This window comes from Monodon monoceros, unplaced genomic scaffold (assembly GCF_005190385.1).
Source record: "Monodon monoceros isolate NGI ecotype Baffin Bay Population unplaced genomic scaffold, NGI_Narwhal_1 Super_Scaffold_13, whole genome shotgun sequence".
In the NCBI taxonomy this organism is placed as follows: Eukaryota; Metazoa; Chordata; class Mammalia; order Artiodactyla; family Monodontidae; genus Monodon; species Monodon monoceros.
In genome coordinates this window covers 80,590,895-80,734,450 of record NW_021703769.1, presented here as the reverse complement: position 1 = coordinate 80,734,450, position 143,556 = coordinate 80,590,895, and the positions used below count along the sequence as shown (strand labels likewise).

At 47.2% G+C, this 143,556-nt stretch overlaps 4 protein-coding genes and 1 non-coding gene across 8 annotated transcripts in view; 3 read left to right on the top strand and 2 right to left on the bottom strand.

Annotated features, from left to right (window-relative positions):
• The window catches only part of SMURF1 (SMAD specific E3 ubiquitin protein ligase 1), a 103,688-nt gene extending 99,113 nt beyond the window's left edge, over nt 1-4,575 (bottom strand). For 2 of the 4 annotated variants that reach the window (XM_029221770.1, XM_029221767.1), the window contains exon 1: nt 3,202-3,446. In XM_029221770.1, the coding sequence (XP_029077603.1) occupies nt 3,202-3,256 (55 nt within the window). In that variant the 5' untranslated portion in view covers nt 3,257-3,446. Of the gene's footprint in view, nt 1-3,201; nt 3,469-3,928 lie in introns of those variants that run through there. The other 2 variants (XM_029221768.1, XM_029221769.1) reach the window with 2 other exon arrangements.
• A 13,605-nt stretch (nt 4,576-18,180) lies between these two features.
• On the bottom strand, nt 18,181-57,280 carry KPNA7 (karyopherin subunit alpha 7). The gene is made up of 11 exons (XM_029221614.1): nt 57,175-57,280; nt 51,203-51,291; nt 48,974-49,099; nt 35,490-35,572; nt 34,792-35,060; nt 33,319-33,401; nt 30,787-31,050; nt 28,670-28,903; nt 26,971-27,153; nt 22,997-23,143; nt 18,181-18,386 (listed from the first exon to the last, which is right to left on the bottom strand). Exons 1-11 carry the CDS (start codon nt 57,257-57,259, stop codon nt 18,258-18,260), a joined length of 1,692 nt encoding a protein of 563 aa, XP_029077447.1. The 5' UTR covers nt 57,260-57,280; the 3' UTR covers nt 18,181-18,257.
• On the top strand, nt 37,142-37,331 carry LOC114895078. The gene has a single exon (XR_003793390.1). It is a non-coding gene; the product is annotated as a U2 spliceosomal RNA (small nuclear RNA).
• An 18,062-nt stretch (nt 57,281-75,342) lies between the features above and the next one.
• Nucleotides 75,343-131,234, top strand: LOC114894863 (myosin-16). Its single transcript, XM_029221966.1, has 43 exons — nt 75,343-75,498; nt 77,880-78,023; nt 80,590-80,746; nt 81,348-81,375; nt 81,713-81,809; nt 82,673-82,765; nt 83,710-83,773; nt 84,144-84,242; nt 85,347-85,450; nt 86,258-86,396; nt 87,269-87,537; nt 89,130-89,300; nt 90,815-90,994; nt 92,704-92,848; nt 93,617-93,675; nt 94,592-94,679; nt 95,063-95,180; nt 96,362-96,482; nt 99,755-99,891; nt 101,226-101,307; nt 103,436-103,609; nt 105,275-105,502; nt 106,519-106,623; nt 109,021-109,107; nt 109,330-109,475; nt 110,801-110,891; nt 111,341-111,397; nt 112,057-112,143; nt 112,433-112,678; nt 113,556-113,673; nt 114,946-115,073; nt 115,449-115,645; nt 117,191-117,323; nt 118,367-118,583; nt 119,737-119,873; nt 119,966-120,069; nt 122,079-122,271; nt 123,431-123,634; nt 124,592-124,717; nt 125,624-125,794; nt 126,328-126,528; nt 127,570-127,689; nt 131,214-131,234. Exons 1-43 carry the CDS (start codon nt 75,376-75,378, stop codon nt 131,232-131,234), a joined length of 5,709 nt encoding a protein of 1,902 aa, XP_029077799.1. The 5' UTR covers nt 75,343-75,375.
• Nucleotides 131,235-142,293: 11,059 nt separating this feature from the next.
• Nucleotides 142,294-143,556, top strand: part of ARPC1A (actin related protein 2/3 complex subunit 1A) — a 27,030-nt gene continuing 25,767 nt past the window's right edge. The window contains exon 1 of the mRNA XM_029221096.1: nt 142,294-142,451. The gene's annotated coding sequence lies outside the window, so the exon portion shown is untranslated. The remainder of the gene's footprint in view (nt 142,452-143,556) is intronic.

Sequence of the window (143,556 nt, the reverse complement as noted above, 5' to 3'; positions counted from 1 at the left end):
AGACTCACACATTCTTCTACTAGTTTAGGCCAGCTTTCCAAAGCAGTGCAACATACGACCCAATAGTTTTCAAAAACAAAAAGGGCTCCAGAGGAAGGGGAAAAGAAGAAATCATAAACGTAACCAATACACAAAAGTAATGCTTGACATAAATCAAACAGGAGGGCTGTGTTTTAACACAAATTCTGAATATCAGGACTGACACTTAACAAAAGCAAGCATAAGCAAACGGTAATTTGGAATAAATAGGCAGACAAACTGACATATCCTTGAGAAGGAAAGAACGTTATAATGGAGTTGAAATCTCATTTTATATATTAGGAAACCGAGAACCCAGAAAGGTTAAATAATTTGTTCTATATCATGCAGTTAATGGCTGATCTTACCAGAATCAAGTCTCCTAATTCTAAGCCCACCAACCGCCTAATACAACTGTGGACACCAAAGTTCTAAATATTCTTTCATAATCCAACGTCTTCATACTTTCCACTGAACTGTGCCCTGTGTGGTATTCGCTGACTGGTTAGAACAGCCCTCGTTTTAAAACATCATTTTTTCAAATATCACACAGAGAAATAAACTCTGAAACCTGTAACAAAAGTACACACCTCTTGAAAGATGGCTTCCCAAGATGCCAAAAGTGCAGAGATTTCAAACTCCCCCCGACAAGCTCAAAGATGAGGCCAAAACCTATTCTACCGCCAACAAAATATCTAGTTCTGACGTTTCCACGTAAATTAACGTTCATCAGACAACTGGCATCAAGTGTGTCTGCAATCAACGCTAAATTCTCAACCTTGCTGCAGGGAGGACCACACTCACAAAGCCCGTTAGATCATGAGTAACGTCAGCTGGGGGAAAGGGAAAAGGAGTTTTGGAAAGAACACTCATCACCTGATCCTGCGATAGCAAACACCATCCAAAAACTCTTTAAAGCATTTCTGCACCTATGACATCTAAATTTCTGAGTCCAAAAATAATTTGGGAGGAAGGACAAAACCTCCACTACAGGAGGAAAAGGCTCACATCCAGACCTGCCAACTAGGCTTGATTAATATATAAATACACCTGACACAAACGTTGTAATTAAAACCTAGTCCTTCTAAAACATTAATCACATTTCTACCCCAACTCATAAAATCAGTTACTTCTGCTTTTAACAAGAAAACTGAAACTAATCTGATGTCAATTATAGATTACACTGTAAATGAGAACCAAATGAAAGTTGTCAGTAATTAAAGTTTTACAAGCATTACAAAGTCAAAAACGTGGCTTTTATGTAACCATAAAAATAAGAATGTATATACTGTATCTATAGTGAGTGAGAGTTTCCTACCAGCCCTGGAATAAAGAATTATGTTTCTCCAGAAACAAAAATCCCTGGGATATACTTGTCACTTACAAAACCAGAGTCTGGGTTTGGGTCCAAATCATTATCTGATCTGATTGTATTATCTGGTCATAACCCGATCTGACATCTTTATACAAAAAAAACTATTTCCCCTTCCTTGAAACAAAAAATGGATCATGCAACAACTAAGAACTCTCAGAGGAAATTTTCGTTTGAAAAAATAAAATCACCCATTGCTGTTTTCAGGGATTTCACCAATAATTGAGGGCCATGCATTTGCCATAAAGTGTCCAAAATGATCATTCTCTTTTTCAAAGAATCTGACCAGACTGACTTTTAAGTCATCATCAGACCAGTCACTGAACAGAAAAATCCAGGGGAAAATCCCCAACAGGGATTAGCCTGAACTTTTTATTTCCTTTCCAGAGCGGGAAATATTCACGTTTGGAAAGTCCCCCAGCAGAACCGTATTTGTAACACTACAATCTGGCCTCAGGTGTGAATTTAAACCGGAAGACGGGGCAGCAGACCCGCAGGAATGGGGAGAGCGAGAAAGAGCAGATGAGGGTGCAGACTGGTCCAGGATCTCTGGAGCCCGCTAGCGAGGGGCAAGCCGACAGACACCGCTGGCAGCTACACACACCCGAACCACCACGCCGCATGCCCAGAGCAGAGCTTCGCGCTCACCCTTGAAGGTTGCACTATGAGCCACCTAGGAGACACGGGCATTTCATTGAAGACTCAATGAGAGTGAATCAAGGAGTCTGCGTTAGTGCAGCTGCCAAAGCCTCCAGAGTGTGCGTGGGGTGCGGGCGGCGGCGGCGGGGGGAGGTTTTTCAAGGATGCTGGCGGGTGGGAGAGGGGTGACGGTAAAGGAAAGAACTGAAGAAGCACAGTCAAGAGTAGGTAGTGGCCTGGCCTGAGAGAGAAAGGAAGTGGACTAGACTGAAGAGGTCTGGACCAGAGGGGAAATGAGAACAGGACTGGGAGAAGCTACGAGATAGGATTCAGGAATTCGAGGCTGAAGGAAAGGGTGGAGGCCGCCAGACAGAAGCAAGGGGGCGGGGCTGGGAGATAAGCGGGGGCGGGACTAGGTAGAAAATGAGGGGAGGAGTTTAGGGGAAAGTGAGGGGGCGGGGCTGAAGAGAAGAAAGGGGCGGGGCCCGGAGGGGAGAAGCTAGGGGGCAAGTGGGGGGTGGGGAAAGCAAGAGAACGGATGAGGGATGGGGTGAGAAGTCAGTGGGTGGTTGGGGGAGAGACCTGGAGGGAGAAGCGAGAGGCAAGGCCGGGAGGGGAGAAGCGAGGGGGCAGGTGGGGGGAGAGATAGGGAAGAGCCAGAGAATGGGAAGGTGGCGAGAAGCGAGGGGAGAGACTGAGAGGGAAAAGAGAGGGGGCAGGTGAGGGGAGAGGGAAGAAATCCTGAGGGAGGAAGGGGTTGAGAAGCGGGGGGCGGGGCCAGGAGAGGAGAAGCGAGGGGCTAGAAGGAGAAGGGAGCAAGAGGAATGGAGGGGAGGGAGACGGAGGGGGTCCAGGAGGGGAGAAGTGAGGGGGCGGGGCCAGGAGGGGGGAAGCGAGAGGAGGGGGCAGGTGAGGGGGAAAGAAGGGAAGCGAGAGGGCGGGTGGGGGGGGTGAGAAGCGAGGGGGCGGGGCCGGGGAGAAGCGAGGGGGCGGGGCCGGAGGGAGCAGCGAGGGGCACTCGCCGAGGGGGGCGACCAGGTCCTGGGACAACGGCCGGCGTGGGGGAGGGCCACTTCCCCAGGGCGCCCTGCGGGAAATTCCGGGGCTGATGAGGGGCCGTGCGGGGTGCGAGTGGGCGCCGGGTGTCGGCGGGGGCCTCCCGCCGGCCGTACCTGTCAGACGGATCTTGATGCTGGAGCCGTTCCTGCGCGTCCCGGGGTTCGACATCTCCCGCCAACGATCGGGCAGCCGCGGATCCAGCGCTGCCGCCCCCCGGCCCGGCCCGGCCCGGCCCCGCCGCCGCCGCCTCAAGGTTACGGCTCCGGGCTGGGCGTCGGGGTCCGAGCCGGGACACGAACTCCGCGGCCCAGGCGTCCGGGCGGCTGGCGGATGGTCGAGCCGGGGGATCGGCTCTCGACCCGGCGCCCCCGACCCTCGCTCGCTCCCAGCCGAGCCCAGTCCGGAGCCGCCGCCGCCGCCGCCGCCGCCGCCGCCGCCGCCGCCGCCGCCGCCGCCGCCACCACCACCACCACCACCACCACCTCAGAGCCGGACGCCAGCCGCCCTCGCCGCTTCCGCCGTCGCCACCGCCTCCCGGAGCCGCGCGCGCTCCCGCCGTCGTGCCGGCCCGGCCCTGCGCGCGCCCGGGTCGTGCAGCCCCCCACGCCTGCGTGCGTGCGCGCGCCCGCGGGGATGTCTGGGCGGGGCGCGCCGCGCGGCTGCGTCGCCCGCTCAGCCCAGGGCGCTAGGGGTCCGGAGCCGGTGGCCGGGTTCCCGGCACCCGTCGGACCGGGAGGCGGGAGGAGGAGATCGGGTGCTGGGGCCGAGCGCTTCGGAGGCCCGCGGAACCCGGCGCGGTGTGCAGAGCCGCGGGGCCGGGAGCGAGCGCTGGGCACACACCTAGGCGGGCGGGACGGCTGGGCCAGCGCGTGGTCGCCTTTGGTCTTCGCCACATTCTCGAAGGGAACCGGTTTGCCGATGCGGACGTTGAGGTTCAGAGAATGGAATCGATTTTCCAGGTCTCACTCAAGGCTCCGAGCTCCTGAGAGCTGTTGAAGGGGGGCTTACAGGAAACCGTGGCCTGTTACTACGCCAAGCACTTTGCACGAATAGGCATGCATTCCCAGTTTATTTACTTTTAGTAAAGAGCGTCTAGACAACGCAATTTCAAGGGAGGGACTTCTAGAGACAAAGTCCCCTAGGTGTGTTCTGGGCAACTAGTGCGCTCTATTGACCCATAACAAAGTTGCCAGAATCGCAGAAAGTGCCATATATGGACAAGGTAAACAAGATGCGAGAGATGGATAAAGAGGTAGATAAGATGTTTGTCATTATCCAATCTGCATACAGTTTAGCCAAGCAAAAAGGCAGCTTTACGGCCTGTGTTTCCCTGCCTTCTGTTAACACTTCTCCCACAGTCGCAGGGTAGAACTAAAAGCCCATTATGCTTTCTCCAGCAAACAAACTCCTCTGTTTGTTAACCCGTTACAGAGAGGAAATACTGTGTTGATAGAGAGGAAAAGCTGGGTTTGTTTATCAGACTTGTTTTTGACCAACTACCTGATTCTTTGAATGCCTTTTTTGGTTTGTGTCCTAAGGAAACCAGGCTCTGAGCCCTTGCAGCCATCCCTTGCAGCCAGAGACCTGTCTTGGGGTCACAGTCTTCAGAACAGATCCCTCTTCCTGGAGCCCCTTGACATGTCCACCTGCTCAGGCTGAGCTCAAGACTCTCTCCTGGCCTGGATTCAAGGCTGCCTCTCCCAGCCTCAGTCAGTGACATAAAAGGACAGGCCTAGATCGTTTCTATGGCCCCTTGCAGCTCAGACTTTGATTCTAGTGAAATATCCAAGAATACAAACTATGTTGAGTCAACAGAGCAGTAGATCCAGAATCCAGCTCTGTTTCTCTTTGAGGCGATTGTCACTGAGTTCCTGAATCTGAATCAATCCATTTAGAGCCTGCAATGCCTGGAGTAATCCCCATTCTTCTTTCAGTCCAGTCAGTATTTCTCCCTCTGCTTTGTTCGCATATTCAAGAACTCTCTTCTCCGTAAACCAGACTAAACGTCTTTCTTTCTCTGCTTACCTGAGTGTGGGCCCCTGTTCTTACCTCAGCTGTTTCTTACCTGAAAACCTTTCATTTCTTAACCTCATTGTTTTCTTACCTTCCTAGATGTCTGGGCCTTTTCTTGTTTCCTCAACAGCTGAGTCAGACCACTTCTGGAGGTTACTGGATTGCATTTCATTTATCATTAACAAGTAATACATGGCTAGGGACAAGGAACATAAATAAGTCAGAGCTCCAGCACTTCCGAGGCTCTGTTGGTTGGATGAAGCAGACAAGAACTGATAATGATACAGTGATAGAGATGTGCACAGAAGCTAGGAATAGGACCATTCTACCTGGCAGGAGAGAGATGGGAAGAGCTTAGAAGAGTCACAGAAGATCTTGATCTAGGGCTTTAGAGGCAAGTTTAAGTTCAAGTTTGTTGGGCAAAGAGGTGGGGAAGGGCATTATAGACAGAGGGAACAGCATGCGCAAAGGCAGGAAAGTGAATGCATTTCCCAGCGCAGTTTTCAGTGTAAGTGCAGTCACGTAGCTGCTGGATCTTCTCTCCTTACACCCTACTCCATTAAAAGTTGATAGAGATGATAAAAGATATTTGCCCACTTAAAAATCATCACCCGGGCTTCCCTGGTGGCACAGTGGTTGAGAGTCCGCCTGGCAATGCAGGGGACACGGGTTCATGCCCTGGTCCAGGAAGATCCCACATGCCGCGGAGCGGCTGGGCCCGTGAGTCATGGAGGCTGCGCGTCCAGAGCCTGTGCTCCGCAGCGGGAGAGGCCACAACAGTGAGAGGCCCGCGTACCGCAAAAAAAAAAATTATCACCCACAATTTTGTGTTAAGGCTGTAGGCAAGCCCTTATATTGAATTTAAGATGTACCTTGATACCCTTTCATTCTGTATCAGATGTGTCAAAAATTCTGTCAGCCCTCTGTATCCACGGGTTCTGCATCTGTGGATTCAACCAATCTCTGATCGAAAATACTTGGAAAGAAAAATTCCAGAAAGTTCCCCAAAGCAAAACTCCTCTGCACCAGCAACTATTTACATAGCATTTACATTGTATTTGGTGTTATAAGTAATCTAGAGATGATTTAAAATATACAGGAGTACAATGAGGTATCACCTCACACCAGTCAGAATGGCTATCATCAAAAAATCTACAAACAATAAATGCTGGAGAGGGTGTGGAGAGAAGGGAACCCTCTTGCACTGTTGGTGGGAATGTAAATTGATACAGCCACTACGGAGAACAGTATGGAGGTTCCTTAAAAAACTAAAAATAGAACTACCATACAACCCAGCAATCCCACTACTGGGCCTATACCCTGAGAAAACCATAATTCAAAAAGAGTCATGTACCAAAATGTTCACTGCAGCACTGTTTACAATAGCCAGGACATGGAAGCAACCTAAGTGTCCATCGACAGATGAATGGATAAAGAAGATGTGGTACATATATACAATGGAATATTACTCAGCCATAAAAAGAAACGAAACTGAGTTATTTGTAGTGAGGTGGATGGACCTAGAGTCTGTCATACAGAGTGAAGTAAGTCAGAAAGAGAAAAACAAATACCGTAAGCTAACACATATATATGGAATCTAAAAAAAAAAAAAAAATTAGTTCTGAAGAACCAAGGGGCAGGACAGGAATAAAGACGCAGACATAGAGAATGGACTTGAGGACATGGGGAAGGGGAAGGGGAAGCTGGGACGAAGTGAGAGAGTGGCATGGACATATATACACTACCAAATGTAAAACAGATAGCTAGTGGGAAGCAGCCACATAGCCCAGGGAGATCAGCTCGTTGCTTTGTGACCACTCAGAGGGGTGGGATAGGGAGGGTGGGAGGGAGACGCAAGAGGGAGGAGATATGGGGATATATGTATATGTATAGCTGATTCACTTTGCTATAAAGCAGAAACTAACACACCATTGTAAAGCAATTATACTCCAATAAAGATGTTAAAAAATAAATAAAGGGCTTCCCTGGTGGCGCAGTGGTTGGGAGTCCGCCTGCCGATGCAGGGGACGCGGGTTCGTGCCCCGGTCCAGGAGGATCCCACATGCCGCGGAGCGGCTGGGCCCGTGAGCCATGGCTGCTGAGCCTGCGCGTCCGGAGCCTGTGCTCCGCAACGGGAGAGGCCACAACAGTGAGAGGCCAGCGTACCGCAAAATAAATAAATAAATAAATAAATAAACAAGTATACGGGAGGATATGTGTAGGTTATATGCAAACACTACGTCATTTTGTATAAGGGCCTTGAGCATCTGAAAATTTTGGTATCTGCAGGAGGTCCTGGAACCAATCATCCACAGATAGGGAGGGATGACTATACTAAAGATATTTGGAACAAATAGATGGGAAATGTCAAACAATTCTGCTGAGGCAGAGATGGAATTCAGTGTCTCTGCAAGTATCTTCTTTGCAATGACTTTACAAAATGTAGTTTTGACCCTGCTTTCTGTGTAGGATTTAGTAGCTGATTTTATTGCCCCAGATGTATCACTTCCCTGAGTCAGTGTTATTGGGCATTTGAAAGGTTTTCCAGCCGGGGAAAAAGTCTCTTTGGATCTAGCTGCAGCAGTTCTTAACCTCTTTTTGAGTCCCAAACCTCTTGGGAATCTGATGGCAGCAATGGAACCTTTCTCCAGAAAATTTCATATGGGCAAATACACACCAAATTTTGCATCCCATTTCAGTGGGTTCATGATCTCCTGAAGCCAATTTGTATATCCTGTAAGTTCCCATCGCCCCTAGATTAAGAACTCCTAACCCAAAGGCAACGACCAAGCAAATAGCATTGGGAATATCCAATATGTACGTGTTCCGCACAGCAGTAGCTCCTTTTGAAGGCAGTGGGTATGCCGAAAAGAGGGCAGCTATAATCCACACAGACCTACAATTTACCCTAGCTTCATCCTATTACCAGCTGGTGCCAGAGCAAGTTAATTAAATCTCCAAGTCTCACTTTGCTCATCTGTAAAATGGAGATAAAAATACCTCTCACTCAAAGTTATCATGATGCTTAAATTAAATCTTGGGTGTAGATTTAGCAGTCTAACACAGCAGGCACTCGGTAAATGGCAGTTCTTATTAGTACATGTAAAATGCATGTGCTAGTCTTTGCTCCAAAACCTGCAAGTTCTATTACCCTAGGGAAATCTGTTTGGAATACTGTGCAGAGGATCCCTTGTGGGAGTAGAGACAGCTATAAAAAATGCCTCTTGGGGCTTCCCTGGTGGCGCAGTGGTTGAGAGTCCGCCTGCCGATGCAGGGAACACGGGTTCATGCCCCGGTCCGGAAAGATCCCACATGCCGCGGAGCGGCTGGGCCCGTGAGCCATGGCTGCTGAGCCTGCACATCTGGAGCCTGTGCTCCGCAACGGGAGAGGCCACAAGTGAGAGGCCCGTGTACCGCTAAAAAAATAAATGAATAAATATACTTGGGACGTATGGTTGGTAACTTCATTTCTCATAAGGCAGCCCCCCAACATTTGCTTCTTTTTTAAAAGGCTTGAGCAGCTTTCTCAACAAGCCACGTCTATTTCTGCCGTGAATTCTCATCTCAGGTTGTCACTTAGAGGTATAATCAATGTAGACGTTGCAATTTGCTCAGAGAGCAAAGTCTGTGATGTCTTAACTGAGCACAGGACAAGGCTTGTCATACTTCTCTTTTAAAAGTGAGAGTCCTTGGAATCAAGTGGGAAAACAGTTAGATGTTCGCTCTGGAAAGTACTCGCTGCAAAGAAAACAGACTGCCCTTACTGCAGTTGAATTTATGGATTCCGGTTAGATTCTCAACTCATGGATGAAAATTAAGAGACTTGAATGTTATCCTAAATAAACCACATTGCATCCGGATGGAATGTTTTGATACTAATGGGCTGGTCTTAGGAGAAGCTTGTGTTGGAAAAAGGGTGAGGCTAAGTATCATTAGAGATGTTTCATGGAACTCATCTGGCTGACACATCCTTTCCCTGAAGGAGTTTCCATCCCCTGAATGCAATCCTTTGCAGAATACTTCATATCTAAGTGGGTGGGATAAGAGGGTGAGAGGGGATCGGCGCCAACAGTGAATGACTTAGGAAAGCTATGAACCTGCCATTGGCCTGGAATATGGTATTTGGGTAGCACTAGATTGTTTTGCCAAAGAGCTATTTCTCTTCTACTGGGAAGACCTGGTCTGGAAGTTCAAAGAAAGAGTTGCTGCTTTGGCCCCTGATCACTCAGATGAGAAAACTCCTGCGTTTTTTGTTGTTGTTGTTGCTGTTTTGGTTTTTTGTTTGTTCGTTTTGCCGCACACAGCTTGCGGGATCTTAGTTCCCTGACCAGGTATTGAACCCGGGCCCTCAGCAGTGAAAGAGCCAAGTTTTAACCACTGGATCGCCAGGGAATTCCCACTCCTCGGATTTAGATAGAAGAGTATTTTTAGTTCAGAAGCCAGATTTATGGCCATGGTCAAAGAGAAAGCCCACGTCTACAGTCTACCAGGGTTATTAGGGTGGCTATGCTCCTCAGAAATCCTTCTAGAGAAGTCCCATGAAAATCACTTTCTAGCCTCCTTTGGATTCTAATTTCTTGATCACCCCAACATTTCTTTCCCCACCTTTCCTCAAAACTAGAGACTTGGGCTTCCCTGGTGGTGCAGTGGTTAAGAATCCGCCTGCCAGTGCAGGGGACATGGGTTCGAGCCCTGGTCTGGGAAGATCCCACATGCCACGGAGCAACTAAGCCCGTACACCACAACTACTGAGGCTACGCTCTAGAGCCCGCGAGCCACAACTACTGAAGCCTGAGCGCCTAGAGCCTGTGGTCCACAATGAGAGAAGCCACCGCAATGAGAAGCCCGCGCACCACCACGAAGAGTAGCTCCCGCTCACCGCAACTAGAGAAAGCCCGCGCGCAGCAACAAAGACCCAACACAGCCAAAAATAAATAAATAAATTTATAAAATAAAAAAAAAACTAGAGACTTGCCATGAATTGTTTAACAATCATCAGAGTTTCCTTCCCTCAAAATGCGTGGAGAACTAAAAACCCAAGGCATGTAAGAATCAGGATAAACCCCAGAGCAATTAAGTCCCTGGCAATCACCACGTTAGGCAGACGAGCTGGATTAGACTTGGTATCAGCAGAGTGGGTTTAAATATTCCCCTGTTTGCTGGCTGTGGGATCCTGGCTGATTCCCTTAAATCTCTGAACTTCAACTTCTTCATCTATAAAACAGATATAATACCAATAACATACTGTTATTATCAGCATTTCCGGTATGGAACATGTCTATAAAAATACGCTGTTAAGGTGTCCTGTGATTGTTCTTAATCTAGGGGCATTTGTGTCTAAACCTGCAAGCTTCCAGAGAGGGATTTTGGTTTCCTAAGTGTATTTATTTAATTGAATGTGCAGGTAATGACCAGGACTTTATAAACAATAAAAATTCCCCTAATTTTTAATAATTGTTAAATGTTATGATTCTCTGCCCCCTCCCCCCACCACACACAAAGAAAACCACTTTAAAGGTTTTCTAAACAATCACATTTTTCAAAGACAAGCAAATCACAAATTTGGAATATTTTCCCAATTATGATTCACCCAAACTGAGTGAAACGGTGTTTACTTTGGAGGAGAGACGCTTACACTCTAAACTGCCTTTTTATTACTGGTAACTCCCAACTTGTTCATCAGACTTTCATTGTATGTAGTTGTGCCTCAGGAATCTAGGACTCAAATCCATATTCATGCAACACACCAGGAGATCACACAATTCTAATGTCTCTGAGGTTTTTAAATTTTTAATTATTACTAAAAAAAACCACCCATGACAAAATTGGGACTCCTGTCTATCTCCCACCAGAGGTTAGCAGTTTGGTGACTAGTCTCCCAGAATTTTTTTCTATACATATGCTACCAGATATATAATATTCTTACAAATAATAACATATATATATACACTGGTATTTCTTGATTCATCACCAGTTTAAGACTTCATCTTGTCCATCAACAGATGAGTGGATAAAGAAAATGTAGTACACACACGCGTGTGTGCGTGTGCTTGCAATGGAATACTACTCAGCCATAAAAAATGAAAATTTGCCATTTGCAGAAACACAGATGGACTTGGAGGGCATTATGCTAAGTCAGCCAGAGAAAGAAAAATACTGTACGACATCACTTATATGTAGAATCTAAAAAATACAGCAAACTAGTGAATATAACAAAAAAGAAGCAGACTCACAGATACAGAGAACAAACTGGGTGGGGGGGTAGGGGGAAAATAGGGGTGGGGGAGTCAGAGGTGTAAACTACTGGGTGTAAGATAGGCTACAAGGATGTGTTGTACAACATGGGGAATAGAGCCAATATTTTGTAATAACTGTAAATGGAGTATAACCTTTAAAAATTGTATAAAAAATTTAAAAATTAAAAAAAAGACTTCATCTGTTGACTCCCGATCATGAAAGATGAGGAGTTAAGTAGCTAGCACTTCCCTCCTCCTGCCCCCACTTTTGTAGTTACTGTTTTCAGTTCTTCTATTTGTCCTTTTAAATATTATTTTTTGAACCTGTCTTTGCTTTTCCATCAGTCAGCCTGAAACACGTGACCCCTCCAAGTTAGATGAAGGAAGATATTGGTACTCTACCTTCTGCTCCACTCCTCTACATCTCCACCTACATCTTTTTAAAAATTTTATTTATTTATTTATTTTTGGCCACACCCCACAGCATGCGGAACTTCCCACAACAAGGGATCGAACCCCTGTCCCCTGCACTGGAAGCAGGAAGCTTTAACCACTGGACCATCAGGGAAGTCCCCCAACTGCATCTTTTGTCTGCTGAACTTTGACAGTGTCAAGGACAACATTCACCATCTCTTCTGCATGCAGAGTTACTTGCCTGTTTTGTCTGTTGGTTTCATGAGTTGTTTCAGAATCAAGATCAAAATCACACCACATCTTGTTTGCTTCACATTTGGTCATGAGTTTCTTACACAATTTTTCCCCTGTTGTTTCTAATTGCCTTACTTTCTTATTGATGAGAAACAGACATATTTTCTTCATCATGTCATTAACATCATCTGGCTTCTTAGTCATCCTATTACGTGGATCTATTTCATTCCTCTTGTTGAAGTGGTTCTACCTGAAGGTCTCTGCCTTTCTGTTCTAATATGGCACAAAGAGCTTTCCAGCTTCACTCCATAACTCTCATCCTGGGATTCCTTTTAATTGGAATTCTGGGTTGGTTCCACCATTTTTTGTATCTTATGTCTTGCTCTTTTTCTGGTGGGGGTTGGAGATAGATTGTTTTCATCCTTTTCTGAAAGAGTACATTCTCAAACAGCTCTGTTAGTATTTGAAAGGTAATCCCTCTGAGTTTATATCTGAAAATATGATTATGCTTTATCATAATACAGAATTCTCGATTCTAGGTAATTTTCCCTCAGAACTTTGAAGGCATTTTTCCATAATCTTCTAGCATTCTGTGTTCCCAGAGACAAATCTGATGTTAGTCTGATTCTCATTCTTTTGAAGGTAACATTTTTTCTTTCCGGAAATTTTTAGGATCTTCTGTTTATTCTTGGCATTCTGAAATTTCACAGCATTGAATGTAGGTATTGGTCTTTATCTTATTTATTCTGCTTGGCATCCAGTGAGCCCTTCAACCTAGAGATTCCTTCAATTCTGATAAGTTTTCTTTCATGATATCTCTGGTAATGTCTTTCCCTGTGTTTTCTCCTTTGTCTTTTTTTTTTTTTGGAACTCCATGTACTCAGATGATGGGCCTCCTGAATCGATCCTGTCTCTTATTTTTCTCCCAACTTTTTCATCTCTCTGCAACTTTCTGGTCAGTAGTCTGAAAGATTTCCTTATCTTTATCTTCAAACCACTCTCTTGGATTTTTTTTCCTGGCAATCATTCAATTTCTCAGATTGTTCCTGGTTCATACAATCTTCTTGTTTTATGGCTGCAATATCTAGCTTCTCAAATCTGTTGAGTATATAAATTAGAGATTTAATTCCCCTTACCTTCTCTGAATTATATGTCTTCGAGCGAAAGTTGTTGTTTCATTCACCTTGGCCTTTCTGTTTCATCATGCTGATTTTCTTCTTGTGCTTGATCATGCAAATTTAACAACAGGAGCCTGGGTTAATTTTTCTGAACAGTTGGTTCAGATTTCTTATATATATACATCTATGCGTTCCCATTAGGATTCTCCCATGAATAGATTAGCTGACTGGGTCTGATAAAAGGTTTCATGACCAGCAGCTGAGTAAGAAGAAAGTCATTCTGATTCTTGATCTTTTATACATGATTTATTTTTACTCTCTGGAAATTTGTAGGATCTTTTCTTTTACCAGAGTTTTGAAATTTCACAGTGATGTGCTTTAGGCATAGGTTAATTTTCATGCATTTTGCTGGATCCTTTCAGTTTGGAAATGTTTCCTTCTGCTTTGGGAAATACTCGAATTATTTCTGTGATAATTTTCTTTTCAATATTTTTTCATTCTCTACTTCTGGAATAGCTCTATTCAGATTTTGGACGTCCTGGATTCCAAGATTTATATAACCTTTTTTATTTTATCTTCATCATTTTGCCCTACTTTATGAGAGATTTCCTCAACTTCATCTTCCAACCCTACTGTTGAGTTTTTCATTTCTACTACGTATTTTTAATTTCTAAGAGTACTTTTTGTTCTTGGTTTTTTTTTAAAATAGCATCCTATTTTTGCTTCTTGGAAGCAATAGCTAATCTCTTGAGTATACTAATGATACCAGGATTGTTTAATTTTTTTTCTTTGTATGACTTTTCTTCCAAATCTCCCACCAGTGCTATTTGTTTTGCCTCTATTATGTCAAAGACCTTCCTCAAATGTTTGATGATTCCTGGTGGCCCTTGGCCTGTTCATTTAAGAGTGAGGTGCTAAAAAGCTGATCGGAAGCTCTGAGACCCTGGGATAATTTGACTGGTTGTTTCCTTGTGGAGCCCACAGCACCAGTGTCTTTAGGTCTTTTCTCTTGGGGTGGTCAGATTTCCCAGAGAAGGATCTTCTAGTCTCCTACTTGGAGGATCTACACCTAGCTGAGAGCATTCCATTTACCAGTGGGGCGTGGGGATGAGGGAGTGCTCACTGTTCCCTATGTAATTTATTTAATTCCCCTGCATTCAGCATGATAAATCTGCTTTCAACATTGCCCAATGTATTCTAGTACAAAGACCTTTTTTACCCAATTGAGAAAACTTCCAATTTACTGCCAGGGGAAGGGTCAGATGATCAGCCCCCTGGAGTAAGAGGACATAAGGGTTTCTTTTTAACTTTTAATTATGGAGAACTTCAAATATCCACACAGGGCAAAAAAACCCCAGAATAGTATAATAACTACCCCTACCACGGATCCATCACCAGCTATCACCACATTGTCAGATGCACAAAATATATTTCTTTTCTATTTCCCTTATCCCATATTACTTTGAAGCAAATTCCAAACATCATTGCATTTGTAATCATTCAGTACAAATCTCTTTAAAATGACATTTTAAATTAACATAACCCTAATATTAAACCTAAAAAATTAACAATTTAATATCAAACCTCAATTCAATGTTCAAGTTTCCAATGTCTCAAATGTCCAATGTGTTTTATTTTTACATTTGTTGTAATCAGAATACAAATAATACAAATACACATTCCAGCTGGTCAATATGTCTTTTATAGGTTCCCTCAATGTGCAATTTTTTATTTGAAATTTATTAAATGAGGAAACTGAGCTGTCTGTCCTGCAGAGTTTCTTCCCGTCTGCATTTTGCCAAGGGCATATCTGAAGTGCAGCTTCACATTTTCCTCTGTCCTCTGGATTTCCTGTAAACTGGTAGTTGGATCTAGGTGCTTCTTTCTAATGTTCTCTCTTCAAGTCGCCCGGTTCTTTCCTCTGTCTCCTCCATTCTGCTGTTGAGCCCATCCAGTAAAGTTTTGTTTCAGTTATCGTATTTTTCAGTTCTAAAATTTCCATTTAGTTCTTCTTCATCTCTTCTATTTCTTTGCTGAGACTTCACGGGCTCTAGGCTATCACCTAAATGAGGTCTTTTAAAATGTGAATACATGGTAGCATGGCAGAACGTGGTAGCCAGCCTCCAAGGTGGCATCCAGTGATCCCTGTCTCCTGGTCGCACACACCTGTGCAGCCCCTCCCACTTTCTATGAGGGTTCGTTTGTACAACCAACAGCAGATGGCAGGAGGGATGCTATATCCCTTCTGAGATTAGGTTATAAAGGTCTGTGACTTCTGTCTTGGGCACTCTCTCTTTTTCTCTCCCATGCACACACCCTCAGATCACTTGTACCGGAAGAAGCAAGCTGCCCTGCGGTCAGGTGGTACCTGAGGCCCTGCTCTGTCCCTTACTAAAAGATGCAAGACAAATTAGATAACCTTGTGAGCTCCAGCTTCTTTACTTGGAAATTGATCATTTTTGCCTCACCTACTTCTCAGGTCATGAGTCTCATGTAAAATAAAATACATGCAAACATTATATGACTATTAACTTATCTAATCCTTATTTCACAGATGAAAACCTGAAGACCAAAGGAACGAGAAGAATTGACAGGTGAGGCACAAAGAGAGCAGAGGATTTAGAAAAGGAGCCAGGTCTGGAGTCCAGAGCTTGCGACTTCAAGTCCAGTTATCTTCTCTGCTATGCCTAAAGGGTCACGTGCTATTATGGTTAAACAGTCACTCCACGTTTCAGAAAAACAGCAGATGAATTATGGATCGTACGTGGTTAACCAAGAGACTGACATTTCTTCTACGGTATATAACAAACTGGGGGTAAATGCATGAGGGTCAGAGTTTTTCCGTTTAGCTTTTACATCGTGAAATTGACAGAGCCAGTTATTCCTTCCTTCCTGTCTGTTTCTCTGCCAGTCACTGCAACATCCCTAGTCCAAGCACGCGGGCATCCAGCCAGAAGGTGACTAACACCATCTCTCTGCACCCAAACCATGTACAATAGGCAAATAACTCCTGTATTTAAAACCCTGCTAGACAAGTTGGTATCAGTATCTTTAAACTATAAATACTCCTTTGCTGTGCAATTTTAGTAAAGAATAGCTGAGAGAAAAGAGGCTAACAGTTAAGAGCCAGCAAGGCCAGACCATTTGGGCAACAGTGCCTAACCTTGACAGGGCTTCAAACTTTTTTTTTTTTTTTTTTTTTGCGGTACGCAGGCCTCTCACTGTTGTGGCCTCTCCCGTTGCGGAGCACAGGCACCGGACGCGCAGGCTCAGCGGCCATGGCTCACGGGCCCAGCCCCTCCGCGGCACGTGGGAACTTCCCGGACCGGGGCACGAACCCGTGTCCCCTGCATCGGCAGGCGGACTCTCAACCACTGCGCCACCAGGGAAGCCCCAAACTTTTTTTAATTAAAATGTTTTTCTCTCAAAGAAGTATTTTTGTAAGCCACCTCACCTTCTGCCTTCCCCTCTGATGGGGGAAAAAGTGATGTTTTAAAATGTTGAAAAAATCTGATCCGAATCAGGTTAAAAAAAAAAAGGGAGGGGTATGTTGACTCAAACTGGAAGGGAAACTGCAAACATAAAACTAGTTGTGCTGGGGACCCTGGTCGGGGAACTAAGAACCCACATGGCGCGTGGTGTGGCAAAAAAAAAAAAGTTGTGCTGGAGTGGAAGGATTACCTTTTTTCCCATTATTTGTTTTGTCTTTCATTTTTTAAAGTATATTTATATATAATAGATAAGATATTATATATACACTAGTAATATATTTGATATATAATTTATATATTTTTAACTTAAAAATTCAAATTTTATACACAAACTTGACAGAATGAGACATAATAGAGCTTTTGGATTTAAATAATAACTAGTTATGCTTTAGTTTTTCACTCTTCATGTGTGTCAGTTAAGATTCTTCCAGCTGCAAGCAACAGAAACTAACTATAGCTACTTTAAAAAAGACAATCTAGGGAATTCTCTGGTGATCCAGTGGTTAGGACTCAGCGTTTTCACTGCTGTGGCTGGGGTTCAATCCCTGGTCAGGGAACTAAGATCCTGAAAGCTGCGTGGCGCAGCCAAGATATATATCTCTCTATATATAAGACAGTCTATGGGAGCAATATGGGAGAATGTATAGGACCAAAGGGCAGCCTTGGAGAAGCAGGAAGCAGACAACCACTGAGGACATCCATTCCACTGAGTGTAAAGCCTTGCCGCTGAAGCAAACACTTCCCAGTTCTCTGTTTCTTCTGGGCTCAATGCCTGGGTCTCAGATTCAAGGTCCTCAGAGAATGAGATTCTGCTTAGCCAAAGATGTGCCCAACTAGGAGGTTCTGAACTGATGAACAAAAGAGGGAGTTGAGAGGTATCTCCCAGGTCCCCTCCATTTCCATGTGGGAGAGCAGAACCCTTAGAGGATCCCATCCCCGCAACACAGCCCTCAGCAGCTGGCGGAGTCACCCTAAAAGGAGATGAGATACTGACTGGAAAGCCCAGTGTCCACTGAATCATAGATTTGTTCTCACAACCGGATGAGAAGCTTGTGAGACCACGAACTGCCTTCCAGCCATATTTTGGATGGACATCCACACATCTTTCCTCCTTACCTGTCAAGGACCAGCAAAGACCGTGCTTTGGGCATGATATTTCCGTGTGACGCTTTAGAGCAAAATATAACTTGATTTAATCTCTACACTCACATCATACAAATCGAGTCCAATCCTCCTTTAAGCATACCTCACATCCATTCCCACACCACCTAGTACTGTGTTTCTAGGTCTTTCCCATCCCAGTCACTCTCTCCCTTTGACCACTGCCCACCCAGCTCTCCTTGAAGAATGTTCTATATTAACAGGCATTACATGACAAGGAAAAGGGAAGGGGGCCCACAGTCAAATAAATATAAGAAATACTGGTTAAACTGCAACTCAAAGTTTGTCTAGGTAGCTATAGACCATCCCACTCTGAAGATCTTCCTTGAAGATCCTGAAAGGTAACCACTAAACCACATGTTCTTAGGAGATGGATTCCACATGGCTTTAAGGTACAAGTGGTTTAACTGCATTTTTGACAGATGGAGGTTAAAGTGTGGAAATTTTTATTATTCAAATTTTAAAAGCTTTATACCTGTGGTACACCAAGGGGAAGGGGTTCTTAAAGAGGTGACTCTTTGGGTCTGGTCCCTGATTTAGGAGTTGTGGAGCTTTGGTATGTGTTTGTTAAGTGCTTTAAGAATTCGTGACCTTGGTCCCGGGCTGGTAAGGTTGTGCCAGTTTCTTCTTCCTTCAGGGGAGAAGAGACACTGTTATACCTCCAGGCTCTCAGCACATTATTCCTGCACAATTGACTCCTTCACATCTTCTGTGGATTAGAATTTGCCCTGTCAGACTTGAGGCTCCCTCAGAGGAGAGATCAAAGGAGAGAAGCATTGAACTATTGCTCAGGATGGACCTTAAATGCAGTTTGTGCATGTGGTGAAACATACATCCCGTAAAATTTACCCTTTTTCACTACGAAGTAGACAATTGAGTGGCATTACTTTGCCACCACCACCATCTGTCTCCAGAGCTTTATCATCATTTCAAACCAAAATTCTGTACCCATTAAACAACTCCGCATTCCCATCTCCCTCCCAGCCTCTGGCAGCCACACTTTTACTTCCTATCTCTATGAATTTGACCACTCCAGGTCCCTCATGTATGTGGAATCATACAGTATTTGTCCTTTTGTGTCTGGCTTTTTTTTTTTTTGGCCGCACCACGTGGCATGTGGGATCCAGTTCCCCCAACCAGGGATGGGACCTGCACCCCCTGCATTGGAAAGGCAGAGTCTTAACCACTGGACCTCCAGGGAAGTCCCCTGTGTCTGGCTTATTTTTAAAAGCAGTTTTGCTATAAAGAACATTAACCTTACATTGAGTTAAGGGTATGATAGGTGTAGCAATTGCTTCTAGGTCAGAAGTCTTTAACTTGGAGCCCTTGGAGGAGTCCTCAGGAGCCGTCTCCCCTTTAAGGGATGAGTTTCCTAATTACAAGGTTTTCTTAGGAGGCTTTAACCCAGAAGATGCTAATCACTGTTCTGGGTCTTCTCTGCTTTGAGAGCATCCTCTTGGTCCCAAACTAAGATTAGCTGCCACTCATTAGGAAGAGCTACCAATCTGGTCATATTTACTGTATGGCTCTGGATTTTGCTAATGATTCAAGTTTGACACCTAACAGAGTGTAAACCCCTAGTGCCATGTTTACCTGGCCACTTAGGAACTTTGATCTCACCTTCCTCATATGAAAAATATCTAATGGAAAACTACAAAGAGTCAATGAATCTACGACAAAGGAGGCGAGACTATACAATGGGGAAAAGACAGCCTCTTCAAAAAAGGGTGTTGGGAAAACTGGACAGTTTACATACAAAAGAATCAAACTGTACTACTTTCTCAAACCATATACAAAAATAAACTCAAAATGGATTAAAGACTTAAATATAAAACCTGAAACCATAAAACTTCTGAAAGAAAACACAGACAGCAGTCTTAGTAATATTTTTTTTGGATAGGTCTCCTCAGGTAAGGGAAACAAAAGCAAAAATAAACAAATGGTACTATAGAAAATGAAAAAGCTTTCTGCATAGCAAAGAAAACTACCAACAAAATGAAAAGGGCTGCCTACTGGATGGACAAAGATATTTGCAAATGATATATCTGATATGGGGTTAATATCCAAAATATACAATTCATATAACTCAGCATCAAAAAAAAAAAAAAACCTGATTAAAAATGGGCAGAGGGGGCTTCCCTGGTGGCGCAGTGGTTGAGAGTCCGCCTGCCGATGCAGGGGACACGGGTTCGTGCCCTGGTCCGGGAAGATCCCACATGCCGCAGAGAGGCTGGGCCTGTGAGCCATGGCCGCTAAGCCTGCGCGTCCGGAGCCTGTGCTCCACAACGGGAGAGGCCACAACAGTGAGAGGCCCGCGTACCGCAAAAAAAAAAAAAAAAGTGCTGGCGAGGGTGTGGAGAAAAGGGAACCCTCGTGCACTGCTGGTGGGAATGTAACATGGTGCAGCCACTGTGGAAAAGAGTATGGAGGTTCCTCAAAAAAATTAAAAACAGAGCTACCATATGATACGGTAATTCCACTCCTGGGTATATACCCAAAGAAAATGAAGACATTAATATGAAAAGATACATGCATCCCAATGTTTATAGCAGCATTATTTACAATAGCCAAAATATGGAAGCAACCTAAGTGCCCACTGATAGATGAATGGATAAATGATATGATATATATATATATACACACACACACACAATGGAACATTACTCAGCCATAAAAAGAATGAAATCTTGCCATTTGCAACAACATGGATGGACCTACAGGGCACTGTGGTAAGTGAAGTAAGTCAGACAAACACAAATACTGTATGATTTCACTTATATATGGAATCTAAAAAGCAAAACAAACACAACAGAAACAGAGTCATAGGTAGAGAGAACAAACAGGTGGTTGCCAGAGGGAAGGGGGGTGAAAGAAATAGGTGAGGGAGATTAAGAAGTACAAACTTCTAGTTATAAATGAGTTATGGGTATGAAATATACAGTATGGGGAATATAGTAATATGTAATATCTTTGTATGGCAACATATGGTAACTAGACTTACCTTGATCATTTCCTATACATTTAAAAAGGTATAGAAATATCAGATCACTATACTGTGTATCAGGAACTAACGTAGTATTATAGGTTAATTATACTTCAAAAACAAGCAGACTCATAGAAAAAGAGATCAGATTTGTGGTAACCAGAGGTGGGGGGGGGAAGGCAAATTGGATGAAGGCAGTCAAAGGGTAAAAACTTCTAGTTATAAGATAAATAGTTATTAGGGATGTAATGTGCAACATAAGTAATATAATTAACACTGCTGGGACTTCCCTGGTGGTGCAGTGGTTAAGAATCTGCCTGCCAATGCAAGGGAATCTGCCTGCCAATGCAAGGGACACGGGTTTGATCCCTGGTCCAGGAAGATCCCACATGCCGCAGAGCAACTCAGCCTGTGTGCACAACTACTGAGCCTGCGCTCTAGAGCTCACAAGCCACAACTACTGAAGCCCATGCACCTACAGCCCGTGGTCCGCAGCAAGAGAAGCCACCACAATGAGAAGACCATGCACCACAACAAAGAGAAGCCCCCACTCGCCACAACTAGAGAAAGCCTGTGCGCAGCAACAAGACCCAACGCAGCCAAAAATACATTAATTAATTAATTAAAAAGACACTGCTGTATGTTATATACGAAAGTTGTTAGAGTAGATCTTAAGAGTTCTCATCACAAGGAAAAAAATGTTTTCCTTTTATTTTATACCTATGATATGATGGATGTTCACTAAACTAATTGTGCTAATCATTTCATGATGTATGTACATCAAATCATTATGCTGTACACCTTAAACTTATACAGTACTTTATGTCAATTATATCTCAATAAAACTGGAAGAGAAAAACCACAATGGGATACCACTTCATACCCATTAAAATGGCTATGATCAAAAAACAAAACACAAGAAAACAAACAAACAAAACAACAACTACAAAAAGAAACAGAAAACAAGCATTGGTGAAGATGTTGAAAAATGGGAACCTTTGTGTGTTGATGTAAAATGGTATATACACTATGGGTAACAATATGGTGGTTCCTCAAAAATGAAAAACAAAATTACCATATGATCCAACAATTCCACTTCTGGGTATCTACCCCAAAGAGATAAAAGGAGGAATTCGGACATATCTGTACTCCCATATTCATAGCAGCATTATTCATAATAGCCAAAAGGACAACCCAAGTGTCCATCAGTGAATAGATGAACAAAATGTAGTATATCCATACAATAGAGTATTACTTAGGCTTAAGGGGGGAAATTTTGACAAATGCTACAGCACAGATGAAACTTGAAGACATTATGCTAAGTGAAAAAAGCCAGTCACAAAAGGACAAATACCATACAATTCCTCTTGTGAAGCACTAAGTAGTCAAATTCACAGAGACAGAAAGTAAGATGGTGGTTACCAGGGCCTGGCGGGGAGTGGGGGGGTGGGAAACAGGGCATTTATTGTTTAATGGGGACAGAGTTTTCATTTGGAAAAGTTCTGGAGATGGAACGTGGTGATGGTTGCACAACAGTGTGAAATGTACCTAATGCCAGTGAACTGTACACTTACAAATGATTTACATGGTAGGGACTTCCCCAGCGGTCTAGTGATTAAGACTCTGCCTTCCAGTGCGGGGGCTGCGGTGTGATCCCTGGTCAGGGAACTAAGATCCCACATGCTGTGGGGTGTGGCCAAAAATTAAAAAAAAAAAAAAAGATTTACAAGGTAAATTTTATGTTACATATGTTTTACTATAATAAAAAGCTTTTAAAAAGTATCTAATGCTCTCTGATCATTATTCCCTGCTCCTGCAGGAATTCTGGGAGACTTTTGTTGAGTTCATTCCCAATCAACATATTCTGGAAAGAGACAAAATGCAGTAAGTAGCAAAAAAGTTTGTTCAAAAGCTGGGCCTGCCTTCATTGTTTGTATTTCTCAGTACAAAGTCACTTTAGCATCATACTCCTTTCTTCCCCCTCTCCCTCCCCTAAGAGAGGCGAGTAGGGGAAAACAAAAACAAAAACGAGTGAAATTCTACACCAGAGGCAGCAGGACAAACTTCTAAGAGATTAATGGGTCTAGAACAGCTTCCAGGAGCCAGGAAGCTGCCACTCAAAGGTGGCCTGGATAACATGGATGGGGAGAAACTCAGGGCCAAGTCATGAGAGAAGCCCGCCTGTTCATCACCCACATCCCAGGAACAGCTCAGGTACCTGCCAGGTAATCACCTGCCAAGGAGGTCTGGGCACTTACCTCAGAGAAGTGTCTCTCAGTAATGTTCAGAGCAGTCAGGGCAATTTGACGGTTCTCGTGAAGTTGCAAAGCCTCAATTCTATCAATCCCACCGAGTCCTTCTATCAGCAGACACATGTTTTCCTTCTGAGAAATCTTCTCTGCTGCCTGTGGGCCGTAGAAGAGTGAGACTCTGCACCAAAGTGCTTAGGACGTGGGGCTTCACCTCAGCAGAATCGGACGAAAGCCACCCACTCCAGAATGGGCAGTTGTAGTGTTATTTTCCCAGACTGACTTAAAATTGCATTATCTTCCTCTCATTTTGGATATTTGTCATCTGTCTATTGAGGTTTATCTTCATTGCACAAAATACAGTATTTTTTTTTTTTTTTTTTTTTTGCTGAATATGCCATCATCTATATACCCATCACTAAACACTATTTGGTAGGTATCTCCCTTCTAATTAATAGAGATTGTTTTAAAAACAGAGAAAAGAATGTTCAAGTGATGCTATGTAAATGCAGATGTTCTGGCCCTGCACTCCCTGGAAAGCCTTGAGGGGTCGGGCAGGAGACCCTGGGTGACAGAAGCCACACCATGGCAACTAATGAGGTCCCTGGAAACAAATGATGTGATCTGATTTCATCCAATGCTGATCATTGGATTTCTCATCCATGGGTATTCACTCACTCAACATTTGTACATATACTACGAGCAAGGAACACAAAACTAGAAATAAAGGTAGGATTTAGAGAAAGCCTTTTCATAACTCACACTATCAGGGGAGACAATACTTGCTGTAGTATAGAAAGTATAATATCCTGGGATAAGCCATATTGGAAAAGAATATAAAAAAGAACGTATATATTCGTATAACTGAATCACTTTGCTGTTCAGCAGAAGTTAACACAGTGTAAATCATCTATACTTCAATAAAAAAGTTAATTAAAAAAAGAAAGTATAATAAACGATCAGAGTTTTAATTTATAGAAAGAAGATGTGTACAAGAGGCTTGGAAAGTATCAAGTTCTTAATGGGTAGTACGGTGCCAGGGTCCATCACAGGGTAACAGCATCCCCAAGAGAAGGAATGGCAAGGACAAAGTTGTGAGGGAATAAGTGCTGCATATTTATAGAAAAGGGAGTGGTCCAGATAAACAGAATGTTTGGGGGAAGTGGAGAGAGAGAAAGAAACAACTTTGGCATCCTGTAGGTTCTGCTGACTATTTTGTGAACAGTAATAAAAACAAACAAACAAACGAACAAAAATCCCAAACCTTCCTATGGATCAAATTAAATATTGTTTAGGCCATAATTTATCTGATGAGAGTTTTCACTTTTATCTAAGCCTTGATACCTTCTAGTCCTATCTGTACATCCAAAATGAGCTCTTGGCTTTCAGTGAAAAAATGGAGGTAAGAACCAATGTGCTAGGTGAGCCTCCAAGAAAACTGGGAAGTGGGGGATGCCCCAGGGCAGTAGGAGCCCTGGAGAAGGATTCTGGACTTTGACAGAACAGCAGATGGCCCCCAAGTTACTTCAGAGAACCACAGCTGCACTCTGCTGCCCACTTGAAACTGTTTTCTATCTCATCTTGATTTTCCTCAGTGTCCCACGTGCCACTATCTGATACAGGGGCTTCACTGGTCCATCAGATGGCATTTGCCCAGATTCTCCCAAGAAAAAATATCCCAAGTGTTTAATTCAAATGAATGAGATGAACTTAAATTTCTATAGCCCCCCAAGTGTGCTTTCACACGTTTTTTATGTCCAGCTTCGCCTCTGGCTGCCAAGTGGGTACTCTGTGTCTGTGATTTGCTCAAAGTCTAAGCGTCTAATTGGGCTGTTTCCAATCTGTTCTTGACTCAGGTCAGTTCTTTCCAGGACTGTTACATGAAAAGGATGCTTTAAGTGAGCTTTTAAAAGGAGCCCTCTGGGGGCTTCCCTGGTGGTCCAGTGGCTAAGCATCCGCCTGCCAATGCAGGAGACACAGGTTCGAGCTCTGGTCCGGGAAGGTCCCACATGCCACGGAGCAACTAAGCCCATGTACCACAACTATTAAGCCAGTGCTCTAGAGCCCCCAAGTCACAACTACTGAGCCCCCAAGCCGCAACTACTGAAGCCCACATGCTCTGGGGCCCGTGTGCCGCAACTACTGAGCCCATGTGATACAACTACTGAAGCTCTCGTGCCTAGAGCCTGTGCTCTGCAACAAGAGAAGCCACCGCAATGAGAAGCCCATGCACCACAACGAAGAGTAGCCGCAACTAGAGAAAGCCTGCATGCAGCAATGAAGACCCAGCACAGCCAAAAATAAATAAATATAAATAAATAAAAGGAGTCCTCCGGTGTTACTTTAAAACTTTTCAAATGGCTTAGTCACATATAAAAAGACCTTAATCAAATGAATATTGCCAGCCCCCATGATGGCCTGAGATGATCCCAGCCTCTGGGTATTTACGCCCCTGTGTAGCCCCCTCCCATGTTGAAATGGACTGATCTGTGTAACCAATAGGATGCTGTTGAAATAACCTCCTTCACAGGTCATAAAAGACATCGGGGCTTCCACTTTGCTTTCTAAGGTCACTTGCTTCAGGGGAAGCCAGTTGCCATGATGTGAGGGCACTCAAGCAGTCCCAGGGAATCCATGTGGTAAGAATAACTTTCTAGGCATGTGAGTGAGTCATCTTGGAAGCTGATCCTCCAGCCTCCACCAAGCCTTCAGATGAAACTGCAGCCCCAGTTTCCATCTTGAACTTCATGAAAGACCCTGAGCCAGAACCATCCAACTATGCTGCCTCCAGATTCCTAACCCCAGAAACCATGTGAGATAATAAATGTTTGTTTTAAGTCACCAAGGAGTAATTTGTTGTTCACTATACAACCGACACAAACAGTATGTAAATATTGGCTTAACTTACATTTCAGAAATAAGACTTTTCTAGAATTCTAATTCAAGGCTTTGTAGTCCATTTTCCCAGCCACATAGCTGAATGGAAAAGGAACTCTAGTATGGTCCCTCGAGATCTATCATCGCTAACGTCCTGCTGCTTACTTCAAGTATATTCTATGTTTCAGTCTTCCAAAAGAGCCAGCCACGTGGCTCATTGACTATTTTTTTCCTTGCTTCAGACCTTTGATTGGTTTCTCCTTCTCACTCAGAGCAAGTCCACATTCTCACAGACCTTCCGTGATCTGGCCCCTGGGTCCCTTGCGCCTGTTTTCCCCCACCTTTCATCCCTTTGTTCTGCTCTGGCCACACCCCGCTCCTTGCTTTTTAAGGTTTCCTTCACCTAGAGTGCTCTTTCCCAGGTATCCACAGGACTCACTTACTTTTTCCAGGTCTTTGCTCAAATGTCCTTCCTCAGTGAAGTTTCTCCTAACTACTACATATAAGATATCACCATCCCCTCTCCACTCTGGGCTATCAGTAACTACCCCTCTATCAGATATATTTTACCCATAACTCTCTATCTGATGTGTCTGTTCCCCTCCCCGCTAACACAAAAGCTCTATAGAACAAGGACTTTGCTTTGTCATTTCCTGAACATCTAAAACAGTGCTGGGCACACAAACACTTATCTGAGAAAATGAAGATGATGGACCTTCTTTGAAAGGCCTCTTGTCTTGTCATCCACAGGATGTGTGGACAAAGGGAGGGGGTGAGGAAGTAGAAAGGAAAAGAGAATCCTAGTTAGGTTTTTTGTTTTTGTTTTTTTGTGTGTGGTATGCGGGCCTCTCACCACTGCGGCTTCTCCCATTGCAGAGCACAGGCTCCAGACGTGCAGGCTCAGCAGCCATGGCTCATGGGCCCAGCTGCTCCGTGGCATGTGGGATCTTCCCGGACCGGGGCACGAACCTGTGTCCCCTGCAACGGCAGGCGGACTCTCAACCACTACGCCACCAGGGAAGCCCCTAGTTAGGTTTTAAGGACCACATTAAACATCTTAATTAAGAGACTGCTATTCAGAAACCCACCTGTTCAGAACAGCTCACCTGGAGGATAAAAAAGAGGATGTCGAGAATGATGAGAACAATTTTGGTGTCTGGGATGGTGAGAAGATTTATTAGTGGCTCCAGGACTCCAGCCTGGACAAGCTGGATCAACTGGTCCACGGTGCCCCCATTTGTGAAGTTAGCCACTGTCCAGACAGCCTCTTTCTGGACTTTAAATTCTCCCTGCAGAGAGAGAACATTTCCATTCTTGACAGATCCTGAAGAATTTAAATATAGTGATGCAAACATGGTTCAATTTCTAGGTAGGCTGGACTACCTAATTCCCAGGACTATATGTGCAATTTACACAGAATCCCTTGGCAACCTGCCTTTAGTTTTTGAGCAGAAGACAGCATCTTTGAGAAGCCAAGGAAGAGGAAAGGCAGACTCATGTGGGGTCTTAGAGGGAGGTTCTAAATTCAAACACACTCACTTTCTTAAGTCAGGTTATCGGAAAAAGAGAACCAACATCACCCAATCAATACAAATTGGGGATTTTAGGTTATAGTGACCCATGGCTACATTTCTAGTCTTTCTGCTCCAGTAAAACTTTGGACAAGAAGCTCCAGAGCTACAAAGTTGAGCACACAGTCTGGAGGGGACAGAGGAAAGCCACTGAAATATCACTCAATGCATCATTTACATTTATAAAAAGCACTTGGCCCAGAGAGAAGGGAGTCATTTATCACAGATCCTTCTATCCCTTTGAAGGAGGAGTTATTTACATTTTATGGCTGGGGAAAACTGACTCAGTTTAAAACAAAGTTTAAAAAAAAAAACAACACCAAAAAAAACAAACCAAAACAAAAAACGTATGGCTCCAAGCAAGCTATAGTTCAAAAGGTACAGTTTGAAAAAAGATTACTCCTTGATTCTGACTAGATGTTTCTGATTAGAATATGTACAGACTCACAGCAGGATAGGAAGTGTCCGATAGACTGGAAGATGCCATGATTTGGGTAGCAAACCTGGGCTACCTTTTTGTACCTAATGCACACCTGGGAACCCACCAGCCAACCTGAGAGCAGGACACGGCCAGTGCCTCCTTTTCCCCATCCTACTCAGTAACCTCTGTCCGCAACCCCAGGTCACCACTCCTGACTTGTTTCACAAGTCGATGGTTTAAACATAGCTCATCCACTAAAAGGTGACAAAAAGAAATGCTGACCCTCGTAATTGTCCTGGGGAAAGGAAGTGGGAATCAGGAGGAAGAAGGAAGCTTTATTGTATTTCTACTGTTATATCTGGATTTTCTATATATATTACCCCTTTCATCAATGTGATTTTTACACTGCAAAGGCCACCTGTCTTCAGTGTATAATATCACTGTAACCCGATACGTTTTTCCTCCTAAAACAAAACCAAGCCAAACCTCATCCCTTTTTGCCAAGGAGAGTAGATGGCACATTCTTTTAACGCTAGAGATGAGCCAGTATTTACCAGCTCAAGATTCCTCTGGGTATTTGAGCTGTGGGATCACCTTTTCACTGGCCAATTCTTGCTGAGCCTTCTAAATTTTTAATGGATTGTTCAAAATGGGATGCCCCTTTCTTTTTTTCAGGGAGAGTTAGGAAACTTAATGTTTCATAGGTTCGTCATGATCTCAATTAGTTTTGCTTCTCAGCCTGCCTCTGAAGATCTAAAGAAGTTCAACACAGGGCCCGCTGGAGAGTAACCTTTTGTCACGTGGGCCACTTACGTTTTCTAGAACAGCCACCAAGGGAGGCAGCACACCGCAAGCGATCAGCTGCTGGATGTGCTGGCGGGGCCCCGCAGCCACGTTGCTTAGGGCCCAGGCTGCCTCCTTCTGGATGGAGGAGCGGGGGTGTGTTAGGAGCTGGGGCAGCACAGCTAGGATGCCCGCATCCAGGGCCAGCTGGGTCTGGTGGTCCGTCCCTGTGACAATGTTCCCCACAGTGCGCAGAGAGGGGGTCTGGAAGAACAAGGTGAGAAAGTGTCACCAAGTACCATGAATTCATCACCGTGGAAGGTGACCATTGCATCAAGCTCCGTGCCCTCCCAAACATCCATTGTGCTGTGCTGATGGTTTTCTGGAAGCCTGTGAACAATGATTATATCCACGATCCTTATTAATTCTGTGCATCCATGGCTGTTTACATAGTTTAAAGGTACTCGCTAGCCTCCCAGTAGTTCCAGCTCAAGTGGTATAGAGGTCAAGAGATATATTATCAAATGATGCTGTCCTTTTCATATCCTTACATTGGGAAAATTGGTAAATTGATGGTTGCCTTTACAATGTAATAATTTCTACTGAATTTGTATTTAGCACGAGTATCAAGTTTCTGTTGTAGGGACTTCCCTGGTGGCACAGTGGTTAAGAATCCACCTGCCAATGCAGGGGACACGGGTTCCAGCCCTAGGGTGGGAAGATCCCATATGCTGCGGAGCAACTAAGCCAGTGCGCCACAACTACTGAGCCTGCGCTCTAGAGCCCGCGAGCCACAGCTACTGAGCCCGCAAGCCACAACTACTGAAGCCCGCGCGCCTAGAGCCTGTGCTCCACAACAAGAGAAGCCACCGCAATGAGAAGCCCGCGCACCGCAACCAAGAGTAGCCCCCGCTCGCCGCAACTAGAGAAAGCTTGCGTGAAGCAACAAAGACCTAATGCAGCCAAAAATAAAATATAAATTAATTAATTAAAATAAATAACTAGTCAACCACCACAAACCACTTTGGGAATGAGGCTGGTCCCTATAATTAACCTCATTTAAAAAAAAAGTTTCTGTTGTATATGTTGTTAGAGCTAGTGAAATCTCAGTGGCCTTTTTGTTTTGGTGTATTCATAAAGCTTCTCTCAATAACTTTGAAGGTCCCCAGGACGGGTCTATGATTGGGCTTAAGACAACTGTCCTAGGAGGGCTGACTGTGGATTTATTTTGGTTCCTCTGCATGGTAGTGGCAGCCCCAGCACAGCCCATCAACAGTTCTAGAGTTTTCCTAGCCTATCATGCTAGGTATCTGCTACTCGAGTGAGAGATGTTAGAAGTGCCATAGGCCAATCACAGCCTTGCCAGGACTGCCGCAGTTGGGCCCCAAGCCCCCACGATAAACAACTTCTTGAAGATGTTGTCTTCACACCTTCCATGATCCCGGCACTATCCCCAAACTAACCTTGACTTCTGAGGAATGCTACCCTCATCTCAGAACAGATGATGGCTAAGACTGCATAATATACAATATTAGGCACAGAAATCAAAAGGGGTACCCATGCTTCAAACTACATTTTCAAGAAGTATATTATGTAAGTGACATCTGTCTCAGAGTCAAGTATTTGACCTTGGTTTTACTTACTTTTCACCTATATCTGAAGTAGTCTAAGAGAACCAGCTGGGGAGAGGATAAGGGGGAATTATCTTTTATACTTGAGTAAGAAATTCAAATGTTACGAGCTTCACGTTAACACACACACACAGACACACAAGCATGCACACCAACTTGTTAACGTCTACATGCATAGACCAGTAGAATGAAAGGCCACAAGAGAATAGTTCACTGGGTGGAGGGATTATAAGCAATTTTAATTGGCGCTCTTCTATCTTTTCTAGTTATCAGACCAAGAAAAAGTAAGACACTGAATACCCACTAGGATTTTGGATCAAAGCCGATTCAAGTCTTTGGCTACAGAGTAGCAGAGACCAGGGAAATGCAGGTGAACAGCTTTGTTCCAGGTAAAGGATGAATGTCAGCTGGGGAAGGCTTGGGGGTAAGAGAGAACAGAACCTGCTCGAGTGACGATGACCCACAGACTCTAATCTGAAGGCCTCTACAGAGACCGACACGACCCGGGACACTTACCAAGACATTGAGTTCTGAGCTGCTCATGAGCTCAACCAGCCTGGGCAGGACCCCCGTGTCCACCACTTGGCTGATGCGTGTATCACAGCCATCGGTGAGGTAGGACAGAGCCCAGCAGGTGTCTGAGAGAACCTCTTCGTCTGGGTGCCACAGGAGGTGGAAGAGGGCGGGCAACATCTGCTTCACTGCGTGATCAGAAGGGTATGGGTTCTTGTTCCGGCACAGGTTGGACAAGGTCCACGTGATGTTCCGCAGGAATGTGACCTGTAACGAGGAGACTGTCTCCAGCAAGGGGTGCAAAGAAGGAAAACACGAATGGCAATGTGTCCTGACCCTCTTTGATCAGTAGGATCGACCCGCACGAACCCAAGCCTTTGAGCTTCAAACAGGAATTTATTCTAGGTAATAAGTATAGGAGGAACGCAGAGAATGAGCTTTGTTTTATATGCAAACGTCAGATGGAGGTTTCCTTATATTCTTCAAAATGTCCTTCCCCACTTGACTCGATTGATGACCTAATTTCATTTCTCATTGATGAAACAAAGATCAAGCAGGAGTTACTTGGTCTTCCCACCAGCCTATGAACTCTACCAACATGTCCTAACCACGTTTTTGACCTTCTATTTGAAGATCAGTCTTCCCATCCGTCCCCAGGATCACCTCTCTCCTCTGGATCAGTCCCACCAGTACAGAAACACACTCTGCGACATTCAACCCCTACCCTTGGCGCCTCTCCAGCCATCACCCCACTTCTATTTTTCAGAATCCATCCTCAAGGAGGCATCTGTATTCACTGTCTATCTTCTTCTTCTACCCCTTCTAGTCTGGTTTCTTCCCCTACTTCTTTGGAGTTAGTGATGAAATCAGCTCCTTCCAAGTCACCAAAAATCCAAGCTTTTTGAAAAAGCTCTTTTTGCCATCTGTGACACCAAGCCTGGTGTTGTATTGCCAAATGGGCTGTTTCTTCTCATTCTTCTTAGCAGGTCCTACTGAGTTCTGAATTTCAGAGCCCTCAGGACTTGGTCTTGGTTTTCCTCACACTCTAGAGCAGAGGTCAGCCAACTTCTTCTGTACAAGGCCAGATAATAAAGTTTTTCAACTTTGCAGGCCACGTGGTCTCTGTTGCAACTTATCCATTCTGCCCTCTAACACTGCAAAAGCCACAGACAATATGTATGTAAATGAATGGGCGTGGCTGTTTATTTCAAATAAATAAAACTTTATTTAAAAAAACAAGCAGTTGGCCAGGTTAGATTGGCTGATCCCTGCTCTGGCTGACCTTGCCCAGCTGGATGACACATACATGCACAATCATCTAGATAGACCTGCATATCTATCTGTTGTTGCTGCAATGGTGCCTCTCACTGGCTTCAACTTAATAGGTACAACTAAGGCTCCGATTCCTTCTTCCTTCAATCCTCCCCACATCTCTAGGAGGACAGTGCTCTAAACAAACTAACCTGAAGCCCGAGGGCATCCTCGCTTCTTTCTGTCTCCCCCTTCTATGCCCATCACAGCAGCAACCCAGGTCCATCTGCTTCTCCATCTCCCTCTGCTATAATCCTACAGCAAGCAGCCAGAATGGTCTTTCTGGAAAATCAGACCACTTTACTTCCTGCCTTGAAACCCTCCAAAGACTTCCTTTTGCCACCAAGATGATGTCTAAGTCCCTCGCCCTACTTGTCATCTTATATTGCTCTCTCCTTGCAAGCTCCCTTGGTCATGCCAGCCTTTTTCCGGTTCAACCATATCAGGTTCTCTCTCACCTTGAAGGCAGGGCATGTATTCCCTTGACTTTTGGAAGCTGCCTTCTCTTCATTTTTGTTTGAGGCAAAACTAGAGCCCAAATTCCATTCCTAACCCAGGGAGTCCTCTAGTGTTGCCACAGCAATCAACTTGGACCCTAAGCTTCCAACCTAGACCCTATGTATTACCCAGGAACAGAACTGGTGAGCCACTAATTCTGTCTGTGCCCCTGGAACAGAGAGCTCAGTCATCTACTTTTACAGGATTGTAAGCTTAGAAAAACTTGAATGGATCTCTTCTAATCCCCAACGCCCCCCGCAAAGAAAGATCAGCACTACTGCCCTTGAGGACAAATTTGGATCAACTTCTACCCAAAGTAATATTCAGTCCTAGGCCTTGTTCATCATTGCTATCGTTAGGGGGCTGGGCAGCAACCACATGGCCTAGCATTGATTTGGAATTACATACCCCATTTCCCAACTTTGGGAACCTGTTACCAAACTAGGTTACCTCATTAAGAAGACACTCACTGGGGACCTCCCTGGTGGTCCAGTGGTTAAGAATCTGCCTTCCAATGCAGGGGACGTGGGTTCAATCCCTGGTCAGGGAACTAAGATCCCACATGCCACAGGGCAACTAAGCCTCACGCTGCACCTACTCACCCCATGCACCACAGCTAGAGAGAAGCCTGCGCACCACAACGAAGAGCCCACATGCCGCAACTAAGACCCAACGCAGCCAAATAAATAAATGAATAAATAAAATTAATTAAAAAAAGACATTCACTGGTATACTTGATGAAACCAGGGTCAGCAGATGTGGAATGGCATCACTCAAGATAACGTCGTCTCTGAATTTTGGTCCATCACCTACAAATAGACAAGAACATGACACTCAAAGAGGGAACAGAGAGAGTCCTGGGGTGGGTGAGTAATTCTTCACAAGTCTCTGCAAAGGGGGAGAGGCCAAAACTCATTCCTGGGTTGGGCAAGTAGATAGTATAGCCATGAACTAGACCCTGGGTCTCTGACATGTTGGTTGAATAGATAGATGGCCTGATGTGGAAATCAGGCACCACACAGCAGGGATTGCTGTAAGCAGAGTCTCTGGACCCATCAAGGAGCCAGCCAACTGGGCCCAGGCAGCACGCTCTAAATGTTGGTGGTATCTCACAGCATGGTTCTCAGGAGACAAAGGCCACTATGGACCAAATTGTCTTCCCAGAAGGCTTTGACATGGGGCAGTAACTTCCAAATGCAACTCAGAACAAAGTCTGGGAGATGGACAGATTCTAGCCATCAGTTTTCTGCTACTTTGGCTAGAATACCAATTTTAGACCCTAGACGTCTCAGCCTGTAATTCTTCAATCATCAGGCAAGGTATAAGTTATACTACACCACCCGATTTTGCCTGTTCCTTACTGCACTAAGCAAAATGAGAGACGAAATCTCTGTAATAGTTGCTTTATTTCTGCAACCTTTTAAAAAGTAGACTTATTTTATATTCTGTGTTTGCTAATTCCATCCTCTGAAGTCCTTGGAGGTCTAATCACATTGTTTGCTTCTGCTGACTCAGTCATAGTGGATTGTTGACTTTCTGAACTTGAAATTGCTAATATTTGGCTGATCTTAATTTGTCAAAATCCTGAGGGGCCCGACTGAGTTTGTTTCCCCCAGAGAGCATCACATTTATATTCAGCCAGGGATCCTGGAGTTCCTAACCTGACAGCACTCACTCCCCAGCTTGTGTTTTCCCAGACCATGCAGGGAATACAGTATCCAGTCCCAAATCCATGAGGCCAGTCTTAGGATTGCGTTTTCAGGGGAGACTTTTATCCTAAACTAAGCAGACATTTTCGTGTGTATTCCCTCGGCAACTTTCACTGAAGGTAGAATTCTTTTAGGGTACTGGGTGATGTAAGGGTCTGTCATAAAATCCCCACATTGCATGAGCCAAAGACTTGTCTTTTGTTCCTGAAGCCACTAAGCCCTGAGGCTGTAGGACCCCAGTCTTGGCAGGTGTCCCTAGGCAGCCTGGAGCTTCAGAACATACCATGCCTTCTAGCTTCAGCTTCAATTTTTGGTCTCTGAACTTGACTCTGAATTTCGGAAAGGCCCGTTCTACTCTTCCCAGCATTGCTAGGTATTTATACTTAAAATGTCTGATCTACAATACTACCCAAAGAATTCCCATCGCATGCCACTCACAAGGCCCACCATTTTCTTTGCCCCCTGCCCCCCACCAAGGGGAGAGGCTCACCTGCTATATTACCAAGGGCCCACACTGCCTGTTCACACACAGTCATATGAGGGGAAGACAGGAGCTCAACCAAGGGCTGGATGGCCCCTCCGTCCACGACAGCACGAGTCAGCTCCGAAGTACCGGAGGCAATATTGGTCAGAGCCCAGGCTGCCTCGAGCTGCAAGCGGGGATGAAGGGATGACTTCAGGAACTCCACCAGCCTGGGAATGAGCCCTGCATCAACAATCAGCTTCAGAGGAGGGTTCTTTTCCCGGGACAGCATTTTCCTTCGCAGTGTAAGAGAAAAGACAAGAACATGTCCTGTGAGGCAGGTAAGAAGAACCTCCTTTATGGATGTTCTTGGCATTCCTAACTATCAAATGAAACAAACCCCTGGGCCAGAGCTCCTTCATATCCTAGAGTTCAGCCTGTAGCACTCTGCAGTGATGAAGCAATATTTTTCCCTTTAGTTATTATCTATGAGCCGCCATTCCTGTTGAGGCCAATTTAAATTAAGCCATTCATCTCTGACCACACTTGCATATCTTAAGTTGTTCTCAAGGACAGTGTAGAGGAGCAATTTCATCTCACTTTGGGATGGACCGGCCTTTTCTTATATTGTGTGGGCATTTTGCCACTGCCAAGAAACCAAATAGGCTGCTGGAACCCATTTCTAGCTATGCATCTGTCAATAATACAAGTCTGTTTGGTGATACCTGGCTGCCTGGGTGGCCTGGAAACATAGTTCTGGATCTGAGGCATTGACACCATTGATTATTTCTTGCAGGGTGAGGCTGACCTGCAAGGAGACATACATTCAAGTCAGAGTCTCTGCCAAAAGGAACCACAGGTCATCTAGTCTAGCCATCTATCTGATTAGAAGAAGCTGGCTTGAACACTAAGTCTCAATGTGTATGCTGGTCTGTATTAGGGGAAGGAAGAACATTTGGTGGTCTCACTGATTTGTGGGACACTCCCCATGCTCTGGGGGATAGGTAATTCCTATCATCACTTGGATCCCCAGCACCTTTTTATCCCATGCAGTAAGAACATGCTAGTGGGTGGCAGCAAAAATGAGAGAACAAGGACCTCAAAATTCTCTCCTCCAGAAAAGCAACAAGAAACCTGAAAAATAGAATCAACTTTTTTAGAACTCTGGAAACTGACCAAAGGTTTGCAGCAATTTGTTTTATTCAAGCTGAAAAGGGTTTATTCAAGAAAAATGTCTAAATCTCAGTAAGAACAGCAAGGCTTATGGCATTTTGCCTTGCCTTATTCCCACTCCTCCCCCAGCTCTGTGGTAGCTTTGAAAACCAACAGCCCAGCAGCCACTGGAGGAGGCAGAACAGGTTGGTGCTCCCTTAAAGCCTCATTCCCAGAGAATTATTATTATTCGATGCTTCTCGTGGTTTCCTGGGAAATCCCATTTGTAAGATTCTATTTTATTTGACTCAGAGCTCACACAATGCAAAAAGTCTTTTCCCTGGAGGTATTTGTTAAAAACAGTTAGAGGAAGTGGTTCAACTTCACAGCTGCTTGGGGTGGGGGGTGGGGGGTCAGATAACAGCTGGGGGCAAACAATAGACTAACCAAAAAACTTAAAAGGCAAAGCTGGGAATGAGATGTTCATTGGGGCTTTGAGAACTCCAACATGTTCCTGAAAATCTAGAACGTCACATGCCTCTATAGAACCGTTGCACATGCTCATAGAAAATGGAGAAGACCCTGAGGTCTCACCTCTGGCTGACTTTGAGGCTCTGTGCAAGCAGGAAGTGAAGGTTTAAGGCAGCATTGTCAACTTCCTCGCGAAGGCATGCCCCAACATGCACACAGAATGCCTTGGCAAAGACTGGGTGAATTTTTGCTTCCAAGTGTGTAAGGAAATCTCTGTCCAATCATTAGCTGACCACTAAGCTAACTGAGCAGAGAATTCAGTGCCTACACATGACAAAGAATACAAACTTTACAAAATCAACTCAAAAGTCACTGGACGATCAAACAATGAGCAACAACAACAAACCCTGGGCAAGGGGTGGGGGGGCAGATTTTATATCCAAAGTTGCCACATTATTTTAAATGACTAGTTGTTAAAGAAATTACAAGACATTCAAAGTATACACGTATACAAGCAAAAAACAAGGCAATTAATAGAAACTGTCCCTGAGGAGCCCAGACATTGGACTTACTAGACAAAGACTTTAAATATGTTCAAAGAACTAAACGAAAGCATGTCTAAAGAACTAAAGGGAAGTCTAAGAATGATGTCTTAGAGACATAAGAATGATGTCTTAGACACAGAGCAAATCATCAGTGAACTTAAAGATGGGTCCATTGAGATTAAGCAGCATGAGGGAAAAAAAGAATGAATAGATCTTAGCCAAAAGGCCAAGAAGCAAGAATAGTAGCTATTCCTATCAGTTTAATTTCTGACACATCCTCTATCTAAGGACAATATATTAAATGGATTTTTGGAACTAGGAGATGGAATAGAACTTTGCTCCATCCACTCCATGCACTGACCCAGGTATTACTGTACTTCCAGGAATAGTGCACCCCCTTTGAGGGAAATAAAGACTGTGTTTTTTATTAAAAAACAAATGAAGATTAAACTTAACACAGCCTTACAGATCAACAGCATATGCATAATAGAATGGAAAAGAGAGAGAAAGGGGCAGAAAGTATATTTGAAGAAATGATTTCCAAAAACATCGCAAATTTGATGAAGAAATTAATCTACACCTCTGAGAAGCTTAATGAACTTCAAACAGGAAAAACTCCAAGAGATCCACACTTAGACACATCATAAAATGTTGGAAGCCAAAAACAAAACGAGAATCTTGAAATCAGGAAAAGAGAAGCAACTCACCATACACAAGTCCTCAACAAGATCAAGAGCTGATTTATCCCCAGAAAGCATAAATGACATATTTAAAATGCTGATAGCAAGTTTGTCAAGCTAGAATTCTATACATGGCAAATTATAATAAAATGGAGAAATTAAGACATTCTCAGATAAACAAAACCTGAGAGAATTCATTGTCAGCAAACTCACTCTACAAGAAGAGAGTTCTTCGGGTACTAGAAACTAGATAATAACCAAAGACATGAAGAAACCAGCAACACCAGAAAGGCAAATATAATGGTAAATATAAAAGACAGTATAGGGCTTCCCTGGTGGCACAGTGGTTGAGAGTCCGCCTGCCGATGCAGGGAACACGGGTTTGTGCCCTGGTCCGGGAAGATCCCACATGCCGTGGAGCGGCTGGGCCCATGAGCCATGGCTGCTGAGCCTGCACATCCAGAGCCTGTGCTCCGCAATGGGAGAGGCCACAACAGTGAGAGGCCCGTGTACCGCAAAAAAAAAAAAAGACAGTATAGTAGATAGCCTCATCCACCAGCAGGCAGACAGCAGAAGCAAGAAGAACGACAATCCTGCAGCCTGTGGAACAAAAACCACATTCACAGAAAGACAGACAAGATGAAAAGGCAGAGGGCTATGTACCAGATGAAGGAACAAGATAAAACCCGAGAAAAACAACTAAATGAAGTGGAGATAGGCAACCTTCCAGAAAAAGAATTCAGAATAATGATAGTGAAGATGATCCAGGACCTTGGAAAAAGAATGGAGGCAAAGATTGAGAAGATGCATGAAATATTTAACAAAGACCTAGAAGAATTAAAGAACAAACAGAGATGAACAATACAATAACTGAAATGAAAACTACACTAGAAGGAATCAATAGCAGAATAACTGAGGCAGAAGAACGGATAAGTGACCTGGAAGACAGAATGGTGGAATTCACTGCTGTGGAACAGAATAAAGAAAAAAGAATGAAAAGAAAGGAAGACTGCCTCAGAGACCTCTGGAACAACACTAAATGCAACAACATTCGCAGTATAGGGTTCCCAGAAGGAGAAGAGAGAAAGAAAGGACCCAAGAAAATATCTGAAGAGATTATAGTTGAAAACTTCCCTAACATAGGAAAGGAAATAGCCACCCAGGTCCAGGAAAGCGCAGAGAGACCCATACAGGATAAACCCAAGGAGAAACACACCGAGACACATAGTAATCAAATTGGCAAAAATTAAAGACAAAGAAAAATTATTGAAAGCAGCAAGGGAAAAATGACAAATAACATACAAGGGAACTCCCATAAGGTTAACAGCTGATTTCTCAGCAGAAAGTCTACAAGCCAGAAGGGAGTGGAATGATATACTTTAAGTGATGAAAGGGAAGAACCTATGGCCAAGATTACTCTACCCAGCAAGGATCTCATTCAGATTCGATGGAGACATCAAAAGCTTTACAGACAAGCAAAAGCTAAGAAAATTCAGCACCACCAAACCAGCTCTACAACAAATGCTAAAGGAACTTCTCTAAGTGGGAAAAACAAGAGAAGAAAAGGACCTACAAAAAACCCCACAAAACAATTAAGAAAATGGTAATAGGAACAAACATATCAATAATTACCTTAAACGTAAATGGATTAAATGCTCCAACCAAAAGACACAGGCTTGCTGAATGGATACAAAAACAAGACCCATATATATGCTGACTACAAGAGACCCACTTCAGACCTAGGGACACATACAGACTGAAAGTGAGGGGATGGAAAAAGATATTCCATGCAAATGGAAATCAAAAGAAAGCTGGAGCAGCAATACGCATATCAGATAAAATAGACTTTAAAGTAAAGAATGTTGCAAGAGACAAGGAAGGACACTACATAATGATCAAGGGATCAATCCAAGAAGATATAACAATTATAAATATATATGCACCCAACATAGGAGCACCTCAATACATAAGGCAACTGCTAACAGCTATGAAAGAGGAAATCGATAGTAACACAATAATAGTGGCGGACTTTAACATCTCACTTACACCAATGGACAGATCATCCAAACAGAAAATTAATAAGGAAACACAAGCTTTAAATGACACAATAGACCACATAGATTTAACTGATATTTATAGGACATTCCATCCAAAAAAAGCAGATTACACTTTCTTCTCAAGTGCACATGGAACATTCTCCAGGATAGATCACATCTTGGGTCACAAATCAAGCCTCAGTAAATTTAAGAAAATTGAAATCATATCAAGCATCTTTTCTGACCACAACACTATGAGATTAGAAATGAATTACAAGGAAAAAAATGTATCAAACACATGGAAGTTAAACAATACATTACTAAATAACCAAGAGATCACTGAAGAAATCAAAGAAGAAATCAAAAAATACCTAGAGACAAATGACAATGAAACACAACGATCCAAAACCTATGGGATGCAGCAAAAGCAGCTCTAAGAGGGAAGTTTATAGCTATACAAGTCTACCTCAAGAAACAAGAAAAATCGCAAATAAATGATCTAACCTTACACCTGAAGAATTAGAGAAAGAAGAACAAACAAAACTCAAAGTTAGCAGAAGAAAAGAAATCATAAAGAGCCGAGCAGAAATAAATGAAATAGAAACAAAGAAAACAATAGCAAAGATCAATAAAACTAAAAGCTGGTTCTTTGAGAAGATAAACAAAATTGATAAACCATTAGCCAGACTCATCAAGAAAAAGAGGGAGAGGACTCAAATCAATAAATTAGAAATGAAAAAGGAGAAGTTACAACAGACACCGCAGAAATACAAAGCATCCTAAGAGACTACTACAAGCAACTCTATGCCAATAAAATGGACAACCTGGAAGAAATGGACAAATTCTTAGAAAGGTATAACCTTCCAAGACTGAACCAGGAAGAAATAGAAAATATGAACAGACCAATCACAAGTAATGAAATTGAAACTGTAGTTAAAAATCTTCCAACAAACAAAAGTCCAGGACCAGATGGCTTCACAGGTGAATTCTATCAAACATTTAGAGAAGAGCTAACACCCATCCTTCTCAAACTCTTCCAAAAAATTACGGAGGAAGGAACACTCCCAAACTCATTCTATGAGGCCACCATCACCCTGATACCAAAACCAGACAAAGATACTACAAAAAAAGAAAATTACAGACCAATATCACTGATGAATATAGATGCAAATATAGATGCAAAAATCCTCAACAAAATACTAGCAAACAGAATCCAACAACACATTAAAAGGATCATACACCATGATCAAGTGGGATTTATCCAGGGATTCAAGGATTCTTCAATATATGCAAATCAATCAATGTGATACACCATACTAACAAATTGAAGACTAAAAACCATATGATCAAAAAAAAAAAAACCATATGATCATCTCAATAGATGCAGAAAAAGCTTTTGACAAAATTCAACACCCATTTATGATAAAAACTCTCCAGAAAGTTGGCATAGAGGGAACCTACCTCAACATAATAAAGGCCATATATGACAAACCCACAGCAAACATCATTCTCAATGGTGAAAAACTGAAAGCATTTCTGCTAAGATCAGGAACAAGACAAGTATGTTCACTCTCACCACTATTATTCAACATAGTTTTGGAGGTCCTAGCCACAGCAATCAGAGAAGAAAAAGAAATAAAAGGAATACAAATTGGAAAAGAAGTAAAACTGTCACTGTTTGCAGGTGACATGATACTATACATAGAGAATCCTAAAGATGCCACCAGAAAACTACCAGAGCTAATCAATGAATTTGGTAAAGCTGCAGGATACAAAATTAATGCACAGAAATCTCTTGCATCCCTATACACTAATGATGAAAAATCTGAAAAAGAAATTAAGGAAACACTCCCATTTACCATTGCAACAAAAAGAATAAAATACCCAGGAATAAACCTACCTAGGGAGACACAAGACCTGTATGCAGAAAACTATAAGACACTGATGAAAGAAATTAAAGATGATACCAACAGATGGAGAGATATACCATGTTCTTGGATTGGAAGAATCAATACTGTGAAAATGACTATACTACCGAAAGCAATCTACAGATTCAATGCACTCCCTATCAAATTACCAATGGCATTTTTTACAGAACTAGAACAAAAAAATCTTAAAATTAAAGATGATACCAACAGATGGAGAGATATACCATGTTCTTGGATTGGAAGAATCAATACTGTGAAAATGACTATACTACCAAAAGCAATCTACAGATTCAATGCACTCCCTATCAAATTACCAATGGCATTTTTTACAGAACTAGAACAAAAAATCTTAAAATTTGTATGGAGACACAAAAGACCCTGAATAGCCAAAGCAGTCTTGAGGGAAAAAAGCGGAGCTGGAGGAATCAGACTCCCTGACTTCAGACTATACTACAAAGCTACAGTAATCAAGTCAGTATGGTACTGGCACAGAAAAAGAAATATAGACAAATGGAACAAGATAGAGGGCCCAGAGATAAACCCATGCACCTATGGTCAACTAATCTATGACAAAGGAGGAAATGATATACAATGGAAAAAAGACAGTCTCTTCAATAAATGGTGCTGGGAAAATTGGACAGCTACATGTAAAAGAATGAAATTAGAACAATCCCTAGCACCATACACAAAAATAAACTCAAAATGGATTAAAGACCTAAATGTAAGGCCAGACACTATAAAACTATTAGAGGAAAACATAGGCAGAACACTCTATGACATAAATCAGAGCAAGATCCTTTTTGACCCACCTCCTAGAGAAATGGAAGTAAAACCAAAAATAAACAAATGGGACCTAATGAAACTTAAAAGCTTTTGCACAGCAAAGGAAACCATAAACAAGACAAAAAGACAACTCTCAGAATTGGAGAAAATATTTGTAAGTGAAGCAACTGACAAAGGATTAATCTCCAAAATTTACCAGCAGCTCGTGTAGCTCAATATCAGAAAAACAAACAACCCAATCCAAAAATGGGCAGAAGACCTAATAGACATTTCTCCAGAGAAGATATACAGATTGCCAACAAACACATGAAAGAATGCTCAACATCACTAATCATTAGAGAAATGCAAATCAAAACTTCAATGAGGTATCACCTCACACCAGTCAGAATGGCCATCACCAGAAAATCTACAAACAACAAATGCTGGAGAGGGTGCGGAGAAAAGGGAACCCTCTTGCACTGTTGGTGGGAATGTAAATTGATACAGCCACTATGGAGAACAGTATGGAGGTTCCTTAAAAAACTAAACATAGATTTACCATATGACCCAGCAATCCCACTACTGGCCATATACCCAGAGAAAACCATAATTCAAAAAGACACATACACCCCAATGTTCATTGCAGCACTATTTACAATAGCCAGGTCATGGAAGCAACCTAAATGCCCATCAACAGACGAATGGATAAAGATGATGTGGTACATATATACAATGGAATATTACTCAGCCATAAAAAGGAACTAAATTGGGTCATTTGTTGAGACGTGGATGGATCTTGAGAGTGTCATACAGCGTGAATTAAGTCAGAAAGAGAAAAACAAATATCGTATACTAACGCATATATGTGGAACCTAGAAAAATGGTACAGATGAACCGGTTTGCAGGGCAGAAATTGAGACACAGATGTAGAGAACAAATGTATGGACACCAAGAGGGGAAAGCGGCAGGGGGTGGGGGGTGGTGGTGTGATGAATTGGGGGATTGACATGCATACACTGATTGGATAAAATGGATGACTAATAAGAGCCTGCTGTATAAAAAAATAAATAAAATAAAATTCAAAAAAAAAGAAAAATGAGGAAATGCATAGAACAGACCTGATCCAACACACAGCTTGGAGCCAAAAAAAATAAAATAAAATAAAAATAAATAAATAAGACAGTATAAATGTATTTTTTATTGTAAGTCTTTCTTCTGACTTAAAAGACAACTGCATAAAGCAATAATTATAAACCTATATTAATGGGCACATGATGTGTAAAGAGGTAACTTGGATGATAATGAGAGCAAAAGCAGGGAGGGAATAAAGTTATATAGGAGTATTGTTTTATATACTATTGAAATTAAAATGGTATTACTCCAAACTAAATAACCAATGGATAAAAAGGAGAAAATTCCAGGGAACTTAGAAAATACTTTGAGATGAATGGAAAAAAAAATACAATATACCAAAACCAATGAGATGTAAATAAAGCAGAGCACAGAGGGAAATATGTAGCCATAAATGCAAGTATTGAAAAAGTAGAAAGCTCTCAAATCCATAACCTAACTTCCTACTTTAAAATATTAGAAATGAAAGAAAATCAAACCCAAAAAAAATCAGAAGAAAAGAAATATTAAATACTAGAGTGGAAATAAATGAAACAGAATGAAAAAAATAGAGAGGAAAAAAATAATCAGTGAAACCAAAAGTTGGCTCAAAAGAGCAACATAAATGACAAATCTTTAGCTAGACTGACCAAGAGAAAAATAGATGAGACTGAAGGGACAAATTCCTAGAAACACAAACCAAAAGTGGTTAAAAAATAGAAAATCTGAATAAACCTATAACAAGAGATTGAATTATTAATTTTTTTTAAATTCCACAAAGAGAAGCCCAGATACAAAAGGCTCCACTGGTAAATTTTTACAAACATTTAAAGAAGAAATAACAGCACTCCCTCACAAATGCTTCCAAAAAATAGAAAAGGGAACTTTCTAGCTCATTCTATGAGTCCAGTATTACCCCAATATCAAACTGGACAAAGATATTACAAGAAGTACAGATCAGTATCCCTCATGAATATATCTTAAAATCCTCAACAAATTCTAGAAAACAAAATGCATCAACACATGAACAGGATTATACATCATAATCAACTGGGATTTAACCCAGGAATGCAAGGGTGGTTCAACCTATGAAAATCAATGTAGCACACCATATCAATAGAATAGACGGGGAAAAAAAACACGATCATCTCCACAACTGCAGGAAAAGCATTTGACAAGATCCAGCACCCTTTCATGATTAAAAAAAAAGAAAAGCATTCAACACAAACTAGAAATAAAAGGGAACTTCCTCAATCTAACAAAGGCATCTACAAAAAACTCACAGCTAGCATCATACTCAATGGTAAATGAATGAAAACTTCCCCCTTAAGATCAGGAACAGCATAGGATATCCACTCTTGCCACTTTTATTCAACACAGTATTGAAGTTCAAGACAGGTTAATTAAGCAAGAAAAAGAAATTAAAGGCATCTAGATTGGAAAGAAAGTAGTAAAACTCTCTCTGTGTGCAGATGACATGATCTTGAATATAGAAAATCTTAAGGAATCCACACACCAAAATTTAGAGCTAATAGACAAGGTTCAGCTAGGTTTCAGGATAACATACAAAGATCAGTTGTATTTCTGTACACTAGCAATGAACAATACAAAATTGAAATTAAGAAAATAAGTTTATTTACAGTAGCATCAAAAAGAATAAAATACTTAGGAGTAAATTGAACAAAAGAAGCACAACGCTTATATGCTGAAAACTATTTTTAAAAATTAGAGAAGACTTAAGTACATTGAAAAATATCCTATGTTCATAAACTGGAAGACTTAACATTGTTAAGATAGCAATACTCCACAAACTGATCAATGCAATCTCCATCAAAATCTGAGCTTCCTTTAGTGAAAAAGTTGACAAGCCAATTCTAAAATTCATATAGAAATGCAAGGGATCCCAAAGAGCCAAAATAATCTTGGGGGAAAAAAAGAACAAAATTGGAGGACCCACACTTTCCAATTTCAAAACCTACTACAAAGCTACAGTAATCAAGTCTGTTGTGCTGGCATAAGGATAAACATATAGATCAATGGTAGAAATTTCATAGTCAACAAATAAACTCTCACATTTATGGTCAACTGATGTTTGAAAAGAGTGTTAAGACCATTCAATGGAGAAAGAATAGCCTTTATGGTGCTGGGACAACAGGACATCTATATGTAAAACAATGAAGTTGGACCCCTACTCATACCACTTACAAAGATTAACTCAAAATGGATGAAAGACCTAAACATAAGAGCTAAAACTATAAAACTCTTAGAAGGAAACATAGGCATAAATCTTGGTGACTTTGGATTAGGCAATGGATTTTTAGATATGATACCTAAAGCGCAAGCAAACCAAAGACAAAATATAGATAAATTGGACTGTTTCAAAATTTAAAATATTTGTGTTTCAAAGAGTCTATCAAGAAAGTAAAACGAGAGCCCACAGAATGGGAGAAAAGATTTGCAAATCACATAACTGCTAAGGGTCTAATGTTCAGAATATATAAAGAGCCCTTTCAACTCAATAAGTTGGGCTTCCCTGGTGGGGCAGTGGTTGAGAGTCCGCCTGCCGCTGCAGGGGACACAGGTTCGTGCCCCGGTCTGGGAGGATCCCACATGCGGAGCGGCTGGGCCCGTGAGCCATGGCCGCTGAGCCTGCGCATCCGGAGCCTGTGCTCCGCAACGGGAGAGGCCACAACAGTGAGAGGCCCGCATACCGCAAAAAATTTTTTAAAAAAAGACAAATTACTTGATTTTAAAAATTGTCAAAGGGTTTGAATAGACATTTCTCGAAAGGAGATATACAAATAGCCAGTAAGCACATGAAAAACTGCTCATCATCATTAGTCATTAGGAAAACATCAAAATTACAACAACACAACCTTTCACACCCATAAAATGGCTCTAATCCAAAAATGAACAATAACAAGTGTCGGTAAGGATGTAAGAATGTACAGGGATGCAGCTGCTTTGGAAACAGGTTTGGCAGCCTGTCTGTTTCCTATTTGTACTGTAAAAAATTACCAGAAATTTAGTGGCTTAAAACGAAGTTACAGCCTACGGTTCTAGGGGTCAGAAGTTCATGATCAGTTTCATTGGACTAAAGTCAAGATGTTGGCAGAGCTGTTTCCTCCTGGAGGCTCTGAGAGGAGAGTCTATTTTCTTGCATTTTTCAGCCTCTAGTGGGGCTTCTTGTGTTGCTTGGCCTTTGACCCCTCCCATCTTCAAGGCACTACACGCTCATGCCTGCTTTTGCTCTGCCTTGTCCTTCATCCTTCTTATTATTATAAGGACAGATGGGATTACATTGGGTCCATCCAGATAATCCAGGATAATTTCCACATCTCAAGATCCTTAATCTGGGGACTTCCCTGGTGGCGCAGTGGTTAAGAATCCGCCTGCCAATACAGGGGACATGGGTTCGAGCCCTAGTCTGGGAAGATCCCACATGCCGTGGAGCAACTAAGCCCGTGCGCCACAACTACTGAAGCCCGTGCACCTAGAGCTCATGCTCCACAACAAGAGAAGCCACCACCATAAGAAGACCGCGCACCACAACAAAGAGTAGCCCCCGCTCACCACAACTAGAGAAAGCCTGTGCACAGCAACAAAGACCCAACGCAGCCAAAAAAAAAAAAAAGAAAGAAAAATCCTTAATCTAACCACATCTACAAAATCCCTTTTGTCATATAAGGTAACATTCACAGGTTCTGGGGATTAGGATAGGGAGATATTGGGGGTGGGGGGACATTATTCAGCTCACCACAAGCACTGTCTCAAAGAGTTAAACTTAGAATTATCATACGACCCAGCAATTCAACGGCTACATATACCTGACAGAACTGAAAATATGTCCAGACAAAAACCTGTGCATAAAACGTTCATAGCGGGGACCTGGTGGTCCAGTGGTAAAGAATCCACATTCCAAGGCAGCGGGCGAGGCTTCGATCCCTGGTCAGAGAACTAAGATCCAACATGCCACGGGGCAACTAAGTCTATGCGCCACAACTACTAAGCACCTCAACAAGAGAGCCTGCGTGCCGCAAACTACAGAGCCCACGCGCCCTGGAGCCTGCACGCCACAACTAGAGAGAGAAAACCCACACGCCACAACTAGAGAGAAGCTTGTGCACCGCAACAAAGAGCCAGCGTGTCACAACAAAAGATCCCGCATGCCTCAAGGAAGGTCCTGCATGCCACAACTAAGACCCGATGCAGCTGAAAATTTAAAAAACTAAAAAATAAAAATAAATTTTTTTGAGAAAAAAAAAAGTTCATAGTGGCATTACTTATAACACCCCCAAAATGGAAACAATCCAAATGTCCATCAACTAATGAATGAATAAACAAAATGTGGTATACAATGAAATATTATTCACCCACAAAAAGGAAAGTACTGACACATGCTACAACATCAATGAACCTTGCAAACATTTTGCTGATGGAAAGAAGCCAGGCACAAAAAGCTATGTATTATATGATTCCCTTTATATGAAATATCCAGAATAGGTAAACCCACAGAGACAAAGTAGATTCATGGTCACCAGAGGCTGGGGGAAGGAGGAGTGAGGAGTGACTGCTTCGTGGGTGTGGGGTTTCTACTGAAGTGATGAGTATGTTCTGAAATTAGTAAGTGGTGATGGTCTCACCACCTTGTGAGCATACTAGAAACCACTGATTATATTCTTTAAAAGGGTGAATTCTGTGGTATGTGAATTAGAATTTTAAAAGGAACATGCTAATATAGGATAAAAAAGAAAACTCTTTCATAGTTGTGTTTCATAGTTTCATCTTCCTTGGGTGGCAGGAATCCTAGGGACTCCTCTAGATGAATGAAGCTGGGTAGAGTAGGGTTCAGAGTCCTACGGCAATTCAAAGAATGATCACAGCCATCCCATTTGGTGGACAGTAGAACATCATGAGATCCACTTGCCCAGATTGAACCAATCTCTGCCCTCTAAGAGGCTTAATCCTAGCAGGATGCAAGGATGCACATGGATAGTTAACATAACAGATCATAAAAGACATGAAGACACAACACCATCAGAGTTCTAACCCTCCTAAGTCAGGGCATTCAGCAAAAGATTCACCACAACAATATTGGCCTGGAAGTACCCCAGGATTTGCCTTGAGTGAGGTTGGGGCGGATGGAGAATGGAAGCTAGATGACAGCATTCAAGTCCTAGGTAAGACGTGACACGTCAAGTGACTATGTGCCTCCAGTGAGGGAGAACCTCCATGACCCCTCATTTTCTGTTTCCAGCTGAATGGCAGCAAGTGAATTTTCAATGAGAGGCAGCATCTTCTCCACGCCCTGTTAGAACATAGATCCCAGACTCACAGCCACAAAGCTAATGACACTTAGCTTTCTCGAAACACCAGTTTAGTTCTAATCACCATCTCTCTACCCCTTTCCTTAAAGGAACTCCATTAGAGCTTGCAAGTTCTGACTCAAACATTTTCAACGCAGAGAAACTTACTAAGGATGTGTTTTATACCCAACTGCCCTAAATGCCATGTTCCCGACGTACCCCTTTGGTCTGTTGCTCAGAAGCGTCAGGGGAGACATCCGTGATGTTTCTCCTCTTCAAGGACTGCTCATCCTTCTTGGCTTTGCGGAGCTCCAGGCTGACTGCTATCCTCTGCTGCCGCCTCATCTAATGAGGAAAAGAAAGGGAGCCCTTAGAGCTGGGAAGTCAGCTTGTCACCCTGTTTAGCCTTTAGAGCACACTTCAAAGCATCCAATTTCACTTTTACAGATGCAACAGGCTGGAAGAGTTCAGATCACACAGCTAGTCAACAGTCAGCTCAGTTAGCCTCCTCTGCTTCTTTCTCCTCCTCTACCACCTCTAGACAGATCACCAATCTTCCTCCCAAAGTGAAGGAAGACCATTTACACCCATTGGCCAGCCAGGATTCTCAGGTGTAGAGACCTCTGAGCAAAGCATCCCATTGCCCTGAATCTGAGCACATCTTCATTGGTGCTGATTACTTCCAGAGAAGCAGGCCTGTGCCTTCTAGCTGTGGGCACCCAGGTGGGGCAGGGAACTGAAGGGAGCACCCCGGCTCCAGGTGTCCTTGACCATTTCCACTGTTGGGAATCAGCCTATAGGTCATTCAAACCTTGATCCAATCCCAAGAGTTTTACTTGGACACCAGACTGAGAAAGATGGAAATTCTAAAAACAAACCCCCCTTTTCTTCTTTTATCAGGCAAAACTCAGACCTTACAGTATTGAGAATCCTGGGGAAATGACCTAATCTTTATGGATAGATGAGTTTTGGGTTGAAGACTTTAAAATATTAATTATAAGGAAGTCAGTGTGTATTAGATACTTCTGCTTCCTTAAAGGAGCTATTTGAGCCTTGCTTGAAACTAGGGTCAATGGGAATTCCCTGGTGGTCCAATGGTTAGGACTTGGTGCTTTCACTGCTGGGGACCGGGGTTCAATCCCTGGTCGGGGAACTAAGATCCCGCAAGCCATGCGGCGCAGCCAAAAAAAAAAAAAAGAAAAGAAAATAGGGTCATTGTGGTGTTATCCGGAAAGGGGGGGACACACTGGGGGCCTATGGAGCCAGTTGTCGTGTTGCTCCCATCACTAAGCGGCCCTTCCCCAAAGAGAATTTGGTACCTTTGGCTTCTACCTTCTCATTTCCTGGCCCTTCCTGCTGCTGTCCCCACAGAGGGTTTGATTTCTTTGTTCTAATTGGTTTCCTTTAATCTGCGGTGGTCTTGGAAGCCAGACAGCCAAGCTTGTTGGAAAGGGTGTAAGTAAGAGGGATTTGGCTTTGGACGGTGTTCAACTGCGTGGCTATGCCCTTGTACTCTCCTTATCCTCGGCTGCCTTTCAGATTCCCAAGGCGTAGCCAACTTGATATGTCAGTCAAGATACATAGATATAGGACACAGAGCTAGACAGAAAACTTGGCGACCAGAGAAGCTGAATGAGAGATTCACACACAGCACAGCCTCCCTGGCCCAGCCCTCGTGCTCATCCCAGTAGAGAGAGCAGTCTGGACTTTTCACTTCTGAGTCTTATTTCTCTTCAAGGCATGCTGGTTGGTACCTGTATTCCCAACATCTTAGCTCCTTGGTAAGCCCCCTTGACATGCAGAGCTGCAGGTAAGCATCTATATACCAGGTACTTGATGATGCTACTCAGGTCCTAAGAGGTAGGTATCAGCCCTGTTTTATAGATGAAGAAACTGAGGCTCTGAAGTTCAATAGTTTCAAGATCACATGGAGACCTTGATCTGAGTCTACAGTTGTCCGACCAAGTCCATGAGGTTTGATCCTCCCCACCTTCAATATTTTACTATGAGATTTTCAGATATACAGAAAAGTTAAAAGGATTATTCAATGAACATCCATGCACTTACCCACAATGAACATCCATGCACTTACCCACAATGAACATTCTGCTATACTTGCTTGTTCACCCCATCTAGCCCACTCTCCACAATTTTTTTTTTTTTTTTTTTTTTTTTGCGGTACGCGGGCCTCTCACTGTTGTGGCCTCTCCCATTGCTGAGCACAGGCTCCGGATGTGCAGGCTCAGCGGCCATGGCTCACGGGCCCAGCTGCTCCGCGGCATGTGGGATCTTCCCAGACCGGGGCACGAACCCGCGTCCCCTGCATCGGCAGGCGGACTCTCAACCACTGCGCCACCAGGGAAGCCCTCCACTATTTTTAATGCATTTCAACCATGTGCTTTTTACTGCGCCCATCCTTGATAGAGTAAGGTATTGTTTCATACTCACAGATGCATCTTTGCCACGATACTTAAATTTTCTCAGCCTCTCTTCCGGAGCTTCTAAAGTCGGCATATTGACTAGAAGAAGTAAAGCACCTGTAGGTAGGACAGTTCCAAAGAGATTTTCAGTGCCCAGTATGTGGTTACTATGTAAAAGCCATCCGGGCTGTAAGCCCTTAAAGGACCCACGGTGGAACAGAGAGCAGCATCCACAGGCATCACATGCCAGTTCAACAGGCAATGAGCATCATGGGAACTCAGAGGGGACCAGCCCTGGGCTACAGGAGTAAGGGATATCTTTTTAGGGGCAGTTTGGCTTGAGCTGGGCTTTTGAAGGCTAGGGTAGGCTGGAAGGAAAGCACAGAACCCTTCCATGTGGCTGGGTCCAAGGAGTTCTGTACAGAGCATATGTACAGGATGCTGAGGAGCCCAACCAGGCTATGACAGGAAGATGGTCCTCTTCTCCTACATCCGATCCACCAGCACATTAGTACAGGACTATCTCAAGCATGTCCCGCTCCTAATTTTTTAGAGGACTTCCTCCACCCTGGTCCAGCCCACCATCATCTTTCACCCACACTATGGCAACTGCCTCCAAACTCTACTCCTTGCTTCTACCATTGCCTTATCCCAATCTGTTCTCTACACAAAGCCATGTGATCTTTTAAAAAGAAACTGACCATGTAATGTCCCCCACTTTTTTCCCATCCTCTACTGGCTGGTTGATCTCAGAAGAAAACTCAAGTTCACCATGATGCCCACCCTACGTGAGCTGGCCTCAGCCCACTTTTACCCAACGATTCTTTCCTATCTAAGAAGCAAAGTATCTTCCCAATCTGTCTGTTTCATTTTCTCCATAGCTTTTACGACAACTCAATATTTTCTTGTTAGTGCATCTTCCCCTCCATACTCCCGAGGACAATGGGACCATGCGTGTCTTAGTTATGATTCCTCAGTCCCTTCACAATGCATGGCATGTAGTAAGGTACTCAAATATTTGTTAGAAGAGGGTGGTGAGCGATAAGCTCACAAAGGGAGTTAGCCCTCCATTAGAGGAGGTTATTCAGATCAGGGCAAGTTTGGACCTCCTACAGGGCAGCAGGGAATAACCTTTCTTACAAGCATGTAATGAATATTCGTCTGTTTCTAAGTATACAGGATGGGCCAGGCTACATTCTACCAAAGAGAAAACTGGATAAAGATGACCAACAGACTCTCTTCTTGAGAGCAGAGCAGCTGGGAATAATTTTGGTAGGAAAGACTAATTTAGACATATCAATTTGGATGGGACGGTGTAGACAACTTGGAGAATTCTGTGAGGAGAGAGCCAAGGAGAGAGAAGAGGAACTCTATCTGAGAACAGAACAAGAATTGAGTCTTGGTGACCTGTGTATTAGGGTCCAAGAAAACAAAGAGCCAGCAAGGGACCGGGGAAAGGAGGGAATTTGAGACAGAACAACAGAAGCACAGCCTCAGAGGCACTACCGGTTAACAGCGGCTACCATGCCAGGGACAAATCCATAAAAAGAAGCACCACCAGCCCCAGACAGATAGGAGAGCAAGTCAGCTGAGCCTCAGAGCTGAGGCTTCACTGCTGTGACTTTGCTTGTTCTAAGGCATTAGTCTCTTTAGGAGCTTGGGCAAGAATAGCTGACAATGTGTGCAAATCTGAGAGTGGGAAATGCAAATTACTTCCCAGAATTGACCAGTTGCTCCCTCCCCACAGCACATCTCATCTGGAGTGGTGGAGAGTGACACAATGGGTCACACAATGGGTCACAGGAACATTTGCGAAGCTCTAAACATTCCGTTAACAAAGTCACACTGGTCACCTCCACCACCCCAACCCCCAGAGAGTCAAGGAGCCTCGGTGACTTCCATAGCCCTTCCATTGCTGTGTATTTACCAGGAGAAGCACCACGTATAAGTTGGCTTGAGACAATCTCAGGCTTTAGATTAATTCGGTTAAAAGTTCAAGCTGGAGGTAGATTGACCTCCAACAATACACCAGAAGCCAGCACATCAGGAAGAAGAAAGAATGATGCTGCAGGACAATCTCAGCCCTGGAGGCTCAGGCCAGAGAGTAACCATGTCCCATCCCTTCATCTACTTTAAAGTCATCTCCAATCCTGCCCCATCAGGAAAGAAAGAGTTGCTTTTTACCCAGTGACCCACAGGTAAATCATTGCTATTCATCATGACACCCTTGAAAACACCATCGCAAAAGAGTTTTCCAGTTGCTGTAATAGCCAAGGTCAAAAGGATGATCAGTTGCAACCCGAGATTTGGGTTTAAATAAGGAGCTATATGCTACATCTCCGAGAGGTAAGACATATGGCAATATAAATTAGGAGCAGGATAGTATTATGGGCCTATTTCAGACAGCAATGGCCAAAATGTGTTTATTACATACCAGGAATATTGGACACTTAGGATTAAATGAAGCAACATGATGAGGTATCACCCCACACCAGTCAGAATGGCCATCAACAAAAGTCTACAAACAATAAATGCTAGAGAGGGTGTGGAGAAAAGGGAACCCTACTATGCTGTTGGTGGGAATGTAAATTGATACAGCCACTGTGGAGAGCAGCATGGAGGCTCCTTCAAGAACTAAAAATAGAACTACCATATGAACCAGTAATCCCACTCCTGGGCATATATCTGGACAAGACTAATTCAAAAAGCTACAGGCACCCCAAAGTTCAGTGCAACACTATTTATGATAGCCAAGACATGGAAGCAACCTAAATGTCCATCAACAGAGGAATGGATAAAGAAGATGTGGTATATATGTACAATGGGATACTACTCAGTCATTAAAAAAAAACACGAAATAATACCATTTGCAGCAACATGGATGGACCTAGAAATTCAATTCATACTAAGTGAAGTCAGGCAGAGAAAGACATATCATATGATATCACTCATATGTGGAATCTAATTTAAAAAAAATGATATAGGGCTTCCCTGGTGGCGCAGTGGTTGAGAGTCCGCCTGCTGATGCAGGGGACACGGGTTCGTGCCCCAGTGCGGGAAGATCCCACATGCCGCGGAGTGGCTGGGCCCGTGAGCCATGGCCGCTGAGCCTGCACGTCCGGAGCCTGTGCTCCGCAACGGGAGAGGTCACAACAGAGAGAGGCCCGTGTACCGCCAAAAAAAAAAAGAAAAGAAAAAGATATAAATGAACTTATTTACAAAACAGAAACAGACTTACAGATATCAAAGACAAACTTATGGTTACCAAAGGAGAACTGTGGAGGGGAGGGATAAATCAGGAGCTTGGGATTAACATACATACATTACTATATATAAGATAGATAATCAACAGGGACCTACTGTATAGCACAGGGAACTCTACTCAATATTCTGTGATAAACGATATGAGAAAAGAATCTGAAAAAGAATGAATATATGTATATGTATAACTGAATCACTTTGCTGTACACCTGAAACTAACACAACACTGTAAATCAATTGCACTCCGATAAAATTTTTTAAAATAAATTAATAAAAAACTCAAAAAGCATGAAGCAACATTAACAGTAAGGGAGAGAGAGCCCCATTTTGCAAGTGAGGAAACCTTTGCAGATGCCATTTGCCAAAGTTCCCACAGCTGTTAAGCCTCAGAGCCAGGAATCAGCCTATGTCTGACTCCTGCGTCATGCTTTGGATCACTAAACTTTGCAGCCGTAATCTGTAACAAAGTTAGATTAGGAAACACCAAGTCTCCACCGTGGGTGGCACTTAACACATGGGTGAGATGTTGGAAAACAGGAAAGCGCACCGTTTTAGGCAATGGAAACAACAGAGGCCACTTTGGAAACACTCTGTTGCCACCTCATTGCTGCGTCTCACTCACTGTTCGGGGTCTGACCAACTCAGCTCATGAGACTGTCTGAATGTGCACAGAGGCCGGTTTGGTACACGGGGATGAAATGCTTTTGCTCCTTGAGAGACCCAAGACAGGGCCTAGTTCTAGGACTGTTGCCATGGGAACCATGCATGCTTCTGCCACATCTCAGATGGTATGGCCATAAGGAACCTGGGAAGTGGATCCAGGGGTTCAGAGGGCCGCCACTTTCCTTCAAATCAAATATGAATGGGAATTCCCTGGAGGTCCAGTGGTTAGAACTCGGTGCTTTCACTGCCATGGGCCTGGGGTTCAATCACCGGTCGGGGAACGAGGATCCCACAAGCTGCGCGGTGCAGCCAAAAACCAAAAACCAAAAATCAAGTGGAAGGCCTTTATCAGGTGGCATAATCAGGAAAGCCTGACTTCAGATCAGAGTCCTCCCTTGTCCCTGAAAGCAGTTTGAAAGTCACAGATTTGGCCACACCACTTCATTTGGGGACATCCTGCAAAGCCAGCTGCAAAGCAGATCCTTCTGGCTTTCACAGGCTTCTCTACTCACAGCTCAAACGTGATTCCTTCCCCTCACATGGCTATTTCTAGCACCAGGAGAGCTGGCTACCCCGTCATCCTTTACCAGTAGTATAATGAGAACGCTAATTTGGAGGCTTTGAGTTATGCAACAAACTCAAAGTCAGTACCTTTCTTCATTGATTCTCTAAATTTGAGATCCAGAGAAAGCCAGACTAGTTACGTAGGCAAACACCATCAACATAGGGGCTGACACCACTCCCGCAGCCTCAGGACAGCTCTGCTCCTCCCCACACTATGAGACCCCCCTGCCCTGGGTGTCAGGTGGCAGAAGCCCACCCAAGGGACCCTCCCTGGCCACGCCTTAGTAATGGCACGGGGTCACTTTCTCTGGTGGGAGCATTACAGGCCATTTGGTTTTTTCTGTCCTTCCCTAGGTCTAGCCAAACTTTCACTGTGAGCATCTTTCATGAACCCAAACCGGCTTTAAATTAAGATATGTCTCATCACCCCAGAGCTGGCTTCTATAAAGCAGGATTTTTCTGATTTTAATACATGCTCACGGCTTAAGAAAATGAAATACTTCAGAAGCGTACTGAGCATTAACTCCCCATAACCCCTCTCCTCCTCCAAGTTAACCTCTGAAAACGCACACCACCCTCTACACGCCCCAGCCGCTCTGCACGTGCTCCGAGGTGCTGATTGCAGGAGGGGAGCCGATCACAGACAGGGTTTGGCAGCATGCTTCTTCACTTCGCCTGTACCGGGGACATCTTTCGATGTGTGTTCAGATCTACATCACTAACAGCCCGTTGTTCAAACAAAGTGGGATTTGTTTTAAGCTAAAACCACGCATTGGGTTGGAGTGAGTGAGGCTTATTCGGAAGGACTGAGCCGACCTCAGCTCCAAGGTCAGCAAGCAGACACCGCTGGGGCTGGAGTGGGCTCCCGGGGAAGGGGGGTGGTCTCCACTTCCAGGGCCCCCGCCCCCGCCCCCTCCACTGGCATTCTTCCGCTCCCTGCACGGTTTTACCAAATAGAGGTGTCCTGACACCACCTTGGAGGCTGGGAGACACACAGCCATGCCTCCCTCCCCGGCCCATGCTGGCCAAGATGAGAGGCACGTGTCAAAGCAAGAAGGAAGCAAGCAACCAGGCCTCCTTCCCGTGATCCACCTCCAAGGCTTGGAAAGGCTTTGTTCCGCAGGTGAGACCGTCCCGAGGGATATTTCAGGGAGTAGGACACCAGCAAAGACGCAGGGCACACGGATCTACAGGCTGCCGGCTGCCATGCGGGTGACGCAGCCCCAGGCCCCCTGCCATCCCCCCAACCCCGCCTGGGCTCTGGAGGGTGAAGGGTCCCCACCAACTACCACCCCCTCCTCACCCATCCTGAAAACAAGCCAAGCACCCCTTAGCACAGCTTCTCTCGACCAAGACTGAGGTTCAACAGGGCAAGGCCCAGCCTGGGCCTCCTGGGAGCCACTGCTCCAAGCAGGCCACCAGCTTTGGGGGAGGGAATGACCGCAGCAACCTCTCTGGGGCCCCCAAACAGCTTCCAAGGTCCCCGGCACCCTCCACCCACCCATCACTCACCTGACAGGGAGCCACAGTCTCCAGCCCCCTGGTTGGCCTTAAATGCTCTCAGCAGGTGGCATGTCTTTAGGGGCATTTGGCCCATCCCCACGGGGCTGGTTTCTGACCAATGTCAACTGTTCTTGGAATCACGTGGGGAGCTCCGCCCACCCTGCCGCCAGGGCCCCACCCCAGAGACTGATTGAGCTGGCCTGTGGGGTGCGGAGGGAGGCCTAGGTCTCCAGGTGACTCTCATGCACCGACAAGGTACAGATGGGAGCCTCAGAGGCACCACGGACCTTCAGGTTCTGCAGCTGCAGCCTTGGAGACCCTCAGATGGATGATCAAGAGGCGAGGGGCGGCGGCATCTACCTCCAGGGAAGGGTTTGTATTCTGGGTGTTTTAAGGCTTCCAGGATTCAGCCGGATTGAGTGGCCTCTTCCTAAAATTGAAGGATTAGGCTTAAAGCTGCTGTCGAACAGTTAACAAATGTTTCTTCCCAAGGCAGGCAAAAGATTGGGTGGTGGCAAGAATGGGTCTGCCTCGTATCGAAATGGAAATAGGAACAAAATTTCATGTATTTCTTCAACAAATATTTATTGTCCCCACTGTGTTTCAGGCCCTGGTGTGCAACAGTGAACAAGATGACCTGGTTCCCGCCCTCCCATCAGGAGCAGAGATGGGCCTAGAGTGGGAACAGGAGAGTAATTGCAACAACACAGGGCAGGGGAGGTCAGGGAGGGCTTCCTGGAAGAGGTGATGCTAGAGCCACGTCTGTAGGAAAAGGAGTCAGCAGATGAAAAATTGTGAGAAAAATGCTCCAGGCAGAGGGAACAGCATAGCAAAAGGCACTGAGGCAAGAAAACCCAGCCATGGTTCACTTGGGAACAGAGGCTGTTCAGGATTGTTAGAGGGACGATGGGGTCAGGTGCCTGGTCAAAGATGGCCTGGTGTACAGGGGAGGGGCAGAGGGAGCCATCCACTCTGGTCCAGGCAGTAGGGAGTTGCACTGTCTGTAGGAGATTTTTTTTTTATTAATTTTTTAAAAATAAATTTATTTCATTTATTTATTTTTGGCTGTTGGGTCTTTGTTGCTGTGCACGGGCTTTCCCTAGTTGTAGCAAGCGGGGGCTACTCTTTGTTGCAGGGCGCAGGCTTCTCATTGTGGTGGCTTCTCTTGTTGCGAAGCACGGGCTCTAGGTGCACGGGTTTCAGTAGTTGTGGATTGCGGACTCAGTAGTTGTGGCTCGTGGGCTCAGTAGTTATGGCTTGTGGGCTCTAGAGCACAGGCTCAGTAGCTGTGGCACACGGGCTCAGCTGCTTTGCAGCACATGGGATCTTCCTGGACCAGGGCTCCAACCCATGTCCCCTGCATTGGCAGGTGGATTCTTAACCACTGACCCACCAGGGAAGCCCTGTAGGGGATTTTTAATCAATGATAAAACCAATTACGTCTGTTTGCTCTTGGAGCCAGGAATTCCAAAGAGTGTCAGGGGGCTGCATCCACCTGTTACTCACTCTTTGAAGGTGTTTGGACTTTGTGCGGAGAGCAGCAGGCAGCCCCCGAAGGTCCCAGCAGGGTTGTGTCCCTATTTGCCTTATTTTTACTTTCTTTTTTTTTATTATGGAAAGTTCAAAATTTGTAAAAGGGGAGAGAAGAGTACAAACGAATCCTTGAGGACACCGAGGTCCAACAGTTACCAACTCCACCTTTCTTTCTTCTCCCCCCATCTTTTTTATTATGTGTTTATTGATTTTGGTTGGTGTGTTATAAAGGAAATCGCAGGCATATCATTTCATCCATAAAGTTTCAGAATGAATCTCTAACAGATAGACTTAAAAACTAAACCAAAATACCATGATCACACCTACCAAAAGCAACATTCTTAGTGGGTCATTTTAGAATATTTAGGCTAACCTGGAGGGAAGGGGTAAGAGGAGGATTCTTTCCCAGGTGGGGCTAGAAAGAGGAGGTGTCTGACCCCAGGACACCCTGGTTACAGCAGGAGATGGGGGAGGAGAAGTCGGGGTTCTGAGTTGGTGAAGCATGGGGTTCAGGGTTGGACCCGCACATCCAGGTGCCTGGAGAACATCGAGGTGGGGATACAGCAAAGGCCAGTCGGCTCAGAACTGGGGTGGGACCCGGTGAGCTGCTTGAGGCAGTGGTGGGTGATAATGACACAGAGATATAAGTTAAAGCTGTGGTTTCAAGCTGAGGTGGCTGGTAAGGGATGGTGTCAGAAAAGGGGAATTCAGGATGACTTACGGGAGGCCTGATTCCCACAGGATCCAAGGCCAGCAGAGAGATTGCCCTAGGCCTCCCTGTTCTGCCCAAGGCATTTGAGACAACCCACCTCTCTCCACCTCCACTTGGGACCGGCGACCCTCCCACCTCATCACAGCTGTCACTGCTTTGGCCTGTGCCCCTTCGGGCTTTTAAACACACACACACACACACACACACATGCACAGATCCTTTAAACATTTAAGTCAAGTTACACCACTTTGCTGCTCAAACGCTCCAGTGCTCCCAACATCCCTACAATCGCCTGTGAGGCCCTTCATGCTCTGCCTTGCCGCCCATCCTCGTCCTCTGACCTTACTCCCTCCACTCTGGCTCCAGCCACCCTGGCCTCCTCTCGGTCCTGCAAACACATCAGGACCACGCTGGCCTCAGGGCCTTTGCACCTGCTGTTCCCTGTGCCTCCCTCACTTCCTTCAGGTGTCAGTTTTGAGAGACCATTCCTGGTCACCCTGTCTAAAATCAAACCTCACCCCATCCTTGCATCCCCACCTGACTCACTTCATTCTGATGTTCTCCCGGGCAGCACTTGCTAACAACTGAAATGCAATGCATTCACTTGTTTATTTCCCATCCCCACCCCTGAAATAGAGCATAAGCTCTACGAGGGTAGGGACATTGTCTGTTTGACTCGATGCTTTATCCCCACGGCCAGGAAGAGTCATTGCTCATTATATTTGTGGAATGCATAAGTGGGCGTGCTGGCCCCAGAGCCAGGCTCTCCCCCCGCCCCCACTGTGTTCCAGGCGTTCCCCCCTCCATCACCCAGGAAGTACCCAGGGTGTACGGTGGGCGTGCTCAATACCCTTCCCAAGCCAAGCATTGAACTGGCGTCCTTTGAGTAAATCGAATCAGCTCACCACACAGAGCCCACAGTCGCCACCCAGAGGACTCAGAAGAGCAGCAGGAAGATCACTTCAGATGGAATCCAAGTCCTCAAGTGGAGGTCACTTCATCCTCTCCGACTCCTAAGCCCCGATCACTGGCAAGGGCCACACCGTCCACCCAGGCTGGGAGCATGACCTCAGCTCCCCGCTTCCATCTCCTTCCTCCATCAGCCCCACCCTCCACTGAGCCCCTTTCCTCGACCCTCCCGACCTCTGCTCGGGGCTGACCCCTGGGGACCACTTGCCCACTGGCCTGACGGCAGGTTCCTACACCTTTCCAACAAACTCTTACGTTAAATTCTCGAGATTGAATTACCTGGATGGGTTTGTTTACCTGGTTTGTTTAACCTGCCTTGACTCCTTTGATGCAGTAGGAATTACCAATCGCATTTCACAGAGTGGGAAACTGAGGCTGCCGACCTCGATGTGAATTGCCTGAGGTTACATGATGGGAAGACCAGGTCTGTGTGGCCCCATCTTTGCCTCAGTGTGTGCTACTGCCTGTGCTGGGGTCGCAACTGTTTCCCTTCCTTCCTCCCTCCCTCCTTCCCTCCCTCCCTCCTTTCCCCCCTCCCTTCTCTCTCTCTTTCTCTGTCTCTCTCTCTCTTTCTTTTTTTATGGTAGTAAAATACCTTAACATAGGGCTTCCCTGGTGGCGCAGTGGTTGAGAGTCCGCCTGCCGATGCAGGGGACACAGGTTTGTGCCCCGGGAAGATCCCACATGCCATGGAGCGGCTGGGCCCGTGAGCCATGGCTGCTGGGCCTGCGCGTCCAGGGCCTGTGCTCCTCAACGGGAGAGGCCACAACAGTGAGAGGTCTGCGTACCGAAAAAAAAAAAAAAAAACCATAACATAAAATTGACTGTTTTAACCATTTTTGAGTACACTCACGCTGCTGTGCAGCCATCACCAGCGTCCATCTCTGGAACTCTTTTCATCTTTCCAAACTGAGACTCTGTCCCCATTAAACACTGACTCCCCAGCCCCTGGCACCCACCCTTCTACTTTCTCTCTGTGTGAATGTCATGACTCTAGGGACCTCATATAAGTGGAATCACACAGTATTTGTCCTTCTGGGACTGTCTTACTTCACTCAGCGTGACGTCCTCAAGGTCCATCATGTTGTAGCAGTGGTCAGAATTTCCTTCCTTCTGATTTCTTTCTTTAAAACAAGAACATGTTTTTCATGTTCACGTAGCATCATTAATACTGTTATTTACAGTGGACTCCCAAGTGGTGGGGGAGGGGGAGGAGTATTTACCGTTGACACAGTTTACACCGGCCAGCGCAGGGCTCTAGTAAACGCAGACTGATTTCTACTCGGTTTTCATTGTCTTTAAATCCTCTGCAGTCAGGACCCCTCCTTGTTACCCATGTCCCTCGCCACCTGCTCCATCATCCCCCAACTCCGTGCATCACTGGTTATTTATAAATGCCCGTTCATTTATATTAATAATGTAAAAGGGATTAAAAAAAGAACCCCAGAATTGGAGAGTTGATGTCACAATTCCTCAGGGGATCCAGGGAAGGTTTTGTCCTTGAGGTCAGTCTTTGAGAATCCACAGCTCCGTGGCAATCCATGGCTCCTGACAAAGGCAGCTGTCACCGTCCTTGGCCTCTGCACATGCGAGCTTGTGTGTATGTGTGTATATGTCTGTGTGTGTTTCTGTGTGGGTATGCCGGTGTGTGTCTCTGTGTTTGTGTGTATGTGTGCATCTGTGTATGTCTGTGAGTGTGTCTGTGTTGCGTCTGTGTATCTGTGTGTATTTGAGTGTGTCTCTGTGTCCATGTGTCTGTCTGTGTGTGTCCCTGTGTGTCTGTGTGTGTGCACACATGTGTCAGAATGTCCCCAGATCCTGGGGGAACTCTAACTTCCCACGATGCTGACACTTAAGGAGTTCATTTCAGATTCTTGGGAAATGCTATTTGGCCCAGAACCAGGAGAAGAGGAGGAAAGGGGATATTAAGGAAGACAGAAAAAGGAACCCACATTGATTATTTATCAAGTCTGAGGCTCCCCAGTAAAATCAGGTCTGAATCCTTCCACACAGCAGTTATTTCCTCAAAGCATTTGTATTTTCTGGGCTGTTCGGCACCATCCCTCCCAAGTTTCTCATCCACCTGATTGTCCTAAGCATTTGGTTTTCTGGGGGTGAATTTTCTCCTCGTTGGGGCCGCTGAATAGCAGAGGCACAAGTCGCACCCAGGGTCCAGGGTTGTGTGTGGCTTTCCCCGACACCACGTGACCTCAGGAACTGGGCTGTGGACACGGCTCCTTTGGGAGCAGCTCCTGGGTGCCTACTCTGTGCTGGCCTCTGCGAGGTGCAGGAGTGAACCTGACAGGGTCCCTGCTGCCGAGAAACTAAGAATCACAGTTGTCATCGCTCGAGCACCAAGGCTCTCACAATCACATAGGGTCTTTGGTCCACCATCATCACCTCACCATGTGACAACTGGGTGAGATGGATATTATCATCATCCCAGATAAAGGAGGGAGGGAGGTATTCAAAGACAGCACTGTGTGTCCAGCACGGTACTCCCACTCCCTGTGATGGCTCTGTGGGGGACATGCTGTCCTCACAGAGTACAGGAGAATAAGGCCAAGGTTCACGCCACCCCAGTCTGGGGCCCTAAAGGGAGTTGTGACATAAATACGTGTTGAACGGATGGATGGATGAATGGATGGATGGATGGATGATAATGATAAATGAACAAATGGATGGATGGATGATGGATGGATGCATGACTGGATGGTTGGATGGATGCTGGATAGATGAATGAGTGGATTGATGGATGGATGGATGAGAGATTATTCAGCTGAGCTGAGGTTTGAATTCACCAGTTATTTGACCTTGGGGGATCCACAGAAAGCAGAGATTCTCTCCTTCAGAAAAATAAGAATAAATACTTCTTGACAAAGAAGAAAGATGCCGGGGGGGATAAAAACTGAAAACAATTTTTAGCTATTTTGAGATAATGAAATGAAAATGGCACATAAAATCAAATTGAGATATAGGTCTAAATGCAGTATGAAAAAGAAAGAAACACAGCTGGAGAAATCTATCTGCAGCAAGCTTGACCACCATGTTTCTGGGATTCCACAGAATTCACGATTAATTAGGAGATCTCCAGTTGACTTGGAATCAGAGACTTGTCAAGCTGGGCTGACTTTGGAGAACTCCTTGCCCAGGTCCAGCTTGTGTTAGAGGAGCCTGTCTTAGGCCTCATCTTCCATTTCAGAGTCTGCAAGGAAGTTTCCAGCAGTGGCTTGCTCGGGCTCTCCCCTCCCTGAGATGACCCTGCAGAATTCCAAGGGTCTCTGGGGCGATGGGCTATTTCTGGGCCCAGGCTCCGTGTCCATGTTTGGCCTTCAAGGAGCACACTGTGAACTTTCCTGCACCTGCCAAGGTTTCAACCCGCAACCCTCCTGGGAGGGCACTGATTTCCGCCCCCTTCCTCCAAGGAATCAAACAGCAGCTGGGAATGCAGCTCCAGGAGCTGCCAGGAAGTACCCTCCAACCACCACCCTGGGGCAAAAAACCGAAGGGAAGATCTTGAGATATCTCTGACAGGCATTTGTTACCTTTTTGATGCTAAAAAATCATTTCAGATCCAAAAAACAGTCCTTCTCATTGAGAGAAACTTTAGGCAACACTGATAAATTTAAAGAAGATTTAACAAAAATCACCTGAAATTCTGCCGCCCAGAGTTAATGGGTCTGACCACCTGGCTGAGGATCCTTTCAGGTAAGCTCTTGGTGCCTCTGTTTACACAGCTGCCATTTTGCAAAAAAGGGCTCAAGCTGTTCTATAACCTTTCTTAAAAAACAAAACGAAACAAAAAAACCCAACAGTCTGCTGTGAGCCTTGTTCCATGCCAATAAATATGAATTTACATCATCAGTTTAAAAAATATCCATTGTGCCTTTATTTCACTTTATTTATAGTTCATAATTAGTTAGATTATGAACTAATCCCCTATAGATGGACATTTAGGTTGTTTCCAACTTTTCATCCTCACAGTTTGACCATCCCAATAGCAATCTCCTGCAGAATTTCCCCTTCTGCTCCCTTCTATGCAAAGCTAACTCAGAGATGCCTGAAGGAGGGAAGGAGAAAGAGAAGAGAAAAAAGGAGGAGGAGAGGACAGAATAACGGCATTTGGGCTTCTAAAGAGGTTCCCCTGAGGAGCTGAGACGGGAGCCTGGGTGGGCAGTGCCTGGTGAGGGGCTGCTCCAGGCCCAAGGTGGGAAGTTGGGGCCAGAAACCTCAGGCTTGACTCAGCTGCCCTTCCTCAGATCGGAGGGTTCCAGAACCTGGATACCCTAGAGGCATGTGTCCAGCCTATACATCCAAACTGTGTGGAATGTGGAGCTGGGACGATGAGAGAGGCGGCAATGAGATGCTCCCATGAGGTAGTGGGGATCGGGCTACCGACGACTCTGCCGACACCTGCAGAAGCCAGCTGGGGATTACCAGGCATGACAAATATATTCCAACTCTGTCCTCACGCCACCCCCCCCAGCTCCAGCCCTGAGCCAAGTTCTCAGAGCTCATGGCTCCAACACCTGACCTTGCTCAGAGGAGCCCAACGTGCTGCAGGGAAGCTGCCCACAGATAAGCAGAGGTGGATGAAGGGGGAATTTCTTGGGGTCTCCATTCTGAGTCACGTGGGGAGATCCTTAACATGTAGGCAGCGTATCACCACTTAAACACAATTTAAAGACGAGCCACAGGAGAAAATAATTTCATAGCACATATCCAACAATGGCCTTGTGTCTAGAATATATAAAGAGCTCTCAAAATTCAATAATAAGAAAACAAACTACCTGATTTTTTAAAAAAATGAGCAAAAGATCTGAACAGACACCTCACCAAAGAAGATACGTAGGTGGAAGATAAGTATGTGAAAAGATGCTCAATAAACTTCATTAACGATGATTAGTTACAAATTTTAAAAAAGCATTTTCGAGTCCACAATCCATTTGATCATTTCATCAGTTCTGTGAAGTTAGTAGTTGTTGTTATTACTATTATATTATTTTAATAATAGTAATTATTATTATTTTTATTAATTTTAAAAATTTTTATTTATTTTTTGGCTGCATTGGGTCTTTGTAGCTGCATACTGGCTTTCTCTAGTTGCTGCGAGCGGGGGCTACTCTTCGTTGCAGTGCATGGGCTTCTCATTGTGGTGGCTTCTCTTGTTGCAGAGCACAGGCTCTAGGCATGTGGGCTTCAGTAGTTGTGGCTCGCGGGCTCTAGAGCGCAGGCTCAGTAGTTGTGACATATGGGCTTAGTTGCTCCGTGGCATGTGGGATCTTCCAGGTCCAGGGCTCGAACCCGTGTCGCCTGCATTGGCAGGCGGATTCTTAACCACTGCGCCACCAGGGAAGTCCTGTTGTTATTATTATTTTTCCCATTTAATAGTGAAGAACTGGGAGGCTCATGGAGGTTAAAAGACTTACTCAAGGTCAAAACTGAGACTCAAAGTCATGGAACTCTTTCCACTTGGGAGGTCTCTGCATTCTAAGAATGTTCTAGAAGCCAACACTTTGTATCCAATTGGACAAGGGCACACTTCTCTTTTTAAACAAGGAGAGAAGACCACACCCACCCACAAACTCCCACCATCATGGATGGACAGACCAGCTTCATAAGCAGGAGGCCCCTCGGAGTGTACAGTAAACGTGTGGAGGGGGTGACCACTGAATGTCCAACAGCAGTGGCACGCGTAGGCTGGGAAAGCCCACCCTGTGGGCCTTCCAGAGCTGGCGCTTTGCTTCACAGGAAGGCGGGGCGTTGTCCCAGGAGCAGCTGGCTCCTGCCCAGGGTCTAGCACACGGCAGGGAATCTACAGCTTTGGCTTCCTGACTGCGGATCTGAACGGGGGTCCCATTTACTTTGACTTACCTTGAGTGAGAACTCTGTTCCATCCGAGGTGCTGGGCCCTGGTCCTGGCACTGGGGGGCCCTCCAGGGGCACTGCCAGGGTTGGGGGTGTGGTCCTCAGGCTGTAAAAGAACAGAAGGATTGAACATGGCGCTACTCCCCCGCCTTTATCTCCCAATCTCGTCTACCCTCCCCAGTCCTTCTCCCGCTATAGCACTCAGCACAGTGTTTCCCCACCAGAGGCACAAAGTCAACAGAGCAAACTGCTCGGAGGCAGAGAAAGAGTCTAGTTAACTGTATGTCTTTGCTGGGGTAGCAAAGAACCTGGCATAGACCTCAAAGGACTAGGGAAAGGAAAGAAGGGGGATGGGGGGAGAGATTGACACATAAGGACTATCAGGCCTATTTCCTAAGCCGGCTGCCTGGGGGAAGGGCCCAGCCCTCTGTGTATGCTAAGTCCAGGGGTTTCTGGATGTAGATGACAAGAACAACTTCCATCTAGACAACCCCCCAAACAGAGTACTGCACTTGGTGTCATTGTTTCCCATACATGGTTCGGGCTTTCATTCATTCAGCGAATATTTATCGACCGTCTAATAGATGTCAGGCACTTGTATGAGCTCATTTAATTCTCATAACAAGCCTATTTGGTAGGTACCACTGTTATCCCCATTTTCAAGATGAGAAAATTGAGGCACAGAGAGCTCATAAGGGGCAAACCCAGAGAATCTGGTTTCTGAGTCCAAGTTCTTGACCACCACACTCTAGTGCCTCCCGGTAAAGAGACCAAGCCCCTGCCCTCACCTTGCTTATGTTCTATGAGGCAAGACCCCCAAAATCATCCAGTAGATCTATAATGCATTGTTTGGAGAGTGAGTTAAGTGCTAGGAAGAAAAACAAAGTCATTTCTCAGACACTGACTTGCTGTGTGTCTTCTGGCAAATTGCTTCACCACTCTGAGCCTCTGTTTTCTCATCTGCTAAAAGTAGGTCAGTCATTACTCATCTGCCCTATGCACCTGCCTGGGTTGTTGGAAGGATCAAAATGAGCTCACGGACAAGGGAGGCCTTTGTTTTCGTGGTTGAACCAACACCAACCCATGACTCCAGGGAATTTTTCGCCCGAGGGGATTCAGGTCAGCTTGCCTTCTATAGAAAGACATCACTAGACTTCCCGCTGGTATCTTTAGGGGCTAGATGACCCCAAGTCCAATGCGATTCTCAGTGTATCTTTTAAAAAATATTTATTCAGGGCTTCCCTGGTGGCACAGCGGTTGAGAGTCCACCTGCCGATGCAGGGGACACAGGTTCGTGTCCTGGTCTGGGAAGATCCCACATGCCGCGGAGCGGCTGGGCCCATGAGCCATGGCCGCTGAGCCTGCACGTCCGGAGCCTGTGCTCCGCAACAGGAGAGCCCACAACAGTAAGAGGCCCACGTACCGCAAAAAAAAAAAAAAAAAAAAAAAAAATATTTATTTGGTTGCACTGCGTCTTAGTTGAAGCAGGTGGGCTCCTTAGTTGTGGCACGTGGGCTCCTTAGTTGTGGCACATGGGCTCCCTTAGTTGTGGCATGTGTGTGGGATCTAATTCACCAGGGATCGAACCCGGGCCCCCTGCATTGGGAGCACGGAGTTGTAACCACTGCACCACCAGGGAAGTCCCTCTTAGTGTATTTTTAAAGGCAGAGAACAATGCATGCGCTCACCTACTCTTGGGAGGTAGCAGTCACCTGACAGTTACTTCAAGGGCCTTCCCCAAGCACACTACTGAGATGGAACTTTCTGGAATGCTGACCATTAAAAACTCCCCCGTGAGAAGCTCAAACCAAGAGACAGGTGCTGGATGTCCTACATTTGCTCCAGATCTATTTGCAATCCTTCACCACCCTGTTCCATGTCCCAGGAGGCTGGCCTTCCCCTCTGCTCCCCGCTGCCTCCCCAGGTCCCCACTCTGCTGCTGGGTCTGGTTGGGCAGTAGCTGTGCCAGCTCCTAAGGGCCATGCCTTTCCTACAGCCATATCTGGGGTGTGGTGGCTTTGCGGTCACCTCTCTAGGGGTAGGGAGGGTACCTCACCACCCTCCATTGGTTTCCCCTAAGGTTGCCCCAATTAGTCAAGAGTCTCTTCATCACACTCTACACAGTTACCCCACTGGAATGGGCTCTTTCCCACTGGGGCCCGGGCTGAAAACCTCCTGTTAGGGAACATGCCTTCCCAGAATCACGGCAGGGCCGGGTCCCAGTTCTCACTGCCACTCTCACTGCTCGTTAGCCAGATGATGATGGTCATCAAGATCATCACGGGAAGAAGCTAGAAGGACCCTGGGCTTTGGGTGGGTCACTGCATTCCAAGGATGGACTCTAGGCCACCACTGCCAGGGGAGGGCTCCCCCCATTGCCTCTCCTGGCTGGCTGGGTGCCGTCCTCAAAGGCCCCAGGGAGGGTGGAGGTGGGGAGGCCTCCTCCCCTGCTCTACCCAGAAAAGCTCCACTTTTATCCTGCACAAACCAGACTTCTGCACAAAGGTCTGCCCTTTAAGAGTCCTGCTGCTGCAATGAACATTTTGGTACATGACTCTTTTTGAATTATGGTTTTCTCAGGGTATATGCCCAGTGGTGGGATTGCTGGGTCATATGCAGCTCTATTTACAATAGCCAGGACATGGAAGCAACCTAAGTGTCCGTCAACAGATGAATGGATAAAGAAGATGTGGCACATATATACAATGGAATATTACTCAGCCATAAAAAGAAACGAAATTGAGTTATTTGTAGTGAGGTGGATGGGCCTAGAGTCTGTCATACAGAGTGAAGTAAGTCAGAAAGAGAAAAACAAATATCGCATGCTAACACATATATATTGAATCTAAGAAAAAAAAAGAAAGGTCATGAAGAACCTAGGGGTAAGATGGGAATAAAGACACAGACCTACTACAGCATGGACTTGAGGATATGGAGAGGGGGAAGGGTAAGCTGGGACAAAACGAGAGAATGGCATGGACATATATACACTACCAAACATAAAATAGATAGCTAGTGGGAAGCAGCCGCATAACACAGGGAGATCAGATCGGTGCTTTGTGACCACCTAGAGGGGTGGGATAGGGAGGGTGGGAGGGAGGGAGACGCAAGAGGGAAGAGATAAGGGAACATATGTATATGTATAACTGATTCACTTTGTTATAAAGCAGAAACTAACACACCATTGTAAAGCAATTATACTCCAATAAAGATGTTAAAAAAAAAAAAAAGTCCTGCTGCTGAAGAGATGAAAAACAACCCTGTCAGGTGATCAGACTCTGGAGAGCAGCAAGTGGGCGGGAATGGTGCCTCGGCAGCATCGCGGACAGCCATGCTTGAATGAAGGCATCTCAGTCAAAATCTGATTTTACCTTTGGGGAAACTGAGGTCCCACATGGGAGAAGTGAGGTTCATCCTCAGGCGTGAAGCAGGTGCTGCTAAAGGTCAATGTCATCACTGCTTATCAATATGATTCTTCATTGCCAGATTCCGGTTTTCAGAATACCATAACATGCTGTAGGGATCAGATGATAATAGAAAACATCTGCAGAACATTACTATATGGTAAATAAAAGATTCTTTGGGTTTAAAGTAGCTGCTTCCCGGGCCCCAACCCAGAGAGACAAAAAGGGAAATCAGCTCTGTGCTCAGATGGGTTCCTTTTTCCTTTAAGAGTGAATTGAGGCATCAAACCTAAATATAAAAGCTAAAACCATACAACTCTTAGAAGAAAACACAGGGGCAAACCTTCATGACTTTGAATTTGGCAGTGGTTTCTCACATATGACACCAAAAGCACAGGTGGCAAAATAAAAAATAAATTGGACTTCATTAAAATTAACTTTTGGGGATGTGGGGAGGGAAGGATTGGGAGTTTGGGATTAACAGATGCAAACTTGTATGTACAGGATGGATAAACAACAAGGTCCTGTTCTATAGCACAGTGAACTATATTCAATAACCTGTGATAAACCATAATGGAAAAGAATATGAAAAAGAATATATATATATATGTATAACTGAGTCACTTTGCTGGACAGCAGAAATTAACACAACATTGTAAATCAAATATACTTCAATAAAATTTTAAAAATAAAACTAAAAAAAATGATTAACTTTTGTGCATTAAAGGACTTAGCAAGAAATTGAAAAAGCCCACAGAATGGGAGAAAATATTTGCAAATCACATATTTGATAAGGGCCCAGTATGTAAAATATATAAAGAACTCTTACAGCTCAAGAACAGAAAGACAAACAACCCAATTTAAAAATGGGCAAAGGACTTGACATTTTTCCAAAGATATGCAAATCACCAACAAGCACATGAAAAGATGGTCAACATCATCAGTCATCAGGGGAATCTAAATAAAAACCATAATGAGATACCACTTCCCACCCACTAGGACACCCATAGGTTTTTTTTTTTTTTTTTTTTTTGCGGTACGCGGGCCTCTCACTGTTGTGGCCTCTCCCATTGCGGAGCACAGGCTCCGGACGCACAGGCTCAGCAGCCATGGCTCACGGGCCCAGCCACTCCGCGGCAAGTGGGATCTTCCCGGACCAGGGCACGAACCCGCGTCCCCCGCATCGGCAGGCGGACTCTCAACCACTGCGCCACCAGCGAAGCCCCACCCATAGTTTTTTTAAAAAAGGAAAATAACAAGTGTTGGTGAGGATATGGAGAAATTTGAACACTTGTGAATTGCTGGTGAGAATGTAAAATGATTCAGCCGCTGTGGAAACAGTTTGGTGATTCCTCAAAGAACTAAACAGAGAATTACCAAATGGCCCAGCAATTCCATTCCTAGGTAAATACCCAAAAGAATTGAAAACAAATATATGCACATATATGTTCACAGAAGCACAATTCACAATAGTCAAAAGGTGGGAACAACCCAAATGTCCATCAATGGATGAATGGATAAAGAAACTATGGTCCATCCATTCAAAGGACGATCATTTGGCCATCAAAAGGAATGAAGTGCTGATACATGTTACAATGTGGATGAACTTTGAAACCATGCTAAATGAAAGAAGTCAGGCACAAAAGGTCATATATTGTTATGATTCTATTCATATGAAATCCCTAGAAGAGGTAAAACTATAAAGACAAAGAGCAGATTGGTGATTGCCAAGGGCTGGGGGAGAAACTGTTTCATGGGTTGTAGGTTTCCTTTTGAGCTGATGAAAATGTTTTGGAACTAGATAGAGGTGATAGGCAGTCACATGACATTGTGAATAGACTAAATGCCACTGAGTTATTCACTTAAAATGGTTAATTTTATGTTACTTTTTTATCAATTAAAAAAATAGTGAATTAGGGACCTGGGGGTGGAGATGGGGTGATGGCAGATGCCAGGAAGAAAGTTCCCCAGAGGCCATCTCCAAGCTTGAGAAGGGCACAAAGGACTCTTAGAATCCATCCATCCCATTTTATAGATGGGAAAGACAAGCCCAGAGAGGACAGGGACTTGCTCAAGGCCATGAAATGCATGGAAAACCACGCAAGAATTAGAGGTAAGGCTTTAGAACTCAAAGCTGCCACCACACCAAGGTGCCCCATGGGCTCTGGCACCACACCAAGGTGCCATGGTGGGCTGGAGGGGGCCCACAGCCATCGTCAAGGGAGGGAAGTCCAAGTTCGTATTTCTGTCCTGAGTTTGTGAAAGGGACAAAGTCATCAACCAATTGTTATCCAGGCTTATCCATGCCCAAGGCTTCGGATGAGCCCACCCAGGGCCTCGCTCCTTGATCACCAGCCTCCTCCATGGCGCAGTTACAGCTTTAAGAGGAAAACTCCTTAGCCAGCTGTTCTATTTCTGCCCACAGCCTGCATCCCTGGGCTGAGGTCATCAGTTTCCCCACGAGGGCAATGGGAGGAAAGCAAATGTCCTAGAATCAAGGCATTCACTGATCCCCCCTAAGGGACCCGGGAGTGTTCAGTCAAGCCCTGGAAGGTGAGGCCAGCTGAGCCACTGGAGACCTGGGAGGTTCTTTTCTTTTTTAAGTTTTGCTGGCTCAGACCTGTTGGGCAGGTATAAAAGGGAATGGCCAGCCTCTGCTGGGCACCCAGTCTCTTCCAGTGTGGTCTCAGGTAGGTACCATAGAGGATGCTGGGGGAGATGGGAAACGGGGAGGGGGTGCCGTGGAGAAGCCTCCAGAGGAAAAGAGATGTAATGATGAGAGATTTGCAAAGCGGACTAGGGGGCGGGCATTTCTTGAGGGGCTGCAGAGTGGGCACATCATTCAATGCTCCAAGGGATCTGGATCTACGGGGCAGGAGAGAGCTGCCTCGTTCCACGGAGAGACAGGATTTGAACCCAGATCAACCCCACTTCACGGCACCACCCGCCTCCCCCCAGGGGATTGAAGGGATGCTAGAGTCATGCTGGGTTCAATCCCTACCACCCCCTTCCCACACTCTGTAATGCATCTCTCCCCCCTGAGGACCCTTTTAGCTTTTGCATTCCACAAGCTGAATTTTTTCTATGTTTTCTGGCTCATGATTTTGAAAAATGGGTCTTGGTTATCAAAGATGCCTGGAAAAGCAGTTGTCTGGGGGCAGGGGTAGGGGGCAGGAGTGGTTTGGATACAGGGGGCCCTGGAAGGTGGGGTCACAATTGAGCAGGAGGCTGGTGGCCACTGAGAGGGGTGGGACCTAGTGTCAGTGGCCTGCACAGCCCTCAGGCAGTGCCTGGTCCCAGGGGTCTGTGCCCCAGGCCACCAGGCCAGGGCAACAGCCATCACACCTTAGCCTGTGGTTCACAGCAAAACCACCATTAAAAAAAAAAAAAAAGCAAGCAGCCTAATTGGAATAAACAAAGGAGAATTTCTGGCCCTTCCTCCCCCACTAGGACAATTAAAAAGGAACCAGCGTTGAGACAGGAGCAGTTGTTCTGTTTTAATGACAAGCCTAATGCATTTTAAAAAATCTGACCTTGCTGATACTCACATTTTCTTTTCATGTGGATTTTGGTCTCATGTCCCTGGTGACTTCCATCTATGTCAAACAGAACCGCAAAAATGAGACCACAAAAAGGCAATGTTTTGGTGTCATCAGGGACAACAAATGGCAAGAGGAAGTTTATGTCGCACAGTCATATCTTCCAGAAAGGGGGTGGGGGACAACGAGACCACTGAGCTGCCCACGGTGACTTGTGGCAGAGCTGAGTGAGAGCCTGGTCCCCTGGATGCTGGACAAATACTGTCCAAAGCTACCAGCAGAAATGAAGGACTCCCAGCCCCGTGCTCCCCAGAGACGGGACTCAGGAGGGATCAGGTAGGGTTCCTACCCTGGGCTGGGGGGTCTCCAGTGGTAAAACAATTGCATCGTGATGTTCACTACCCTTAACTGAAATGTATCATTTCCTCCCCTTTTTAACACAGTCGTATTAGCAATACCTGTGACTGTCAGCAACGGAAGTCACTGATATTTTCATATCATATTACAATTGTTGCAGAGAGGTCAAAAGATTGTTAATTCTCACGGTTGCTTCAAAACTAAAGTGGTTATTAGACCTGCCGTTAGGAAGCACACCTAGTGCTGTATCATGCATGTTTAATATTGTGTTAATTACATTTCAATGTCATTTGTTTCCTTGGTGATCTTATACAGTTTATTACCTGAATTTATAATTTTGTCCAGTGAGACCACAGACATCACCAGATGGACAAAAAGGTCAGTGGCCCATGAAGGCACAGGACCCCTACCCCCCCCCCCCCCCCCCATACCCCTTCTCTCATTCTTATTTTCTGCAAAATGGACCAGCTTTGGGGTTGGGGAACCCAGGCTCCAATCAGAACTCTAAGCTGGACCCCACAGCGAGATGAGAAGAGGAGAAAGTGTCTGGTTTTGCCTCCATCGCTTGCCTGTCCTGGCTCAGCCTCTTTTGGAAACACCAGGACCCCTGGCAGGAAACACTGGAGCTCCCCAGAGGATACCTTGGTATAGGTATAGGTATAGGTATAGGTCGTGAGACGCTCCATCCCCAGCTGGGTTACTTAAAGGTGGAGGCTGTACCCTTGGCTTGAGAACAGCACTGCTGACAATGGGGCTCAGAACCACATCCTCCCCAAACCTCCAAGAAGTTTCTTCACCCCCAAGACAAACTGCGACGCCCCTGACTTCTCTCTTTGCTACTGAAAGTCCCCAGTCCTCCTCCTTCCTAGTTTGTCTGCATTTGGAAACCAAGAGGTCCAGCCTTGACCCCAGGCTGGCCTCATCTTAAGAGAGGTAACCATTGAACCGGGGGCAATTATTCTGTACCAGGGACTCGCTTAGCATCTGGTAAAGCCTGTGGACCTCTGCTCAGATTAGAGTTTTTAAATGCATAAAATAAACTACGTAGGGTCACAAAGGAAACCAATGGTATTAAAATCCAGTTATCAAAATATTACAAAATCAGTTTGTGATATAGCAATTAAAAGTGTACTTTTTTGTTAGTAGATTTAAATAACAACTTCTAACCGAGGGTCTCATAAGACCATCACTTCAAAGTTGAGACGAGGGTAAGTCATATTTGGAGATGCCTGCTACAATGAAAGGAGAATAGCTGTGATTTCTGTTGGGGACAAGCCACAGCAGTGCTGGTACTACGGTGGCTTGTGGCCTCTGCTCAGACCTTAAGGGAAAATGAAAACCAAGTGGTAATTCTTTTCTCGTTCCAGCTCATGGTTAAAAGTGCATGCTTTAACCTCTCTTGGCCTTCGTCTTCTCCTCCATAAAATGGACTCCCTGATCCCTACCTCACAGCCTTAGTGTGACGGGCATATGGGACCACAGGTGCAGAAGTGTTTTGTGGTGGCTAGGGGTACACAACTCTGAGGAGTTATCAGCTTCTTTCTTATTCTTGGTTACTAAGATCTAATAGCAGCAAGACATTCAAAGTGACATGAGAGAAGCAGCCCCATGTCTCTCCCAGGCATTTGCCCCAGGCCATACAACAGTCTTGGCAAACTATCCTCTCTTTCTCCTCCAGCACCCAGGGAAGTCCTGGTTCCCGCCCGTGGTTCCTTCTTGCTCCTCCCTCAGCCAAGCCACAATGCCCAGTGCATCCAGAGGCGAATGTGGGGATGACGTGGACCCAATGCCCTTCCTGACACCTTCCGAAAAGGAGAGAATAGAAGCCATGAACAAGCCCTATGACATCAAGAGGTCTTGCTGGGTCAAGGATGAGAAGGAGGGCTTCATTTCTGGGGAGATCCAGTCCGAACAGGGCGACCAGGTCACCGTGAAGACGATCACCAACCAGGTGGGAGGGGAATAATCCCCAGGATGAAATTGAGCTTTACAAGTGGTGGACACCCGGGCTCAAGAGGCAAGGTGGCAAAAAGAGCAGATGCCTCCGAGTCCCCTGTGCTGGGTTCAAGTTCAGACTCAATGACACTCAAGCTGTGGGGCCCTAAGCAGGACACTTTCCCTCTCTGAGCTTTGGCTCTCTTACAACAGAGAGTCCAACATGATAGGACAGGAAAGTACTTTGTATGCTCTAAAACAGTGCATGTGTGAGACAGATTATCAGGAGAGTTACTTATCTTTAAAGCCCCAAATTATCTTATCTTTAATTCCCCTTTCATGGGGAATCTATTTTCTAAGAATGAGAAGGAACATCCCACCCATCAGGAGTGGCGCTATGTGCCCGTGATGGCATGAGGAATGCGAGACAGGGCCCCGGGACACCCTGGCCAACCTGAGTGAGCTCTCCAGCGTCATGAGCTACAGATGGTGGCACCAAGCCCTTTGCTGTATTGAGGTGGTGTGCTGGGGCTGGCTTGCCCTGGCTTGTAAGGATCTAACACTAAACATTCGGGGGCTTTGCAACTGGTTGTTAAACCTTTGGCGGCCTGATGTCAGCCATGGTGGAATTGACAAATGGTACAAATCAGGGATTTTTTCTTTTTTTTCCCATGCAGCTGGTTTACTAGCACACCACTCTCTGCTGGTCCACAGTGTTCAGCTACAAGGTGTGACTTGAGAGAGTGGATAGAAATTTTGGTTCATGAAACCCCTCCCCTAGGGCAGACTCCTGGGGAGGCGCTAGACCTTTTGCTTAACGCTTTCAATAACTTGATATAGTAGGATGTATGGACCCTATTTTGCAGAGGATCAAAGAGATTTTAGGTAATTTGCCTACAGTCACAAAGACAGAAAGTGATGAACTCAGATTCAAAGCTTGCCCATGTCAGTGCCCATGACCCCTCTACTGCACCACCTTATCTTCCATGGTTGGGCTGCATCCGGGGAGTGTGAAGTCAATCCTTGGTTAATTTCACAAATAAAAGAACAGAGACATTCCATGATCAGAACTTGCAACGTCTAAGCTTTACTGTGTGCCTCCCCTCCCTTTGAGGGGAGTGGCCACAGAAAGATGAGGCTATAGCTGTGGTAAAGTGGGTTTGAACATGAAAGTCAAGCTTAACTCTCAGGAGAAACATCCTTTTCAGAAAGGCAGGGCACTGCAGTGTTGCCAGGAATGATGGATGATGAGAGTGGAGCCCCAGAGGCCCCAGTTTGGGTGCAATTTAAGGACAACACAACTTCTGTGAGCACCTGCGGTAGACAGGCCATCCAGCCGGGTTTGGGACAGAAAAGACCAGCTCGTGTGGCTCCTGCAATAAAGGCACAGGCTTCCATTTCTCTGCTGGGGCTGTAAGAGAAGAGTTTGCCTGTGGCGAGGACCAGAGATCAGCAACTACCAGAAATGGACTCTGAATGAAACCTAGCCTGACTTACTAGGGGTGTGGTGACCATTACTGGGTGGATTTTCCAGAACTGTCAAGATTTCAAATTATCTGCCTGTTGGACTCATAAATTATTAAAAGTCCCAGAAATCCCAGTAGTGTTTAAGTCTCACATCTCAGGCTTCAGGCAGCTGAAAGATATTTGTTTTCTGGATCACATGTCTTGAGCTTCGGACCCAGACACTGCCATTTAAGAGCTGGCATGAGTTTTCATTTACAGAGGAAAAATTGGGGTGCAGAGCGGGGATGGGATTTGCCTGCTTGTGCACAGGAGCTCCAGACTCTTAATGCTATATTATTTTCACCTTAAAACATCTACTGCTCATCATTGTTGTCTTTTTTTTTGGTCTTGTTTGCTTGCTTGCTTGCTTTCAATTTTATACTTCAAGGTGGTTTGGTGGGAGCAGGGGAATGTCTTTTTATTTTTAATGGGAAAGTTCATTGCTATTTAGAAACCACTACTAATTCTCAAGGCAGAGAGCCAAGAGTCATATCTCTGCAAAGGGTCCCTGGGATCAGTGAGCAAGTTCTGATCAGCTACCAGAATGGACTTGGCTGGAAGAGAAACACAGGTTGGAGGTGCTCTGAATGTAGGGGAGGAACTTCAAGGTCTTTTTACTTGATGCCACTTAAGTTCATATAGTCCTCCCAGCAACCAGCCAAGGAAGCCACTGTCATCCCTACTTCAGAGGGGAGGCAGTTAGGGCTCATATGGCCTTGGAAGTTCTTCCCCATCCCAAGTCAATGAGACATAGCTGGACCAGGAGGTGGACTCACTGATTCCAGCTTTTTGCAGGACACCAGAGAGTGGGTAGTACCCTGTGCCCGATGCCACTGTGGCTGTGACAGTACTATGTCTTAATGCATGTGCTGCTGTGTCTTGACCCCCCAGACGCTCACCATGAAGAAGGATGATATCCAGCAGATGAACCCACCCAAATTCTACCAAGTCAGTGACATGGCCAACATGACCTTCCTGAACGAGGCCAGCGTCCTGGACAACCTACGTCAACGCTACATCAGCATGAGGATCTATGTGAGTGCCAGGGCTGGGCGTGGGGAGGAAGGGGAGGCTGCAGATCTTCTGCCCTCCCCAGCAACCCATACACATATGTCTGGGACAAGGGCAGAGGGACCACGCTTTTGACGTGTTAGAATTTCCACCCCAAGGCTTTGGCATCTCAGTGATGGTACGATCCCCATGGGCAGCTGACACACCCTTTGCTGAGGCTGTCATCCAGAAGTCTTCCTCCTGACCCCACCCCTGCAAACTCTCCAATCAAAACATCATTTTCCCCCTAGTGACTTCATGTGGCCTCAGTAGAGGTCCTTCCCTGTCTGTCCATCCACCCTCCGTCCATCCAATCATCTCTCCTTTCCTTCCTTCCTCCATCCCTCCTTTCTCCTTTCCTTCTAGCCAATTCCATCCAACCATTCATTCATTCAACGAACACTGAGCCCTGTGCTAGGATAAGCAAAGCGGGTTACCATCAGTCTCCCTGACCATCCTGGAAATTCTAAGACTTCCCGAAGGTGCTGGTGGCTAAACTTAAAATGGGATATAAGGAAGTTTTGGTGTTTGCCTCTCTAGATGTCTTTACTAAAAAGGAAAGAGGCTATCCGGTAGGACTAGGTGAGCTGGAGCCTGACTTCAAGGTTAGAGGCTGCTGGGGATTTCCTCTTCTGCGTTTTGGTGACAGCCAAGAGGACTGCCACATGCTTCCCCGCCTTGTCCTCCTCAATACTACTTTAGTTCCAGATTCAGACCCTCAGCAGCACCATAGCCCCATGCAGTGCTGGAGGACTGCACTGGAGCCCTGGAGGCTAGTGGGGCGTCACTGAACCTCAGCCTGGTAAGAGCCACATCTGCCCCTGGCTGAGCCTGGAGCTTTGGCTGAGAATGTCCGTGTGGGCTCAATGGCCAAGCTCAGGGCTGGTGCTTACTCAGGGCCCCCGTGCAGCTGAGCCCTTGCTCCTGTGGGTGGCCACATCATGTCTTTGGGCTAAGGGGCTGCAGGCTCTGTGGAGTGTGGCCTGAGGAACCAGGGCAGGAGTCTTCTCTTAAATCCAAACACCTCAGTTGAACCACTGATTGAAAAACTGGGACAGGCAGGACAGCTCCAAGGTTCCGACTGCTGCCTTCTCGTGTCCCTCCTGCAAGGGTGGCGGGAAACCTCTCCTTTACGTTCTGACCCAAACAGGGACAGAACTAGCTTCTGGTCCACTATCTGCCCCACCCCACCCTGCAGACAGGGCTGGAGGGAAAGAGTGACTCAGTGGCTGGGTCCCGGGATGAGACACAGTGCATCAGCCTCTCAAGTCTTTACGTGGGTTCTCTTCTTCTTCTCTTTGCTCCCCTTTCTTTGGATCACTTTCTATTTAATAAGGTTCCCTTTAAAAACGCAATATATTGCAGCTCTGCTGAGGAGAAACTGGGGGCGGGTATCCCCACTTGGACCAAAATGGAAAGTTTTAAAGTTTACGTGAAAAGAGGGGGCACCAGAGGTCAATGTGAGTGTCCAGCAGGAGAAGTTTGGGACCCATGGATTTGGCCATTTCCTGCCCTCAAATAATTTCTTTCACTACCTCATTGGTTTCTCTGATTTTTAAAAACTGGGATGATTTCCTTTAAAAATTGCCATGGGGTGAAAAGAGAAGGTGGTGTCTCTTCTTAAGAGTAGATCAAACCCAGTTGTCCACCAGTTGGATTGTGTCCACATAGTAAGGACTCCATGACCTCTCATGGAAAATCTCCCCCATATAGTAAGTGGAAAAAGCAAGATATAAAACAGCATCATATATCACTTATATGTGGAACCTAAAATACGACACAAATGAACATACCTATGGAACAGAAACAGATTCACAAACAGAACAGACTTGTGGTTGCCAAGGGGGAGAGGGGGAGGGGAGGGAAGGATTGGGAGTTTGGGATGAGCAGATGCAAATTAATATACATAGGATGGATAAACAACAAGGTCCTACTGTATAGCACAGGGAACTATATTCAATATCCTGTGGTAAACCATAATGGAAAAGAATATGAAAAAGAATATATATATATGTATAACTGAATCACTTTGCTGTACAGCATAAATTAACACAACATTGTAAATTAACTATACTTCAAAAAACTTTTTAATTAAAAAAATAAAAATAAATCAGTATCATAGAATACTATTGCTTGTTTTAAAAACAAGGTGAGGGGATACGAACGTGTCTCTGGATTTGTTTGTATACGTGCATCAAAAACCGTGGAAAGGGGTATTAGAAACCAACACAGAGCTTCCCTGTGGGCGGAGGGGGCGGTCACTGAGCAGCTGGGGGACTTTTTGCTGCGTATTTATCCATACAAATGACTATGTTATGGATTCAGATAATTAAGCCAAAAGAAAATGAAAGAGGTATATATTAAAGAGAAGGCTGGTTTTGTTTACTGAATAAAGACTCAGACATAGGTTTTGCCCCCAGAGAGAACATCACTGTACTTCTCTAGGTTGACAGGATGATCCAGCCAGGATGCTCTGTGATGCGCCAGGATACGGAGGGAAGAGGGCATCAGGAGGGAGGGCCAGCTAACCATCTTCCTTCTCTCCCGCCAGACCTACTCAGGCTTGTTCTGCGTGACAGTCAACCCCTACCGGTGGCTGCCCATCTATGGGGCCCGCGTGGCCAACATGTACAGAGGCAAGAAGCGTACGGAGATGCCACCCCACCTCTTCTCCATTTCAGACGTCGCCTACCACGACATGCTCATGGGTGCGTGCAATGGGGTCCGCTGGGGCTGTCATGGCAGGGCAAGAAAAGTCCCTTTGCCATTGGGGCTCCAGGTGTATTAGACCCATGTGCTACCCAATCCCAACCCTGACCCCTCATCACCCGTTGAAGATTTTTTTAAATATTGCTCGGTGAATGCACTTGCTAAGTATCTGCCCTACCTCACACCCCATCTCATTTAAGCATCACAAAAACATGGGATGCCAAGCTAAATAATGTCCAGAGCTCAAGTCAACCCTTAACCATTCCCTGTGCAATCTTCACCATACAGTACAATGTGATTTTTATTACTATTTCTCTTTATGTTGCTTACGACTAGGCAGCTTCATGGTACGGTGCTTATAGAAACAGAGTGGCTGGTAAATTTTTGGCCCGTTCTGCAAGGATGTGGGCTGCAGAGGCAGGCATGTAGCCTCAGACCCCATGGGATCCTAGGTCTTCGGTGTCTGTGGGCCACTGCAGCCATTCTCCAAGCCAGGTGGGATGCAGGGAGATGCAGACGGTGTGGTTAGGGTGATGCCAAATGTCGAGTTTCTAAGTGTTTTCTAATGACATTGTCCTGTTGACGGTTCCCTCCCTACAGAGCGTGAAAATCAGTCTATGCTAATCACGTAAGTGTCCCTCCTGCCTCTCAGTCTATAGATAAATAATTAGGTTTGTGTCTTACACATGTCAGTAAGCCTTCTTAGAATTAATTGGCGGGACTTTGTATGGAAATCTGCAGGCAGAGAGCGAGTGGGCTTAGCGGGGACGACTAAGGCTACATCCGCTAAACCGAGTGTGGGGGGGTGGGGGCCTCCATGTCCCCAAGTCCCCTTCTGCCTTACCCTGTCTGTCCCTGATGGGTGAGATGTGATGATGCCCAGCCCGTACCTTTCATCGTGTTACTTCTCTGCGGGCAATCTCCTCTTTGTCCTTCACTCGTCTGCTCTCGTTTTCCACCTGCAGCGGAGAATCTGGTGCAGGCAAGACTGAGAACACGAAGAAGGTCATCCAGTACTTTGCCAACATCGGAGGAACTGGCAAACAGTCCTCGGATGGGAAGGTAGGGCCGACTGGGCACAGCTGCTCTCTGGGTTAGGGCCGCTTTACAGATGAGGAGACGAAGGCTTAGAGGGAAGCGACTTGGGTGGGGACCCATAGGGAGAAGGTGGCTGCAGTCCCAGATCTGACCCACTGGATGGACTCTGATACCCCAGGCCACGTTTGCCCCCAGAAGTGCCAATGCTAGAGCCCCTTGTGCTTAGCGGGGGTAGAAAGGGGAATGCCAGCTCCTGGTTAAGCTGCTTCTGCAGGCCCTGGCAGCCCCAGAGCGCAGGGAGCACTAGCTGGGCCAGCAGCAGCTGTAAAAAGCTGACAAAAGGGACTTTCCTGGTGGCGCAGTGGTTACGAGTCTGCCTGCCAATGCAGGGGACACGGGTTCGTGCCCCGGTCCGGGAAGATCCCACATGCCGCGGAGCGGCTGGGCCCGTGAGCCACGGCCGCTGAGCCTGCGCGTCCGGAGCCTGTGCTCCGCAACGGGAGAGGCCTGCGTACCGCAAAAAAAAAAAAAAAAAAAAAAAGCTGACAAAGAGGAAAGGAAGGCTTCGGTGGAAGACCAGGGATGCCCAGGGAAGGGTTTTCAGGTTCACATAGGAATCTCTCCACCAAGAGCAAAAGGAAGAAATAGCAGCTAAGAGTCAAAACCTCTCATCTGGCAGGGGCCCTCCAATGTCAGGGTCTGCAGGGTGATAGTCCTTACTTAGGCGGTGGCCCTCCTCCCAGGTCCCCTCTAGTCCCGCTCTCCCTGCCTCCCCAAGGCTGTGCCCCTCCTGGGTTCCTGGCACACACACCACTGTCATGTGAAAGCCCTGGGTCCCCACGCAGCAGCCGACAGGCCACCCCACCTTGTGTTTCTCTCTGGGTCAGGGGTCCCTAGAGGATCAAATCATCCAGGCAAACCCTGTGCTGGAGGCATTCGGGAACGCCAAGACCACCAGAAACAACAACTCCTCCCGTTTCGTAAGTGTGACAGCGGCAGTGGTGGCCCTGGGGGTGGCAGGACAGGCATTATCACCCCATTCCAAAGAAGGAAATCAGGGCTGATTGAAACTCACCAATGGGATGAGTCAAGTCATGGCATCTCCTTCCCAGAGATTTTTATCCGTCAGGGTCTATATCAACTAGAGTCCAGTTCAGTATTGAAATCCAGGTGCTTGAATGCAGAGATGTGGGTACACAGTGATGGAGGGGCTGAGAAATTAAAACAGGAGAGCCAGAGATTTGCAGTGGCTGGAAGCTGACAACGTCCCGCCCCTGACCAGGGGGACCATGGCTGGCAGGATGTAGGAGAGGCGCTGTCCCCAGGGCACTGGTGGATTCTGAAGCTGGTCTGGTGGGAGCTGGGGTCATAGAAGGAGCTCTGTAGTGCCCCGCCTTTCCCTGCTGAACCCCCATCTCCAGCTGGGGCCTCTCACTGCCTGGGGAAACAGGGCTGGGCAGGGAGGAGGTGGGGGCAGGTGAGTAGAGGTGAGGGCAAAAGGTGATGGAGATACAGAGAGTCCTATTTCCAGGAGAGTTTGTCCTTGGTTCTGCCAAAGGTCAGGGAGAGGGATGTGGTGTCTCTCCATAAGGAGACGTGGTACAGCACCCCCTATATGTGGCTGGTCAAATTCCCACCACTCCTGCCTCAAAGCCGAATTCCAAAGGGCCCCAGCCCCTCCTGTGGGGCACTCGTCTGCCCCACAAGGTCCCAAAGCCGCAGGCTATCCCCAGACCCTAGATTTAGCTCCAACACCCTCCTTCTCTGCCCATCCGAGTGGGAAACCCACAACTCCACATACAGCCGCCTCTGGCTCAGTTACCTTCCTGCAGTGCCCTTAGAATTCGGGGGGCGGGGCGGCCAAACCCGGGTCGCAGGTTGGTCTAGAGCTCCCTCACAACCCTCCCCTCTCCTCCCTGCTCAGGGAAAGTTCATCCGGATCCACTTCGGAACTACAGGCAAGCTGGCCGGAGCTGACATCGAGAGCTGTGAGTCAGGCTGCTTTTGGAGGGTTCTTGGGGCTGGGACCAGCTACACAATGTGTGGGGTACAGCACACAATGAAAACGCGGGGCTCCTTGTTCAAAAAGTGTTAAGAATTTCAAAACAGCAGCAGAGGGACTCAAATGTGGGGTCCTTCTGAACACAGCCTGCCACACCCAGGAGGCCGGCCCTGCCCCCGGGTTCCCCCCCATCAGGAGCCAGCCCCAGCCCAGGCCGTGGGCCTCGGGCAGAAGAAGAGTGGACCCATGACTGGCCATGGCACTGGGCTTTATGGGGAGGGGAGCCCTGCTTTTCATGGAGCCCTGAACTCCAGGAGAATGGGCTGAACTCATGGGCATGTCTTATTCTTTTCCAGATCTCTTAGAGAAATCTCGTGTCATCTCACAGCAAGCAGCTGAGAGGGGCTACCACATTTTCTACCAGATTCTCTCTAACAAGAAGCCTGAGCTTGTCGGTAAAGATCTTTATGTCTGTCTGACTGTCCCTTAACTCGCTTTTCCTCTGTTTTCAATAACGAAAGAATTCCCATGTATGGAAGGTTTGGTGTCATACCTGCAGTTCTACATGAATCCCTTTAGTTTAGAGTTATGTGAAGAGGTTACAGGGAAGTGTCTCAAAGTTCTACTCACATCCATCTTCACAACAGACTATGAGGCTTCACACTATTGTTGGCCCATTTCACAGATGGGGCCTTGAGATGCCTGCAACTCATGGCTGAGACATGGACCTGGGATATAGGGTTTTAGACCCCCCACGTCTTGCTCGGACAGCAGCAGGGATGTCAGCCCAGGACGACTGCATGTAACAGGCTCCCCTCTGAGTGGACGTAGCCCACTGAGTGCACAGCTTGGCAAGCACACTGCACTCACCCCCTCAGCTTGATGCCCTTGTGCAAGCAACAACCTGCTCAACTGTCCATGGCAGACCTGCTCAGGATCTAAGGTCCAGAGAGGGATGAAGACTCAATCTTCCACATACACACCTCCTAACCTAGCCAGAGACTAAGGCATTGAGTATCATCCCCCACCCATTTCTTGCATCCATGTCTCTTCCAAGAGTGAAAAAACAAACATAGACCAAGAGGGGCACGTATTTGAAGAAAAATAGAAGTGAGCATATTTCTTTGTAAAGGTGACAACATCCCATGCATATTATATGCAAGTGATTATTATTGCCTGCTGCAATTGTCCTGTTACCTTCTGCCTTTGAGTGCGACCTGCTCTTTACAGGACAGAGAAAGGAGAAAGATACGCACTCATTTATTCCAAAAATATCTACTGGTTGCCTACTAGGTGCCAGGTACTGGGCCAAGCGACAAAGGGCACAACCAAGTTCCAGAGACCCTCTTGCCACTCTAAAGTTCTTCATATGCCCTGTTCAAGTCCCTCCTGACTCTGGGTGATCCCAGAGGGCAGGGACCACGTCGTATTCAGCCCTGTAACCCCCATGATGACATCACCATGCCTGGCACATGGGAGGCATGTAGAGATATGTGTTAAAAATGAAGAAGAAAACCACGTGTCACCAAGCTGCTAACCTGCTTTCCTGCTCTTGGCAGAGAGTCTGCTGCTGGTCCCCAACCCTAAGGAGTACTTCTGGGTGAGCCAGGGTGTCACCACGGTGGATAACATGGACGACGGGGAGGAGCTGCAGGTCACAGACGTGAGTACTCAGCCTGGCTGGGGAAAGACAGGGAAACTTTGGGGCCCTGCAGGCACTGCCACCAGTACTGGGTGGGTCGGGGATCGGGGGGGACACTCAGAGCCACCAGGCAGCAGCCTGGATTCTCCCATGGAGATTTCTGGGGTTTGCCGCTGGCATTTTTCCCAAGGCTGTCGTAGCAAGCAGCTTCTCTTTGCAGAGTAGAACTGGAATGCGATAGGGACTTAAGGGGGCCAACTACTCCAAGTGACTTTTCCTCCTCCCCAGCCCAGCTAGATGTGACCCTCTAGTCCCACCAGTTCCCACGGCACCCTCTCTCTCCTTCTTTGTGACATGGAGCACCTGAGAATTCTGTTAGGAATATTGTGTACTCTCTCCTCCCTGACAGCCGAATTGATTCCTGATGCACCTTTGCCTTCCCCTTCTCCTGGTACCTAGCTAGGAGCCTAAACAGTAATAATGATGGGAAGAATAACACTACTTCCTGGTTATTATTATGTGTCAAGCACAGGACTAAACATTTACACATCACTTTGGTTTATCCTAATGATCACCTACCACCACCCATTTTGCAGAAGACTAAACTGAGGCCAGAGAGGTTAAATAAATACAACGACTATCTCATGGAGCATCTGGTCTGGACTCCTTGGAGGAAAACAGTCCTCTCTCTCTCTGGTCAGGGTGTGTCTGACCTCCAGAGTCCACAGCGTGCCGCAGCAGCCCATAGGTGCCACCCCATGGTGGCCTCCACTCTGTGGAACAGGGAGCCAGGAGTTTCTTGGCTTTCTTCTCCCTGTGGCCTTGCAGGAAGCCTTTGATGTGCTGGGCTTCAGCTCCGAGGAGAAGATCGGCGTGTATAAGCTGACTGGGGGCATCATGCACTTTGGCAACATGAAGTTCAAGCAGAAGCCCAGAGAGGAGCAGGCTGAAGTGGACACCACGGAGGGTAGGTGTGGGGGGGGGGGCATGCAGGGAGGAAGCAGCCGGCGGGGGTAGGGGCTCGGGGCTCTCTAGGGCTTCCTGCACATTTCAGAGACACGCTGTAAACCGAGAATGTTCCTTTGATATCCAGACATCAAGATCCTTGGGAAGGCATGACAGAGTCGGAGACATAATTTTGGCTTCTATATTGCTTTGCCCCTTCACCTTGAGCAAGCGTGGAAACCGTATCAGACCTCTGTTTTCTTTTTTTTTCCCTCATTCTTAAATTGTTTTAATTGATGTATAGTTGATGTATAATATTATATAAGTGACAGGTGTACAATATAGTGCTTCACAATTTTGACAGGTTATACTCCATTTATAGTTATTATAAAATATTGGCTATACTCCCTGTGTTGTACAATATACCCTTGTAGCTTATTTTATACCTAATAGTTTGTACCTCTTACTCCCCTACCCCTATTTTTCCCCTCCCCCGCTTCCCTCTCCCCACTGGTAGCCACCAGTTTGTTCTCTATATCTGTGAGTTTGCTTCTTTTTGGTGATATTCACTAGTTTGTTGTATTTTTTAGATTCCACATATAAGTGATATCATACAGTACGTGTCCTTATCTGTCTGACTTACTGTACCTACCATAATGATCACCAAGTCCAGCCATGTTGCTGCAGATGCCAAAATTTTGTTCTTTTTATGGCTGCATAGTATTCCACGGTATATCTATGGCACAGCTTCAGACCTCTGTTATCTTGTTGGCAACATGGGGGTCTCCTCCCCCTCCCCCCAACCCCTTCTCTAAACACGATAGACAGTGCTGGGGTTCTCTGGGGCAGGGCACCATCTTTCTTTCACTCACCTGCTTCTCCGTCCCTACTCAGTGGCCGACAAAGTCGCCCATCTCATGGGTCTCAATTCTGGGGAGCTCCAGAAGGGCATCACCAGGCCCCGGGTCAAAGTAGGCAACGAGTTTGTGCAGAAGGGCCAGAACATGGAACAGTGCCAGAACTCCATCGGGGCCCTGGGCAAGGCCATCTATGACAAGATGTTCAAGTGGCTGGTGGTCAGGATCAACAAGACCTTGGACACCAAGATGCAAAGGCAGTTCTTCATCGGGGTGCTGGACATTGCCGGCTTCGAGATCTTTGAGGTGTGTCTGGCCTCGCATTCTGTCTCTGCTTTGGGGTGGCCACCCTCCTTTGATAAGTGACTTTTCACCAAGGTTCTCTTGTTTCCTTGGACCTGGGGCCGGCCGATCTCAGTCTGCTCCTGGCTCTCTGGCTTCTGGCTTCTGGCCTCCGGAAAGTTCCATCTTCATTTGTACGGTGCCAAGTCACAAAGAACGGGGAGAACGTAACAGATAGAATGAGCGCTGTGCTGGCTGGATCCAGCCTGTACTGGCTCACCAGAACTGACTGGTGAATTTTCAAGACCTCTGTGACCAGTTGCCATCCTGTTGACACATGTCCGAGGTGTATTTACACCATGGAGATCAGCCAACACTACAAATCAGGCTTTTTTTTTGAGAGGGAGAGCTGATTTATCAGCACACTACTGGTGGCTCCCACCTCTTGCCCACAGAAATGAGGCTCAGGTCTCGTCATAAGACGAGTGCCGTGGGTCAGGAAGATTTTACCTTTGTAATTGGAGGCAGCATGATTAGGAGTCGGGAGACCTAGTTCTGGACTCGGGCTGGCCACCAACTAGCTGCGTGGCCTTCGGACAGTGGTGATCCCTCTCTGAGCCTCAGTTGTCTCAACTCTAAAATGAGCAGTCTGGAAGAGATGACCTCTAAGGTCCATTTCAGCTCCACTGTCCTATTATTCTAAGATTTCTACTAGCCACAGATGGGTTAAAAAAAAATAGTTTAGCCCAATTTCTCTCAGGCTCTAAAAGGCTAATGTGGCTGCTGTCTATAGTAGAATCATTTAATTCCATAGGTGGAAAGAACCTTAGAGAGAGTTTCCAAACCACGCCGCCTGGACTCCTGGGCAGCCGCTGATGGCCAGCAGGGTGAGGCCAGGGAGTGAGGATGACACCTGTGTCAACAGCAGGGCAGGTGCAATAGACAAATGGGGCTGGAATCCCAGCTCCTCCACTTCCAAGCTGTGTGCCTCTGTGTCCCCATCTTTGATGAGGACACTCATCATTCTTGCCTTGTAAGGGTTTTGAGCAGATGCAGCTTAGCCAGGGTCTGACACACGTACTTGCTCCATGCAGGTTGCTCTGTGATGACAATGGCACCTCTCCTTTGACCTGTTTTTCATATGAGGCTTCAGCAGGGGGTTTCATTCAGAGAAAGCAGTCTCTGGTTTAAAAAAAATAAAAAGGATTATAAACCCCTCAAACAGCTTCATCCTCCAGATGAGGATGAGAAAAACCAGAGAGAGAGAGAACTGTCTAAAGGCACACAGGAGGTCAAACCCATAAAGCATCTCAAATGATCCATCTCTAGAAATAAAATGATGTTCATTAACCACATGGGGCCAGAGTCTGAGTTTTGGGTACTGGCAACAGCATCGGGTGGCCCGGGCTCTGTGCCTTTGCAGGGGAGGGTAGCTGAGAAGGGCTTCTTGCAGGGCCGATGGGAGCACTGACCGGGTGGTGGGTGCATCCAGGGAAATGCCAGACACTGGTTGGCCCTCAGCAAGCTTTAGCTCTGCTTGTGGACCAGCTCTCAACCCGGGGAGAGACTGTGTCTGCATCCGGGCTAATGCGCCTCTTTCTGTCTTCCTGCCACAGTTCAACAGCTTCGAACAGCTGTGCATTAATTTCACCAACGAGAAGTTGCAGCAGTTCTTCAACCACCACATGTTCGTGCTGGAGCAGGAGGAGTATAAGAAGGAGGGCATCGACTGGGTCTTCATCGACTTTGGCCTTGACCTGCAGGCCTGCATCGACCTCCTGGAAAAGGTACCACGCTTCTCAAAGGAGGGGCTTGGAGCAAGGTTGGGACTCTGGGGCACATCTCAGGAAGGGATTTCACTGGGGCCTGTGGTTTCGGGGGAGTCAGCAACATGGCAGATGACCTCAGTTTATCTGACCTCAAGCTTCCTCTCTGCAAAATGGGTACAACAGTCACTGCAATGGCCACTGTTAGTTCGGCTGTTTTATGCCTTCACTCATTGGATCATCACAAGCTACCAATGGTGGGGAGGAATTTATTATAACCATTTCACAGAATTTATTATAAACATTTCACATTGAGGCACAGAAAAAGGAAGTCACCTATCCAAGGTCATCCATCCTATGAGTGGCAGAGTTGGGTTTTAACCAAGGCCATCTAATAGCCTCCCCTGTAATCACACCATAGGGAATGTTTTAACAAATGGCCTCATTCAGGAATATATAGGATTAGCAAATGCAAATTATTATATATATAATGGATAAACAACAAGGTCCTACTGTATAACACAGAGAACTATCTTCAATATCTTGTGATAAACCATAATGGAAAAGAATATGAAAAAGAATGTGTATATATATATATGTATAACTGAATCACTTTGCTGGACAGCAGAAATCAACACAAAATTGTAAATCAACTACACTTCAATGAAATAAATCTTTTAAAAAAATTTAAAAGAAAAGAAAAAATAATGTATACTGTTTGATTAAATGCAGAAAAGGGATAGAAAAAGGACATTAACAAGACAGATGACAAAATTTGAAAAAGTCCGAACAGACTTTGATTTCTTAGTTTGATTTCGTAGTTTTCATCATTATGTACAGAGGTTATGGTAACATTTGGAGAAGTTGGATGAAGGATATACAGGAATGCTTTGCACCATTTTTGCAAGCCTGAAATTATTTCAAAGTAAAAAGTTAAAAAATAAAGAAAGAACATACCTTGTCTCCGAGGTTCACCCTCAGGCCCGTCATAGGGAAGCTATCATCCAGGCACCCAGGGGTCTTCAATAGGGGCCAGGCTTACCTCCCTGGAAAAGTCTCCAGAACAGGCAGTGGACTGCCTGTCCCGCAATACCTACAAATACCTGCCTGTCCAGCTGTCACAGAGCCTGAAATGCCCTCATGCTGGAGCTTTGGGATCAAGCGTTGCTTTCTTCCAGGAGTCTGCTTTAGAAGAGAAAACAGGTGTCATTGATGATGTCACCATTTTTCTGAGAGCCAAGCCTGCCTGGCACCACTATTTGGGTGGGATTAGCATTTGGGGAGCTATGTAGCCCCCTCAGAGACGTCAGTCTTCCCTTCTCTTGGACCTGATGAATTCTAGCCTCTTTCAAGTCTAAAAGGTCGTGGCATTCGAAGGCCATGGAAGACTAGACCATTCCCAGAGGTCACTGCCCAGAGTTCTGCATCCTGGCCGGCCATGTGGGGTCTGGGGCACCCCTCCCACCAGCCCCAGGCCAGCACCAGAGTCACCCCATTGGCCCCCTCCAATGCCATCCACTCCTCTTCCCTTCTAGCCCATGGGCATCTTCTCCATCTTGGAGGAACAGTGTGTCTTCCCCAAGGCCACCGACGCCACATTCAAGGCAGCCCTGTACGACAACCACCTGGGCAAGTCCAGCAACTTCCTCAAGCCGAAGGGGAGCAAGGGCAAGGGGCCTGAGGCCCACTTCGAGCTTGTCCACTATGCAGGCACCGTGAGTACCTCCTCGGCACCCTCTGTGTCCACCTGCCTGGTGCCTCCAGCTCCCACAAATGTAGGTCTGTCCTGCCACACCCTCGCTGAGGCCTCCTCCCTCCCCCTAATGCAGCCACCATCGAACAGGGTGATCAGTTGATCGAAAAGACCTCTGGCTTGTACTTCCTCCTCACTTCTCCCTCTGGGAGTTCCAAAGCAATCTAGCCAAGGATGCCCAGCAGTTCATGCCCTCAGACCCGCCAGGGCCATGCCATTGTCTATGGCCCTTCGTTTGACGGCTGAACTTCGATCTTGGTCAGAAATGGCGATGTTTGCAGGGAATTCCCTGGCGGTCCAGTGGTTAGGACTCCATGCTTCTACTGCAGGGTGCACGGGTTCAATCCCTGGTTGGGGGACCTAAGATCCCACATGCCACGCAGCAAGGCCAAAAAAAAAAAAACCAGACAAAACTTGCAAAAAGAAGGAAAAAAAGTCCATGAGTCCATCAATTATTCCCCAGTTGACTCATTCATCCCTCTGACAGCACATGGCCACCAAACTAACAAGGTGACATTTACAGAGTGGCTTTTTCACTCATGACAAACCTAGTCCTTGGGGAAGAGGGAAATTAAGTGCAGCCAGGACTCAGGTTTATTTGAATAATTGATGGGGGAAACAATCAGTGTTGCCATCAATGCCAATGCCTCCTGTTACCAAGGAGTTTGTTGAGCCTCTCTCGGTTTCGCTGCAGGGAAATGGCAGGCTTAGGACAGAGCTGTCAGGAAAGCTGCTGTTGGACTGGGCATCGGGGCTTTTATGATCTCAACAACCATGATAATGCCAACTACTGGCCAAATGGACTGTGCCGCTACCCAGAGCAAACGGGCTTGGGGCCGAATTGCAGTGTTCCACCCCACCCTCCACGATGAAATAAGAAGGGCTCGGCGTTTGTAGCAATGGGACATCCAAAGTCAAATGGGGCCTATGCACTTCCAAGAAGGCTCTAAGATGAGGCCCAGAGGTTATGAATGTCATACACCACATAGGAGAAGGAAAGCCCAAAGGTTTTGTCTTCTCATCTGTGTCCCTAGGCTCTCCGTGCTCAACGGAAGGATCTGAAAGGCACCTTCCTCTTTGCCTCTCCAGCTGGGGCTACATGGCAAAATGGGAACCAGAAATTAGTGGATGTCCAATTACTTGGACACAGGAAGCCCCCAGTTTGGATGGATGGAGCCCAACTCCCACCAGGCAATGGCGGGGGGATGTGTGCTTCTCAGCAAGGAGAGAACAGATGCCCTTGTAGGGAGTTCTTCATGTTGCTTGGGATGCCATTGGTCAAGGTCAATCACTGAGCCAGGAATAAGATCAGCCAACCTGGGTAGAAGACGACCCAGGGGTCAGGGAGGCTCAGTGTGGCCAGCAAAGCAAGACATGTAAAAGAAGGTCACACCTGGCAAAGAGTAGCTGGGGAGTCCTGGTGTGTGGGTAAGCTCAGAGACAGGGTGCCCTAGACAGGCAAACTGCAAATGCCCAAGAGATGGGGGTTCATGGACATCCTGGGACTCCAGGCAAGTCATCAGGACAGGAACTGAAGTCCCAGGAGATGGGGCTGAAGGTTGGTCCTGGGAACCCAGAGTAGACAGAGATGTAGGTCGAGGTTCTGGCTGTGGGACCTGAAAGGTGGAATCTGGGCCTGAAATGTAACCACTGGCATTTGCCCCCTTCCAGGTGGGTTACAACATCACGGGCTGGCTGGAGAAGAACAAAGACCCCCTGAATGAAACAGTGGTGGGCTTGTTCCAGAAATCAAGCCTGGGGCTCCTAGCCCTTCTCTTCAAAGAAGAGGAGGCTCCAAGTATGGCTGACCCCTCGTGTGTCCAGTCTCTCTGTGCCGATACCCTTTAGCGGCCCGAAGTAGAAAAAAAAGAAAACAAAAACTCTCATATTTGACTCTTGTTGAATGAATGAATGAACGAATGAATGAATGAACGAATGACAAGTTGCTTGAGATCGGCTATGGATGCTACTGCAATAAAGAGGTACAGATGCATCCTGGGAGCTTCTTCCATCAACCAAATTGATCACTGGGCCCATACCACGTCTAGGTGGAGCGATATTGCTTTGGAAAAGTTGATGCCCAAAAGCTCTGTGCTTATTTTCTGCTCCCTGCTCTCCTGTCTGAGCTAAATGTCAAGCTCAGTTCTGCCTCCTACCCAGGAGAGGTCCTGTGACCCATAGGGGAACACCCAACAGGGCCGCCACTTAGAGGGACAAGAACTGCAAATCTCCTTGGGCTCAGAGATGTGTGCACCAACAGCATGCAATTCCTCCAGATGGTGTGGGTTCTTCCTCCTCCCCAGGCAATGACAGCAGTGTGTTGCTTTGGGCCAGCCCTAAATCGCAAAGGGCTACAGACCCTCCAGGAAGCACAGCACGCCTTGTGACTGTTATGCCACAGTCAGCCCGTTCACCCTCTCCCTGGTAGATCTCGTTTTCCTGGTGTGGGGGTCCCACCTCATCTAGTCCCCAGACAAGTCTTTTCAAAACCAGAGAATGCACGTCCTTGACACAGAGCACTGAATGGGGCTGCCTGCCCCTGTGCTGGGTACTGATGTGAAACATGCTTATCTCTCTTCCTCAGCTGGAAGCAAGAAGCAGAAACGAGGGTCCTCCTTCATGACCGTCTCCAACTTCTACAGGGTAAGTAGGGGCTGCCCCAGAGGCCACCTTGTGACCACTGCCCCCAACCATCCCTTGCAATGGTGTAGTGGTCTGGCTGCCACCTCATGGCTCAGGACAAAATGATTTCATTTCTATGCCTATGGTTGCCTCTTTCATTTCAGGGGTCCGTTTCCTTCTGAAGAGAGCGCAGAACCACAGGACCATAGGGCAGAAAAAACCCTTAAAGATGGTCCAGTCTAACTGCGTTGTTTCAGATTGAAACCCAGAGGATGATGGGACGTGCCCAACATAACAAGTGGAAATATCAGTGCCTAAGATCTTGTGCTGGCAGGTCTTCTGGGCTGGGCACAACTTCCACAAAGTTTGGGCACTACTGGCAACATATTCCAAGGGCAGAAATGTAGCCAATGGTGAGATGTTGCACAAAGAATGATTTCAATACTTCCCAAGGATCCAGCTGTCCTGAGGCAGAGGGGGCCACCTCATTGGACGTATCCAAGTGCAAGAGGAGGGATCATCTAGTAGGGAAGTTAAAAATGGTGAGGGATTTGTCCACACAGGCACTACAGTTCCTTCTAGTAGCAAGATTCTACGATGAGCCAGCACTGAACTCAGAGGGTCCCTCTTTCTGTAAAACATGTCACTTTGGGCAAGTTACTGGACCTTTGAGAGCATCACTATTTGACAGAACTTTCTGCGATGATGGAAATCTTCTCTTCTGTTCAATATGGCAGCCACTGTCCAATATGCTGTCCAGTACGACAGCCACTAGCCACATGTGGTTAGTGAGTACCTGAAAAGTGGCTGGTGTGACCAAAGCACTGAATTGTAATTGTAATTAAATTAATTAAACTCCAAACAAATACCTCTCCTGAGCATGGGTGTCCTGCAACACCAACACCGAGCTTCACTCTTTCTTTCCCTCTACCCCCAGGAGCAGTTGAACAAGCTGATGGCCACCCTCCACAGCACCTCCCCCCATTTTGTCCGCTGTATTGTCCCCAATGAGTTCAAGCAATCAGGTACATCGTGGGGACATGTCTCCCAGCTGGAAGTCCTCGGGATGTGTGAAGTTGGGGGTCACTCCAAATTAAGTCCACTTTTTAATCACCAGGAATGACTGGGGTAAAACGGGGCATTGAAAGAACCTCCAACAGTGAATCATCCAAATAGCATGTTCTAGCTACTTTGTAAAGCAGAGTGGTGCCCACCTAGGCAGAAGTCACACTCAGGAGAGCCTTTGGGCCTTGGCTGAATTGTGGGGGACCTGGGACACCCTGGGCAGTGACTGGAGGAGATTAGGGTTGAAGACCTGGATATTCAGTTCAGCCTCCTTGAGTGGCAAGGAGTGGCCTAGGGTACCCTAGGGTAGTGACTCCCCACCCTGCGCCCTCCCTCTTGGCAGGTGTGGTGGACGCCCACCTGATCATGCACCAGCTGGCTTGCAATGGAGTCCTGGAAGGCATCCGTATTTGCAGGAAGGGCTTCCCAAACAGGCTGCAGTACCCAGAGTTCAAACAGAGGTGAGTGGTGTCTTCCCGATACCTTGAGTACAGTTCTCGGTCTCCAGGGGTTGACTCTTGATAAGTGTAGTCCCATTGGAGCAGACACTATGGGTACAGTGATGGACACTATCTCACTGTCTACTTCAGTACACAATGGCCCAACTTTGAATAGCCAGCACCTGCATTTCTTTGCCCGAGGGCTCTCTCTGGCTGCTAGAGCCTGCTTTGCTACTTGGCAGGCTGAAAGTATCAGGAATTAATGCCTCCCCAGGAGCAGCCCTCGACCAATGACTAAGGACACTTGGCATATAAATGCTTCAGCTCCCTCACCCTGATGATGGGCTAACTCTGAGGCATGTTCTATACTGGCTCTCAGACAGCTGTGTGTTGGTAAATGTTTAACAATGGGTCCTCCAAGTTAAATTTTTTTTTTAAAAAAAAGCCCTAATTTGTAATATCTTCCGATTTCCATGGTATAAATACTCCCACCACGGCTGACTTCAAGCTACCAATATGACATCACTGAATGCAGGGTTGGGGAGAGATGCACACAGGCGCTTGTGAGCCAGGGGGAGCTGTTCCCAGCACACAAGGGTCCCCCAGCAGCCTGAAGCCCCAGTTACCTGTTCTGATAACTGGCTTGATAACATGCCTTTTGCTGGCCTCCCTGACCCACTCCCCAACTCTGCCACCTCACAGATAAACTACTTGCACTTGAATCCTGGTCTCAAGGTCTGATTCTGGAGGAACCCAAACTGAGACCTCCACCTGAGAGGTTAATTTGCTTCGACCCCTTCCCTAATTGCTAGAACATAGGACCGCAGATTGATGGAGCAAGAAGGGTCACTAGAGGTCATCTTGTCCAAGCCCTCTGAAGTTCCTAGCTGGGGAAGGACTAAGGGAGCTACTGGCAGGTCAGGAAAAGAAGCAGTTCTCCCATGTCTGGAGGAAAAGATGAAGAAGGAAAGATTTTGGTGCCTTCATTTCTAAGACCATCTCCCCGCTGAACTTCCAACCCACACCGACATCTACTCCCCAGCGTCTCCTGTCAGTCCCCTCCCTCTGCCTGCCATGGGCCTCTGCGAAACAAGTCTAATCCCTGATTTGAAGGCCACCTCACAGGTCGATGATAACTGAGGGTGGACTTCCTGGGCTGCCAACTTGGGGATGATGGGGACTGCCATCGCCTCTCCCGACAGGTACCAAGTGCTGAACCCCAGCGTGATTTCTCAGGGGTTCATGGACAACAAGAAGGCCTCAGAGCTGCTGCTCGGGAGCATCGACTTGGATGTGAATGAATACAAAATCGGACACACCAAGGTAGGGTCTTCCCACTCAGGCTTGTCCCAAGAAGGTGGGTGTCAGGGTGTGAATTCCAGCTCAGCCGTAGACCAGGTGGTCAAGCCCCTCAGCTGCTGAGAGCCTCTGTGCCCTCTTCTGAAAAATCAGGGCTGGTAAAGCCAATCTCACAGGATTGGGAGTAGCGTGCGTGAGAACCCAGCTCAGACAGAGAGGTACTCAATAAACAGGAGAATATTAGGACTGCATGGGCCACAGATTTCTCAGAATAAAAGCAGCCGATCGGAATCAAGGTCCTGGACTGGACCGGGGCACCACGGTACGTGTGTGGGCGAGGTCTGGGGGTGAAGCGCCCTAATCCCAGCCCACCCACACCACGAGTCCCAGCCCTGAGTTGGCAGGCGAGTCAGGGTTGACTCAGACCGAGCGGCCGCCTGATCCTGACTCATGGAGCCCATGTCTGTCCCACTTCCTGGCCCCGCAGAGTCCTGTCAGGATTGTAAGGGCCAGGCTGATGGTGGGAGGTGCCCATCGACACCTGCCCAACCAGACTGCACCCCAACGTGACAGTCAGGGTGATGCAAGAGGGGCCCTGGCTTTGCCTCAGGCTCGGAGCCTGCTGCCGTGCAGCATGGAGTGGGTCACTTGACCGTCCTGGTCTCGTGGGGGGCATAGGCAGGCCCAGCTTCTCCGTGGGCCTGGTGTGGCACAACGCCCAGGGAAGCTCCCAGCTGCATGTACATCCAACACGTACGGAGTGCCTCCTGCGTGCCAGGCACAGTTCTAGGCTTAGGGATACGCAGGTGGACAGAACAGAAAGAGTCCCTAGCTCCCTACAGCTTGCTTTGTAGCCATTGGTGTTAGCAGGATTGTAATACTGCCTTCAAACCTGCCAGAACCATTAGCTTTGGCCTCCTGCACCACTGAGACGTGCTGTGTGGAGATAAATTGACTTATGGGAACTCTCAGGCTTTGTCACAGAATCACTGAATACCTGAGCTGGAGAGAACCTCAGAGACCAGCTCCTTCCCCCACCCTACCTTTGATGGGTGGGAAACTTAAGAAAGCCTGGAGAAGACATAGAGGTGACATGCCCAATTTCACAGAACTAGGCAGGACAGGGCAGGCCTCAGGCCCCTCGTCATGGGATCAGGGAAGTCATGTGACTTGTATCTGACACAGCTACCCCTGGGCAGACAGACTGATCTTGCTGTTGTTCAAGGGTTGCATGGGGCACCTCAGGTCCAGGTAAAGGCCTGGGGCTGCTGGGGACTGCTCTGCTCCCCGGTGCCAGGCAGGCTCTGGCGGCAGGGGCAGAACAGAGAACAGAATGACTCTGCCTGTACACTGTGTCCGCATCCCTGGCTTTGGCTCACGTGGGCCTTCCCCACCAGCCACATGCTTGCCTCACTGCTCCTCAAAGACCAAACCTCAACCACAATTAATCTGGAAATATCAAGCCCAATGTCTCTACCCTACGATTGGTGGGGAGAGGGCAGAGGGAAGAAGCATCCCTTTCCATCCTTTCCCTGTCAGTATCCAAGCATCCACATCTTTATATTCATCTGGGGACTCTAATCCCTGCCCCCACGTGTAGAATCAGAGATTCCCAGCGCTGAAAGGACTTGGGGTCCTGCACTCCCACTGGACAGGAGACGAGACCACGTTCCCCCAAAGGAGAGTGACTTAACCAAGGTGCCCTAGCACATCCAAAGCAGGTTGAGGCCAGGTGTGGGTCTCCTGATTCCTTCTATACTTCCAGAAGTTTCTATCATGTCCTATTAGAAGCCTATAAAAATATGGTGCATTATAAAACACACTGATAAAGCGATCACCCATAAGCCCACTTAAAAACCCAGAACTTCATCTTTACATCTCTTTCCTCTCCTTCCTCCCCACCCCAAGGAATAACCTTTGTCCTGAATGTTAACTGTACCCTTGCCTTTTCAAAAACAGTTTTATCACATATGCACATGGCCCAAGGTTTGCCTGGTTTTGAGCTTCATGAAAGTATCACACTTGATATACTCTTATCTGACATGCTTTTGTCACTTAATCATGTTTCTAAGATTCATCCTTGTTGGCTGGTATGTGACGTTTGTTCATGGTCACAGCCATATCATAGGACTTCTGATGGCCATGCCACACCTGTCCCGTCTCCTGTCCTTGGAAATTGGATTGCTCCTTCTTTTCTCAGTTACCAACAATGCTGCTATCAACATCCTCACACATGGCCCTATGCAAGAATTTCTCTAGAACGAAGTTTTCAACTTTGGCTGTACATGAGAATCACCTAGACTGCGGGTGGGGGCAGAGAGGTTGGAACACCGATGCCTGAGCTCCCCACCCCAGAAACTGAAGTCACCTGTGCCCAGGCAACGGCATCTTTCCAAAGCCCTCCAGGTGGGGGTGATGTGCAGCCAGGGTTGAGATACACACTGAGGGAGTGACAACCAATTTCCAAAACTGTACTTACTCACCACCCACCCCCTCGTTGATTCACATACTTGCCAACACTTGTTTTATCAGTAGTCTTCAGTGTTGCAGGTTGCGGGGGAGGGGGACTGGTATCTTGTGACCTTAATTCGCATTGCCCTGAGGTTGGGTGTTTCTGGCCCTTTCTAACATGCATTGCAAAGCTGTTCTTCTTTTCCTGGGGACGAGTCCCACTCATAGAACAGAGCCGGATGCCTGAAATTGTGCACCACTGGGAAAACTCTGTCCCCCTTCTAGAAGGTCAACTCCCCCTGCTGAACCACTATCCCCTCTTCCCACTCCCATATCCCGTGGGACCATGACTGTCCCAAGGCTGCTTTGCATAGTGGTAAAAAGGAAGGCCTGTTGGCACCCTGCTGCCAGGCAGTCACCATAGGTAGCAGTGAAGATCCAAACGATCTATCACATTTTACTCAGAGCTTCACAGTTTGCAGAAGTACTTTCCCTGTTATCTCATTTAATTTTTATAGCAACCCTCTAAGGGAGGGGTCAACAACCCCATTTCACAGATGAGGCACTGAGGCCCTAAGATGTGAGGAGGCATGTCCAAGGTGACCCAGCTAGTAACTGCAAGGCCAGGACTAGAGCCCACAGGAGTGTCCAAGAGCAAGAGGAAATAGATGCTGAGGCTGGCATGCCCTGCCGTGCAGATGTCCAGGCCAGGGTCAGCTGTTTCCCAGGGTCTCTGAACTCCGAAGGACCCGTCGGCACTTCTTGTTCTTTCATTGCGAACTCCCCGCTAAGCAGCTGCTTTGGTGACAGAGGGGCTATTCTCACATCCATGTGTCTTTCCCCAGGTGTTCTTCCGAGCAGGCGTCCTGGCCAAGCTCGAGGACATGCGAGACGAGCGTCTGGCCAAGATCATGACAATGCTTCAGTGTCGGCTCCGGGGTTTCCTCATGAGGGTTGAGTTCAAGAAGATGCTGGAACGAAGGTAGCACCAGTGGGGCAGGCCCACTGAAGCCACACCATCCACATGGAATGACCAGGGACCCCTCCACACACACAGTGCTCAGCTCCACCAGTGACACTGGGCAGTGAGATAGGGAGGGTGCCAATGTCTTTGTTGTCCCAAAGAACCCTCTTTGGGGCCTGTGTTGGTTTCCTGGGGCTGCCATTAGCAAAGTACTACAAACCAGGTGCCTTAAAATAGAAATTTATTTTCCCATGATTCTGGAGGCCAGGAGTCTGAAATTAAGGTGTTGGCAGGCAAAGCCTCGAGAGGAGAAGCCTGTCTTGCCTCTTCCAGTCCTGGTAGCCCCAGGCACTCCTTGGCTTGTGGCTGCATCTCTCCAATCTCTGCCTCTGTCCTCACAAGGTCTTCTTCTGTGTCTGTCTTCACATGGTCTTCCTTTTTTTTATAAGGACACCAGTCATCTTGGGTTAGGGGCCCCCCACTACTCCAATATGACCTCATCTTAAACTAAGTTAATTCCATCTGCAAAGACTCTTATTTCCAAATAAGATCACATTCACAGGTTCTGGGGGTTAGGACTTCAGCGTATCTTTTCAGAGGGGACACAATTCAACTCCTAACAGGGACCACCTAATATAAACCCTTCTCTTTACAGTCACTTTCACAGCCTTCCCCTTACGTGATCCATACGAAGATGCTGTGAGAGGGATGTGGTAGGATCAGCACCCCCATTTTACATATGTGGAAACTGAGATCAGAGGGGTTAAGATACTGGGCCAGGTCCATGCAGAAAGAGTCAGGATTAGAAGCCAGAAATCCTTGTCCCAAATCGCTGCCCTCAGAATTGTGCTTCTCAGCCATCTCCCTAAAATGGTCATTAGAAAATAGCTCTGGCTGCCCTGGCTGCCCTGTGGTTGACTCTGGCTCTTGTGGTCATAGTATTAGTAATAGTAACAGTAATGAATAAATAATAACAGTAATGAAGTCCTGATATCCACCAGCAGGGCCCTTTTAACCCCGGCCAAAGGCAGGGACACCAGTTAGGGGCTGAGTGGTGGGACTCAGTGCACAGAAGATCGTCAGTAAATGACAGCTGAAGGAAGCTGTCAGGGACAAGGAGGGCTGATTCCAGAGACCGCAGACTGATGGGATTTGGAGACTAACGGATGATTTCCGGTGAGGGAGCAGAAGGAGGGAAATGCAGGAAGAAATGAGCTCAACCCTGAGCTGTCCGGGAGGAGCTGGTTCCATCGGGGAGGCCAGTCTCCCGTCCCCCCCCCCAACCCCCATGCCTTCATTTTAACCCATGCAACGCTGGATTCTTCCCTTCTTTTTTTTTTTTTTCTTTGCAGAATTGGCCTGAAGGTCATCCAGCGGAACACACGCAAGTTCCTGGAGCTGCGTTTCTGGGGCTGGTGGAAGCTCTACAACAAGGTGAGGACTGAGGGGCCGCAGTCCTGGGCGGAGGGGCCTCCTGGGGATGGGAGGCCGCGGGATGCTGCAGGGACAGTCTGAAAATGAGGGCACCTTGGAGGAAGAGTGTAGCCTCCTTCCAGGAGGGAGCTGAATCCTCCCTGAGAAAAACGATAGTGTGTCTTCCCACCTTTCAACTCATCTCTCAAAATAAAACCCACCTAGGATGCAGAGAGCCCCCTCCCCACAAAAGTGGGCTTGGTGCGCAGTGCCTCACCCTTGGGCATGTCAAAGCATCTCAACTCCTTCAGTGAAGTCCTGGACTTTAGGAAATCATGGGATCCGACCTCTCCTTTCCCAGGCTGTTCTGAGGCAGCAGTGGGGATGAGTGAGTCAGCCAGGAGGGGAGGCTGCAGGCGCCCAAGTAACCAGTCCACCCTCAGCAAATGCAGGAGGCCACGAACCAACCTACTGCATGAGGCTCCAGTGGCGCTGGGGTATGGCGTCCCACCTGGGGTCCCTGTTACAAGGAAGCACGGCACTGGACCCGGGGGCAGGGCTGCCGCATTCAGGGGGCCGGAGGGCAGTGTTGTCTTGAGGGGCGGGGTGTTCAGGGCAGCTACGTGGAGGGTTGGCACAGGCTCCAGGTCATCTTAGGGGGCCCTGAGCCCCCGACAACTCAAGCAGAAGCTTCTCTCCCCTCCCCATAGGGAAGAACTTTCTAACAATCCATGCTGACCACAAATTGAAAGGGAGGGATAGTAAGTTCTGCATCCCCAGCGGTACCCATGCACAGGCCGGCCCACTGGAGGGCCTGAGACGGCAGAGGGATCTAAACAAAAATTTCTCAAATTTAGTCAGTATGGCACTTTCCCCACCTGTTCTATGACTGACCTTCTTTCTTTACATCAACTCACTTTTTTATTTCGAAATTTTTATTTTAAAAGGAAACTTCACATCCTTACCTGTCTCACCCTAAGCAAACGTTATGCATAAAACTGTGGATTTCACGAGTTCTTTTCATTTTTAAAAATTATTACTTTTCAAAATCATGTATTAAACTATTACTTTTCAAAATTATTTTTAAAGTAACCATGTAACAATGAAAATCAAAAGGTTTCCGTGCAAAGGTTGAATCCATCTCACCTGCCCCCTCAGTGTATGTATTACCCTTTGGGAAGCCTCAGACCAACGGCCTTTAAGATTCCTTCCAAGCCAGACATAAGTGACCACAGATGACAAGGAGACAGAGCCTAGAAACTTCTCTGCTCTTTACCAGAAAGTAAAACTTCACCAATTAAACATAGCGGAGCAAGATCCTGTTCCAATAAGTAAAAACATAAAATTAAGTTAAAATCCTTTACTCTTAGCGTGTTAAGTGAGCTCTAATCTTATTTAACTAAGTCAGATAAGCTGAATCAATGGAAAAAAACACCTTGGGGGAGGCTTTCACTGGATAAAAAGTGTAACACAGTTGCAAGTGATACTTACTATCACCTTTTTTTTTGGCGGTTCGCGGGCCTCTCACTGTTGTGGCCTCTCCCGTTGCGGAGCACAGGCTCCAGACGCGCAGGCTCAGTGGCCATGGCTCACAGGCCCAGCCGCTCCACAGCATGTGGGATCCTCCCGGACCGGGGCACGAATCCGTGTCCCCTGCATCGGCAGGCGGACTCTCAACCACTGCGCCACCAGGGAAGCCCACTATCACCTTTTTATGCAAATTTTGCACTGCAGTATCCCAGATCCCCACAGACCAGGCTGGCGATGACAGGTTCATCTGTCATCTTGAAAGAGAGGCGATTCCTTCTCCCCAATCCATGGTGTTTGCGCTCCCGAATAATGTATCCATAGATCAGGAAATATCCCGAGGGCCTGTCCTGCCCGCTCTGCTTGGTGCTGTAGAGACACGGAGGGCAGGAGGGAGATGGGGAGGGGCAGAGGGCAGGGCTCGTGGTCTAGCAGGGCAGAGGACCCAATGGACCCAGGCACTCTTGCAGGATGAGAAGTGCCAAATGCACAGAGAGGTCCAGACACGTGCTGTGGGTGCAGAAGAGGAGCGACTATTCCTGGCTGAAGGCAAAGCAGCCCACCACCTAGCCCCCGGCAAAGCCCATCTCCCTAACACTCTGCAGTGTTGCTCGCCACCCAGGTCAAGCCACTCCTGAATGTGGCTCGGCAAGAGGAGGAGATGAAGGCCAAGGAGGAGGAGCTGAGGAACGCCATGGCCAAGACGCAGGAGCTGCTAGACAAGATCAAGGATCTGGAGGAGAAGATGGCCACGCTCAGCCAGGAGAAGAATGACCTCACCATCCAGCTGCAGGCAGTACGTGGGGCCCTGGGGGCAGCGGCAGGAGCTGGGGGCCTTGGCAAGAGTCAGACCCACAGAAGGAGGGAGAGTGGCCTTCTAAGAAGCTGTGTTCTTCCAGGCGCTGGGGAATTCCCAGCCTTCTCTTTCTTTCATTGCCATGTCATCCTGGACCCAACTACCAAAAAGTCTCCATCAAATTCCTGTTCGCCCACAGCAGCAGGCTGAGGACACACACATACAGTACATGCTGGGCCTGGGGGATCGTCCAGACATGGGGGCCACGAGATGGTGGGAGGAGCACCTCTGGGGTGAGCCTGGCTCCCTGGGGACCTAGGGAACTTGCCCTCTTTTCTCTGCTTCCTTTTCCTCGCCCATCAAGTGCAAACACAGAGGGGAGAACATATGACCTAGTTTCTGTGGGGAGCCTGACTCCCAATACGATGAGCAGGTTCACTGCCGTGACCCTTCTGGTTTACAAGGGTCCTTCCTTCTCTGATTCGAGCTTCACAACCACCTCATAAGACGCCCGATTTTCATGTGTATCTTCAGGGTAGGAAACTCCACTTGACCGACCTTTAGAGATTTGATCAAGGTTGCAAGCCGGTCAGTAGAAGACCCACAACTGGGAGGGGTCCAGTCCCATCTTGGTCATTCCTGCTCTGTCACAGTCATGTCTCCTCAGCCGAGAGAGTGTCAGCCACTTGCATTAGCTATCCATTTTCCCCAAGCTGTCTCTGACATCTTTTCTCCCATCCCCTCCACCCCCCTGAGAAGTTGCTCAGGCTAGGACCCTCATTTTATGTTTGGGGAGGCTGAGGCCGAGCGTGAATGCAAGGATAAAAGAATCTTCCGTTTATAGAAGTGCCACATGTGCTCCATCCCTTTATGCCTCACGATGATCATTTCCCTTATTTTGCAGAGAATTGAATTTCAGTAAATTTATGCCACGAACCGAAAGTCATCTAGCTGGTCTGGTCTTCTGACTCCATGGCCAGTTGTTGTCTTTCACCACTGACCCCATCTCAGGGAGACCCCAGTGGACACCCCGCTTGTCCCTCCTCTGCCACTTACTGCCTGTGTGACTTTTGACAACTCCACCCCCTCTGCATATTGGTTCCCTCATCTCTGAACCCTAGCTTATAGATGACACCTGTCTGGCTTGCTTCTCAGTGTTGTTATAAGGAGAAACCAGGGACGGGAAATGGTTTGTTAACACGGAAGTGCTAAATCAATGCTGGGAGTTATTTGGGTAGACATGCCCCTCCACGTTGGCGGATGCAAGCACAGGCCCACATGGGATCAGTGGATGAGATGGCAGAGCCTGAACGGACAGAGGCGTCCTGCCTGAGTGGCCCGGGCTTCTCCTAGGCTACTGCTAACGCCTTAAGGTGAATCTGATCACCTGGGATCTCGTTAAAAAGCAGATTCAGATGAACAGGTCACAGGTGGGGCCTGAGATTGTGCATTCTAACCGGCTCACAGGTGATGCTGCTGCTGCTGGTCTGGGGACCACACTCCTGGACGAGCCTTCGTCACCAAGAAGCTCAGAGATAGCCAGCCCCTGTCCAGCCCCCAGGACACGTTTGTTGGGGGCCCATCAGCCCGAGGCCTATCCATCAGCACGTTCCCCTGCAGGTGCCCGGCCCCTGCCCTTGACCAATACTCTCTTTCTTCCACCAGGAACAAGAGAACCTGATAGATGTGGAGGAGCGCCTGACCCAGATGATGAAGACCAAGATGGAGCTGGAGAGCCAGATCTCTGACATGCGGGAGAGGCTGGAGGAGGAGGAGGGCACATCGGCCTCGCTGAGCGCCACCAAGCGCAAGCTGGAGGGAGAGCTCAGTGACCTCAAGCGGGACCTGGAGGGCCTGGAGACCACGCTGGCCAAGATGGAGAAGGAGAAGCAGGTGGGGAGGCCCCTGGGCCAGACCCTGCTCCTCCCAGGGCCAGGGAACCCCCAGCCCGCTGCCCTGCAGGGGCCACACCCAGAGCCCATACAGCTATGCTGCCTGGGACCCGAGCCACCAGCCACATGCAGCTATTTTAACTTAATTCAGTACAATTTCAAATGTCGTTCCTCGGTCAACCTGGCCGCACATGGAGGGCTCAGTAGCCGCTCGCAGCAAGTGCTACGATGTCGGATAGAGCAGACGGAGCACATGTCCATTGTTTGGACAGAGCAGCTGACTCAGGGGGCTGAGAGCTGTTCCCCTCGTGGGGACGCCCAGGCCTGGCTGGTTCTCCTCGTGCCTGGGATTCCTGGGCGTCTGCCTGGCCTTCTGCCCGCTCAGCCTCAGCATCCCTGGAGCCCCTCACAGAACATCCTTCTGCAGCACCATGTCCACCCCTCCCCCTTCCCAGAGGAAGCAACCATATTGTAAGGTGGGGTCACCTTTAGCTGTTGGATTTCTGCCCAAAGAAGCAGCTGCTGCCTTCCAAGTGGCTCCCTGACTCCTGGTACCGTCTGGCTCGCCCTTGGTCCCAGGCCCCCTTCCTATCTCACAGTGGGTGGGGTCCCCGAGCAGGGGGAGGTGGATGCTGCCTAAGCCGGGGCATCTGCAGCTTTGATGTGCACTCGAACCACAGGGACCTCAATAAGACGCAGGCTCTGGGCCAGCAGGTCCTGCGGGGCCCAGGGGCTATATTTCCAACACAGTCCCCAGCGAAGGCACGGCTGCCGTCCAAGGACCAGGCTCTGAGTAGCCAAGGCCTGACAGTGTTCTCTCTGCCCCCTCACCCCCAAGATTCTGACTTGGTTGGCTGGGCTGTGCCCTGGGCATCGGTATCTCTTAGGCTCCCAGGTGGCTCTGGGGAACAGCCAAGCTGAGAACCCTCTCTCGGGGCAAGTACTCTCCTCCCCTTCTCCCCCTGAGCGTGTTCCCAGCCTTAAAGTCCAGCTTCTCCCCTGCCGCCCCATCTCCAGGCCCTGGATCACAAGGTCCGCACCCTGACTGGGGACCTCTCGCTTCGAGAAGACTCTATCGCCAAGCTCCAGAAGGAGAAGAGGGTCCTGGAGGAGCTGCACCAGGTAGGCACCAGCCACTTCTCCTCTTGGCGAAGCAAATGGAGCTCGGAGACAGGAGACCCTCATTCGAATCCCGGCTTTGCCGCCCATCAGCTGGGGCCCTTGGGGAAGTCACAGTGTCTCCCTACATCACAATGCCCTCATCAGTGAAGTGGACACAGTCACTTGCTACCTTCCTTCCAGGTTTGTTAAGTGGGGTGAACATATCATTTATCACCCAAACTAGGACAGGTTTCAGAGTGAAAGGGGACAGCAGGCATGCCTCAGAATGGTCCAGGCACACTGGGAGGGATGCTCCCAGAGTCATAAGGATGAAGTGGGCGTATGGAAGTGCCCTGTGAGCTCTAAAGCACCAGGGAACCCTGATTCGTTGCGGCAACAACAGGCATGAGTTCCTGAGGTCATGGGGAGCCCACCCAACTGTTCCAGTTGCTCCTGAGTGTGGAGCCAACTCTGACCACACCAGTGCTGACCATGGCGTGGAGCACCTCCTAGCCTAGACACAGGTGCCAGGAGCAAATTGAAGCCCAGAACTAGACAATGGACCCTCATCCCTGTGTTTGCTGACATCATGAATCTACAATATGTCCCCCGAGCACATTTCTCTGTCGTCTCTGGAAACACCTCCTCTTAGACTGTGACTCACCATCGTATCAAACCCAGAACCCCGTTATAGCAAATATGCTCAGTTCTCATTATTCGGGGTAGCGATGTTCTATAGAGTCATTGAATTAGCAAATACTGAACCTTTGCTCTCGGGGAAATACAGGGTTATCTTCCTGCGAGCCTCTAGTCACAGCATTTTCGTCAACTCATCAATACATCATACATATGATGGTGATCAATACATTATCTTGTTTTATGTGTATTTCTGTTGAAAAACACCCTATTTAGTACATATTGTTTCTTTGGGTTTTTTTGTTTTGTTTTTTTTGCGGTACGCGGGCCTCTCACTGCTGTGGCCTCTCCCATTGCGGAGCATAGGCTTCGGACGCGCAGGCTCAGCAGCCATGGCTCACGGGCCCAGCCACTCCGCGGCATGTGGGATCTTCCCGGACTGGGGCACGAACCTGTGTCCCCTGTATCGGCAGGCGGACTCTCAACCACTGCGCCACCAGGGAAGCCCCAGTACATATTGTTGATACCTTGACATTGAACTCACAGTCAACAGCCCCTGTATCTCAGGCCTGAATGAAGCTCATCCAACACATAGATTTTCTCTGCAAGGCACATCACAGCCTTCTTGCGTCAGGAACGCCAGACAGCACTGCAGAACTGTGCTTCATGCCAATGTAAGCAGTGAAATCACCAACAAAGAGCACTGACATGTAGAAAACGTGGCATTACATAGACTGGGAAAAGCACACGTGTTTGCAGTCTGAGACGAACCAAGGAGACGGAGCATCATTTATCCGACCTCAGCTGGGAACATGCCCCGCTTCGCATGTCCACGAATGACCACGAAAGCACCATGAGTATTGATTTGGGGATTACAAATAAATTTTAGCGAGTAGGTAAACCGGCAAATAGATAATTCACGGATAATGAAGATCAACTGTATTTTGGAACGCCCTCTTACTATCCTGAATTGAAAACTATAATAATGTAACTAATATATAACTTCAGAAAAATCGAGAGTGCCCTTCCATATAAAAGGAGAAATGAATGAAAGTAATTTATAATAAATAATGGGGCTGTCAAAGTGTAAAAGCTCAGGCAGATCTAGGAGGGCTGCCTGCCCAAGCCCGTCTTTGACGGCTGTAGACGGGCACCCGAGGGTGTGTTGGTGACTCAGGTAGCCAAGTGCGGTTGCTACCAGTGATGCAATTTTACAAAACAGTGAATAATTCTCAGGGCGATTTTAACAACAAGAAGTAAATCTTCTCTTAGTTTCCATGGTAGATCATTCTTTAAAATTGTAGTGTATACTAAATGAAAAAAATGTTGAGTTATGTGCAAAGAGGTACTAGGTTCTAGGTTCAGAAAAGTATAAATAGTTGTTTACTTACGTGAATGGCTGAATGGGATAGCAAGTGTGTGAAATGCAGAATTATTCTTCATGGCACCCATTATCCAGAGCAAGGCCAGATGTCCAGCGTCCCTGGAAGCACCCACAAAGTACCAGTGAGGCCCCCAATCATTGTGACAACCAAAAGCACCACACCCCCCAAATTTCCTATATGCCCCGTGGAGAACCAGAGCCCCCAAAAGACCCCTAGGGGCCCACCTGTGGCTGACGGGTGATCAGTGTACCGTGGCCTCACCCACCACCCAGGAGCAGGCGCTCTGTAACTGATCCCTGACATCATCAACTCAGCTCGGAAGTGATGGCAGAGAACCAGATCTGTTCAGCTGCTCCCGCCTGCCTCACAGGACACACACGTGTATCTTTCCTTCCAGAAAACCCTTGATGACCTGCAAGCCGAGGAGGACAAGGTGAACCATCTGACCAAGAACAACAGCAAGCTTAGCACCCAGATCCATGAGGTAATGCCCCGTCGTTGGGTCTGATTCTATAGCTCGACGGTCAGGTCTGTCCCAGGTCACAGGGACCTCAGATACATTTTGGGAAACTGGGAAGTGAGGCCCTTTCTGATGCCACAGCTAAGGAACCAGGCCCAGTCTGGTTCTTTATTGCATTCTGGCCTCAGACAACCCTCCCCACACACACACACACCCTACTTTCTTTTGTATTTTTTGTCTCCGCAGCTGGAGGATAACTGGGAACAGGAAAAGAAAATCCGGGCGGAAGTGGAAAAAGCTCGCCGGAAAGCTGAGAGTGACTTGAAGATGACCATTGACAATCTCAATGAGATGGAGCGGTCCAAGCTAGATCTCGAGGAGGTGGTGAAAAAGTACGCAGTCTTTCATTTTGCCCGTAGCAGTGTTAGCAATATCTAGCACTTCCTGGATGGCACCCGGCGCCAGGCACTCTGCTGAGGGCTTCATGTGTATCAGTGCATGTCCCCTGAACCTGCTCTGTACCAGGCACTGTGCTCAGCTCGGAGGATTAGGGAGGGAGGAGCAGGTGCTTCCCTGTTCTCAGGGAGTTCCCAGCCTCACACAGGGCCTGCTGGGCGCTGGGAAGGACACAGGTACTAAGCAATGCAGAAACCTGAAAATTGGGCTCTCAAAGATCACAGAGAGTTGAGGGGATATGTTAGCAATATCACCCTGGTAATAACATGGAGCACATGTGGGGTGGAGAAAGCAGGAAGACAACTACTGCAATAGTCCAAGCATAAACCGGAACTGAGTAAGAGGCTGAAGGGATGGAGATAAGGAGGCAGGTAAGGAAAGCTTTTAGGGGGCAGAATTTGGACAATGCATCTTTTTAAAAAATATTTATTTATTTATTTAATTATATGGTTGTGCCGGGTCTTAGTTGTGACAGGTGGGCTCCTTAGTTGTGGCACATGGTCTCCTTAGTTGTGGTATGCAAACTCTTAGTTGCAGCATGCATGTGGGATCTAGTTCCCCCAGCAGGGATCAAACCCAGGCCGCCTGCATTGGAAGCACAGAGTCTCATCCACTGTGCCACCAGGGAAGTCCCCTGGACAACGCATCTTTGAAGTACATTTTGCTAGGGCAATTCTAAAGTACCACAGGCTGCCAAGAGGGCGTGTGCAGCTAAATCTGCATCTCAGCACATTTCTTGGGAGGCACACCCAGAAGGTGCGGGTGACCCTGCCCATCCTCCCCACCTGCTTGGTCTCTGGCATCTTACCTCTCACACGTGGCTCTTGACACGTGGAACTCACATCAGGAGACAGCCTTTTGCAGAAAGATTTTGGAGGAACGTTTTCCCTAAAAAGGCCAAGCATCTGTGTGATTCTGGAGCCCCCAGACTGTAAGCTGCACCAGAGCAGTGACTTCTGTCCGTTTTGTTCACTGATGTGTCCCTGGAACCCCAGACAATGTCTGGCACCAGGAGGGACTCAATAAATTGAAGGCAAATTAATAAATGCACAAGTGAATGAATGAGTGAGTGAAAAACCAGTGGAGCAAATCCTGGGGCTCTGTAGGGCGACTCATCTGTAGGGTGAGAAGGCCAGGGGTCAGGGCTGAGTGGGTCTCAGCAGGGTCAAGGTCTCCCCCGGCAGCCCCAGCTCCACTCCCGTGCCAGCTTGCTGGTCTAGCCTCAGAGCTTTTCCTCAGGAGGTCAAACCTTCTCTTGCAGGAGAGATATGGAAATCAATTCTGTCAACTCTAAATATGAGGATGAGCAGTCTCTGAATTCCACGCTGCAGCGGAAACTAAAGGAACACCAGGTCTGTCTGTGCGGGATGGAGGAGACCCAGATCCTCTTTTGAAGTGCAGTGGCCTGCACCTTTGCTCACATCAGCTGATCTGCTGCTGCCACAGAGTCCTCAGAGACTGACTGATGTCCACCTCATGCTGGGATAAATTCCAAGTCCCCACAGTGGCCACAGGGCCCTCCACAATAGCCCCTGCTCCCTCCCTGGCTTGTCACCCACCGTTCCCCCACCATTCCGTTCAGCCCCTCTGGCCCCTTGCGGGGTCTCACACACCCCAGCCTCCCTCCTGCCTCAGGACCATTGCACACACTCTCTGTGGCCCGCTTCCCTCTGCTTTTGACAGCGTCCCGCATACACTTAGCTGCCTTCCATCATTTTCATTCTAAAAGGCCAGTAGGTGGGTCTCTAACTTCACCCAGGAGAGATAAATGCCCCGCTCTGTCTGCCCTTTTGCCTGCTAGGCCCGAATCGAGGAACTGGAGGAAGAGCTGGAGGCTGAGAGGGCAATGAGAGCCAAGGTAAGTGAGATGCGTCTACGCTTCCTCCCTCCTTTCCTGAGGCAAAGGACCCAGTGAAGCCACAATCCAACAACGAGCAGAAACTCCTGTTGAGAAACCAGTAGGGAGGAGGATGGGGTTCCGGTTGGAAAGGACTTGTTGTTTCTTGAGCACCTACTGTGTGCCAGGCACTGTGCTACATGTGCCCATTAATGACAACGTAAGAGGCACAGATGCTCTTTGTTGTGCGGTCCAAGGAGAGTGGGCAATGTTAGCCTGGGGACTGGAAGACTGCATTCAACAGGCTGAGGCGGGGAGGAGTTTCTAGGCAAAGGGAATCAAATAGCACTTATGTGCACAGGTACAAAGGTGTGAAAGGAAGAGCCAGGAGTGGAGGAAGGCTTGAGGGCAGGGATCCTGTAGGGAGATGGATCGTAACACACCTAACTCCAGCTTCAGCCCAGCTGGGCTGGGTGGCAGGATGGGCACTAAGGCCCCCCCAGTGCAGGGAAGAGGACAGACAGCATCCTCTGCTGAGTGTGGGGGGGTGACGGGCAGAGTGCAGAGCTCCCCAAGCGCAGGCCCCTGGCCTCACAGACGCCACGTGGTGATCACAATCCTTATCAGAGAAACAGGGGTTCTTGGACGGCCAAGGTCAGTGTCATCCCATCTCCCCCCAGGTGGAGAAACAACGCAGTGACCTGTCCCGAGACCTCGAAGACCTCAGTGACAGGCTGGAAGAGGCTGGGGGAGCCACATCTGCTCAGGTACCATCCTCGGGGTGTCCAGGAACCCCGATTCCTGCCTGCCTGCCTGCATGGAGAAACAAATGCTGGACGATGAGCAGGGGGATAAGGACCAGTTAGTTCCTGCTGAATTCCCGGGGCTCCCTTGAGGAGAAACCAATCAATGATAAAGAATAGGCAAGAGGGGGCTGGTTCAGTCCACTTTCTTCTGGGGCTCCTCGGTTCAGTGGATGCAGGTGGGATTTGGACTGAATGCCCCAGGGAGGCCAGCACCGGCCAGCCCGCAAACCCTTCTTCTGCTCCGCCCCAGATCGAGCAGAACCGCAAGCGGGAGGCCGAGCTGCTGAAGCTGCGGCGGGAGCTGGAGGAGGCGGCCCTGCAGAGCGAGGCAGCGGCCTCCACACTGCGCAAGAAGCACACAGGCTCCATGGCCGAGCTGACCGAGCACGTGGAGAACCTGCAGAGGGTCAAGTCCAAGCTGGAGAAGGACAAGCAGGTCATGAAGGCCGAGATCGACGACCTCAACGCCAGCGTGGAGACCATACAGAAGTCCAAGGTGAGGGGGGACACCCCGCAGAGCCTTCACGAATAATATCCCCTGAGTCCCCCGACAGGCCCGAGGTCCATTCTAGATGCTGTGAAGGGAACCAAGATGGACCTGTCGCAGACCCCACTGGCTGTGTGTATAACCTCGGCCAAGGTGCACAACCTAACCGTGCCTCGGTTTCCCCATCTGTAAAATGGGGAATAATGATAATCCCCACCTCATAGTGCTGTTGTTAGGGCTACGACAGTTCCTGGCACGTAAGAAAAGCTCAATAAATGTGAGCTATTAGGATCATCATGACATTAGTATGACTATATCCTCCAGGAGTTGGAGACTTAGTAGGAGAAACAATCATCGCCACGATGAAAAAGTGATATGTGGCAAGAAAGAAAATTAAGTACAATTAAAGTAAGCCACTCAACATGCATTTATCCAGCCCCTGCCACAGGAAGAGTCTTCTTGTGACACAAGGGAAGTGGCGGGTGGTGCTCCAAAGGTGAGCAGGGATGATGCTTTGGGGGTCCAGGTCCCAGCCAACTAGTGTCTCCAAACTTCAGACACTCACGAGGCATCTTCGTAGTTCCTGTTTTATCTGCAGACGCCTGCTCTAATGCTGGTATTTTTCCTTAAATTAACTGGCTCCCGGCATTTTCCTATCGAGTGAGGTCAGCAGGGGCCCGGAAGTGAGGGGCTGTGTGCCAACCCAAAGGCTCTGGGCTTACGTTGATAGAAAATGGTGAGCCACTGGAGGTTTCTGAGACAGGGATGTTCTAGAAGGATGAGGTAGGTGGCCTGGGAGGCTGCACTAGGGCAGCGCAGCTGGGAAGCAGGGAGGGCCTGGCCTGGTCCTCCCCATTTCCCCACTGGGTTCATTCTCCCTGAGCAGATGAATGCCGAGGCCCACGTTCGAAAGCTGGAAGATAACTTATCAGAGGCCAATGCCAAGGTGGCTGAGCTGGAGCGGAACCAGGCGGAAATCAACGCCATCAGGACCCGCCTCCAAGGTGAGCTCTCCCCTCCCCACAGCTTCCTAAGGAACAGTGCATGGAAAGGAGTGGGGATCCTCAAGGAAACTGAAAGAGTACCTGGGTGCCCTCCCAGAGCTTCCTTGACCTTGGAAAATCCACATCCCCTGTGACTAGACGAGAAGATTTTCTTCCTCCCACTGAGTGCTCCAAGTAACATCTTTACAGTGTAAAACAGGGAACACTGTCCAAAACGTTTTCCTATCAGTTCTCTCAGCCACCCCGTGAGATCAGCAGGAGGAGCAGTAATACCGACAAAACACAATTTTCAAACATTTTCAAACATGACCTGCCTACTAACGTAAAGCGAACACGTGTCACTAATGAGGGAACCAGAAAAATGGGAAAACTGCCTTTGAAAAGCACCTGAGGGGGCCGAGATTTACACAGCCAGTCGGGAAAGGAATGTTTCAGTAACTCTGCTGAGTTAGATGCAAAACTGGTTCATGTCCTATGCGGCAATAATACTGCAACCTCTAGGTTTGACTTGGGGTTTTTTTCTACCAGAAGAAATTCTCTGCATCTCTAGGTCAAAAATAATTTGCAACTCGTCAATATGCAAGTTAACGTCTGACTTCGCAGAGTCTGGGCTCTAAAAAGGGTCAACAGTTAAGTCAAGCAAAGGTGCATTTCCTTCGAGAAGTTAACGCTCCTGAGGCGCACCAGTTAGACAACACTCTCGTTTGACACCAGAGAACCTCCTTTGGCCTTACTTTCCACATTCTGAATACTTTTTAAAATCAATATCCCCATTTGATGGATAAGAAGAGTGAAACTCAGTGAGGTGAAGTGACTTGCCAATGGTCACAAAACCAAAGATACAGGGCAGAACTGGGAACCCTTGCTGGTTCTCTGGCTCATGCACCTTCTCCTGGCCTCTGGCTCCGGAGAGCAGTCCACAAATGACAGGAGTGTAGGTTCTGGGACCGTGACAAATGCATTTTTTTTCCAAAGTAAACACTCTCCGCCCGACTGTTTTCTCCAAACTTCTTTGCTGTATCTCCTGCCAGGGGCTTCGCTATCTGAAGCCGCTTATCCCATGCAAATCACCTGGATGGTGACTACCCTTGGGCACTTGCTCCCCTCCTGGGCCCACTAGATTTGGGCAGCTGATATGGTGGTCGCCCTGCTCCCCATTCCAGCTCAGCTGGCCAAGACACTATACTGATGGGCACTTTGGGAGCAAGGCTTAGGATCTGGCAGGGGAGCTAGTTCTCCACCCAACGCTTCTCCCGTTCCCTTCTCGCCCAGCTGAAAACAGTGAACTGAGCCGGGAATATGAAGAATCCCAGAGCCGGCTTAATCAGATCCTGAGGATAAAGACGTCCCTGACATCACAGGTGGACGATTACAAGAGGCAGCTGGATGAAGAGTCCAAGGTTGGTTTGGGGGTGAGGTAGGGGGTGACAGAGCTGCCTCCTTGAAGAAAGTCATATGTTATGAAGATGTAGAAGGAACATGAAAAATATTTGATTCCACTGCAAGTAAAAGAGTTAACAACAAAACCAGAATACGCTATATGTGCGACTAAATGAAATTAACGGAATTACGTATCCTTGTGGATAGTAATTGGAAGAAATCAAGGAAAGTTAAACCCTGGTGGTTTGGGTTGTAGACTCCTGTGTCTCCCCCCACCGCCCCCCGCCCTGCCTTTACCCCGCTGTACTGTTGATCCAACGTCGTGTATCTCTAAGTGATGGCCCTGGGTGCCACAGAGGCTGGGGGGCCCTGACAGGCTGGTCTGGTCACCGCAGTCCCGCAGCACGGCCGTGGTGAGTCTTGCCAACACCAAGCACGACCTGGACCTGCTGAAGGAGCAGCTGGAGGAGGAGCAGGGAGGCAAGTCGGAGCTGCAGCGCCTTGTGTCCAAACTCAACACCGAGGTGACCACCTGGAGGACCAAGTATGAGACGGACGCCATCCAGAGGACCGAGGAGCTGGAGGAGACCAAGTGAGCATCACCCTGCGCCAGAAGGGCCGGGGAGGCCAGCGGGTTGGCGGGTGGGTGCAAGGTGGAGGTCTGAGCACCACAGCCACAGCTGACGCCAGGGCCACACCCAGGAGAGGGCAGTTCAGGGGCTCCTCTTAAAGGGGGGACGAGTGTCAGGACAGGGAGCCCACTTCGTGCCCTCACCAGGTCACGCACTGCATGCTCCACTGCTTTCAGCTTCCCTCTTCAAGGGCTCTCTTACCTACATCTTCTGCCCAGAAATGCTCAGGCTCCCTGCAGGGAAGTCAGGGTGGTGGGGGGGCGGGATCTGCCTCCAGGCAGGGCTTCTCTGCCTCTGAAGTGCTCAGAAAGCTTCCATGGGCCTGGTGGGACTGGGGTGAGGCCCCTCGGTGATGCTGAGAGGACACAGGCCACGCTCCGTGGCAGAGGTCCCCCCTCGGCCAGTTCCCCAGCTCTGTGGCGAATGCCCTCAAGTCCTTTGAGCTTTCTTCCTTCACAAACTAGAGACACAAACGCTCTGCTTGACGGGCCTGAGGAAACAAGAGTGGACACATGAACGTGGCTCAGAGCTGCCCTCTTGCACAAGAGGCTGGCGTGGGTGCCCGTGGGCCAGGGCACCCAGGGAAGGCCTGCGTGTGAGCCCCTGGTGCCAGGCGGGGAGGGAACCCCAGCCTGCCACTGGTGCCTTCCATCCACTGGAATTTGTGGTGACAGCATAAGCGCAGTGCCTTCCAGCTGACATCAATCTTTATCTGGCACTCTTTATTCGCTGAGCCTACACCTGCCTTCCTGCAGCTCCACCTCCTGCCCTCCAGCCCTTTTCTAATATTTTCTATTGAGAGCTACGGGGGCTGCCTGGTCCCACCCCAGGCTCTCACTCCGAGCTAAACCTCAATTTCAAACCCTCCCCTCTCTCTGCCTGGAACCTCTTCCCCAGACACCCACAGGGTCCTGGCCTTTGCACATGTGTCCCCTCCCTGCTTTATTTTCCCATAGTGCTTATGTCGCTTTGTTGTGTATTCTGTCCCCCCTCTAGAACAGAAGTTTTTTTTTATATATATAATTAATTATTTGTTTATTTATCTTAGGCTGGGTTTATTTATTTTAGGCTGGGTTCAGTCTTCATTGCGGTGGCTTCTCTTGTTGAGGAGCACAGGCTCAGTAGTAGCAGCACATGGACTTAGTTGCTCCACGGCATGTGGGATCTTCCTAGACCAGGGCTCGAACCCGTGTCCCCTGAGTTGGCAGGCGGATTCTTAACCACTGCGCCACCAGGGAAGCCCCTAGAACAGAAGTTTTGAGGGCAGGGATCTTAGTCTGTTTTATTCACTGCTGTTTCCCTAATGCCTAGAATAGGACTTGGCACTGAGCAGAAACAATGAATATTTGTGGAATGGATGACTGGACACTGGTTGCTCTGTGCCAAACACCCCTGTTTTTATCTGCATCTTTTCCATTGTGACACCAGAGCTCAGCGCCATGCTGGGCTCCCCTGCCCGTGGGTGCCTATGTTTCCTTGATGGCCTCTCTTGCTCTCATCCACAGGAGAAAACTGGCCGCCAGGCTCCAGGAGGCAGAAGAGACGGCTGAAGCCGCCCAGGCCCGAGCCGCCTCCCTCGAGAAAAACAAACAGAGACTCCAGGCAGAAGTTGAGGACCTCACCATCGACTTGGAGAAGGTCAGAGGGCCAAATGCTCCAAGGCTGACCATTTGCTGGGTCCAACAGCCCACGGGAAGCTGGATGAGACTGTCACATGTTGGGTTAGCAAGAAGGAACAGGTGGCCCAAGAGGGTGGAGGACAGGGTTTGCAGTCAGGCCCACTGTCCACTGCTTGAACGTGTGTCAGCATGCTCAGGATTCTGAGATCTTAACTCAACCAGCCACTATTTAAATAGGTCCGTGACAAGGATAAAACTCAGTCCCGGGAAGTCCAGGAACCTATTGCCCCTGTTCCCCTTCCTCTTCTGCAAACCATGTTCCACACACTTTGTGCGGCTAAATATTCCCGTTTGCATCCCTAGTTCAGACTGATTCGCCAGTCTTTAGCAAAATTAAATAAGATTTCCACTGGCACACACCAACCCAGTCTTGGTCCAGATAAGGTCATAGCCATGTGAGAGGCTTTGGGGGGAAAAAGTCCTAAAACCCCAAGGTTTTTGCTCCCTCCAAATTAAGAAGTTAAGCAGAAAAAAAAAAGAAGAAATTAAGCAGAAATTTACAACGTCTAATATCGTGCAGCAGCAAATACACAGTTGCGGGGAGTTATGAAAAAGATGGAAGGACTGTGAGAATAATATCTAAGAATAATGAGCTTTGATGCACAAGAAAAATAATACCCACCCATCTCTGAGTTGGGCAATGATATATATTAGTATGTCATAGAGAAATACGTTATGGGGAGTTAGGCGAACGTCATAAATCTGGGAAGGCTGTTGTGGCCCAGATCCCTCCTTTTACGCCTGAGAAAACCCTCACCTGGGAAGATAAGGTGGGCGGCCCAAGGTCACATGTCTAGTAGTAGATGTTTTGGAACCGAAACATAATTATTTCTGGACTCCCTATTCTGTGCTTGTGCCACAAATGTTGAATTCTATCCCCATTCGAAGAAGTCTGGGGTCACCAGAGTTACTGGAGAGGTAGAGGGAAGGAAGGGAGGGGGCAGAAGGAGGGGAAAGGCACAGGAAAGGCAGACCCCTGACACCATCCCCTCCTCACCCCAGGCCAACGCCGCGGCCGCAGCCCTGGACAAGAAGCAGCGGGTCTTTGACAAGATGCTGGCTGAGTGGCAGCAGAAGTGCGAGGAGCTGCAGGTGGAGGTGGACACCTCCCAGAAGGAGTGCCGCATGTACATGACCGAGAGCTTCAAGATCAAGACCGTCTACGAGGAGTGCCTGGAGCACCTGGAGTCGGTGAAGAAGGAGAACAAGACCCTGCAGGGTGAGTCTGGGGGCAGGTGGACGGGCCTGCAGGGACAAGGACACAGCCGGACCCCCCCCCTCCCGTCATGGGTCTGAGCACCCAGCGCATAGTAGGAGCACAATCAGTGTTTGCTGACTGGCTGGCAAGCACTTGGTCAAAGCATGTGGGCATTCAGCAGTATAACTTCAGGCAGGTGAGTTACCTAGTTCTTCTGTGCCTCATCTGTAAAATGGGGAAATAATACTGCCTTCCGTGTAAGGCTGTTGCGATAATGAAATAAGATAAAAATGTCTTAAGTCTTCGCTCGGTAGAGTAGCTAGTCAAATAAGGGCTCAGGAGATTTTAGATATTGAGCCCCTTCCATCTACCGTATGTAAATAATATGTGTATGCACATGTGTTTCTTGCATATAGGAGTCTCAGGCTGGAATTTCATTCTGTTGGATATTGCTTGAAAAGTGTTGGTTATCTAATCTTGCCACATGAAATTTGTATTATTTGTTTCTGTGGTTTTCCTAAACACAAACTCAGTGTTCAAGAGATGTCACTTTTTTCCATTTTTGAAGAACTGTTTTGGGGTCCCTGTTCTGCTGAGCAGCAGAAATGAAAACTCAGCCAATGCAGGGTTTCCTCAATCTGGGCTGCCCCACCCTGCTTCCTCCCCAGGGTTGTATTTGAGTCCTGGCGGGGGCGGGGGAGTTGATGTAGCATCACTGCAATGGAGGGTAGAAAAAGATGGTCCTTGATTGTCCCCAAAGCTGCCCAAGGTCCTATGAGTCACTCCCAGAGGAGCTCTCTGCTTACAGGAGATAATCTTGAGAGTCAACTGTTCGAGGCCTCTGCTTTCTTAATTTCAGAAGTGTAAGTACTGAAGGACTTGGGCATAAAGTAAATACAAGTTAAAGATTGGGGAGGAAGAGCTGAACCAGATATAGGTTGACTGGACTAGGAGAGGAAGGAAAAGAGGAGGGGGGGTTATGATCAGGTGCTGCTGAGGGTCCCTGCCTACCACCCCCTATCAGCTCCTGGTGCAGGTGAGAAAAGATAGAGGAATAATTGTGTCACATGCCATTACCCCGGGAAGCCGATAGTCCTCATGCTTCTTGTTAACAAAATATTCTTCTTGTTAACAAGAATATTGCTTCTTGTTAACAAGAATATTCCTTTCTCAGAGGAGATAAAGGAACTGATTGATCAGCTGGGTGAGGGAGGACGGAGTATACATGAGCTGCAGAAAATGAAGAAAAAGTTGGAGATTGAGAAGGAAGAACTCCAGGTGGCCCTGGAGGAAGCTGAGTCTTCCCTGGAGGTAACCATGTGGTCATCACATTGGGGGCTGGACCTTGGCCAGGGACCACACACCTGCTGGGCCAGGAAGACTGATGTTTATATTCCTGGCAGGTTGAAGAGAGCAAGGTGATTCGAATTCAGCTGGAACTGGCTCAGGTGAAAGCTGATATTGACCGGAGAATCCACGAGAAAGAAGAGGAATTTGAAGCTACGAGGTATGAGGCTGATGGGACAGGAGACTGAGTCTAGGTAGCATGATGGAGCAGAGTCCAGAAACCTGGGTCTCTGCCACATACCAGTCATGTGTGAGCTTGGGCAATTTAGGTGAGCCTCTCTGAACCTGTTTCCTCATCTGTGAAATGGTAATAATGATGGTACCTCATACTAATATGGCACTCTCTGGTGTGCACTTAGAAATATAGTACTTTAGTGATTCATCACAAAACCCCATGAGATAATAACCCAATTCAAAAATGGGTAGTGAAGTAAATCAGAAGGAGAAAGACAAATACCACATGATATCACTTACATGTGGAATCTGAAATATACAAATGAACTTATTTACAAAACAGAAATAGACTCAGAGACGTAGATAACAGACTTGTGGTTGCCAAGGGGGAGGGGAGGTGGGGGAGAGATGGATTGAGAGTTTGATATTAGCAGATGCAAACATACAGAATGGATAAACAAGGTCCTACTGTATAGCACAGGGAACTATAGTCAATATCCTGTAATAAACCATAATGGAAAAGAACATGAAAAAGAATGTATATATATGTATTACTGAATCACTTTCCTGTACAGCAGAATTAACACACTGTAAATCAACTGTACTTCAATAAAATTTTTTTTTAAAAAAAAATGGGTAAAGGACTCAAATAGACATTTCTCCAAAGAAGATATACAAATGGCCAACAAGTACATGGAAAGATGCTCAGTATCGTTAGTCATTAGAGAAATACAAATCAAAACTACAAGATACCACCTCTCTTCCATTAGGATAGCTACTATCCAAAAAACAGAAAATAACAAGTGTTGGCAAGGATGTGGAGAAACTGGAACCCTTGTACACTGTTGGTGGGAATGTAATATAATGGTACAGCTGCTGTGGAAAACAGTATGGAGATTCCTCAAATTTTTTTAAATAGAATTACCATATGATCCAGCAATTCCACTTCTGAGTATATACCCAGAAGAATTAAAATCAGGGTCTCAAAGAGATATCTGTGCACCCAAGTTCACTGCAGCATTATTCATAATAGCAAAAATGGGGAAGCAACCAAAATGCCCAGTGATGAATGGATACACAAAATGTGGTCCATCCATACAGTGGAATATTATTCAGCCTTAAAAAGGAAGGAGATTCTGACACATGCTATAACATGAATGAAACTTGAGGACATTATGCTAAGTGAAATAAGCCAGTCACAAGAAGACAAATACTGTATGATTCCATTTATATGAAGTACTTAGAGTAGCCATTTGATTATAGCCATCCTGGTGGACGTGAATTGCATTTCCATGATGGCTAATGATGCTGAGCATCTCTTATGTGCTTATTGACCAGCTATATGTCTGATTTGGAGAAATGCCCATTCAAGTTCTTTCCCAAAAACTGGGTTATTTATCTTTTTATTGTTGATTTTAAGAGTTCTTTATTTATTCTGGATACTAGACTCTTATCAGATATATGATTTGCAAATATTTTCTCCCATTCTGTGGGCTGTCTTTTCACTTTATTGATAATATCCTTTGAAGCACAAAAGTCTTAAACTTTGATGAAGTCCAATTTATCTGTTTTTTCTTTGGTCACTTAACTGTTGCTTTGAAAAGAGAGATTCTGACCTGTATAGCCAAAGCTCACATTTTATAATGAAAACAAACAGCGGAGACCTTAGCATCTGGCCTTGAATTGACTCCATTGTGGACTAAAGGGTGATCTTTGGCGTGTTTTTCATCATGTTGGAGCCTCAGTTTCCTTGCCAGGCTGTTTTGCATATTAAATGAATTGAGATCACAAAGACACATGGTAAACATCGACCTTCCATTCCTTTTCCCAAAGGATGATGCTCCCCCACTTAAAGACTTTAAGAGGAGATACAGTTTAATCTCACAGCATGGTGGCCGTATCCACATTATTGCTGAGATTTCTTATCTAGAGAGGTTTAGCACATCCTGAACAGTGGGCCCAGTACGCCAAGGCCTTCTCTGCTTGGACTTGCAGGAAGAACCACCAGAGGGCCATCGAATCCTTGCAGGCCAGCCTGGAGGCGGAGGCCAAGGGCCGGGCAGAGGCACTTCGGCTCAAGAAGAAGATGGAGACAGACCTGAATGAGATGGAAATCCAGCTGGACCACGCCAACAAGAACAACAGCGAACTTGTGAAGACGCTGAAAAGGCTGCAACAGCAAATCAAGGTAGCAATCTGGAAGCAGGAAGAACTAATCACAAAGCCAGCCATCCCCGAGCCTGCAGGCTCACTGGGAGCTAATGACATGCCTGTCCAGCCAGGATAAAGGCACGAGAGCGAGAACGTGGGGTGGCTGGCAGTCTAGGGAGCAGGAGACTTGGGGACTGTATAAATGAGAGACCCCAACTACCAAGATCCGTATCCTGGACCACTGGAAAGAGGGAAGGAGGGAATCAGGAATTTGGGCCTGTCTTGCTTTTTAAAATCATTTTTGACTTATTAGAAATGATTACAGACACAGAAAAATAAAGAACATAACAAACACCCATATACCGACCACTCATCTTAAATAGAGTTGAAGGCCTGCTTTATCACTTGCTGTCATCAGCCTGGTCTGTAGCACATGCATAGCTGGACCCACGCATTCAACATGTGTTTACTGGAGCCCTGCCCTGGCCAGGCACTGTATTAGGTGCTAGGGGTACAAGAATGGATAAAACAAACAAAACTTCCCTGCAGACAAATAATAAGCAACAAATAAATAAAACTGTAGTATTAAAAATGGTGAGAGGGCTTCCCTGGTGGCACAGTGGTTGAGAGTCCGCCTGCCGACGCAGGGGACACGGGTTCGTGCCCCGGTCCGGGAAGATCCCACATGCCGCGGAGCAGCTAGGCCCGTGAGCCATGGCCGCTAAGCCTGCGCGTCCAGAGCCTGTGCTCCGCAATGGGAGAGGCCACAACAGTGAGAGGCCCGCGTACAGCAAAAAAAAAAAAAAATTGTGAGAAGTGCTATGGAGAAAGAACAAGAAAGACAGGAGAAGGGAGACGGGAATTAGCCAGGGCAGGGTGTAATTGTCAAAGGTCACTGAGGAAGGCCTCCTTGAGAAGACCCTGCTGGAAACACCAGGTCCTCGTCATCAGGAAATCCTTGACCTCATGCTGATCAGGCTGGACAGATCCTCCAGACACCTGGGCCCTGCATCAACCAGACCCTGAACTCCCCAGGGCAGGGCTGCACTTTGCACTCTCTTCCCCTGTGGCCTGCACCTCCCCACCTTCACCCCAGCTCCCCGCTGAGCCTGGTCCAGGAAGGTCATAGCACCCTCAGGCCTGGGCAACCCCTGGCCGTGGGAGAAGGGCTCAGGCCAGGGTCTCTCGTCCGCCAGGACCTGCAGATCCAGATGGACGAAGACGCCCGGCAGCACGAGGAGCTGCGGGAACAGTACAACCTGCAGGAACGGCGCCTGAGCCTGCTGCAGACGGAGATGGACGAGGTGCGCTCGGCCCTGGAGGGCAGCGAGCGCTCCCGCAAGCTGCTGGAGCAGGAGGTGGTGGAGGTCACCGAGCGGCACAACGAGCTCAACGTCCAGGTGGGGGCAGCTACCGGCCATGTGGACTCCCACTCGGGGCGCTGGGGTGAGGCCAGGGCGGCGCCCAAACCTCATGGGCTCCCCTCAAAGGCCCACTCGGCAGATCCTCAGAATGCACCTGCAGAGCTTTCTTTCTGTTGTGGTTAGAAAACAAAAAAACCCATAACATAAAACGTACCATCTTAACCATTTTTCAGTGCAGAGCTTTTCAAGACAGACTCCCACGACTCCCCCCTGGAGATTCTGATCCAGTGAGTCTGTAGTGGGACCCACGGGAATTTAACTTTTAGAAACTCCTCATGAAATTCTGATGATTTAGCCAATTTTAAGGACAACGTTACCACCCCCCATCCCCCCACCCCGCCCAGTGTACTGAAGATAGAACTTCAGAACTGGAAGGGATCTAGAATATTCCAAAGTCCGACATTCGTGGTACAAATGAAAAACTGTGGCCGAGAGTTGAGTGGCTCACCCATGGTCAACACCAGGGACCCCAGCGGTGATGCAGGTGCTTCCTGCCGCTCACAATGCAGTCCTTTACCAGCACGGCTTCATCCTTACTCACCATCTCATGCGAATTCACCGAAAGAAAAAAATGTACATGGGACATATAGGGATTACAACCCCACTTTAGAGATAAAAAGACCAATCCCAGGGGTAAAAAGGAGACACATAGGCAGAAGCACTAGGGCTTGAACCTGGTCTTCCCAGCTCCAAGTTCAGGATTGTACTAGAGATACCACCCACCCCAGGCCTAAATGATGTTCTTCCCAGGCTCCGTGTGATGCAAATTCTAATCTAAAACTCAGAGAAGAATGCAGGATAGAGACCTTCACCCCAAGCAGGGGGCCCAGGGCCATTTCTTGTTGGGGGTCTGGGAGAGGGTGGCTTTTCCTGGACACAGGAAGGGCTGTGCAGACTCTGGGCTCATGGCAATGTCTTCGTTTCCTCCTCCAGAACCAAAGCCTCCTCGTGGTCAAGCGTAAGCTGGAGTCTGATGTCCAGCGCATCTCCAACGAGCATGAGGAGCTCATCAGTGAGTTCCGCTCGGTCGATGAGAGGGCCAAGAAAGCCATGACAGACGTAAGTGCGTGCACGGCCTGCTGCAGCTGGGCGGGGCCTGGGCACCCTACCCCCACCCCAGCCAGGCCCCCTGCCGGCAACCAGGCCACCCTAGGCAGGGAAGGCCGCCTCCTTTGGTTTCTGAAAAGCCAAGAGATTAGAGCATGAGGCCTGGGGACACAGACCAAAGGAGCCGTTGAAGTGGGCTCATCTGGGCAGGTATTTTGGCAAGGAGAGGAGCCTTGAACCAGCCTTAAGGGGAGGGTTAGTGAAAGGAAGATGGGTGCCGTGCCCAGGGGTTCAGGGCTGGAGGTCAGCAAGGGAGGCCTTCAAGTGTTTTCACCCTAGTATCCCTTTGGGTGCTCAGTGGTGGATGCTACGTGCCCCACTTTAAAGATGAGGAAATACAGATTTTATCGTCAAGCTCCTTAGGCTTGACTGAAATGCCAGGAGCTCAGGAACATTGTTGGTCTTATTTGGTGCTGTGTTCTGAGATCATAGACTGGTACCCGGCACGCTGTAAGCCCGCCATGAATATTTTACACAAGAACAAGTGGGTTAAATGACTGGGGCTGGGTGCAGACCTTGGACTTTCTACTCAGACCTGTGTTTTTCCCGCTCTCTGTGCTGTGCCCCTCATGGAGGAGACAGCAGAGTCTGGCTGGAGAGCGCCGGCTGGCGGGTCCATGGGATTGGGTGGCCTGGGTCTGAGCACAGGCGCCTGCCTCCTCCCGTCACTCGGAGGGATGTGGGAGCGTGGGGCACCCCCTCTACCACACCCCAGCAGCATGTCAGCCAGGGTCCTCTTGTCCACCGCTTGGTGTCCCAGAGGCTGGGAGACAAGGTCCCTCGTCTCTCAAAGGCACTAGGAGCCTGGATGGGAGCCCAGCTCCAGCTCCAGTGCTTCCACCCGCCCCCCCACCCCAGGCTGCCCGCATGGCCGAGGAACTCCGGCAAGAGCAGGACCACTGCATGCACCTGGAGAAAATCAAGAAGAACTACGAGGTCACCATCAAGGACTTGCAGGCCAAGATGGAGGAGGCTGAGCAGCTGGCTCTCAAGGGAGGGAAACGCACAATCATGAAGCTGGAAGCCAGGGTGAGGGCGGCACTGAACCAGAGGGAAAAAGGAGATGGGAAGGGGGTCTTTTCCCCCCAAAAGTGCCAAGCATCTGATGAGGAGCTGGGCCTCTAATCTATTTCTACAACGGTCTCCTCTCCTCCTCCTCTCCCTGTCACCTTCCCCACAGAGTGTCCTTAGCCCCCAAGCAGAGTGGTTCCCCACATTCTTCCTCTGTCTCTGTTCCCAGTCTCTGTTTCCAACATTATTCCTCTCTTATTACTTACTTAAAACGAGCCTCCGTCTTCACCTCATGGAATGTCAGAGCTGGAAGGGCCCAGGGGGTCGGTCACCTTGTCCCACCCCTGCCTCCCCCATTTTCCAGAGGAGGAAACTTGAGGCTCAAGGCATCTGACCACCTGCTGGTGAAAGGCTGAGCCCACCCAACCCTCCTGGGCAGGGCTCACCTCTGGGCAGGAAGTGGACACCTCAACACCCCTGCCCAAGGCCACTGAGCTCTGAAGTTCAAAAACCTGCGTTCCGCCAGTCGCATTCCTCTCCTCCTCCCCCAGATCAAAGAACTGGAGACGGAGCTGGACGGGGAGCAGAAACAGCATGTGGAAACGGTCAAGACGCTGCGGAAGAATGAGCGGCGCCTCAAAGACCTGGTCTTCCAGACGGAGGAGGACCACAAGACCAACCAGCGCATGCAGGAGCTGGTGGAGAAGCTGCAGAACAAGCTGAAGGTCTACAAGCGGCAGATCGAGGAGGCGGTGAGTGCCCGCCACGTGGCCCCAATTCTCCCCCCTTCCCAGCCCAGGTTTCCAGCCTTGGTTAGAATGAACCACAGGAGAGGACTCAAGTCTTGGCCAAAAGATGGCTTCTTGTCCACAGCACTTCATCCTCGCTATCACATGGGGAGTGGACTAGACATGACACACTGGAGATAAGAACGTGTAAAAAATGAAAATATCCCGAGAACACCCGTGCTAACTGAAACACCTACTTCGGAGGGATCTAAAGCCAGGGAAGGTCTTGGGTGCCTCCGTCCTGCTTCCACTGCCCCTTGTGGCCTCTCCCTCCTGGTCAGAAGGTTAAACACCAGGACCTTCCCTTTTTTGATCCCCTTGACACAAGGCAGGAAGGCTGATACTCTTAATCTATTTCACAGGTGAGGAAACAGCCCAGAGTAGGGTACTTACGTTATTTCAGTCAAAGTCACATGGTTAGCAAATGGCAGCTTCAAGTCTCAACCCTAGACCGCACGCCCACCTGCCGCCACCATCATCCCCCACCCAGGATGTAGATATTTGACTCTGCTGTCATTTGCCGCCAGTTCTGGGACCACCACGTTGACTCCATCATCCACCCACGCACCTAACACTGTTCCCAAAACGCTCAATAAAGGCCAGGCTTACAGGAAATACGGTTCTAACCAAAATGACACTATTACTCTCTTGGGAAGATGAGGGGGTGGGAAATGTGTGACAGGGGCTCAAGAAAGCACCAAATCCACATCTCCCATGGTGGGGTACCAATAGCTAATGCCTAAAACCACACATTATAGAAGCCGCAACAGAGCACATTTTATTTAGAAATATGGACGTCAAAGCCAAAAACAATCAGCTAAAAGTGTTGAAGGTGGGTGTCCGTGGTGACCTGGAGGATGCCCCGACCCAGGACTGCTGTGTTTCCTAATAAGCCTTACAGAACGACTGGACTCTTTAAGATGTCCATGTAGAACTGAAAACAATGCACGTTTAGCCAGAACAAGCCAGGTTTATGCCCCATTTTCCACTGTGCCTTTGTCACAGGAGGAGCAGGCCAACCAGACCTTGGCTCGCTATAGGAAGACGGTACATGAGCTGGATGACGCCGAGGAGCGGGCCGGCATGGCAGAGACCGCCCTGAACAAGCTGCGCACCAGACACCGCGTGGCTGGCAAAGGCATCACCTCTGTGGAGATCATCCAGGTGTCCAAGACAGGCACCTCCAAAACCCTTTCTGAGGAGTGAGGTGCCACGTGTCCCAGCTCACAGCCGGTAGGTGTGGACTCTATGCTCCAAGTTCACCTCCCCTGCTCTTGCTTTGCTCTTTCCAACTTCTCTGCTTCCTGTCTGCCATGCCCCGACCTTATGCAATGGGGATCCCAAAGCCTCCCCTGTCCCTTCAGCTGCAACACCCCCTCAGCACTCTCAGGTGTGATGCCGTCCACTTGTGTCACAGGTGCTGGTGGTCGTGATACTCCCCCCATCTGAGTGGAAGCTCTTGGGAGGCAGGTTCCACGTCTGCTGCCCCTTCACACTAGGCCTGGCAGATAGGTGCTCAGTACATGCTTGTTTTCACTGGAGAACTGTAGGGACATTTGCAAGTTTATAGGTGGTGTGTATTCATCTTTCATATCCCCCACAGTATCATCCCTGAGGATTTCATCAATACTGGCTGAATTCAGGTTTCTAACATCAAGGAAATCATCATCACAACTACCATTTCTTGAGCACTGAGCACCGGTGGGATTTTAGGGGAAATTTTTTTAATAGTCTTTTATTATTTTCCTTAATCCAGAACCAATTGAGAAGAAATACAGGAGACAATTACATAAAAGTCACAATGCTAGTTTTATTATGATACAATTCTAGATTGAGAATTCATGGGTGTCCACCATGAGCATCCTTGTACTTCACCCCAGAATTAAAAGTACCTGCAGAACTGAACAACCACAGCCCTGCTGCCTGGGGAGCAGCCCCTACTCCAAGGGCAGGAATGACCAGAGCTCATCGACCCTGCAGGTATATCCGAAAGGAGACCAGATGGGGTTCATCCCCGCCTTCCTGGTTCCTTCTTCCAAGCACAGGATAAACCACTTCTCTTCCCATGAGAGGAGCAAGGGAAAGGTGAGAAGCAAAGAACATTATTCTAGAGCAGTGGTTCCCAAAATGTGGTCCTTTGGACCAGCAGCCACCTCAGCATCACCTGGGAAGTTGTTAGAAATGCGAATTCTTGGGCTCCACGCCAGACCTACTGAAGCAGAAGCTCTGGGGGTGGGCCCTGCGTTTGAGGTTTAACCAGCCCTCCAGGTGATTCAGACATATGGGCAAGTTTGAGAACCAGTGCTGCAGCAGAAATCTCCCCTTACAGAAACAGGAGCCAGGGAATGCAGGTTTCTTCTACTTCCACAAGAGCCACACATGTGGTAAATGTTTTTCACTCTAACTTATACCGTGAGGCAGGCATAAGTATCTGCGTTTGCCAGTAAGGAAAATGAGCTCGGGAAGCTCAGCGACGCCCACGGTCACGCAAGCGCTGTGCTGCGGAAAGGCAGGCTGTCCTTGATCTTAATTGCTGTGGAGAGTGACACGGTTACCGTCTGATTAGGATGAACCGGGACAACTCATGATCAAGGACTTGGTTTAGGTTGGGAGGGGCAGGGGTTTGGAGTCTCAGTGCCACGTGCTGGTGTCCAACCTCCACGGATTCTGGGAATTTTTTTCTGGCCTCATGTTCAAGCATCCAGTTGAGTCAGCCCTTGGTGAGGGTAAGGTCCCCCACTCACAGCTCTCTATCTCTCAGGACCGGGTCAGTTTGGGTTTTAGCCAGAAGGGATAACCCCATTGACCTCTGAATTCAAGCTGAGCCTTTTCTCACCATTTGCTTAGGGAGGGAGCAAAAAATAGGACACAGAATCTTCTTTTTAATTCTCTAATTCTTAAATAATGGTTAGCTCAGGAAGTTAAGGAAACCAGAGGCTTGCCTCTGGATGAGTCCTACAATTAACATGTAACCCCCTCCCTGCAGGGCAAAACCCTCAAAGGGGTCCCTTCTTTTGAGCTCCCCTCTTGGTGGGGGTTACTCCTGAGGCCTCCTGCACCACCCAGACTCGGGAGGCATTTAAGCTCCTTCTGCCTGCTAAGTCTTAGCCTCCAGGATTAGGCACCTCGTAAAGCAGATCCCCTGCTCCAGCTTGGTGACTGTTTATTCCTGGGGTCTGCTGGCCCTGGTCCAACTGCTCTGTCTTCATGTCATTGGGTTACAGTCCTGCCAACAGTGCCCAGAGGCAGAGGCCCTGGGGTCTGCTCTCTGTGTCCTGGTCCATCCTCACTCTTTTACCCCATTTTCCCCTTATCAGTCACAGATATGCCATTGTGGCCATGAGATATTGCAAGCAAACTAGTACATGGGTTAGCACTAAGCCAAAATCCCACAGGAATTTAGTTTTCCAAAGTGGCATTATCTTCAATCACAAATACTGACCAAGCTCTGAATATGGAATAGGCCTGTACTCTGGGATACAGAGATGAATAAGAAACAACATCCTCCCTCGTGGAGCTCAGAATCCAGTGGAGAGGCAGACGCACACAGCAATCACCACAAGGCTGTGAGCGACTGTTCTGCAGTGTTTGCTTCTCACAGGAGGGGATTCCAGGGGAGGAACGACTGGTTCAACCTGAGGTGGCTAGGGAGCAGCTCCATGGAGGACATGACCCGTATGAGAGTCTAAAGCAGCGCCACTCAGTGGGTGGTCCCCATTGCAGAAACTGAGAGGAAGCGTTTAGAAATTTCAAGAGCAATTGGATGCTGCCATGACATCCAAGTGCATGGTCAGTGTATTTCATAAAAGTATTCATCTCAGATAGTAATTAAAATAAACAAAAATGAAAAGTAAAAATAATAGAATCAAAATTAAAAAGAATAAATAAAATGGATCCCTCACCAGGTAGAGAGGGAAAGAAGGGAATTCCAGATAGAAGGCCCAACACATGCAAAAGTGCAGAGGTGGGATGCGCACAAGGGTACAGCATGACTGGAGAAGAGGGGCTCAGGATGAGGTCAGAGTGCTGGACAGGGTGGGAGACAAAGCTGGTGGGACAGGCGTGGGGGGTGGGTGTGAAGGGCCCTGCTGGGAGCAAGTGTTCCATAATCTCCATAAGGAAATCTTGCTAATTTTTAAAATCCATTTGTGGGATGTGATGAGTAGTAGCTTTTCTTTCTTGGGAAGACACATCAAGTTGGCAAAAGAAGCCTCTTGGCCCCTCATGAGACATTGCAGACAAGTGCATGGTGAGCATTGCATCCCAGGGCATCGCACTCTGGCCCTCTCAATGGCCCGACTAGAGTTCAGGCCTACCTGGGCATGCCAGGCCCAAAGAAGGTGTCCCTAAACCCTCACAACCTAGCAGAGAATGAGCCAGGTATGACCCAGTGGTGTCCATTACAAGGAAGGAAACCTGTGCAGAAGCAGCCCAGGAACCTGAGGGCACTGTCTTTCTAGCAAGAAGGGGTCAAAGATGTCAGAATTTCCAGCTCTGGTCCATAAGGGTCTTCTCACCCTCTCTCTCTTTTTTCTTCCAGGGTGACACAGATCACAACAGCAGACCACTGAGAGGAAAAATACATGAAAATGGAAAACTGGGTCTATCCTGAGAATGTTTACTATGCAAAGGAAAGTACAAGCCAGAAGGAGATAGGTGCAAAAGAATAAAGATAGCTGTGGGGGAGATGGGCTTGGGGATGTAAATACCCAGCCATTACAGGAATTTAAATTAGCATGGCTTCTCCGAGATGGCATCAACCTGTCAAGCACTTGGATAACAGTAAGAGTGGGTCTGATTTAGTTGAGATTCTACATGTTCATGTCAAGGACGGAATATGTAATATCTGTGGGACTTGGCTGTTCTCTAGAAGTAATTCCTCGTGTGGACAATTTTAATACCTTGTCCCCATGCATCTTAAATAAAAGAAACTTGAAAAATAGACCGAGATTGTTTTTAAGTGAAGAATTTTTTCTGAGACTTCCTAATCCAAAGGCAATTTTATAGTATATCAGAGGTCTGTTGTGTCCGTGACCTCATTCACAGGCTTGTGTCTATTGGAAACCATGAAACCTATGTAGTCATGGTGAGGTTCTTTGCAAATTGTGAAAGGGTGTATCAGAGATATGAAGACAAACTAGGTTTCGTAAAGCTGAGATAGTTACAGGACCCCCTAAAAGGATGTTAAGATCCATCCAGGCTAACGACCCAAAGGCCCCCCACGCCACGCCTCAGCATCTCCCTGGATGCTCAGACACAGGTAGGTCAGCTCTGTGAGGGCAGGCAAAGTGTATCTTGTGTGTTTTATTCACTGCTGTTTCTCAGCAATAAGATAGCGCCCAGCCTGAAGGGAGAACACAGTAAATACGGTAAATACGTTTGGAGTGAATGTCAGTGCTTCCTGACATTGCACAGAGAGCTTCCTTAAATCAGGCTGAGCCCTGCCCCCTGGTGGAATCCACTTGTCAACCCTGGTTTTGACACCCAGGACCCTACAGAACCACCTGAATGGAAGGCAGGTCTCACGGTCCCTCCAAGTTGCTCTTCCCTTCCTGGGTCCTTCCATCTTCCCAAGTGTGACAGGATTTCTTTGTCACCTTCTGACACTCCTCGACCCTGTTTCTCTCCTCACTGTCCTAGTCTTTGGGGTGCAGGGGCAGAGGGAGCAGCCCTCAGAACGCCCCTCCTCCCCAGCTTCATGGAAATGGGGTCTTCCCTTTGAATTTCAGCACCCTGACCTCTCCAATGCACTAGCAGACAGAAATCATTGTTCAGGCTGGTAGAAGAAGGGATATTAATATGCTGGTGGTGGATCCCTCTCCGTCTTCACACGGGCCCACATCACCCCCATGATGGTTCTAATCTTCACACTCTCTAGGCACCTCGGAGGGAACGGGGTTTGCGTCCTTCTGTGCAAATGCACCAAATGTGAAGACGCTGCCCTCCGGTGGTGGGGTCTCCAACTGCTGTATGTGAATTTCCTGGGAGACACCAAATCACACAATCTTAGAATTATATTAGAATTTTTAGGGCTCAAAGGGACATTTGGAGGGTGTCTAGTCCAACTTTCAGCCAGTTTGGGATTCCCTTCCACAGCATCCCTGAAAAAAATGGTAATCCAACTTGAACTCTTCCAGTGAAAAAAAGGCAGCCCATTGCAGTTCTGGCTGACAATCATGGTTCAAAAGTCCCACCCAGTATTGAGTCGAAATATGTCTCCTCTATTTTGCCCTTACTTCAATCTAGTCTCCACCTCAGTAATTACATAAAATAAGTCTAATTCTTATGCTCTGAAGTCAGATATGGGTTCCACTTTCCCAGCAGTGTGACCTTGGGCAACTTAACCTATCTTATCTCCTGTTTCCTCAACTATTAAATGAGGAATAATAAGAGCATCTGCCTCGTAGGAATGTGAAGTTTAAACAAGATAACTTGGCATGGAGCCCATTATGCATGGCACTGAGACACTCGCCAAGTTTCTTCTAGCATTCTGTAGGACTCCGACACTTGACCTCCTGGGGGAGGCTCTGCTGGGCTGTCAGTCTAGTAGCTGATGGCAGCGAGCCTCTTCCTGGAGAGATGCCAGGAGCATTCCATGAGGTTGAAAGACCTCATCATTGTTTCCTGGAGGACAGTCCACTTTTGGTCCCCCCACACTCAGAGAATTTCAGAGCAGCTCCTGACTTTGCCAGGGAGGGCGGGGGCCCAGAAGTAGACAGGCTCAGTGGCTTGCCCAAGACCATTCAGTTAATGCAGAGACAGAAATAATTCTTTGTGGCAGGAGATGAGGTGAGGTTTCTGACTCAGTGTTTATAAGAAAACGGACTTCACCTCGCCACATATGCTGTTTTTTGCCTAAGGACATGAAATTTCAGAATGGCTTAAAGGCCTAAAAGGGTATAATCTATATGGCCTTACAAAATAATAATATATAATTGGCATCCATGATGATTGAAATCAGGGCACTGGCACCATGTTCTGTAGAGTAAATGGAGCAAAGACTATTTAGATGGTTTTGCTAAATGTTTTGGGATAGCTTTCAAGGCTGCTAAATTTTGTATCACTGATTGTATTAAGTATATTTTCTTATTTTCTATATTCTTGAAGGTCTGGCATCTGAGGAGACACTGCCTCTCCCAGGGCTGCCAATTCTTAGGGATAGCAAACAGCTCTCATACACAGACTAACCAATCTGGAGCCCAAACTCTAACCACCTCCTCTATCCAGTTCTTATACTCTGGGAGGCAATATTCCCCTGCCCTAATTATCCCAGGACCAGGTAGCAGACGAGGGACTGCCCCTCTGTCCCACAGCCTGCTGAAATTAGCCAATCCTAACCCTGCTCACCCTGCATCGCCCATTCCTTCCCATGGAAACCACAATGAAAGCTCGTGCCCATGCTTTCCCCCTTGCTCCTTCTACTCCTGACCAACCCTGATGCTTCCCCACGTGGCCCTGAGTGGCACGTCATGCCATGCTTCCTACTTCTGGGTCTATGAGTGTATAAACTTCTTCCTTCATGACAATCATTTCTATGTCTGTGTATCTTCCCACACCTGATTAAAGCAAACCCCAGGTACATTTTAAGGTACATACACCAATTATCTTCCTCCTCGTTTCACATGTGAACCACTACTGGGTCCTTGTAGGGAACCCAGCAGGTTCTGGGTCATCCCCAAGGAGCACAACTTTGGGTGTTTCCAGAAATCACAAAGACCCCGGGCCCTCCTACCCACAAGCCACCAGGAACTGAGGCTGGAGATCTGTTGTGAAAAGGCCAACCCTGAGTTATGGTAAAACCACAAGACTGGAAGGGAACTTGCTGGCTATTATAAGGGACTGTTCTCTCCTCTGAACCCTGAACCCTGGCTTAGGCTAATGAAAAATGTATCCTGAGACTTTGCAGCAGTGATTCCGTAACACTTTTTTCTACAGACCTTTAAAAAACCAACTTTTAAATAAAGACAGCAAAACAGTAACCAGATATTTTGACCAAGGGGGAACCTGTATTATGAAAATTAGGTTTGGCAATTAGAAAGGTTACTGTGGGGGTAGGTACAGGATGCAACAGGAGAGTCCTGGAAGGTAGAGGAAATCGTGTCTTTGCTGGTGCCTAAGGATGCGTAGTAGGCATACAGGGGAGGGAGAGCCTGTGGGAGTGGAAGGTAGGAGTGGGGAGAACCCGCTGAGAGTGTGCTTGGTGGCAGGTAGTGGCACATGAGCCAACAGTAGTGCAAGCAATAGTGACATCTAATGATCTTTCACACCAAGCCCTGCAGTCACAGGTTCCAGAATTAGTGCAATGTGAAGGACCCCGGTCTCTACCTTTCCACACTGCTCTACCCTTCCGTCTGTCAAGACAGTTGCCACAACTGGTTAACTTCCCTCCAACTATGAAATTGCTCAACTTTTGCCAACATCTTCATTTGGGAATATGATATGAGAAGCAGCCACAAATATATATGTGATAAGCACACAAAATCAGAGGCACACTATATGCTACAACAGAAATATAGCCATCCCAGGTTAATCCATTCCCCAAAACAATTCTAAGATCAAAGGAGTCTATATCACACTATTTTAAGTGAGAAAATAAGAATGCATTCACCATCTGTCCAAAAATTCCAACCGATTTCTCTAAATATCACTAAAACCCTCCTGAACACCTATAAAACAATTCTCCAAACATTTCTGCATAATATAAACATTTTAAACACTAATTACCTATTTATTTAACACTTAATGAACTCCATAGTGATTACACTTGTGAGCAGTACATGATGACATGCACTATACTATATTTGATGAGAATTAAATATTCCCTTTAACCTACAACAGACATGTACCACAAAACAAACAATGTAATAATGTGTAAAAGACATATCATTAATGCAATAGGGTTTAGCAAAATAAAAATAACAGGATATATTTTTTTAAATGGTTACTTACCAAATGATTCTGGTAATGGAGGACTAGGGTGACAGACAACTCTCTCACTAACGATAATTAAACAAATGGACAAAATACACAAAACATCTACTCAAAATTAAAAGAGAACTAATAAGGTAGTAATTACCAGGTCAATATCCAAGAGAAACACCAGAGAGTGAGTTCAGCATTTTAGGACTGCTTTACCCAGAGGGCTATCTGCTAATTCCAGTACAAGTGGTTGAGAGTCTAAGCAGTACTTTTGACAGCCTATCATGACCACAAAGACAAAAGTCAGAGTCCAGGGCCCTCCAAGGATGAGGAGAGTAATACAACTCTAAGTTGTATTACTTAGAGTTCTCCAGAGAAATGGAACCAACAGGAGAGAGAGAGAGAGAGACAGACAGACAGACAGACAGACAGAGAGAAAGATAGATACAGAGTCAGAAAGATATATAGGTAGATAGATGTAAAGAGATTTATCATAAGGAACTGACTCACATGATTATGAAGGCCAGCAAGTAAAAAATCTGCAGAGCCAATGTCCTGGTTCAAGGCGGAAGGCCAGAAGCTGCTGTAGAACCAGAAAGATCCAATGTTCCAGTTCAATTCCTCCTGTCATGCAGGAGGAATTATCTTTTACTTGGGGGAGGTCAGCCTTTTGTTCTATTCAGGTCTTCAACTGATTGGGTGAGCAACATCCACATTATGGAGGGCAATCTGTTTTCAGTCTACCAATTTAAATGTCAACCTCATCCAAAAAACTCCCTCACAGAAACATCCAGAATAATGTTTGACCAAATATCTGGGCATCTTAGGGCTCAGTCAAGTTGACAAATAAAATTAACCACCACACCTGTGTTTTGGGTTGGGATTCGAGGAAAACGGTGAATTAGAAGATGAACATTCTTCCCAAGGACTGGAGCCCAGCTTTGAGTCATCTGGGTGGTCCAGAAAATCTCAAATCCTAAAATTAGATAAAGGTGATTCCAGACTGTTGACATCTTTGGGTACATGGCAAGATGAAAATGAAAACCTTATCTGGGCAAAGATAAAATCATTTTAGGTCTCAAATTATTCCTACACAATTTTAAAAATAAAATGTTAGACACAACATTGGTAACCAAGCGTATGAGAGGACAAGAACCAGTCAAAACAACATGTTAGTAATAGCAACAATCCCACAGGAACTTCAGAAAATGGCAAACACATGATATTTACTACAGAATTAAAATGCATGACAAGAATAGCATATAACTATGGAGAAGGATAACAAAGGAGCTAAGGTATTCTAAGATCCTTGCATTATCCAGGAAGAGAAAGTACTAATCATTGGTTGCTGGTAAACATTTAGCAACCAGCTCTCTGTAGGATAAAAGCCATGATCTGAAGCCTTTGTTACTTTCTATGGTATAAATGCTCTACCACGGCCGATGTCAAGCCACCAAGAGGTTACTGAACATGGAGTTGGGAGGAGACGGGCATTCTTGGCTCTCCTGAGCCAGTCTGAGCTGGCTCCAGCACAGCTCTGAATTAGTCCTTGAAAATGGAATATAAAAAATAATCAATCCGGGCTTCCCTGGTGGCACAGTGGTTGAGAGTCCGCCTGCCGATGCAGGGGACACGGGTTTGTGCCCCGGTCCAGGAAGATTTCACATGCTGTGGAGCGGCTGGGCCCGTGAGCCATGGCCGCTGAGCCTGTGCGTCCGGAGCCTGTGCTCCGCAGCGGGAGAGGCCACAACAGTGGGGGGCCCGCGTACCACAAAAAAAAAAAAAAAAAAAAAAAAAATCAATCCACAGGACTTCCCTGGCAGTCCAGTGGTTAAGACTCCAAGCTTCTGGGCTTCCCTGGTGGCGCAGTGGTTGAGAGTCCGCCTGCCGATACAGGGGACACGGGTTTGTGCCCCGGTCCGGGAGGATCCCACATGCCGCGGAGCAGCTGGGCCCGTGAGCCATGGCCGCTGAGCCTGTGCGTCCGGAGCCTGTGCTCTGCAGCGGGAGAGGCCACAACAGTGAGAGGCCCGCGTATCGCAAAAAAAAAAAAAAAAAAAGACTCCAAGCTTCTAATGCAGGGGACTCAGGTTCAATCCCTGGTCAGGGAACTAAGATCCCATATGATGCACGGCGCGGCCAAAAAATAAAATTAAAAAATAAAAATCAATCCAAAAGAAGGCAAGAAAGAAGAGAAAAAGAAACAGAATAGGACAAAAATAAAGTAAATGATAAGATGGTAGGGTTCAACTCCAATATATCAGTAATTACTTTAAATGTAAATGGACTGGATGTTTCAAGTTAAAAGATAAACATGCTATAAAAATAAAATGCAACTATATGTTGTTTATGAGCAGCTCATCTAATAACATAAGGTAATAGAAAAGTTTAAAGTAAAAAGAGAGAAAAAGATATACCGGGCAAACACTAACCAAAAGAAAGCTGGGGATGCTATATTAATATCAGAGAAGCAAACGTTAAGACAAAAAGCACTATCAGAAAGGAACATTTCATAATGGTAAAACATTCACTTTATCAAAAAACCTAACATATTATATAAAATAGAGGCACCTATAATATAGCCTCAAAATACATAAAGGAAAAAAATGACAGAATTAGAGATAGACAAATCTACAATCATTTGGGATGTATTAACACACCTTTCTTAGCAACTGAAAGAATAAACAAGCAAAACCAAATCAGTAGTTAAGCTAGAAATTATGCAGTTAAGGCAGAAATCTTTAACAAAAATATAACTTAAAACTTCCATGTTGGGCTTCCCTGGTGGTGCAGTGGTTAAGAATCCAACTGCCAATGCAGGGGACACAGGTTCAAGCCCTGGTCCTGGAAGATCCCACATGCCGCGGAGCAACTAAGCCCATGCGCCACAACTACTTCTATAAGTTTCTGTCAAATGAGGTAATGATAGAGCCTTATGATAGAGCCCGCGAGCCACAACTACTGAGCCTGTGTGCTGCAACTACTGAAGCCCGCGTGCCTAGAGGCTGTGCTCCGCAACAAGAGAAGCTACCACAATGAGAAGCCCACGCACCGCAACGAAGGGTAGCCCCTGCTTGCCGCAACTAGAGAAAGCCCGTGTGCAGCAACGAAGACCCAGCGCAGCCAAAAATAAATAAATAAATTTATTTTTTAAAAAAACTCCCATGTTTAGAAATATTAAAATGCTAATTCTACACAAACGCCTCCAGAAAACTGAAGAGAAAGGAATACTTCTGAACGCATTTTACGAGGCCAGAATTACTCGGATACCAAAACTAGAAATTACAAGAAAAGTAAATTACAAAACAATACCCTCCATAAGCAAAGATTTTAAATTATATTTTAAATTGTCAAATTCTTAACAAAATTTTAACAACCGAATACAATATTGTATAAAAAGAATAATACATCAAGACCAAGTAGGACTTTTCCCAACAATGCAAGTTTAGTTTAACACCCTGAAATCAATCAGTGTAAAAACTATAAAACTTATAGAAAAATACAGGAAAAAAAATCTATATAACCTTGAATTAAGCAAAAATTTCTTAAACAGGACACTTGATAAATGGACTTCCTCAAAATTAAGATCTTCTGCTCTTTGAGCGACATTAAGAGAATGAACCAAGAGAAGCCACAGACTGGGGAAAAAAAAAATTGGGAAATAATAAATTATGACAATCAATTTGGTACAGTATTCTCAAACAGTAATTACCACAATTTATTGGCTGCTTTTAATGTGTCACGCACTCAAGTACTGTATATATGTCATCTATTTTAATCCTTAGAACCACCCTAAGAGGTGGGAACTATTATCCTCATTTGACAGAAACTTATAGAAGTTGATTGACTTGCCCAAAGTCATATATGTACTGTAGCTGGTAAGCTGCAGAGTAAGAATTTGAACCCAGTTCAATTTATTTCCAGTCAATGAACTCTCTTAAGCTGTCCATCATACTACCTTTTTATTAAAATAATAGAAGATTCCATAAAAACATGAAAAAAATGTGTCAGAAACAAAATGTGTAAGAAGTGGCCCTGGCCTCCAGGAGATTTACAGGCTTGCAGACTACAGATTTCACTTATCAAATTTGGAAAACGATACTTAGTATTCATAAGTATGCTTATCTGCTTGTTCTTGTAAGTATGGTTATTAGTGATTGTATGCTATTTATATACCACCTGAGACTATCTTACGTCCCTAGACATCCCATAAACTGGTCCCATCCCTGCGCTATGGAAATGAACTGGGTGAGCAGCCTAGAGTGGAAAAACCTGCATGCATTTTTCAATCCCTCTGCACTAATTGTATAAAATCCTTTCTATAGGAAACCTTCCCCCCTTGGGGCCACACCCAGCAATTGGGGCAATATCTAAATCATAAGGATTATTAAGTATTAACACAGAGTATGCATTTAGGTTTTTGTCCTTCTGTTAACTTATATCTTTTATATGCATTGATTCAGTAACATTTCCAAGAGTCTTGTGGTGAATAAATAGGTGGCAGGCCTTAACCCATGTAAGAGAAATGGAGGCAAATTGGCAGTAAGTGTTCACTGTCATTCAGCTGGTGGTACAAGCAAGAACCAATCTTCTTACTCTCCAAATCAACATTCCAGAAACTAAATCAAAGGTCTCCTGAACAGGAGGAAATCCTTAGATGTTTGCAAACACATAACCTTTCCAACCTATGATTGGTTATGTTCCTGATGTGTCTATACAAACCCCCTTCCCATTCACAACTGGGGGTAACCAGTCGAAACCCCAGACTGTTTTCATTTATTCATAGTTTCATTCAACAAACATTAACTAGGAACTTCCAGGTTCGAAGCACCATGCATTTCCTTGTATTTAAAATATGTGTGAACTGGTTTCATCCTAGTCTCTAAGTTCCTTGAGGACAGTGGAATTTTACCCAACTCTTCTGTACACTGCACAAAATGCTTGACACAATACTTGGCACTTGGTGAATACTCATTATTTGATGACTTGAAGCTTGATCAAAGCTTCAATTCAATCCTATTCCAATTCCAACTGAGAGGGGCTGGGACAAGATGGCGGAGCAGAAGGACCTTGAGCTCACCTCCTATCACGAGCTCACCTCCTATCACGAGCTCACCAAAATCACAACTGCTGAACAACCATCCATAATAAAGACCAGAACCTACCAAAAAAGATCTTCTACACCCAAAGACACAAACAAGAAACCACAGCGAGATGGTAGGAGGGGCGCTCTTGCAATATCATCAATTCCAAGTGAATCTATTAAGCAAATAAAATCATCCCATGGCAGTGTCCAACCACTCTCTTCCTCCTGTTTCCCATTTCTAAGTACCACCTTCCCTGGAATTAATTTTTTAAAAGGCAGAGTCCTCATATTGGATACTAGATCAAGGTCATTACACTAGTCTAAAAAACAAACACTAAAAATAACTTGCCCTTCTTGTAACTCAAACTGGCTCTTACACCAGAACATGATGGGATTAGGGGCTATGTTCTGGACTAGGCATCAGGTCAGCCCTGCCACTGACTTACATCAAAACCTTCCTCAACTCTCAAAATCCTCTGGTCCTGTTTCTTCAGTACAGAACAAGATGGTTTCACTTCGAGCCCCTGTGGAACTAAGAGTCTATCATCTGGAATGGCTCATAAAACATGAAAGGAAATGCATCAAACGGTAAGCTTTGCTTAGGCTGAAAAGCAAAATATTAACTCAAACGATAGAACCAGTGACTAACATTAAACGTCTCACTGTTACTTTTCTGAGGCTAAATTATTTCTTACCTTGTCATGTATCATAAAGAGCCTGGTTATTACTGATTTGCATGTGTCACCCTCATCTGCCCGGATTATAAACTCCTTCAAAGAAGGAACTGTCCTTTGTAAAGAGGTGGGATCTTAATAAAACACGGTAGGTATTTTGACTCTGGGTACCAACTCTACGTACTTCTGGATTAGTTCACCTAACTTGCAGACACACGAGGAATCCTTGCTTCCACGCGTGCTGTCCTTTCTTTACCAGGATGTTGTCTTCAGGAGGGAGTGATTAACTGAAAATGATCTTTCAGCTCTCAATCTGTCCTCGATCGCCCTTAAGACCAAAGGCTTTGTAGCCATGGGACCAAATACAACAATTACTTCCAGGGCGTTACTGCTCCATGAACAGCCCCAGAGAACACAGTGTGACTCTGAAGTAGGGAATTTGACGAGTTCACTTTGGTGAACATCACCTGACAGCCAAGCATTGGGGGTCAAACTTGTAAACCGCCCCAGGGCCAGGAGAGCCGGTTCAGAATTTCTGTGGGTTCAAGAGCAACCAGTCTAGCGGGAAGAGGGGTTCAGGGCATTGTCTTCCTGTGTTTAGGGGGCAGTTGAACTCTCCCAACTCCCCGGTGCTGTGGCGCCATCTCGGGAACAGGGAACAAGCGATTCTGACCGGGGAAGGGTCGAGAAGGTTCCTTGGAGAGACTTCCACAGAGGGAGACGGGCTCTGACGGGGCCTCTATGAAGGGAGAAAAACATAGGGATTTGTCGGTCCGTGTGGCTCAAAAGGCCCCAATTCTCAGTACCTCATTTCGTGACCAATGCACTTGTGAAAGCGCCAAGGCTCCACACACTTCGGTCCGTGAGTCTGAGGACATTTTTCGAGGGAATCAGTAAGACGTCCACGCTGTCGCGCCACCACCTTCCAGCGGTTTTCTGACGCCGACTTCGCAGAGGCAGCAGCTTCCCCTCAGGCCCGACCCTCCCCCGCCGGACGCGCTCGGGGACCCCGGCCGCGCGCCCGGCTGTGCGCGTGCGCCGACCGCCCCAGCCGCGCTGCGCAGGCGCCGTGGCCACTTCCGGGATCTGTCAGCCGCTCCCTCAGGGCCTCGGTCGTTCGCCCGCGCTCGCCGGAGCCTGTTCGCGTCGACTGACCAGAGTCCGCGAATTCAACGCTCCGAGCCCGTTCGGACGGCCCCGACCCCCAGGTAAGGCGCAGCAGGGGCGAGTTTCTGGCCTTGCCGGCCTCCCCTGGGCCGGCCTCGTCCCGGATCTGAACCCGCGGGGGCGGCGAGGCGGGGGCTTAGGCCGTGGGGCCCTGAGGCTGAGGGGCGGGCCGGGGGGAGGGGGCGGGGAAGCCGCGTTCTCAGAGGGGCCTGCCGAGCCCTGGGGTCCCCACACGTCCAGATCCCATTTTCACGATTTTCGAGCGCCAAGCCTTCTCCGATGCCAGAATTAAAGGTTGCTTCTTCTGCGCTTCCATTGTGGGCATTTATCCCAGTCTCTAATATTGTGGTGAATGGAATCATCTCCCCCCAGTCGAGCGTCACGAGGCACCGTTCATTCCTTTCTTCAGCGTCTAGAATAGGGTCCCTGCGCGCCATAGGCGCCCCTGGAATGTTTGGCTCTTGTCTAGGGCCGCCTTCCATCCTTCAGATGTTGGGGGACCTTACCGAGCTCGAGAAGAACGTTCCCCCGAGTTCTTTAAGAATCCCCCCCGCTTGGGTGCCGCCTTCCCCTAAGTCACAGTTGTACCTCTTCGCTCCTGGTCGCTCCGTGGAACCCTTTTGTAGCGCCTTTCCCACCACACCCCTTCGGTTCGGCTGCCCAGATTGCCATCCCGGCGCCACCATTGCTTGGATGACCCTGGGAAGATTGCTTCTCTGAGTCCCCGTTTTCTCATCTGTAGTAATAGGATCCTCAGGGGGTTTCTGAGGCTCCAGTGAGTTTATTTGCATAAATGCTTAGGATAGTTCCTGGCCCAGAGTAGGTGCTCAATAAATGTTAGCAGTTATTCCTGCTTCTCGGCGTTCTCTGTCTGTGTATCTATCTCCCCTTCCTCTTCTACGCTTCTCCCCCCAGATTTGAGGACCAGGAAAGTGTCAGATTTATTTATGTTTCTGGCCCCAACCTGGTACTTACTACACTGCTGGGCACATGGCAGGCACTTAATAAATTGTAGTTTAGAATCTTTAATTATAAAGCCATCTGTTCTCATACTGGGGCTTTGGAACCGGAAGGAAATGCTGACCTACTTTTATCTATTTCAACTCATTGCTGAAATTACCTAAATTATCCTAGTTCTGCCCTCTT

What these genes read in the sequence shown, in the direction of transcription:
- LOC114894863 (XM_029221966.1), top strand. Translation starts at nt 75,376, where the DNA reads ATGAACAAGCCCTATGACATCAAGAGGTCTTGCTGGGTCAAGGATGAG. An exon ending in CATCAGGACCCGCCTCCAAG is followed by an intron (nt 113,674 to 114,945) that starts GTGAGCTCTCCC and finishes CTTCTCGCCCAG; the next exon opens with CTGAAAACAGTGAACTGAGC. An exon ending in GGAGAACAAGACCCTGCAGG is followed by an intron (nt 118,584 to 119,736) that starts GTGAGTCTGGGG and finishes TTCCTTTCTCAG; the next exon opens with AGGAGATAAAGGAACTGATT.
- KPNA7 (XM_029221614.1), bottom strand. Translation starts at nt 57,259, where the DNA reads ATGGGCCAAATGCCCCTAAAGACATGCCACCTGCTGAGAGCATTTAAG. An exon ending in AGACTGTGGCTCCCTGTCAG is followed by an intron (nt 51,292 to 57,174) that starts GTGAGTGATGGG and finishes TCCTACCTACAG; the next exon opens with GTGCTTTACTTCTTCTAGTC. An exon ending in TGGTGGCTGTTCTAGAAAAC is followed by an intron (nt 27,154 to 28,669) that starts GTAAGTGGCCCA and finishes CTCTCTCTGCAG; the next exon opens with GGAGAATTTAAAGTCCAGAA.